At 44.2% G+C, this 139,856-nt stretch overlaps 4 protein-coding genes across 5 annotated transcripts; 1 reads left to right on the top strand and 3 right to left on the bottom strand.

Annotated features, from left to right (window-relative positions):
• Positions 1-19,570: 19,570 nt before the first annotated feature.
• LOC118602848 (piwi-like protein 3) lies at positions 19,571-31,677 on the bottom strand. The gene is given in 10 exon segments (XM_036220970.1): positions 19,571-19,717; positions 19,876-20,023; positions 20,906-21,031; positions 22,549-22,702; positions 23,108-23,178; positions 23,756-23,859; positions 23,999-24,199; positions 29,449-29,542; positions 31,495-31,549; positions 31,552-31,677. Coding segments are annotated over 10 exon segments (1,191 nt in total). The 5' UTR covers positions 31,643-31,677.
• A 545-nt stretch (positions 31,678-32,222) lies between these two features.
• PIWIL3 (piwi like RNA-mediated gene silencing 3) lies at positions 32,223-50,124 on the bottom strand. 2 transcript variants are annotated; one of them, XM_016124210.2, is made up of 3 exons: positions 49,919-50,124; positions 32,969-33,087; positions 32,223-32,353 (listed from the first exon to the last, which is right to left on the bottom strand). In XM_016124210.2, exons 1-3 carry the CDS (start codon positions 50,039-50,041, stop codon positions 32,263-32,265), a joined length of 333 nt encoding a protein of 110 aa, XP_015979696.2. In that variant the 5' UTR covers positions 50,042-50,124; the 3' UTR covers positions 32,223-32,262. The 2 variants fall into 2 exon arrangements, 1 of the variants encoding a protein (XP_015979696.2); XR_004950929.1 differs by lacking the exons at positions 32,223-32,353; positions 32,969-33,087 and adding exons at positions 47,063-48,184; positions 48,275-48,406 and having other exon boundaries at positions 49,919-49,980.
• Positions 50,125-50,233: 109 nt separating this feature from the next.
• Positions 50,234-130,721, top strand: SGSM1 (small G protein signaling modulator 1). The gene is made up of 26 exons (XM_016124219.2): positions 50,234-50,324; positions 50,413-50,456; positions 76,898-76,973; positions 79,648-79,810; positions 81,912-82,064; positions 84,961-85,028; positions 85,307-85,452; positions 85,584-85,715; positions 88,457-88,581; positions 92,650-92,717; positions 93,891-94,054; positions 94,235-94,367; positions 98,607-98,771; positions 100,645-100,783; positions 103,081-103,145; positions 105,062-105,207; positions 108,388-108,516; positions 111,999-112,181; positions 113,246-113,314; positions 114,966-115,556; positions 118,743-118,867; positions 120,837-120,919; positions 124,990-125,099; positions 126,298-126,394; positions 127,404-127,571; positions 129,810-130,721. The coding sequence occupies exons 1-26, from the start codon at positions 50,306-50,308 to the stop codon at positions 129,896-129,898; spliced, it is 3,450 nt and encodes a 1,149-aa protein (XP_015979705.2). The 5' UTR covers positions 50,234-50,305; the 3' UTR covers positions 129,899-130,721.
• Positions 130,722-135,151: 4,430 nt separating this feature from the next.
• On the bottom strand, positions 135,152-139,285 carry TMEM211 (transmembrane protein 211; the record flags this gene model as incomplete). The annotated part of the gene is made up of 3 exons (XM_016124221.2): positions 135,152-135,637; positions 138,252-138,390; positions 139,175-139,285. Coding segments are annotated over 3 exons (513 nt in total), but the record flags the coding sequence as incomplete, so codon positions are not given.
• Positions 139,286-139,856: the final 571 nt, after the last annotated feature.

Here is a 139,856-nt window from a genome sequence, read left to right as displayed (position 1 = left end):
GAGGAAGGACTATTTCTCTATGCTAACTATTTCCTCGTACTGATCATTTTTAGCCCCATAAAATACGATATGTTGGCTTTATTAAAATTTAAATGACAATGAGGCGAACTGAGGACAAGGGCCCACATGACTTTCCAGCCTCTATTGCTTCTATGTAAGATTTGAACCCAGGTCATCAGACATCAGCATCCATGGGCTCACTCTCTAGGCTTGATGCCTTTCAGTATGGCCTCCCCTTAAACAATAATGTGTGTCACATAAACCATCTGCTAGGTGTTTTAAGTGCACACTCCTCACCTGGCACTTCTGGGAACAAGTGAGTAATGGGATCAAATGACAGGACTGAGAATATATTGTTCCTAATTTCCCTGTGGGGTTTTACCAGCAAGACATTCATAGCCTTCTGTATTGGGAATACGTTTCTCACAATCTTTCTTCATGGATTTTTATGTAGGAGAAACGAAAATGAAAACATCTGAAAAGTACATCATCAAGCTGCCGTATACCATTGTAATCCGCTCGGTGGCTTAGACAAAGGTACTATGAAACTTCAGTCATTAGTTTGTTCTGGGTTTAATCATTGTAGCTCATTCAGTTCCCAAAGAGAGAGAAAAATATGGAAAGATCATTGGTCTCATTCCCTCCATGCTCTTCTGCTTTGCCATGTTTCTTCCACCCAAGAGGATGGCTCACCCATACTTATCAGCCAGCCACCTCCAACACTAGTCCCTCATTTACATCAAGCAAAGCTTCCTGAAGAATTCATGATCAGCAATCAGCAATGCGCTGATAGTTGCCCTAGTTCCTTCTAGTTCCATATGAGACCCGGAAGGAAGGACCTCCCCTAATTGTTGAGGAAAGGCATCTTTGTATTTGTTCTATAGAAATGTTGCTTTCATGGTTTCTCCTTTTCGGGTCGAGTTCAGATATGAGAACCTGACATTGTGCAGTACATGTGACGTATGCGGTGCCTTTGATGTTTAGGGTTAGTGTTGATTGAGAGTCTTTGACCAGTCGATACCTGATACAAGAGGACATTTGAAATGACAGCCTCCAGGATGTAAAGTGCGAGATAGCGAATGGAACCAAAGATATTTCAAAACTGTATGGTGTCAGCTGGTTCCTGAATTTATCTGGGTGATCACACTGTAAGGTATACGAATGTGCAATCCTTAGGTTGTCCCTCTGGAACCAAAACAATCTTGTATGTAACTGTAATTCAAAATTTTAAATTATATTTTTAAATGATAAGTTTTGGCCATGGTCATGGAATTATGAGTGCTTAACCTGAAGGTGTGAGAACACCGTTTTCTGCCTGAACTTTGCAAGGTGCACACATATCATGGAACTAGAGCCACTTCAATTCTGTTCCAGTGAAATTAACCACAGAGTTCTAGATTGAGGGAAGGATATTAGCGGATGTTGAATTCAACTTTATCTTTTCCAGATATAAAATTTGAATCCACAATTATGACCAACATAGTTTTGTGCTTGCCATTATGAAACCTGATTCTTACTTCTTCCTCTTTACACCATACTAGTCCCCAATGATATCCTGATGACAGTCCATCAGTTGTTCATGGGATATAACATTTGCACCACCTCTGACAGGTTAATGCTCTGTCTCAAGAAGGTTTTCCTCACATCACATGAAGGAAATATCAGATTAAATCATCCACACTTTATCATAGAGATCATCACCTGCATTCTTTGAGACATTAGTTATGTAAAAAACGAAACAGACTCAGAACGTACTAACTCCCAGTGTCTACTTGGAGAGAGATATTTGTCTAGTGGGCCCTGCCCTGCTTTAGAGACCTGGGGGCAGTCAACTGGAAGGGAACAGACTGAAAGGATGTAGTACATTTCCTACTCCTTCTTCCCCTTTCCAGTTTTCCAACAGGTCCAATGTTATCATACAAATTGGTAAAGATATTTGAGAAAGGACAATTCCTCTGGCATTACAGGTCCAGTATTGTTGAGCTCTTCTCAGCCTCCACATGTCACCCACATTTGAGATGCTGAATGCTTCCATGTGAGAGAGGCCTGTGGTCAGCTGCCTCTCCGTGCCCTCCATGGCTGGCAGGATTTTACAGGGCACACTTTATCCCACAGCATTGCTGACCTGGTTTCCTGGGATTGGCTAGGCCCCAGACTGTCTCTCCGACCAGCAGGGTCAGGGGATCACTAGGTGAGGAGTGTTGAAATGAGGACAATAATGGATCCTGCGGGTAGGCTACATGATCCAGGAGCAGCAGGATGCTGGATTTCCACCTTGACTCTAACTCTCCCGTGTTTTCCCAGGTCGCCCCACGTAACTGGAGCACTTGTCCACTCGAAGACCACACCGCGGACGATGAAGCCCGCGACATAGGAGCATAAGAGTGCATGTAATTGACACCTTCTTTCCTTTCTTTTCCACGTTCTCTCTTTTCTATCCACAAGCCTGTATTTGTGAGTCTTCCCAGCCCATCTTTATGTGATTTCCATTGAAGGTCCTGGTCCCCTGCTGGCACTTGAGGTTCTGCGATTGTCACTGTCTGTAATATCTCCCTGCAGTTCTGCACTTTCTCTCATTTAGAATGGCCCTGGCTCCTGATCTTCATTGCACCATTCAATTGAATTGACCAACCCTAAGTGGCCCAGGATTGGAGCTAGGCTGGAGTGAGAAGGGCTTGGCTCCTTCTGCAGTGGGGCATGGGCCCTATTTGGCCCTGGGCACCACCCCACAAGGTGAATGCCTCTGATATGCATAATTATTCTTTTCCTTCCAGGTTTCAACAAATTTCATCATAGATGCTCCAGAAGAAAGAGTAGAGGAAACCATTTGGAAGGAAGAGGAAATAAAAGAATTGTGAATTAGCCTGGCCTAGGCTGAAAATGGTAAGGCACATAAGTGTGCCCATTCTCCATTGCTCCTAACTTACGTGTTAGAAAATTCAAAGAGTCCCAAAAGAGCTGGGATTTCTGTTATTTCATTTGACCCCCAAAATGGAGATTAAATGGTGGTAAAACTCAGGGGAGGCCAGTGAAGGACGCCCTGGGTACTTCTCGCTAGGGATGGCTACCCATTCCATTGAAGCCCCGGGATTGCCAGCCTGCATCCTGCAGCAGTGGTTTACACTGGGCGGATAGGGCTCTAGGTGTCTACAGGCAACCATGTCCATGACTCAAGTACATGCTTGTAACTGTGATTTATATGAAGGGAGCACCTAACATGGCTCGACATCTCACTCAGCAGGAACAGAGCTTCCAACCCGCCCTCTCAAACTCCAAATGGAACCCTCACATCCATCTGCCACTCCTGAGGGTGTGCAGGCCAGGCTTCTGCCAATCAGAGGTAAATGTGGGGAAGTGGGGGAAGATTAGGTTTGCCACCTCCTAGAACTCTGTGAGCACGTAAAGTCCCGCAAACGCAGAAGACGCTTCATGGCCACACCTCACCGTTTCTGGATTGGGGAAGACAGAGCTCCCCATACCACAGAACTCACAGTGTGTTCCTGGGATGGCTACTGTCTCTTTCTTTTCTAACGTATCCGTGTTAATTTAGGGTTACAGTAAAGATAGGGAACCACCAGATCTGTCTTGGGCCCTGAGGTCAGAATTCTGGCTGCCACTCAGCTGTTGTGTGAGCTGGACAAAGCATCCCAGGCCTCGGCTGGGGAGTCAATATGATCATGTAAGCAAAGCCCAAAGCCCTTAGCTCAGTGGCCAGTACACACAAGGTTCTTGATACTATGTTACATACAGTGGGTTTTTGTTGTTGCCGTTTTTGTTGTGTTTTCTACCAAGCAACCATTTCAGATTTTCTAGGCTCCTGGGGGACTCACTACGCCCTCTCTGGAGCTAGTAGGGTGGTGGGCTTGTGACTGAGACTGCCCTCCCCCAGCAATGGGCAGGTGGTCCCAGGCCAAAATGGATGCTCCCTTCCTGGAATGGGAACCGCAAACAGACGGAGTGCCTTTCACCTGACGGTGGTGCCCTAACCACACAGTCTTTGCCAGGTGACTGTCTCCAAGAGTCCCCCTTTCAGGGTTTCCAGCTACCTTGGTTTTGTCCCATTTCCCTGTTCTCATGGTTCCCGTGACTTTGGGAGAGCCCATTCGCCTTGCAGTTTATCCGCTCGTGTCTCCATTACATCAAGTTGGCTTTTGTAGCTTATGGAACGAGACCCCTGGCGCTGACAAATGCTGCAAGGAGAGGGCACACTCTGAGCTGTCGTCTGTCCTGAAAGGAAGGTTGATGGACTGGGCGCCCACGGGAGCAGAATGGCAAATTTTTTAATTAGACTCAAGGCCTTTACAGGACCTTGGCTGACCACGGCCCTCCCTGCTCATGCGACTTCCTCCTCATTGGCCTCCTTGCTATATGTCACACTCAGTGGTGGTCACGTTCCTACCCAGGGGCCTTTGCACTTGCTGTTCCCTTCGCCTGAAATGCTCTTGCTCCAGAAACCCATACAGCCTACTTCTTTACCTCTTTGCTCGGATGTCACCTTCTCAATGGGGCCTCCCCCAACCGCCTTACCTCAAAACACAATCCCCACCCATCTGGGCCTGCTCTTGCCTAGTTTATTTTTCTTCAGACTCTTCCAACTGACTCTAACATTACCTATTATTATGTTGTCTACACCTCGAACTCCATGGGGCAGGGCTTTATGACTGTTTGCTCATTTTGGTAACCTCAGCATAGTAACCTGGCACATCGTAGGTACTCAATAACTCTTTCTTGACTTGATTTTCATTCAGGGAAGATAGGGTCAGAAACATGGTGGAACATGCCTTCCTCTCAGAGAGTCCATTGCCTGCCCAGCCCTGGAGGTCCTGGCTGACAGGTGCCTTCCCGCTGGAGGACCCCACTTGCTCAATGAGCTGCATGGCAGGAACTGGAGACCCTTAAGGCCTGGTCTCCCCTGGATGGAGAGCCAGTATGTCTTGTAAGATTCTCAGCAATAACAGTAACAACAACAATAATCATTAAACATAGCAGCAGCAGTAACCTTTTATGGGTGCTGGCCTTCTCTCCCATCTGGGTGTGAGTTAAGCGCTTTACACAATATCTCATTCAAGTCTCATCTCATTCCCATGAGTGAATCATATTAAACCCATTATAAAGATGAGAAAACTGAGGCTCAGAGAGTGTGCCACCATCACCAGCCACTTCCTCGAGCCCGGAACATAGCAGACATTGAACAAATGAAATTCTCCTCTCCCCCATCTAAGGTGGTGGGACATGAGGCTTAGGTAGGAGTATGGGGGTTCCTCTAGGTGGTCTAGGAGCTGCAGGTGTAGGAGCAAGAGTGTGCATCTGGCGGGTAGAGAGTCTTCTTGCTTAGGTACCTGCGTGTCCCAGTGGCCGCTTTCAGAAGGGCGGCGCCTGCTCCCAGGCAGTTTTTACCTCACTTGGCACCTAGGCCACACCCCACTGCAGCGGCAGCTCCAGAGCTGAGCGACCCACAGCCCCTGCAGCCAGGGACTGAGAATGCTGCTCGCCCAGCCATGGCTTCTGATCTGTGGTGTGAGGGAACGCTGGGCATGGGGGTGGTGGGAGAGCAGCCCAGGTTCTGGTCTGATTCCTCCGCTGACCTGCCGGCCCTTGTCTTGCCCCACAGAGGCCCCGCAACGACGTGGCAGAGGCTTCTGCGCACTTGAAGATAGAGGTATGGTGGTAGGCAGGGAGGGGGCAGGGTACAGGACCCTCAGGAAAGGTGTGAGCCGCAGTACCCCGGGAAAGTGTCTCACAGGAGGGATGGTCACTGGTGGCTGGGCAGCCACATTGGGTGTGGGGCTCACCTGGATGACGACCTGCATCTCTTAGGGCTTGAGCCAGGTGAGTATGGCAGTAGGGGCTTCAGGTATGTGGGAGAAGTGTTCTCTGGATGTTTTTCTGCTGTTAGCAGAGTTCCATGAGTATGAGGGCCCTTTGGGTATGGGGCACACCTGCCTGAGTCTAGGTAGAACAGACACCCCGTCCTGGAGGAGCATGTGGGCTGGTCTCACTAAGATGAAACAACCCCTTGGTGGCCTAAAGGGGAATGCAGGGTAGGCTTGGAGGGCTGCATGTGGCTGTGAAGAAGAACTGGACCTCAGGAAAGGGGGGAAATTCCATTCTGGGAAATAAAGCCTCCCCCCCAACCCACCGCCACCCATACCCAATCCCAAACCTTGGAGGGACCCCCAGAGCTAGGGGACTCCTTCCGTGAGAGTCCCTGGTTGGCAGGTTTCTCCATTTTGGGGCATGTGCCTGGACTCTCCTGGCAGACAGGGTCCCCTGACCACCACTTCGCTTTACTCAAGCAGGACAGTGACAGTCAGACTGGGTTCAGCTGCCCCTCTGCCCTCATTCTCCCTGAGGCCAGCCAGGAGCCCTGTGTTGCCTTTAGAGTTAAGCGCCTGCACCTTCCTGCCGAGGGGGAGGCGATAGTGATGGGTTCCTGAGGAAGCATTTAGATGCCTTGTGTGTGGCTGTGCGTGTCTGCTTTCACTGTGAATATTGAGTCTTAATTGGCGAGTCTCCGATGGATTACAGAGCAGGGCATGGGGCTGAGGTAAGGGCTCCAGTGAGCCCACCATCCTTACTGAAAGTCCACCACTTTTCTTGAATCAACCTCTATGAATTGCTGTTCAAATTTTTCCCATTCTTCCTCCAAAGGCTTCGTGTTACTGTTGTGTTTACCTCAACTGTTACTCCTTTCGTCTGCTGGTCATATGAGTATTTTCCCTTAAGTATTATGGCCAAAAAGCCAGTAGAGGTGAAGAAAGGCAGTTCCTTTAGCTGGTCCTCTAGGGCATCAGCAGACAGGGCAGGTCAGCACACAGATCCACACTTTGTGGGGAATCAGGCCCTTTCTGCTCCCTACAGTAGCAGCTACCTGATCCGAGTGTGCTCAGCCTACTTCAAGGCACGACCAATTTGGGAATCATAAGGCCCCCTTTATGTTTCTTCTACAGAAATCTTGCATTCATGGTTTCTTTTTATATTAGTAAAGTTCAGATATGAGAATTTGACATTGTACAGTACACGTGACGTATGCACGATTTAAAGTGTAGCATAGTGACTAGGTCAATAATATTGTAAACTGTCAGGTGTTTCCGAGACTTATCTGCGTGCTTACTTTGTAAGGTATACAAATGTCTAATCTTTAGGTTGTCCACCTGAATCAAATATAATGCTGTATGCAACTGTAATTGAAAATTTTTTAAATCGTAAGGTTTGGCCCCACACATGAAATTGAGTTCTTAACCTGAAGGTGTGAGAACACCGATTCCAGCCTGAACTTTGTATGCAAAATAAAAATATATCATGGAACTAGGGCCCCTTCTCTTTTGTTCCAGTGAAATTAAGATTGAAGGAAGGACATTAGTGGACATTGAATTCGACTTTCTCCTTTCCAGATATAAAAACTGAGGCCACAGCGATGACAAACATAGTTTTGTGCTTGTAATTATGAAAGCTCTGATTCTTATTTCTTTCTCTTTACACCGTACCAGTCCCCAGTGACATCCCGATGATAGCCCATCAGGTCGTTTATGGGGCGTATTCCAATTGCACCTCTTCTGACAGGTTAATGTGTGGCCTCAAAAAGGGTCACCTCACATCACATGAAAGAAATATCAGATAAGGCATCCATACATGACCACAGAGTTTATCACCAGCACTCATTGAGACATTAGTCATGCAAAAAGCAAAACAGACTCAGAATGGACTAACCCCCAGAGTTGACATGGAGAGAGATATCTGTCCAGTGATCCCTGAGCAGCTCAGGAGACCTGAGGTCAGTGAACTATAAAGAAACAGACTGAAAGGACGTAGTACATCTTCTTCTTCCCCTTCACAATTTCCCAACAAGTCCTATGTTATCATACCAATTTGTAAAGCATTTAATTATTAAAGCAAAACACAGCTACGGAAAGTATGTGAAATGTCAATGTACAGCTCAATAATATGTCACAAAAATTTGAGCATCATGTAACCACTAGTCTTGTCAAGTAATGAAATCACCCACAGCCAGATGCAGTTCTCCAATCCACTTCTTTCTGAGGATGAGCACCATGACTACTATCACTGCAGACCAGGGTTCCCCCGGTTTGGACTATTACCAACAGAATAATTCAACATGGACTCCTAAGTGTCTGCTTTATTTTGCTCAGTTTTTTTTTTTTTGAGACTTGTCTATGTTTTGGGGCAGGTATTCATTTCCTTTTCCTTTTCTGTATCGTTTTGCACTTTAGTCGTATGTCACAAGGTGTCCACTGTGATATGGGTGGACATCTGGATCTTATAGGTTGTGGCTATCACAGATGATGTTGCCTTGAGCAATTACAGCTCTGTCTCTTGGTTCACGTGGGCTCCAATCTCTGTTGAGTGCTTTGCTAGTAGTGTGCATCTCTTTCAACTTCTTATAAGTCCTGGGATTCCTGGGACCTGTAGACTTTGTGGCTATACTTCCAGCCATTTTATAGTTGGCAACAAAGAGGGAAGTGGAGAATGGAAAACATTGTCTTTGCCAGAGTGAGACATGTGAATGTTTATTTCTCTATGGTACCAAATGCATCTATGTTAATTTGTACAACAAAATTTTATCTCAATTTTAGTTGCAGTCGGAAACCATGCCTGAGTCTATTTTAAGTGTGTAAATATGCAGTGCACACACATATATGTCATCTATATTTTTTTGAAATATTATGTTTGAGTATGACAGAATGCATAAAGAATGCAGATTTTGGAGTCCCATTCTGGCTCTACCACTTAACATCATCATAATCATTAACACAGTACTTCACTGTGCATCAAATGAGAATATAATGTGTACTACCTTGTGGGTCCACAGTCAGAATCAGATAAAATAAGTGAAGTGCTTTGAAGATGAAAAAGGTATGTATTCAGGAATCAGTGTGTTGCTGAGGCTAAATCTGAGTGCTGACCACAGTGAGGCTTTTCTGCCCGTTTGGTTTGGAAGTTCCCCTTATCTGTGTTCCTGCCAGGAAAGAAAGTTGGGGTGCAGTAAAAGGAAGTGTGGTACAGGAAAGAATTCTGGCCAGGTCTACCGTGACCGCAGCTATGATGACTTGTAGGTGGTGGAGTTTGTGTGTTTGAAGTGTGAAGGTGTTCTTGGTGAGTGTGTGTGCTGTGATTGTGAATGTGAGTATGTGTGCGTGGTCTGTTTCCTCAGACTTTTACCTAGTTACGCATCTTCCCCAGGCTCACTTTCTAAAAAGATTCTCATCTTCACAGACCACTTTACATAAGTCATTCTTCCCTCTGTGGCTGCATCTGGAGCTTTGTTTAATATTTTGTCTCCTGACATAGAGGTAGAGCCGAGATGAATGGCCCAAGCTTTTGACTTGCTACGTTAGGAGACGCTCGTGACCCCAGGCGGGCATGCCTATGACGATGCCCTGGACCACTGACCGGCATTCACACTCAGCCACAGGGTCATTAGCCCCAAAGCGAGGGATTTCCAGTAAATGTGGACACGGCTGGAAGTGCTAGGGTCTACACAGGTCCCGAACGTTGCCTATCAAGGGTAGATGTCCTCACTGGTCTCATAGACCAGGGCAGCTGTCGGTACCTTTAACGGCAGACTTTGACATAGTCATTGGCGTGAAAGGCACATGTAAGATCCACATGCTGCAGGTCAGCACACAGATTGAAAGAGATGGGAGGCCCCACGAAGAAGAATCTGGAACAATACGTGTCAGTGCTGGGGTGACCCCTCAGCCTCTGTCCCAAAGAGTTAAGAATCAAAGAGACTGCATCACAGAAAACGACAGAAATACCCAAATCCTGTCAGCACGTGCCCAAGAGACGGTGGCAAGTGAGAACTCAGAGTCAACCTAGGGGGATCCAGATGCCCATCCTCCTTGTTACAATGTCTATTTGGGATACGATAATAAAGCATAAGATTACAAATTGCTAATGTTTCTTTTCTTTTCCTAATATGTAAATAAAACAAATATAATTGGTTTCATCACGTTTTAAACAGGAGTGTTTTCCTATAACCTTGAAATACATTAAAGCCATAAACTTTTTAAAATTTATTACCACAACATCATGGTTTTTCAATTACAAGGCACAGACAAAGCATTGGGATGTTAGGAAAAATAAAGATGATTAGGGTTAGGAGGAAGTGTTCCAAGTCTCTGTCCATTTTTACTGTGCTGGTCTCATGATGGGTCATATTGAATGTGGGGTAGAGAGGCAGGGTCACCTCTCTTGCCTGCGTCATCAGGCCTCCTGCGCTTCACCAGACTCCAGGGGGTCCTGGAGCCCCCACTCCCTTTTCCTGTGTGACGGTTTCACTATCCAGAGGACCAGCTTCCTGAAGCCTACCCTAGCTTAATGCCCAGCTTCAATGGCTCCTGTAGGACATTTATTGATACTCTTAGCTGACAGATAACACCCTCAGCCTAGAGCAGCAAAAAAAGCTCCATGTTCCTGTGGATTTGACCCCTGGGGGTGTTGGGGTCCTAGGTCACTTCTGGGACCTAAGGAACCTCCCTGGCACCCAACCCAGGGAGCCTTCCTCCATCTGACTCTGTGCCTCCCCAGGGATTCCAGCACCGGCGTTTGTGTTGAAGGTTCTAGTGACACTTGTGATGGCCACAACCTGGAGGCCTCAGCCAGGGCCTCCGAGGGGATGGAGCTTCCACAGTGTCAGGGACCTTCAGTGAGGACAGAGGACAGGAGCCTCCCTGCTGCTGCTCTCCCGGGGCCCTGCTCTTAGCAGCAGTTTAGTTTAGTTTTGTATTGTATGGATCTAATGCTAGTTCTAGGTACATGTACATTTAATATACTTTATATTAAATAACATTTACCTATTTCTAGTTGATTTTAATGTACTTTTTAATTAAAAAAACACATGGATATAGAAAAGCACCCTTAACAAACATAGCAGTCAACAAATGATCATGGGCACCACACTCCGTGTAGCATGTTTTTCACTCTGTGAAAGCCCAAATGCTTCTGAGAAGCTTCTCTCGGCTTCCTTGCCTTGGCCCCACACTTTCATAAGGCCTCATGGGCTTCGCCCCAGCTCTCTGCCTAGATCTGCTATCTTTCAAGGGTGCTGCCACACTAACACTGAGCTAATCAGGTACAATCCTTGTGCTTGGAACACACATGGAGGTACTGATTTCATTCTTATAACCTAATAAGTTAGGTATTTTTATCTTCTTCTACAGGCAGCTGCCTGGGTGTTGGGGACATTCTGCATCTTAAACTGAATGTTGGCAACACAAGTCTTCATATTTTTAAGAAAAAATAAAGCTGTACACTTAAGATCTGGGGACTTTACAGTATGTAAACATCAATTGAAAAACAAGAAATGCAAAAGCTTTTTTCACAAAGCAACCTTCAGTCTCAGGTGGCTTCCTCTGATTTCCACCAAATAGTTCAGAAATAACGCCAGTCTCTTTCACAGTCTTCCAGAGAACACACACAGGGAACACACTCACACTGCTTTCCTCAGATCAGGAGATTCCTGATCCCACGCCAGCAATAGACATGACAGGAGAGAGGAATTACAGGTCAACCCTCCAGGATGTAGAAGTCGAAACCCAAAACCAAACATCATCAGTAAATCCAGAGATTTTCGAAAGGATAGAAACTCAGATTTCATGGGACATGTCCATGAGTTGATGTGGACAGGACGCACTGGGAGCTTGGGTGCTGCCTGGGAGACTGATGAGGTGGGACAGAGCCTTCGAGCAGGGGGAATGAACACTGGGTGACATAGATTAGCAGGGCTTGGTGGTCCTCTGCGAGGGTCCTGGCGTGGGGGTCACAGGCTAAGGAGAGTTCCTTCTCAGAGGAAATTGGTCTCTGTCCACTGCCCCTGCATAGTGTCGGGATGGAGGAGGCAGGAGTAGAGACTGAATTTTAGTGAAGAAGGACTCGGGCAGGGAAGGCGCACGCTCAGAGCCGGCGCAGCAGAGTCCACTGTCAGCCAGGCCTTAGCTCAGGCTGCGCAGACTGTTGCTCATCAACAGTCGGCAGACAGTGGGCCTTGCCAGCTTCATCCGCTACACTTCCAAAGCACCGGCCCAGCAGCTTACTGCCCTCATATATCAGCACTGATGGTCCTCGGGGCTGGTTACTGACAGCCAAGCTAACTCTTCAGAGCTACCAGGTGGACAGTGCGTTGGGAAAGGCCTTGGGCCCTCAGCCACTTAGGAGCCACACAGACCCCTGCTCGGACCCTCAGGAGGCTCACCTTGAGGTGCTGATACATGAAGGTACTAAGGAAGGAGGCACACGATGGGACCCCCTTGTCCTTCAAGGGACTTCCTTTCAAGGAAACGTCATAGCTTTTGGGTCAGGGATGGGAACACATGGGTAAAGGCTGGCTCAGCGTGTGCCCTTCTCTGGCTCAGACACCTACTGTGCCCCTGCAGCCACCTTGGGGCGAGAGGATTTGGGGAGTGGAAGGAGGCTGGCCCTTGGTCAGGAGCCCAGGGTTTGATCTAGAGGACTCGGGGGTTCAGGGATCTTGGTCCTTAGGGAACTGACTACATTCCCATCCCAGGGTTACCTGTCAGCAGTTGCAACTATGGGCAAGTCACTTAAAGTTGTCAAATTTCAGGGATCTGAACCATAAAATATGGGTCACAGCCCCTTCTCTGCCCACACCCCAGGGCTGACATGGGGATCACAGGAGGTGATAACAGATACTCTCTGTAAGCTGTAAAGCATCACCCCCAAGGTAAGGATGAAAGCAACCTGCCATCCTCCCCTGCCCCGTTAGCCGCCCAAGTGACCTCCCTGGAGGCAGCCACCACCATATCTCTTGCTTATTGTTCCAACCACTTAGTATTTGCCTGTTTACACGGCACTTATGAAGGACCAATCATTTTTCTTCAGGCTCAATCTGAATTTTTTTATATGTAGCCTCATACTACTAAAAAGTAGGCCCCATATCACAGAACAGAAAACTGAGGACAGAGGGGTTAAGTGACTTTTCCAGGTCCACGTGGCTTCTAGTGTGATGGGATAAAGGTCATCAGATACCAGCTTCCATGCCCAGTCACTGAGCCGTGCTGACGTTCTCTATTGTCTCATTGAAAAAAAGACATCCCCACACAACGGCGTGTTGAATATTGTAAGAGGACACCGCACTGCAACAACCCCTCTTCTTTTTTAAGGTTATTTTTAATTTTACTATTAGTTTCGGGTATACAGTACACTTGTTAGACATTTGGTTGGTAAAATGACCCTCCCGATTGCTCTTTCTCTCCTCTGGCCCTACATCTAGCCATTGCATTACCGCTGACTGCATTCACTAACACCCCTCCTTCTAGCACAACTAAGATTCAGCTGACTCTCATAGGCAGCTGATGAACAAGGAGAACGAAGGTGTGACCTGGGAATGAATTCCTACTTCCCCTTGGTCTCCTGCCAGCAATATATCAACAGTTCCATTTTGAGTGTATTTTACAGGATCATGTCTCAGGTTACTAAAAGAAAAGATCATAAAGGATCAAACAAAGGATTCTCATGAAAATCATCTGTGGGCAAGGGAATCTGCTGCATCCCCAGCAGTGGTTCAGCAGCATGAAAATGAGCACCGGGCCAAAGGACAGGCACAAATGCCCCCTGCCCTCCACAAATGCCCCCCGCCCTCCACCCACTCTCACTGAAGGTGCTGGCAAAATAACACTGGTCAGTAGAGTCCAGTCACTACACTGTAGTTTGTGCAGCAGAATCTGGGGTGAGAAAAGACTTGGGCAGGAAAGGGGAACAATCAGAGCCAGTGAAACCCCTGCCTGCTCTGTCAGGCTTGAGTCCAGGCTGCTCAGGTCAATGGTCAGTGAGACCCTGGTGACTATAGACTTCGGTCATTAAGCCACCAAAACCCAGCCCAACAGACTGCTTTTCCGGGTAATGAATGTTAACTGCTCATCCCACTTTGGTCAGGTGAAGATGAAGCTAGTTCTTTGAGCAACTGTCAGGTAGGCAGTTGGTTGGAATGTCCTGGGTTCCGAGGCAGTTGGCAGTCAAGCAGACTATTGGTTGCTGAGAGGTGTCACCTGACCACCAGGAAGTCTCACTACAAGGCAGCTAGTAGAATCATGTGCTTGGAGAGGTGGGGGCCAAGTGAGGGGGAGGTAGACACATGTTTGTATCCGCACCCCTCCCCCCCCCCGAGCCCATCTGGGATGTCTTCGTTTAGAGGAAAGGCATTGTATTTCAAGTCAAGCTTTGAAACTTAGAGCCAGGAACAAACATCACCTGTGTACTCATTAAATTTGAAATGGTCATGAAAAATAAGAAAAAGGAAAAACAGGGCTAGCATGTGGGTCAGGCTTTGAGACATTCTCTTGGGCCAGGCACCTCCTCGGGGCACCAGCTACATCCCCGGAGCAACCTTAGGACAGGAGGGAGGATACAGGAAAGGAAGTGAGGAGAGCTCTTGGTTTGGGCGTCCAGGACGTGATCTCACGTTCAGGTATTCAGAGATCTCTGTGCCCAGGGAACCATCTATATCCCCTGCCTCATATCCATCACTCATCAGTGTGACTGATACTGAACAAGGGCTTGGTGCCCGACACACATAGAAGCCAATACTATAGCACGAGCTTTAGAAAAATAAAAGGTTTTTATTGCTAGGTTGAACCACAAAGTCAGGAGGCTAGGTTAAATCTATCCCCCAGAGGGCATTTGGGCTACATTTAAAGGAAGAAGCAGGGGAGGTTGTGCGTATTCTATAGAATTACATTGTTTCAACATAATGAGAGCTAGTGCCTAGGTACTTTCATGCACCACGTGTTTGAATTGGGGATGGGGAATGTCGTTGGTATGTAGTCCTAGGTGGATTTTGACCTGGCCACATTGAAAGGTTATTTCTAGGGTCAATTTCTTCTCTAGTGGGCATGTCTGACCATCCGACTGCGTGATTTGAGGGCTTGCTCTGCCATCTCTGAAAAACAACTTAGTATCTTGTTAGAAACAGGACAAGGCCAATTTCGATTGGTGCTGTGGTTACAACTCTGGACAAGTCACTTAATCTAAGTGTCCTGAACCATAAAAGATGAGTTCTAATCCCCGCTCTGCCATCCCAGAGGGCTGATGTCAGTATCATAAGCAATAACAGAATCTCTCCACTATTAAAAGTTGAGTAATGAAGCCTCCAACTACTATTGTTGAAGGGCCTGTTTATTTTTTCAATTCTGTCCATTTGCTTTGTGTATTTTGGAGGTCTCTTGTTAGTTGGAAAATGTTTACAAACATCTCCTTGAAGCATGGAACTTTTGTCGCTATGAAATCACCATATATGTCTCTGTAATAAAATCGTCATACAGTTTATCTTAACAATGCTAAATTAATATTTGCTTGGCATGTATGTTTCTATCCTTTTACTTTCAACTTTTTCATCGAAAAAGTATGACCCATAGATAGCATATAGATAGATCATAGTTTTTAGTCATTCTAGCAATATCTGCTTCTTAATTGTTGTGTATAATCCATGTACATTTAATTGCTAACTAGGTAACATTGAAATCTGTCATTTCGTCTCTTTTTCCTAAATGTGTTTTACCTTTTATTCCAATATTTCTTCATTACTGTTTTTAGGGCCCTTTAATTAATTAATCAATTAATTTTTTATTTTTAAGTTTATCAGGGTCACATTGGTTAATGCGGCTATATAATTTTCAGGGGTACGTTATAATTTGACCTCTATGTATTCTATTGTGTGTTTGCCACCCAAAGTCCAGGTTCATTCAGCTACCATATATTTGATCATCTTTCCCCATTTCACCCTCCCCTTACCCACCCATATTTGATCCCCTCTACCCCATCTACCTCTCCACCCCTCCCGCACCCTCTACCCTCTGGTATCCACTAGTCCATTGTCCAGTCCATGAGTTGCTATTTTTTATTATTTGCTAGTGTACAACTTAATTCCCATGTTGTTTCTTTTATTATATGTTCTGCAGTATGTTCCTACTAGTTTCCCTGGAAGTTACAATTAACATTTTAATTTATAACATGCTAATTTGGATTAATATCAGGTTAATTTCAATAGCATACAGAAACTTTACTCTGACATAGATCTGTTCTATGTCTCCTTTTTGCCATCATTGTCATACAGATTATATCTTCATACACTGTGTGCTCATCAACATAAATTTATTGTATTTACATCATGTAACGTTCTTCTAAATCAGAGAAAAATATGTTGTTTACACATTAATACTCTATACATTCTATGTCCTTATTTATATTTACTCTTACTTATGTAACTTTATTTCTTCTTGTAGATTTCAAGTTAATCTGCTGTCTCCTCATTTCAGCCTGAAGGACTCCACTTAACCTTTCTTCTCGGGCTGGGAATAGCACTGGATTCTCCCAGATTTTATTTATCCGAGAATGTCTTAATGTCACCTCCATTATCGAAGGACATTTTTGCCTTCTGGCCTCCATGGTTGCTGAAGAAAATCAGCCATTAAACTCATTGAGGAGCCTTCGTACGTGACTAGTCACTTCCCTCTTCTGGCGTTCATGATTCTCTTAGTCCTTGGCCTTGAACCATTTTATTCTGATGTGAGTTTATCTTACTTGGTGTTCATGGAACTTCTTGAATATTTTAGTTATTATTACTTCACACATTTTCACTGTTTCTTTCCCTGTCTTTTGTCTTTCTGGGGCTTGCTTTATGCATGTGATGATATGCTTGACAGTATTACTCAGGTCTCTGAGGCTATATTTTTTTGTCTCATTTATTCTTTGACTTACTGTTCACCAGACTGCATCTCAGTTGATCTAGCTTCAGATTTGCTAATTCTATGTTCCCCCTGCTCAAATCTGCTATTCAGCCCTGTTGTGGGGATGCTTCCCCCAAAATATACATTAAAGCTCTAACTTCCCATTCCCCATGAAAGTGTCCTTATTTGGAAATAGTCTTTATAGATATAATCCAGTAAAGTTAGGGTCATTCTGGATCAGAATAGGTCCTTCTCCAATGACTCAATATCCTTATAAGAGCAGGACGTTTGGACATGCAGAGGAGAAGGCCATGTGATGAAGGGGGCAAAGGTTAGAGTGATAGCAGCTGTAAGCCAAGGAAAACCAAGCATTTCCAGAAAATATCAAAAGCTATAAAAAGACGAGTCTAATGTGCCAGATAGTTCATAGGGAGCACAGTCCAGCCTGTGGCTTGACTTCAGACACTAGCTGTTTGAGTTTGGCCTGGGCAAGTGCCGAGAACGGCTCTCGCCATCTGGCTGGTGGAATGGACATTTGAAACAGAGGGGAGGACGCCTTGGGGATCCACTGGAAGTGGCCTGGGAGGGTGTCATAGGTTTTGTCTTTCGAAAGGTCTAATGTACTAGATAGTTCATAGGGTGCACAGCCCAGCCTGTGGCCTGACTTTAGGTTCTGTTCATCTCTAGGACTCACTGAACTCAGTGTATAGTCACACTGGTTGCTGTGACGTATTACAGTGAAAGCACACTCAGCAAAATAAGGAAAGGGGACAGATGCATAAAGGGAGGTCCAGAGAAAATAAGATGCACGGGCTTTTAAGAATTCTTTTCCAACACTCACACAGGTATACTTAATTCCTCCAGCAATAACTTGTGACAATGTGTGTGGATGTTGTCTTTCAGGGAAGTTTATTAGAGACTGCGTGACCAGAGGTGACTGGTTATTTATGGACCCTCTGCTTAGCACATGCCCAAATTCAAGAATTCCAGAAGGAAAGAGATTCAGCAGAATCATAGTTTGCAAAAACAGTTTAGGCCCGTGGAGCCGCTCTTATTAGAGAATAGTAGGGACCCTTCATATTCTGAGTCCTCAGGTTTCAGCCAATCCAGCAGGCAGGCCTTGCTAAGGAAAGCTGTCTCTGTCTTGCTATGTCAGCTCTTAGTTCTAATATTCCATCCAGCTTTCTGAGTGTATCCAGTGGGGCGTTTCATGTATATTAAATATGTATTACTCATTAAGAGTCAGAAAGTTCATTTTTCTTAGATTAAATATTATATCGCTACTTAGGCCAAATCCATTTCTGAAAGACTGATTAGTCCTCACAATGCCTACTCAGTAATATGAAACTTAGGCACTGTGATACATTATAGAAATTTTATAAGCCTTTGGGACAAGAAAGCTTTCTCCTAGAAATATGAATACCTAGTTTCTTTCACCTAATTTATTAAGCACTAGGAAGCTGCTAAAATCAGATAGCACCCTATCACAATATTTCCATTTATCTTAAAAAAGCAACAATCAGACTAAAAATCCTAAGATGATCGTATCTTTTAAAAATGATAAGACCAAATTCGATGATTTTAACATGCATACCTTATTGAATTTTAAATTGACAAATCTAGAAACTATCATTATATAGTGTTATAAGTATTTGTACTGCATTTATAGGAAACATTCAAAAAGTTTTTCTTAACTACTTTGAATTTGTTTTTTTCAATTAATTTTGTAGATCTCTAAAAATATATTATCATAAACCAAATTTCAGCTTCAGAAAAGAACATACTGCCTTAACTTGTTTTTAATTATAGACTCATCTTCTGCATTATATTTATCATTACTGACAATACTGCTAGGTGGAATGCTATCTGGATTATATTTTTTAAATGACTTTTAATTTTCTTATAAGACCTAAATTAATTTACTTATAATCAAAGCATTTACATTGTTTTTAAACATATCCTTTCTGGTATTTTTGACACTACCTACTTCCTTCCCACCCCAAAAATATTACACTCTGTTTAGAAGTATAAGAAGACAAAGTTTCACATATTATTTTCTGAGTCTATTTAAAGATAGTTTAAGTGGAGAGAAAAAAAATATGTCTGCTTTCAGAAAAAACATAAGAGGTATATTTAAACAACTTACTCAAGACTGTCTTCTGATTGTGGTGCAGCTGACACAATTAACACCACACTTGAAATATGCACAAGAGAATGAATGAAATGGAAATGCTAAGAGAGCTCTTAATTTCCCTTATGCTCTTAATTTCCCTTATTTTGGGAAAGTGACAAAACACTTCAATATCCTTATGTTGCCAACTTTTAAATCACAAGGTTGTCTTTATTTATGACTCCACCAGAAAATATGTTCAATCCCCACCCTGTTACAAAGAATAAACAATATACAGGTTACTTTTCATGCAAAATACTACACACATCTTCATTTAGTTTTATTTTTATGTCCTTTAAAATTAAAATGTTTCAAAATAAAGTAGATATTATTTTTCAAGTACAATTTACATGTTCATAGATATATCTCCATGTAACTAATGTGTAACCTTAACACTTAGCAGAGTAGCATTCCTAGGAGTGGAAAGTATTTGGGCACGATTAATCATAAAGTCATTGCAACACATTTGAAAGGTAAATTGCAAGATGAAATCTTCACTGTCAGTTCTCCTGTCTGGAAATCAGAAGTCTCATCTTAAGTCAGTGGTAGCATTGAAAATGGCATGTACCATTCTTAATCTCCTCCATGCCCAATCAAGAAAGATTAGAATTTAAAACTCTGCATCTAGATGTAGAGCTGCAAAAATAAATTCAGATGTGGAGCTGCAAAAATAAAAAACATTTACAATTTGTGGCTTTCAACATCCCATCAAGCTTTCTTCTGTAGGCCAAAGGTAAAAGAGCTGGTTCGACAAGGAATGATGTTGTTCTTCGTGAATACTCTGGCCCACAAGGTAAGTCAGTTTATGGGCATAGTGACAAGGAGCAGGAACTCGGATGACACCCTTTAGTTTAAAAGAGAACAATTTTTTTTTAAACTTTATATCTACTTTCTCTGAATTTAAATTTTCATAGATATGAATTCGAAGGTTCAAAAAGCATAGATTTAATTTAGACCAATTTTACAGATCTAAAGAAAAATTGGTATCAAAAAAATACTTACTGGCAAATTATAATACACGTGGCATAGTCTGTAAATTAGACACTGTACTGTATCTGGGCTCAAAGGAACTGTGTCATGGATGACGTTATAATGAGTGGGAGTGACAGTACCATCTTTCACAGACTGACTCACAATAAAGAAATCATACCTAGAAAATAAAGCATGTGGGTATCAGCTTATTTTAGAAGAAAAAGAATGTAGCAAACTAGTATTTAAAGTGACAATGTTTTACAGAAACCCATTCTATAGACAAGAGTTTCCTTTACATTAAAAGGTTGGCCGCCTGTGGGGCAATGATCCGATATAGCCAATCTACAAAAGACAGTGAAATCAATGACACAAGTAATAACTCCTATGGGATTTAGACTTAAAAGCATATGCACTGATGCCTAGAGGCATAAATATAAAACTGGCTAATTGATAACGGTCATAAGTAACTCATTTCAAAAATCCAGGGATGGACATTTCCTGCCTCTCCCAAAGAATCACCTGAATATATTCAGACTCCCTAAATGATATAATAGGAAAGGTTAATCAATTTATTGTAAATATCAAGTTTATTTTTCATGTGTGTCATCTTTGTTATGCTTTGTTTTTCATACTTTTGTTTTTTTTCCCCTTTCCTCCTACCTTCTACTAGATTGATCCATGTTTCTGTCTGTCTTTAGTTTTACTTCATTTTCCCTATCTATTGGTATGTTTTATTTTTCATTGTGGTTTTATGAAATGTTCTCATTTGCATACTTGACCTGGCAAGTCTAAAGTTAACCAGAAGTCCCACCGTTCATCCTAACAACTGAAGAATTCTAGAATGACAAGTATATTCATAGCATATTTTTTAAATTCTATAAGAAGACAATGATTGAAGACCAAAAAAAAAAAAAAACCCTATAATCCAATGTACTTATTCATATAATTTTAACATTCCTTAGGTCGAAACTTCTTTTTTCCTCTAAATCATGCAAACCTTAAAAAATTCTGTTACCATCTGAGTGAAAGGAAATCTCGACACTAAATAAAGATGGCTTACCATTCTCTCCTGGTCAACTTTACATCAACAACTGTCCCTGGTAATGGATTTTGAAGTCTTCCTTGAGACTCGACAAAAAATCTGGTGTTTATTCGTTTATTAACCACAATGAAAGTTAGTTTAAAACTGAAAAAAAAATTATGCAACTGAAAAAAACTATGTTCACTCATGTCATCTCAGAAGCATTTAGTGTTGAAATGCCACATCCATAGGAACTATTAAAGAGCCTGCAGATGGCAGCTCTCTATACTCCCCGGTTTTAGTGTCTGAGCTCCACATGGCTGATTCAGGTAGTAAAGGGGTAGGTTCCTTTTCATAGCCATCCATACCTTAGGGGGATGGTCCCTTCCTCAAAAGGTCAGCACCATGTCTACTATCTATGTTGAATACCAGGCTTCACAGATAAACAGATGAGGCCAGCAGAGGCAGCTGGGAGGGATCCCTGGCCCTGGGACTTACAAAACTCCAGGATAAAGGAGTTGGATAAGTGTAAACCGTTGACAAGAAAAAGAAATTCTGAGATGTCCTAAATTACAGCAAGCTAGAGGGTGGGAGGAAGAGACAAGGGAAGTTAACCAACAAAAGACTGCCCACAGTCTTGACTGTATGTTGAAACTTTGAGTCAACTTCCAGGAAGCTATTTCAGCAGTTATCTAAAACGAATAACAGACCATCAGACACCATGACATCCACTTGTGCATGAAATTTCCAGACCCACAACCAATCCAGAGGTGACAAGCATTTTTTCCTACAAACTTTCACCTGTCCCAGAGCGTTCCCAGCTTCACACTTTCCCACCCCACCCTCATCGATGGCCAGTGTAAATTCTTTCAAAACAAGTCGCATCTTTCTTCCCCAAACTCAGTGTAAAAGAGACCTGTCAACTCCAGGACGGTGACAGGTTTGTCTTCTCCATCCAGCCCTGCAGCTGCTGGTTTAGACTGTAGGCCCTGGGACCTAGTACTCACTCTGGCTCACCTACTGCTCAATAAACCCCTTTTTTTCAGGACAACTTTCAGTCTCAAGCATTTTTGTTTAACACCATCGACAGACTATATTCATGGATTTTAATGACTATCTGAGGTTAGCAAGCTGTCCTACATAGAGGCTTGCAGAGAGATTAAATTAAATTAAATTAATTCATTAATTTATTTAATTTTATTTTGGGGGGCGAGGCAACCCTTGGTTGACCTCACAGATTGCAAGGACCTTGTCAGTTTACAATATCTTATTTTACATATATATTTTTTTTATTCTTTATGCCTCCAGCACCTGGTCTTCCTAGGTGATCTCCCATCCAAGGACTAACCAGGCCCGACCCTGATCAGATGGAATCAGGTTTGTTCAGGGTGGCATGGCCAAAGACTCACTGCAAGAAGATTTTTAAAAGGGAAAGATTTGTAGAGGTTCCTTGGGGGAGAACAACCTGCCACTGAAATTGCCGCAATTCCGCTCCATACCCTACCTTGAGCATGAAGCACAAAGTCAAAGAGGTGATGGGCCTGTTTTCTCCCCATCCATCAGTGGGAGCTCTCTGTAGTGAGCTCTTTCTCATAATTTACACATCATAATTGTTACAGATATTTTTCAAAGACTAAACCATGGAGGTTACATAATCTGCACTTTACAATTTATATACCTACTTTTGCGAATTGAAAATACTCTCTAAGGAGGGCACAGTCTGTGGTATTTCATAGTCGATCAATGCTTGAAGCTGGCCATCTCCCACTCCATCCTGATACACAATAATAGAATATGGCAGAAGTGAATTATGTTCATACTAGAGCTTCAGGGCCTCTGAAAGGAAACCAGAAATACACAGAAATAAACTAACTTGGAACAGACTGGCCACTGCTTATTTTTGACCACTTTTTAGGTTCATTTTCCAACACCGTAGCTTTCAGAGCAGTTTCCCTGGTGAAGCCGTTAGTCTAGTCTAGGGTTTCACAATAACAGTAGAAATTCTAAGCCAGATAATTCTTTGTGGTGGTGGTTGTTTCAGTGTTGCTGTCCTATACATGGGAAGCAGTTTAGCAGCACCCTGCCCTCTACCCACTAGACTACATGCCAGTAGCACCTCCATCCCAGTTGTGATAACCAAAAGTACCTTCAGTCATTGCTAAACGTACCCTGGGGACAATCTCTCCACTGGTGGGGATCTACAAATAGACTCAAGAACTCCAGATGTCATAGGATACTGACTTTGTAAGCAAGTCCTCAGCCCATTCACAAGCTCCTGCCCAGATTCCTGGATGATACATTGAGAGAACCACCTGTTTAGAGGAAAGTAGGCCATCAATCTGGAAAACTAGATTCTTAAAATTGTATCCCTTTAATTCTAAATTAATCTATGACACCACCACCACCCCACCAGCTGAGGACCCAATGAAGGATCCATTCTCCTGCAGAGATAAAAATATTGGTTTCTTCTGATAACTTAGCTTTCTTCCGAAACAGGGACCTCTGTCCTACGACCATAAGAAAATGGATTCTGCCACAACTATATGCTCTTGGAAGAGGAGCCCAAGCTGCCTTATAAGACTATGGCTTGACGACACTTTAATCACTGCCTTGTAAGGCCTTGAGAGCCATGCAATGCCAGACATCTGACCTACATGGAATTGTCCAAATTGTCATATATGACATAATTCATTAGGCAGCAATAGGACATGATGCTAAGCCCTTCATGCAAAATATTTTGGGAGGATAACTTTGCCAGAAGATCGGGAAGGCACATGGCTAAGAACAGCTTTTCCATGGAGCTAGTCAATGAACATTAGTCAGGTCCACCTCTATTATTTGGTCTATAGATCATTACTAACTGTCCTATGTCTGCCAAAGCTTACCCACTCCGTTAAGTCTTCATTGACACTTGTTACAAATCCTGCAATTGACTTCGATCAATTTACAATATCGTGGAAACAATCGATGCCAATGAACATTGCATTCTGCAACTTCAATTTTGAAAAAGGTAGTAAATTGAGTTAGAACAGAATATAGGCAAATTTCTCAGTTAAATTTAAAAAAAAAATAGTTCAATACAATCTTAACAAAGTCCATGAAATAAAGAGAAGGCAACAAAATCCAACACACTCCTGTTTGCACCTTCCAAAGGGCTCCCCCCATCTTGTAGTTCATCCGCTGGGCAATCTTTGTAGCAATGGTCATAGGTGTCTGGGGTTTGTCTAAGATCCGTGCCACCACACACTGGCTTGTAACTGGGCAATTGACACACAGGTATTTTTTAATGCCATCGTGCCTTTCTTTCCTGTCACTGGACAGCACACAAACAACCTGAAAGAAAGCAAGCATGAACTTCCCCGAAATGCAAGAACACAGTGATATAAGAAATGGATACCACATCAAGGATGCTACTTAGGGGGAATACTGACAAAGTAGAGTCTCTTTATTAAATATCTGAATCCATGCCAGTGAAGAGTCTAGAATCGCATTACATTAAACTATCATGAGGGTGAGATGAGGAAGAAACAGGTTGCACAACAGTCACTTGGCAATATGTGTCAGTCGCTTAAACTTACACAATATTTTTGTCCTAGTTATTTAATTCCCAGTAATTTATTACAAAGTTGACAAGTTTGGGTTAAAAATGTAGATTGAAACAGGTCATAATCAGGATAGTCGCCATTTATGAGATGATCACTATGTGTGGGGGCACTTGCCAAGCATTTTAGTTGACTCAGTTAATCCAACAACCTACTGAGATCAATACTACGATCCCTATTTGCCTGAGCATACAAGCTTGGGAGTTATGGAGACTGTCCAATGTACAAGTAGCAGACTAAGGTTCCAAACATTCATGAGGACTTACAGTAGGACACTGAGTGGTCAGGAAGGGTGGTTACTGCTTGGTTTGTTTCTGACTGTAATGGGAAAATCATCCATATGTTATTTTTAACATGATGACGCTTGTAGGAAGTTTTTGGCAGACATCTTTATTGGATTAGGGTAAATTATTTTCTCACTCCAGACTTTTTCTTTTTATATGAACAGTAATGTAATTTTATCAAATGTATTATCTGCTTTGATTAAGAGAAATATTTTTCCCAAGAATTCATCACACTAACCAGCTAATTATTTATATTTTTTCTAAAAACTATTTCAGACTTTCAAATTGACTGGCACTCTCTAGCTCATGGTCCTCCAGTGAATCTGTAATAACGAACTCTACTTGTTGCTGATCTCATGAAGCCTTCTTCTGACTTTTCTTCAGTCTTGACAATATCAAAATTAAAATTTTTTCAGCTTTAAATTTATTAGTAGTTCTCTATTTAGTCTGTTTTTATTTTCTTGTTTCATTCTTCTTTATTTTGTTTCACTCTATTCTTAGTGGATTAAGCTTCATATTGCATTCCCAGTGCATCCATGAAGGGCTACAGGTCCCATCTCATTTCCAGTTTTCTGTTTCCGCACGGTTTTGATACATAGTACTTACATGGTACTTCAGTTATAAAAGTTATTTTTTCTTAAGTTTCCATTAAGGTTATCCTCTGATAGAGCTGTTATTCAAAAAGTAATTATTTGGTTCTTGAGTGAATGTGGTTTAACAGTTCTTAATTGAAATGTACTGTAGTCAACGTGTGTGGTCAATAGGAAGGACATTGGTCCTTCGTTACTTGCATAGGATTTCTCTAAGTCCATTGTGACCAATGAAAGACAAAGACAAAACAAACTTACAGATACACTTTTAAAAAGCACCTGATTTTGGGGGTGCAGATTACACTTACACATGTGCACACACAGAGATGCACACATACACACACGTGTATCTCTACATAGATATAGATATATACATGTATTAGTAGGTTAGTAGGTCAGGTTTTTAAATATGAGTCTAAAATCATCTAGATTCTAATTATTTTATTTGACGATCTCTGAGTTTCCTAAGAGTGGTCAGCTAATGTTGTCTCTTAAAATTTCAGCTTCTGCAATAGCAGGGACCTGTCTTTTCCTGAGAAGAGCTACTCAAGCTGATAAAAATATAAGGGTATGCCTGTTTAAGGCTTAGCCAGTTTAATGAGGTGATAAAGAATTATAGGTAAACCTTTTAAGAAGAGAAATAGAGGCCCAGAGAGATGATCTCAGCAACTGAGATTGCATTACCTTGTGGTATCTGCCTGTCCTAATAAACATGGATAGGAGGTTGGAAGGCTGTGAAAAGACTGACAAACTCACAGATGGAAAAGGACAGAAATTGAAGTCCAGGTCCTGCCAAAGAAAAAGTATGTACTTGGGTTAAAATTCGAGTGTCTTCCACTCAAAAACAAACTGATTAGATTTATAAAGCCAAGTGTTAAAGAAGACATGAAGCTACAAGAATGCTCGAGCTGATGGTGGGTATGTACATTGGCATGACTATTTTGGAAAACTGATTAGTAGCATCTAATGACATGGAACATTCCACTCCTGGGTAAATCCTTAACAGAAATACACACTCATGTGAACAAAAGGCATGTCTAGAGTAATCATAATGGTACTATACATCATAGCAAAACTAAAACATCTCAAAGGTTCATCAACAATAGAATGGATTAAGTTGAAAACAGTAGGATACTATATAGAGCAAGAGAACAGATAGAGTACAGGTACACCCACCAAAGTTCAGCAGGAGATAAAAAAGACCCTACGAACATATAATTCTTTTTAGGTACAGTTTTAAAACAGGCAACATCAAGCTATGGTGATAAAACACGGGGTAGAAGTTGCATTTGCAGGACAGTGACTGTGAAAGGGACAAAATGAGCAACAAATAAGAGTGAATTATAATTCATTACATAGATCCATGTTTACATAAGTAAATATGTAAATAGAGAAGAATGAAAAGGTCTTCCTTACACAAGAATACCACTAATAAATATGGAAGGAATGTTAAAAACATAAAAACCCCCATTTTGGTGAGCACCATAATAAGTGTTTCAGACAAGAATCATCAATAGATGCTAAAATTATTGAGTGAAACTTTAATGAGAACCCAGAAATTTATAGAATCTCCAAGTGTCACCCCACAACAAAGTTATCAGTCACAAAGGGAACAAACAGTAATTTTGAAATGGTGAACTCTGCTTGACCTTGCCTTCATTAAATCATCAAAATTAAAATGACCAGTCAAATCAACACCATGTGTTTCCTGATAACATGAATTGAGAACAACACAGCCTGACTTCTTCGGTATTCTGCAAGAATGCATGACCTGAATTGAATGAGGCGGAAATGGGCAAATCTATATTGAGGATTGTTCTGTAAACTATCTGGCCAGCGGACTTCCAAAATATTGAGGCCATAAAACCCAAAGAAAGACTAAAGAAATTTTCCAGAGATTGAATGGAGATTAACAGATGCTCCAAGTGATCCCATATGGACTGGCAAATAATTTATTTTGCTATAAAGGAGAAGATTGGTAGAATTTCAGATAGGGTATAGATTAGACAAATGGCTGAGAAATACACATACATATACTATAAATACTGTGAATTACACATAAACGTATATATGTGGGTACATATATGTTACATATATGAGAAAAAATGATTATACACAGATAGAGACACAAGAGAGAATGACTGTATGAATGTAGTAAAATTTAACATTTGAGAAATCTGGATAATAGTTATAGAGAGATTTGTGCTATGTTTGCAACTCTTCCCATGAGCCTGAAATTACAGTAAAATATAAATTGAAAAGTTTTTAAATATTCAAGAAAACAAACCAGAGGCTTTAGATTGGATTAATGTATAATCATGATTTTAAAGAGAAAAACTGTAAGATTCTCTATGTAAAATATGGAGACTATATTCCCAGTTGGCATTTTTACTGCAAATGTCTGATTTTCAGGAACAGGTTTTAATATTATGTGTGAGATCACTATTTCATTTTTATTCTTTAGCTTTAAATCATTAACACAATACTAGATTGGCTTTCCTTCCTGTAAAAAAAAAATCCTATAGTTTGAGTATACGTTTATTCTACTTCTGCTTTGCCCCTCTAACATACACATTTATGGGAATTAATTTTTATTATTCAAACATGTGCACTTCCTCATCACAACTTATTTAAAATCATGATCTGTAAGCTGTTGTCTGCATACACTGTAAGGAAAATATATTGCCAAACTACATGAGTGCTTATGAAATGGTAGTTTTGTTACCACCGATCTTTATTGCATATTTATGAAGTTAACATTTTATTTTAGATTTAACATAAGTAGGTGGGTTGATGTCTTATCACATTCAATGGATTATCTCTTATGTTTCAGTATTCCCTTCCCATTATTCACCGCACTTAGGCCATCGATAAGTCCCTCCCACTTTCACCTATTCCTCCCGCCTTAATCCAGGCTGCCATTATCATTTACCTCAACCAATTTTATAACCACCTCACTAGTCTCCCTGCCTCCATTTCTACCCTCATTCAGACCATTCTCTGTATGTTAGACAAAAACCTTTAAAATAGGACAATATATCACTTTATACATCTACACAATACCATTTGGCAATAAAGTCCAATTTAGTTGTCCCAGTGCACAAAGAACTTTATACGACAGGGCCCCCACCCCGTCCTCTAATTTCATGTTATACAACTCCTGCCCTGCCCCCACAGTACTTACTTTTCTAGAGAACGCACTAGCCTTGTTTGAGATCTGGATTCATCATGCCCAACCTGAAAAGGGTGCCTTTGCATTATCTCTTTTCTTCTTTCTGATCTGCGCATAGCTTGCTCCTTCCTGACGGTCACAGATCAGCTTCTCAGAGAAGCTTTCTATCACCACCCAGTCTAAGTAGCCTCCAGACATTCTCCATAATAACCCCTAGTTTTAATTATCTGCTTATCCTTTATAACTATTAGAATAGTCTTTTTCTTGTTTGTCATCTGTCTGCCTGCCACAAGAATGCACATTACTTGAGAGCAGGGAACTCAATTGTGTTATTGATGTATACCCAAGATATATAATAGACATTCACCAAGTGCTTTCTGGATTGAATGAACAAGCACTAAGCATGGAGCGCAAATGAGGATAATGTCATAACAGAACCATCTCCTTGAAGGGATGTCAGAGGACTGTGTACCCGTTATGGAACCAGGTAGCTATGTTTTGAGTTCCATATAAAAATACTAGCTTTTTTAAAAAATCCATTTGTAATGTCTTTCCATTTGCTACAGATATCTGCAATTCCTTTAATTATCTTCATCTCATCTGCCAAAGCTAGAAAACCAACCTCATACCTGGCATATTTTAGTTTACTAAGCTAAGTTTACTTTTTTGTGTGAACACTCAAAGATTGAGGAATCCATGAATTATGAGACTTAGCACATAATTAGCACATAAATTCACAAGACTTAGCACATAATTTCAGATGGTAATTGGTCATTTTTTTCTTCCTTTTGAACCAAGTTCTCTTGTGTTAAAACTTCTAACATGAATAAAGTTTTCATACCTGAAGTCTTACCATATCTATTTTCAAGAGAAATATATTTAACTATATAACACAGGCATGAATAAATTAAAATTTAAATATCTTTAATTCCATAAAAGTGATTTTCATGCTATCTGGTTTTTTAAATATAGTTTTGGGAGTTTCCTTTCAATTAATAGCATCCACTCTGTAGGTTTTGTTGTTGAACCTATGGAATAATCACAATATATGGTATTATTCCTGACTTATTCCTTGCATGGAACAAGGTAAGAAATAAGGGATCTTAAATCCTACAAGTAATTGCAGGATATATCAACTTTATTAAGATTAATTACCCATGTAAGTGGACAACCCAGTGGTTTTTAGTGTACTCGCAGAGTGGTTTAACCATCAACACTATCGATTTTAGAATATTTTCATCACCCAAAGAAGAAATGACCATACCCATAATCATAAGCAGTCACTCCCTGTTTTCACCCAACTCCTCAAGGCCGTAGGCAACCACTGGTTTCCTTTCTGTCCTTAGACATTTGCCTGTTTACCACATTCATATAAATTGAATCACAATATGTGATCTTTCCTGACTGGCTTTTGCTTAACATAACATTTTCAAGGTTCATCCACGCTGTGGTATGTATTGGTACTTAATTTCTTTGTATTGCCAAATCATATTTCATTGTAGATATATACTACATTTTTGTTTATCCATTTACGAGTTGATAAACATTTGGGTTGTTTACATTTTGAGTTATTATAAATAATGATGTTATGGACATTTATGTAACAATTTTGGTGAAAACATTTTCATTTCTCTTGGGTATATAACTAGGAATTAAATTACTGGGTCATATGATAACATATTTTGCATATGTAAGAAACGCAAGATTGTTTTTAAAGAAGCTATATCAATTTATATTCACACTAGCACTGAATGAAGTTTGGTTTCAATTTTTCCACATCCTTACAAACTCTCATTAATATCTGCCTTCTTTATTTTAGTCATCTTATTAGGTATAAAGTTGTATTTCACCGTGATTTTAATTTGTATTTCCCTGATGGCTAACAATGCTGAGCATCTTTTTGTGTGATTATTGGTCATCCTTATATTTGCTTTGGAGAAATATCTATTCAAATTCTTTTCCCATTTTTAGAGTTGGGTTATTGAGTTGTTAGTGTACTTTATATATCAAGCTACAAATTATTTATGAGATGTGATTTACAAATATTTTCTTATCATTCTTTCAGTTGTCTTTTCACTTTTTTGACAGTGTACTTCAGAGAACAAATGTTTTTAATTTGGTAAAGTCTAATTTATCTGTATTTTTCTTTTGTCATCATTTGGGCTTTGGGTGTCATATGCAATAAGATTTTGCCTAACCCAAAGTCATGAAGATTTCCTCCCACATTTTCTTTAAAAATTTTTTACATTTTTAGTTCTTATGCTTAGGTCTCTTTTAAGTAACTGAGTTAAATTTGGATTAAAATTTCATGTATTATATGAGGAAGGGGCAGGACAGATGGATATCCAGCTGTCTGAGCAATATTTGTTGAAAAGACTATTCTTTCCCTGATTAAATTGTCTTGACACACTTATTGAAAAATCAACTGACTGTAAATGGAAGGGTTAACTTCTGGGTTCTCAATTCTATTCCAATTATCTAAATGTCTATCCTTATGCCATTATCACACTGTCTTAATTACCGTGGCTTTGTAATTAAGTTTACTTAACTTCCCAATTATGTTTTGAAATTGGGAAGTGTGAGTCCTCCAACTTTGCTCTTCTTCAGATTATTTTGGCTAGATAACTTTAAATTCATTTTCTTAATGATTCGAAATTTCTTGGGTAGAGGGAGATTAAAAATAAAAACTTCTTTCAAATGGAAATTTGCTAATAAGTTATAACTAAGCACAGACTTTTTAAAAACGAGGCACAAAGAGAGAAAGGAAAAAAGAAATTCAGGAGAAGCCATACTTTATTAAGTGCAAGTGAGGACTCAGAGGAAACAACTAAATTTTCATTAGAAATGACAAGAACACAACATCTATGATTTACATGCACTCCTCTCCCATGGTATATAACCAGATAAGTGTCCAATGATTGCCATTTTCTCACTCTTTCTACTTCTGAACTTTAACATTTAGTGATTCAAAAATGGGAACTTTGTAAAAACAATGGATCCAACTAATTCTTTAGAAATTTGCTCTTTGACATCAATTTTTTTTTGGCATCTTCTCTAATACGCATAATTAAATCATAATCCATTTCCATTCGGAGCAGTTTATGGTTCACATCACCACAGAGGGTCATACTTTTTTCATACTGAAGAATGGAGGTAACATAACCAGGCCAGATTTCCAGTCTGCAAATAGAATAAGTTGAATGCGGGTGTCGAAGACCAAGCTCTGAACACAGGACCAACTGTTACAGGACCTGAACCCAGCATTTAAAATTGGTACTTAGGACAGTGTCAATTTCTTACTTTCAGTGATAACTGGCTTTGAAGGATCTTCAAATAGATATTTAGGAAATGTGCTTGTTAGAGGTAATATATCATCTGTGTTAAACCCTTTTATTATCACCCACAGGCTTGAAATTATATATATTTATACATGTGAAACTATAACACATGATATATATATAATATATACATGTATCAATAAGATATATATACATATAGATATGATTTCTATGATTAAAAATATTTTCAGAGAAAATTACCCAAGTTTTGGATTATTTAGGTTTCCTTTAGGTTTCCTGTGAGGTTTACACAACTGAATATCTTACGGTTTAGTCTTCTCATGCCAAAATTTTTAGAGTGAATCTTTCACTTTATTTTAAATTTACATCAAACTACAACTTAATTGCTCATAGCCAGTGGGTACCATTTAAAAGAGCATGACTATCTGCAGAACATGAAACTTTCTACTTTATACAAACTTATGTTGATGAATCTCTTCAGTCTCCTCCTTGTTGTAATAGTTGTGACCAACTTGTCTCAACTTCACGATCTTCAAAATTCTAGAAATTGAAAGAACAGGTTTTGTTGAAACTGCAGTGAATGTTAGTAAGCACTTGTTAGCACACATTAAGGGGAAAAAAATCTGTCAGTGACTTCGTTAATACTAATAATCAACATGAAGTTCCTGATACGACAAGGAAATTACATGATAAGGTGGATATTAAATGTTTATTTAACCTTGTTTTTTTTTAAATATAAAGCACAATATCATGAAAAGGCCATCAGAAATGTCTCTCATTCCCAGCAATAAACCAAAACATCTTTTGCAGACTAAAATGTTAATTTGGATATTTATCACAGTGACTATAGAATAGAAAACAAGTGTATCTGCTCCAGAGAGAAATATACACGGATATGCATAGTTAATCTCTGTTACTTCCCCTTGACAGGTACCAGACACAGGAAGTGCAGGCGGGCAGAGAAAACATTGAGAAGCCACTGAACCTAAACATATCTAGGTGGGGTTCAAGTGTCATTTCATCTAAAAGATCCTTCACTCAATATGTGGGGACTGAAAAAACACAAAATGCTAGAAGCAAATGGCTATGTTCAACACCACTGACATTCACTAAAACACAAGGAGATCTTGAGGATACTGAATCTCATTAACATACTTTCTGAAGAGGATGTTGTAATAGCGTAGGTGATCCGGCGAGGTGGGCGTGAGTTCGCTGGAGAACTCGATGGTAACCTTCACGAGGTGATCTTTGAAATGGCTGACCAATTCTGTTTTCTGAAATAAAGAAAAACAAAAAGGATCAGAGGTTCCTCCAAGGACACTAATCTCTATCGCATCTCAAGTCAATACGTCACTTGGCTCTGCAGCACACCACCATGGCAGGAGCAATCTTTCTCCAAGAGACTCATGCAGATTTAAAAAAAAAAAAGTAATTTACAAGACAAAAGTGAAGAGTTAGAACTAAATATTTAAATAAAAGCATTTTTTTATTATCTATGAAACTTCATTATCAGCACTTTTGAGACACAATCATGCCATAAAAAAAAGGTGAAAATGCATATGTTACCCTTATATTAAATTCAGTTGAAGCACTGAAATAAAAAGACATTAGAGACTATCCATGATAATCAAACATGGCATGTGAGTTTTGTTCCAGGTCCTACAGGCAAGAGATCATCAGGATAGCTCCATAAACTGGTATACAGAAATAGTAAGAGTTTTGGCAAAATAACAAAATGAAAGCATAAGAGAAAGAACAATGTCAGGAGGAATATCAAATAACATTACTTAACTGATTTAGGTAGTGGATGAGGTAATAATAGAGAGTTTCCATCAAATGTATGACACTTTCCGAATAAGGCTTCATGTTGAAAAAGTAAACTTTCACAGACATCTCCATTTTCTATGTCTGGCAAAAAGTCGATGTTGTACTTACTTATATGCGATCCACTGGGGACAAGACGTCACTCAGAAATGGTTTGAAAGTAGCCTGACCTCTTTACCTTATGAGCCTGAAAACTTGAGCCACATGTCAAAAATGAAACAAAGGGGCTGATTGGACCCCAAACAATTTGTACACCACAATATTGACAGCCAAGAGATTAACAACAAATAACAAATATTTATTTGTACCTGCCATCCAGAATGCCTAACATCAATTTAGGTGAAAACTTATGCAAGCATACATTTACGAAAGTTAAAATAGAAGATGAAAATATTTAATAAAAAGAGGTCAAAACAAAAACAAAACCTCTGCAGCACAAGGCTTCCTAATGGGAAGAGGGGAGTCACAGTATATAACAGTTTTTAGATTTTTTTCTAAATCTCAGCACAACTGAAGAACTGGGTCATTCTATCTTAGCAGCTGTAAAAGGAAAAGAAAAATGAAGAGTACATCCAGGATTCTAAAATGTGTCTTCATTTAAGCAAATATGAAAGTTATTACAAAAAGGTGAGAGGGTACCTCCACTTAGAATGATGGTAGGAAGCTTTATAGACTCTTACACACAAACGTGAATCATAGAAAAAGTTTAAAATGAACAACTCCATAAAATTGGAGTAGATTAAAGATTTAAATGTAGAACCCAAAACCATAAAATTTCTAGAAGAAAACATAGGCAGTAAACTCTCTGATATTTCTACTAGTAATTTTTTCCTTGGACAAGGGAAACAAAAGAAAAAACAAACAAATATGACTACATCAAACTAAAAGTTTTTGCACAGCAAAGGAAACCATCCACAAAATGAAAAAAAAAAAAAACAATAAAAATGGGCAGAAGACTTGAACAGATATTTCTCCAAAGGACATACAGATGGCCAACAGACATATGAAAAGATGCTCAAAGTCACTAATCAGAGAAATGCAAATTAAAACCACAATGAGATATCACTTCACACCTGTTATATAATCTGTCACCAATAAATCAAAAAACAAGTGTAAGTGAGGATGTGGAGAAAGGGAACCCCTCATACACTGTTGGTGGGATTGCAAATTGGTACGTTCATTATGGAAAATAGTTTGGAGTTTCCACAAAAAAAATAAAATAAAATAAAAATAGAACTACATTTTGATCTAGCTATTGCATTTCTGGGCATGCATTCAAAGAAAACCAAACACTAGTTTGTAAAGATCTACGTACCCCTACATTTCACAACAGCATTATTCACAATAGCCAAGGTGGAAACAACCTAAGTGCCCATCAATAGATGGTTGGATAAAGAAGTTATGGTTCATAAACAATAGAATATTACTCAGCAACTAAAAAAATGAAATCATACCATTTGTAACGACATGGATGGACCTAGAGGGTATTACAATGAGTGAAATAAATACCACATGCTTTCACTTATATGAGGACTCTAAAGAGCAAAAGAAACGAACAAACTGAATGAAAACAGATTCACAGATACAGAGAACAAATTGATGATTGCCAGAGGGGAAGGAGATTGGGGTGCTGGGTGAAAAAGGTGAAGGGATGAAGAAGTCCAAATTAGTAGCTACAAAACAGTCATGGGGATTTAGAGTACAGCATAGGGAATATAGTCAATATTATTGTAATGGCTATATGTAGTGCCAGGTGGGCGTTAGAGTAATCAGGGGGATCACTTCATAAATCAAATGTCTAACCATCATACTGTATGCCTAAAACTAAAATAACATAAAAAAGGAAAAACATGGCCAGCATACCTGCCTTGGACCCTCTAAAATGTTTCGAGTACTGCCGAGTATTCACAACAAGGTCTCGCGAAACTCCACCGCACCGTGCCCTCTGCCCTTTTAGTGTTGCTGCCTGTAATTTGGCCGGGAGCTGAAGTTCCCCTATGTATAAATAAATGTGAAAGCCGTGAATTTATAAAATAAAAAGGGAAATGTAACCAGAAAGGATAATTTTAAACCCCAGCGATAAGGTAAACCAGTCAAGGTTGTTTGAGGTAGAAAAAGATGTCAGAAGGATTTAGACTACATTATTTTAGTAATGGGTCACCAGAAAAGAGGAGTGTTACCCAGAAGCCTTTCTCAACACATCTCCTGTCCATATTAGTGGTTGCCTTAGCTCCTCATTTATCTCTGCTCTGTTGTTTATCTGGTTTCTTCAGGTATCTCTCCAGAGCACAAGATTCTTCAAAGCAGAAACCTTATCCGGTTTCTACTTCTTTATAGGCTTATCACTTGGCACCACACTCCCTCTAGTGGGCATTGTAAAATGCTAACTGAATGGACAATTCCTTGAAACTGGCTTTTGATACAGAACCACCGATCTATTTTTTTTTTATTAGCACCGACCTGGAAAAGCTCTCAGACTACATTTTTTACATTCTAAGATTCATACAGATTTAAATATTCTACAACGTCAATAAATGAATGACAGTGCAATTTTGTATGGAACTACAAAGGACCCCAAAGAGGCAAAAAAAAAAAAAAAAATCTTGAGAAAGAACAAAGCTGAAGACCTCACACTTATTTCAAAATATGCTACAAAATGTTAGTAATTAAAATAGTATGATACTAGCTCAAAGCCACACCAGTGGCCTAGAATATAGAGTCCAGAAATAAATGCATATAGTCAACTAATCTTCAAAAAGGGTGCCAAGAATACAGAATGGAGAATGGATGTCTCTTCAATAAATGGTGTTGGGAATACAGAATGTCCACATGCAAAAGAACCAGATTGGACCCCTATCTCACACCAAATTCAAACATCAACTCAAAATGGACTTAAATGTAAGATCCCAAACTGTAAAACTCCTAGAAATAAGCAGGGGAAAAGCTTTATGACAATAGTCTTAGCCATCATTTCATGGATACAATACCAAAAATACAGCCAACGAAATCAAAAATAGACAAGTGGGACATCATGAAGTAAAATCTTCTGTGTAGCAAGGGAAACAGTGACAGGCAACTTATAGAAGAAAATATATTCAAACCATGTATCTGACAAAGGGTTAATTTCCTAAATATATAAGGAAATTACACAACTCAACAGCAAAATAACAACAACAAAAACAATTAACCCAATTTAAAAAAGGAAAAGGACCTGAAGAGACATTTCTTCAACAAAGCTATACAAATGGCCAACAGGTATATGAAAAGGTGCTTAAGGCCACGAATCATCAGGCAAATGCAAATTAAAACCACTGTGAGATATCACTTCACGTCTGTAAGGATGGCCATTAATTTTTAAAAAGGCAAATGTCTATGAAGATGTGGAGAAATTTGAACCCTTATATACACTGATAGGATTGCAAAATGGTGCAGCTGAAATGGAAAACAGTAGGGAGATTCCTCAAAATATTAAAACCAGAACTACCATACGATTCAGCAATCCCACCTCTAGGTATCTGTCCAAATGAATTGAAATCATGCTATCAAAGAGGTATCAGCTCTTCCACATTCATTGCAACCTTATTACAAATAGCCAAGCTATCAAAACAACCTAAATGACCATCAACAGATGAATGGAGAAAGTTAATGTGGTCTATCCATATGATGGAATGTTACTCATTCAGTCTTTTTAAAAAGAAGGAAATCCTGCAATATATGACAACATGAACGAACCTCAATGGCATTATGCTCAGGGAAATAAGCCAGTCGCAGGAGGACATATACTGTATAATTCCACTTATTTAAAGTATGCAAAATCATCAAGTTCATAGAAGGTGAGGGATGGGGAAACGGGGATTTGCTAATGGCCAAGGAAATAATTTCCTGGAATTTCCTAGTTTACTTAGAGTTATTGTATATAATCGAATTGTCTAAACTTGAAAAGCAACTACATTGAATTGGCTAATGAATACTGATCTGTTCTTTTTCCGTAAGACTTAAAATGTAGGAGAATAAAACATCAGTAGGCAGATAATTCATTGCAGGAAAGGGAGTAGTTGCAAGCTGTGCATTCTTCCCATCCTGCCAAACCTCCTGGAAACAGCAAAGTTTTTTGTCTAGAAGCTTATTGCGTATTAAGCATCCCCTGCCCTTTACCATATCCTTCTCTTTTTTTTACCTGGAGACTGAGATGCTCCTTCTGCTCCTCTTGGCTGGCCAGGCTTAGCCACTTGGGTTTCCTCTTGCAGTGGCTGGAGTCTAGGTTGGATTTGACCAGGTTTCTGGGTCTGCACGTTTTTGGGAGATAAACCTAAAGGGTAATGTTATCTCTATGTTTGTTCCGCATCCAAAAATTATCATATGCTTGCCATGCATTAGGCGCTATCAGGGCATAAAGCAAAGGACCTTCCCTTGAAAAGCTCATGTTTAGGTGACAAAATAAATATAACAAGTAATGTATATAGCAATAGTATGGTAATGACCAGGAGGATGGAGAAAAAATAGCCAAGTAAGGAAAATTGGGACAAAGCCTAAAGGAAGTGAGTTAACAAGGTTACACAAGCCATAGGTGGAGGCAAGAGAGATCCAAGTTCCTCAGGCAGAAATGTCCAATGAATAACAAGGAGGCCAGCACGGCTGAAGCAAGGTGAACAAAGCAGAGAGGAGCAGGTGAGGAAGCCAGAGAGATAGCAGGAGGGAGGCCACCTGAAGAGAGGTGCCTCTGACTCTGAGGAAATAGGAACCCTACAGAGTGGTGAGCAGAGGAACTACACGAACCTAGTTCTCTGGTTCTATGTTGAGACCAGGGCAAAAGCAAGAAGACCAGTTAGGAGGCCACTGTAGCATCCAGCAGAGGATGCTGGTGGTTTGGACCAGAGGTAGTAACAGAAGTAGTAAGAAATGGTCGGATACTGAATATTCTTTTGAAAGTAAAGACAAGTGTTTCCTGGTTGTTTCCATGAAGGGTTTTGAGATAAAGAGAGGAGTCTAAGATGAATCTAAAGATTGTGGCCTGGGCAGCTGGAAGAATGGGACTTCTTCAAATTAATTATGACATGTCCAGTAGAGCAAATCAGGAGGATGAGACATCTATGGATGTCTAGGGGGTGTCAGGTAGTATAGGAGAGGGGTCTGGCCAGAGATACAAATATGGGGACTTGTCCACATAACAGGTAACATGGAAAGCCATGACACTGATAAGATGATCAAGGGAGTGAGTGCCTGTAGCAAAGAGAGGAGGTCCAAGGACTAGGTCTGGGGCACATCAACGAGGCAGGGAGGAGAACCAAGCAAAGACAAGCTAGCAGTGGTGGCTTGTGAGCAGGAGAAAGATGAAGCATGGGTGGTGATCTGAAAACCACACGGAGGGAGTTTTTAAAGGAGAAAAGAGGGCCCAACCATTCCAAGTACAAGTGATGGAGCGAGTAGGAGAAGGCTCAAGAACCGACTGTGCATCTGACCGAGAGGAGGACACTAGAGATGCCATTTTCGTGGAGCGATGGTGGAGGGCCTGATTGAAGTGAAGAGAGGGAAAAGAGAACTGAAATTCAGGGTCGAGACAAGGTTTCTGCAATTGGAAGTAGAAAGTAAGGAAGTAATTGTGAGGGGAGTGGGCTCTGGGAGAGGTTTCCTGTTGAATGAGAGAAAAGTCAGCTGGTTAATTGCAGATGGAAATGACCAGGGAGAGTAAAAATCTGCTGACTCGGGAGATCAAGGCAAGAAGTGCAGGAGAGATGCCCGGAGATAGAATTGGTGAAGGAGCTCAGGATGTAGGTGGAGATATATTCTCTAGATAGAAGCAGAGGGTTTCAGGAGAAGGCCTGAGGCCAAGCGGGGGACAAATGGTGGCGGAAGATGTTGAAGTTCTGCTCTGATGTTTTGTTCGTCTCAGTGAGTGCTCGCTTTGGCAGCACATGTACTGAAACTGTTCATCTCAGCGACATAGGAGTTGATGTTAAAGGCTGAGAATTAGGACAGAGGAGGAAGGTTGAGGCTTGAGTGAAGCAAAGAGGGAGAGGGGAGCGACAATCACAGAAGGGAATCAATGGACTTGAATGATGTCACATGAGGGCTAGGCCAGCCCCAGGACCCACTGGAGGTCAGATAAGCAAGACCCCTCGGCACAGCTGGATTCTGCTGCATGAAAGCCCCAAGTGGATACGGGATAAGAGAAGACAGACGTGCGCACAGACAGCAGGGATGGCAAGTTTAAACCATACTGGAAACTCTGTCCAACTCAGGCTGTTCAAGTACTTTAACAAAGTTGCCTATTTTGAAGCCGAAGTCCTAAAGAGAAATCACTGACTGAGGCCAAAAAATTTAGAAGCCTTTCCATCTAGTTGGGTTAAAAAAAAAAGTCTGTTTGCATACATGAAATCGAACGTGGGAGGAAAGCAGCAAAGTGGCTACCCAAGCAGATAATGCCTACCCATGCCAGCATCTGTAGAATCTGACTTTTCTCGTGAAATTTATTAGTTCTCTATCATCAGGAGAGAACTCTTTACCTGAGCTATATTGGCTCAACAACCAATTCTCTTTCTTTTCAGAGGAGGCAGTATCTTTTACATAAAGGAAACATGAATATTGAAATGCTCACTGCTGCAATGGCTCCAGGGGTAGCAGGTCTGGGGGCGGGGGGTGTCCCACAATGTGCTCTGCCCCGGGCCCGAGTCCTGGCCCCGCCGCTCACTGCTGTCCTGAGGGGAAGAGGCCCTTAACAGACACAGTTATATTAGACATCTTGATGTATTTGCCTGGTCAGCTTTTTAAAACTATGACTTCACTTAAAGCATCAGGGCCTAACTTATACACGTTTTCCAATCGCACCCACAAGATTGCTGCTAAGTCGTCCTGTATTAAAAGGGGATCTGGTAAAATCTTCATAAAAATTTAAGAAAATTGTTGATTTTGATTCCTATCCCCACAAAGACACACAGGACCCTATGGGTCACAGGGCTTGCTTGTATGAGCCAGGTGTACTGGGTTCTTCTTACCTACTAGGCATCCCCACAGCACAGTCACCTGGACTCCACCCCACAACACACACACCTAAGTTCTTGCAAGCTGAACGGGTCCTTCACCCACCTATGTCCAGTCTTGGTTGTCCCACTCTGCCTGCACAGCTCACCTACTTTCCTTCCACCTCGGGAATTAGGTTGATCTGTGCGCGACGCCCCCTCGCTCTGTGGCCCTGAGTCCCTCTCTCTCCGGCCCCACAGCGTCTTTGTGGTGCTAGAGGTGAAAAGCTTTTTTCCTAGAGGGTTAGTTAGCCTTTCTTGGGACACATCCCTGCATTCAAGAGCAGTCACCAAGTAGGGGCAGAGGGCGGTGGAGGTAAAACTAGGTTGGCTGCCTTGCAGGATACTCCGCACGCTCAGAAGAGCAGGTGCTAGGCCCATGCCCACCCCAATTTCAACCCTACTGGCCCAGACTCTTCCGGTGACCTTGAGCTTCACCTGGCAGGGATTCAGATCCTCCAGGTCCTAGTAAGATGTGAACAGGGGCACTCTGCCTGCTCTCTCCACCCCTACCTTATCTCCCCCATCAGCCATCCCTGGATTAACCTGGCATGTGACCTTACCAAATGATGTGTGCTTGGAACTCTAGCAACTTATGCCCTTGCCACTTAATACTTTAACCAAATCCCCACTATTGCTAATAATTGTAGCTGCTGTGACTGTTCTTAAATTCAAACTGAGGCTTATCTGTAATGGTCTCCTAGGCAGATCCCTGCAAGTGGAGTCTCAGTGATTTGTAAGCTTTTAAGTAGTTTGAGTCATTTTTTAAAAAATGATATTCAATGTATCAGTCTTTTTGTTGATTGCTTCCAGGTTTCTATCATTCTTTTGGCCTTGCCACTCAAATTTTTTTTACTCACTGTCGGTACCAAGCTGATGAAGAAAGAAAGGTTTTGGTGGTGAGATGCCCAGTTGGAAGAATGCACAAGAGGCAGACATGAGGATAAAATGGTAGTCACCGACTTTATTGTGGAGAGCACAGTTCTATTGTGGGGGAGCACACTTCTGCTTCTGCTCTTCTGCTCCCCTTTCTTGTGCTCCCCTTCTGCTTTCCAGGGGACTGTATGCCTCCTCATATGTCAAAGTACAATAGTAGCATTCAGCCACACATGCGTGATACAATAAGCTGAATTATGTTTACATATTTTAGGCACAGGCGCCCTACTACACTAATGTAACATTCTAAATCTGGAGTCCTATTCCTAGCCACGAGCCTGGATCACAACCAGACCTGGGACCAGCCAGGCTTGGGACCCATAATCACCAATTTGTTCTTTTAATGTTTTTATTGCTTTGTTTCGCATTTAAATCTTTGATGCTCACACTCAATACCCATTTTAATTAAGGGCGAAATAGTTATCTGGCACTTAAAAAAATAACCCTAACCTTACCCACTGCTGTGAAATTCCACTATTTTCTTATAGAAACCTGCATGCGCTCTCAGCTCCAATTCTAAACTCAATTCTGCACTGTCCATGGTGCACCAGTAATGCAATGTTTTGTTGTTTGCTGTACCTTGAAAATGTTCTAAGGATGTGAAGAAACTGGAACCCATTTGTGACTGTTGGTAGGAATGTGAAATGATGGAGCTGTTGTGGAAAACAGTACGGAGGTTCCTCAAGAAATTAAAAATAGAATTACCACACGTCTAGCAGTCTCACTTTTATTTCTATAATTAAAATACATTAATATATATATCTGAAAGAATTGAAGCCAATATCTCATTGCAGCATTTTTCACAATAGCCAAGAGGCAGAAGCAACCTAAATGTCCATCAACATGTGAATGAATAAAAATAAAACATGATATATATATATATATACACACACACACACACACATACACACACACACACACACACACTGTGGCCATCCTAATGGTTATGCGGTGATATTTCATTGTGGTTTTGATTTGTATTTCTCCTAATTATTAGAGTTGTTGACCATGTTTTTATATGCTTATTGGCCATTTGGTTTTTTTGTTTTTGTTTTTATTGTTTTTGTTTGTTTGTTTGTTTGCTTGCTTTTTGCTCTACAAGCAGAGCTGGGCGGTAGGGCTGGGACAGAGGTTTTAAAAACCAGTAGTTCTCAGGACTCAGGGCCCATGACATCCTGAACTTTTTTCCTATCAATTTTCCCCCATATCTTTCCAACAATTAAGTGACTCAGAGTGGGTGCCTTTTCTGCCCCAAAAGCCTTGACTAAGATCTGCTTCAGGAGCTTGATAAAACAGTTCTATCATTTCCTCTGTGAATTAATAATCCTATATCCTTATATGGCATTTACACCAAGAGTCTTTATAAACGCATTGTCATTTGATTCTTACCCTCACAGCTGCACTGGAAGATAGACAATTAAAGTTAACACCTCCCCCATTTTATGAATGAGACACATGAGACTTGGGAATAAAGAATGACGTTCAGAGGACAATGGCTATAGAACCAGACCCAGGACAACCCTAGCAGGAACATCCTAGAACTCTCAGAGATTGTCTGGAAGAAACACTTTTCTGCCCCATCTTTTCTAGGTGATACCCACAGGCACAAGCCCTGAGCTCTACGCTCCCCATTCCTCTTGCCTTCTCTAATCTCTTTAATAACAATGTTCATACCAACTAACTTCAGCCCCCTGGTTATATCTGATGGAGCAGATATGGTCACCTGACCCAGGATAGAATCAATTTAACAGCTGGGATAAGCCGATTAGATTCTGAAGTCTAGTAACTAAAGACGATTACTTCTTGAGCATTTTTTGTGTACCAGGAATAGTACTTGGTATTCATTTCATTCTCACAATAAGCTTAATTAGATTGCTAATATTTACCCATTTTATAGATGAGGAAACTGAAGTTCTGGAAGGTTAAGGGTCATCATCAAGGTTACACAGCTTGTAAGTAGCTGAGCTGAAATTCAATCTTTTATGTCTGACTAGAGACTGTGGTCTGAACCCCCATATGGTGCTGCCTCCCCTAGTGGATGCCACTTCTCCCTCAGCCACCCCAATAGTCAAGTCTTTACTGAATATGTAGTTCCCCAAGTGTATCATTCTGGTTGTCACTTCTGAAGCCTTCAGGTGTTATTCCTTCTGCCTTTTGTACCCTCCCTGGATCTGCTACTTCTTACCAGTCAGTCCTTGACTTTGTTACTCCATCTCGTTGACCTTGATTTCCTCATGTGTAGCATGGGAAACATACTGTTTATAACACTAACCTCTCAAGGTCAATGTGAGGATCAAGTCACGACTGTGAAAGCACTTTATAAACTTTGGCAATACTCGCCTCAACTACCTATAGATTCAGCGGAATCCCTATGAAATTCCCAAAAGCCATTTTTGCAGAAACGGAAAAGCTGATGCAAAAATTTAAATGGAATGTCAAGAGCCAGCAAATAGGCAAAACAATCTTTAAAAAAAAAATTGGAAGACTCACAATTCCCTGCAGTAATCAAAAATGAGGTATTAGAATAAGGATACCTGTATAGATCAACCCAATAAAATTGAGAACACATAATAAGCCCATACATCTATAACCAACTGGTTTTCAAGAGGCTTCCAAGGCCATTCTGTGAGGAAACAAAAGTCTCTTGAACAAATAGTACCGGGACAACTGGATATACACATGCACCCTTATTTCACACCATAAACAATAGTTAACTCAAAATGGATTGGAGACCTAAATCTAAGAGCTATGACCATAAAAATCTTAGAAGAAAACATAAGGGCAAATAGTCATAACCTAGATATGATACCAAAAGCACAATCAACAATAACAACAACATACATAAATTTGACTTCATAAATTTTTCAAACTTGTGTACACCATCTCGATAGACCACTATCAAAAAATAGAAAAGAAAACCTACAGAATGGGATAAAATATTTGCAAATCATATGTGTAATGAGTCTAGTATCCAGACTACATAAAGAATTTTATAACTCACCATCAAAAAGACAGTCCAACTTAAAAATGAGCAAAGGACTGGAATAGAACAGTTTTCAAAGAAGTTATATGAATGGCTTACAAGCATTAAAAGCTGTTGAACATGATTAGTCATCAAATCAAAATCACAAGGAGATGCCATTTCACACCCACTAGGATAGCTATAATTTAAAAAAAAAAAAGGAAAAGAAGTTTTGGCAAGGATATGGAAAAATTGAACTATATTGCTGGTAGACGTGCAAAATGGTGCAGTCGCTATGGCAAAGAATTGGAGGTTCCTCAAAATGTTAAACATAAAATTACTGTATGATCTGAGTCTTAGTTTAGGCTGCTATAACTAAGTACCCTACCCTGGATACTTATAAAAAATAGAAATTTATTTCTCACAGTTCTGGAGGCTGGGAAGTCCAAGACCAAGGCACACTTCCTGGTTCATGGATGACTGTCTTCTTGTTGTGTCCACACATGGAAGAAGGAGCAAGCAAACTCTCCAGAGTCTCCCTTTTAAGGCACTAATCCCATTCACGTGGGCTCTACCCTCATGATCTAAACACTTCCCAAATACCCCCACCTCCAAATACTATCACGTTGGGGATTAGGTATCAACATATAAATTGGGGAGGGGGGACATTCAGACTATGGCACCCAGTAATTCCACTTCTAGCTATATACTCAACTTAAATAAAAATATATGTTCGCAAAAGAACTTTTACACAAATGTACACAGCAGCACTATTCACAACAGCCAATCAGTTGAAGAGCGGATGAACAAAGTGGTATCTCTTTACAATGGACTATTATTCAGCCATAACAAGGAGTGAAGTACTGATACATGCTACAACATGGATGAATCTCAAAAGTATTATGGTATGTGAAGACAGCCAGACATGAAGGCTACACATGATGTTATTCCATTTACATGGAATGTCCAGAACGGGCAAACTCATAGAGACAGAGAGCAGATTAGTGGTTGCCGGAATCTGGGTTGTGGGAAGGTAGAATGGGGAATAACTGATTAAAGAGTACAGTTTCCTTTTGACGTGAGAAAATGTTCTGGAAGTAGAGAGTGGTGAAAATTTCACATATCATGAATGTACTAAATTACACTGAATTGCTCTTTTTAAAATGGTGAAGGTTACATGAATGTTACCACAATAGATTTTTTAAAAAGCTAGAATCTGGGATGAGGGTGTACAAAGGAAATCAAGACTCTTCGGGTTTCCTTTAGGGAGTCACAGACTGGAGGGGCATTAGCACTCACCGTGTTTCAGTCTCCACTCCGTCCTTCCTCTTCTTTGTCTAGACGTACTCATTCCTGCCCCAGGGCCTTTGCAGCTGCTCTTCCATGTGCCTGGAATGAGCTTCTCCCAACTCTTGGCCTGACTGCCACCCTCTCCATTCGTGTCTCAGCCATGCGGTCACCTCCTCAAACAGTCTTCCATGGCCTGACTGGCTCCTTCTCATCTCCTCGGGGTCCCCACCCCTTGGATGCTCACTATCACTCCAACCACTGTGCCTGCTTCATAGCATTGAACACAATCTAATATTTTATTGATTTTATCACTTACTTATTGTCTGTCTCCCCTAGCTCAAATGTTAACTCCATAAGAAAAATGTCACGACTTATTTATACCATATCCCTGATGCTGAGCACATGGTGTGCTCTCAAAAAAGACTCAAATGAATGAAACTTACCTGAGAAAAATCAGGAAAAAATCCAGCCTTATTTAAGAGAAACCAAGTAAAAGTAAGATTTGCAGTTATTATCTATCTACAGGAGAACGTGAGATTTATTTTTGCCTCAATTTTAGACTTGAAAATTAATTACGGTGAGGTCATCTTATCCATCAACCTGCTACCCATCAGCACCATCCATCAAATAGAACTGTCGGTCTTCTCTTAAAATTTCTTGGAGCCTCCCGCCTTCATGCCTCACTCCATGGCTTCACAACCTTGGGGGCCACAGGTCCGACATACTCTGACTCAGATGGCACCAGGGCGGCAGTTGAGAAGTGGCATTCACATTAACACACCATTTCTATTCTCTCCCTCATCTGCTCACACAGCATCTTCAATCATCTTGTAAAAGGCTCCATGCTCCAATACCCGAATGTCCCTGAAGAGGAGGCTTGTAAACTTACCTGTGGCTACAGTCACCATTCACTGTCTGCTGTGTTGACTTTTCTGGGGAAGCAAGGAATGTCATGGGCTCCATCTGGGGATGCAGGCAATGTTGGATGTCTGTAAGTCACTAGTAGGAGCCCCAGGAGAGCCAATGTTTATGAATTACGTGCCTGGACTGGCATGAGATCTCCGAGTGTTCCCAAAATTTTCATTTCTGCATGTTATGCAGAAGTAGGCTACCCTCACCTAGTGAACAGAGAATGATGAAATCTAACCAGTGAAATCTTCCCCTTTGGCAGACAGTCAATTGTCCAGCACTCCTTTCAGTAAAAAAGACCGTGGAACCCACTTCAGGCCAACACTTTATTGGAGGAAGTCATTGAGAGGGCGAGGGTGTGACCACCTATTGACCCTTAAGCTGGACATGAGCTCATGTAGTCAGGCTCTTACTTTATTCTATTCAGGTCATCAACTGATTAGATGAGGCCCATCCACATTAGGGAGGACAATCTGCTTTATCCAAATGTTAATCTCATCTAGAAACACTCTTACAGACACCCCTGTGGCCCGGTCAAGTTGACACACAAAATGAATCATCAGAGCAATGAGGGGCATCTGCTTCACAGGGCACACAAAACAATGTTACCTAGGATTTCTCTGTATAGGAAGTTGGTTAAGGGTGACTTGGTTTGAATCCAGGCTCCTTTATCTTCTAACTACGGGTCTTCGGTTAAGCTATTTTACTTCTCTTGGCCTTCATATGAGATATAAATAATGGGAGGCACCTACACGATGGGGTCGTTTGCTGAATTACATGAGAGAATATGTGGGAAATTCATAGCACAGTGCCAGAATTTAAGTGCTCAATAAATTATAGCCATCGTTATCATTGTTATTATATTATGAATTGATATAATATATCAACTGAGGTCATGCATTGTGCCAGTTATCAATGTATTGCTTCTCAACTTCAAACTCAGTCTTTAAGCCTTGCTTCTGCACAATAAGCCTCACTTTGTCAGCGTTTTTCTTTTATACTGAGTACGATGCTGAGCTATGTCAGTAGAGGGCGCTAAAGGGACATCGCAGGAGAAATTCTTTTCTCACTGGTTCTGGCGGCTCCGCTATTGGTTAGCGGCGCGGGTATGAGGAGTAATAGCCTAGGACAGATGATGGACCTCTCAGACCCTGGGGAAGGCCTTGAAACCTGGGAAAGTTTTCCTGCTCTGGCCTCAGGGAGAGTCCATATCTTTCCAAGGCAATCTAATGTGACGGTGCCCCTAGTGGCGAATGATCCAATTGCAGCAGAGGAAGCCAAGCTCCAGGTTCAGATACTGACGCAAGCCATTGTCCCATCCATGTCCATCTTCCTGTGGCTATTAAACCAACTATCATTGAGTCCTTTATCTCAAAAGAAAAGCTCCAGGTTTTCAAGGCAGGATCTGCACAGGTCAACTTCCCAGGCACAGTGCTTGCCAAAAAAAGGGAAGATGTGGGTTTTGAAAAATGGCTCCCTAGAGTGAGGCTTAGGCACCTGACTTTTTAAAAGAGCACCAGTTACCTTAGGGGTGTGGTCAGGATGGAGAACAACTGGATCAATCTCTTGTACCATGAGGTTAGAATTCTGCCTGCTGTTCATGTGAGCTTGGACAAAGTCCTCTTTAGGCTTGGCCTTCTCAATGACAAAAATATCCTGGGGGGTTGGGGGGGGTGAGTGGAGTCAGTAAGATCATGCAAGCAAAGCCCAAAGCCCTTAGCACGGTAGCTGGGTAGGTCCTCAATATTTGGTTATGCTATATGGTTTTTTGTTTCATTTCGTTTTGCTATCAAGCAACTATTTCACATTTTCTGGGCTCCTGGGGGACTCACCACACCCTCACTAGAGCTAGTAAGGTGGTAGGGTTATGACTGGAACTGCTGTCCCCCAGCAAGAGGCAGATGTGTCCCAGGCCAAGCCAACCGAATGCTCCCTCTCTGGAATGGGAATCTCAAACAGATAGAGCGCCTTTCACCTTGAGTGGTGGCGCCCTAACCACCTGTCATTGCCAGGTAGCTATTCCCAAGAATCTCTTTTTCTGGGTTTCTGGAGCTGCCTTGGTTTTATCCCATTTACCAGTTCTCCAGGTTCCCATGGAGTCTAGGAATGCCCTTTAGCCTTCCAGTGTATTCCTTTTGTCTGAATCGGCCAAAGTTGGCTTCCATAGCTTACGGCCAAAGACCCCTGACACTGACAAATGGAAAGAAGGAGCTTTGGGTCCACCGCTGCAGGGAGAGGGAACACTATGAGCTGTCTTCAGTCTTTCTGAAAGGAGGGGGGCTTTGGGGAACAGGGTGGCAAATACTTCAAGTAGACTTCCAGGCCTTACAGAACCTTGGCTGACCACTGTCCTCTTTGCTAATGTCATCTCAACACCACTGTCCTCTTTGCTCATTCCACTCCACCACTGGCCTCCTTGCTATTTGTCGCATTGGGTGGGCACATTCCCACCCCAGAGCCTTTACGCTTGTTGTTCCCTTTGTCTGGATTGCTCTTCATCCAGAAACCCCCACAGCCTACCCCCTTTCCTCTTTGCCCGGATGTCATCTTCTCAGTGGGGCCTCTCTCAACCACCCTACCTCAAAATATAAACCCCACCGATCTGGACCCACCCTGTCTGATCCCTTGCCTAGTTTATTTTTCTCCAGAATCTTCTGACTTTCTGTATCATTCGCTTATTTATTTTGTTATCTACCTCCTAAGCTCCACAGAGCAGGGGTTTTTGTCTGCCTGGCTCACTTCAGTATCCCCAGCATAGTAACATGGCACATAGTAGGTACTCAATAAATATTTCTTGACTCGAGTTTCATTTGGGGAGGATACAGTAAGGAATGTGGTGGAACATGCCCTCCTCTGTAGAGCGTATTGCCTCCTCAGCCCTGGAGGTCCTGGTTGATAGGTGCGTCCCACTGTGAGGACCCAACTCTCCCAATGAGCTGCATGTCTGAGGGAGGGAGCCCCTTAAGGCCTGGGCTCTCCTGGATGGAGAGCCAGTATGTCTTGTAAGACTCTCAGCGGTAATTACAATAACAACGATAACAATAATTAAAAATGCAGCGGCAGTAACCATTTATGGGTGCTGGCCTTTTTTTCTGGGTTTGTGGTAAGCGCTTTACACAATATCTCTTTTAAGCCTCATCTCATTCCCATCTGGTAACCATAGTATACCTGTTTCAAAGATGAGAAAACAGTGTGCCACCATCTCCGGCCACTTCCTCGAGTCTGGCATTTGGCAGACACTGAATAAATGATATGCTCTGCTTCTCTGCCCCACATAAGAGGGTGGGACATGGGACATTGGGCGGGATGGCGGGGGCCTCGGGAGGTGCGGACGCTGCAGGTGCAGGAGCAAGGCTGTGCGCTTGGCGCCTGGCGGCGAGAAACTCCAGGGAGGCACCTGCTCGGCCCAGCAGCGGCTTTCCGGAGGGGCGGGGCCGCATGCGCGGCGGCTCCTGACGTCACTCGGCTCCCGGCCCCGCCTCACCGCCGCGGCAGCCCAGGGCTGAGCCGCCAGGAGCGCAGCCGTCAGGGACTTGGGAAGCCGCGCGACCAGCCATGGCTTCAGGCCCCGCGGGTGAGAGGGTGCGGGGCGCGGTTGCGGCGGGAGGGCAGTCCGGCCCCAGCCCTCGGCTAACCGGCCGCCCTCCTGTCTTGTCCCACAGAGGCGGAGACCCGGCAGAGGCTGTTGCGCACAGTCAAGAAGGAGGTAGGGGGCGGGGCGGGGGACGGGACCCTCCAGGAAGCGGGGAGCAGAACCCTCCCAGGGAAAGAGATGGAAAGCGGGGGGGTTGGGAGGTGGCTCCTGGCGGGGATGGGGGAATGGAGGGAGTGGGATGGCCACTGACGGCGGAGCGACCACCTCGGGTGTGGGCTCACCAGGATGGGTAGATAACTTCCCGCAAGGCTGGCAGCAGGTGAGTTTGGGGGAGGGGAGAGGGGTTCTGGATACTTTTTTGCATCGGCCCATGCAACGTCAGGGCCCTCCAGGTGTGGAGCACACCTGCATGAGTCTGGGTAGGGCCCCCATCTCGCGCAGAATCGGTGAGCTAGTCTCAATGAGATACAAACACCTGGGAGACTAACAGTGTGGCGGGGTGGGGGGGAGCGGGGGGGGGTGGGGTTGGGGGAGGTGTAGTTGAATGGGGTTACAAAAGGAAGACCGTACTTCAGGAAAAGGGAGAAGATTCTCTTTGGGAAAATAAAGCCCCCCCTCTTCCCCACCCCCATCCTCTACACACTCAATTCTCAGTACTTGGAGCCAGCCCGGAGCCAGGGGTCTTCCTCCCTGAGAATCCCTGGAAATCAGGTTACTCCCTTTATGGGCATGTGCCTGCACCCTCCTGGTGGACAGGGGCCCCTCACCCCACAGCCCACCCCACTCTGCCCAGCCCTCTCCCTGGGGTCAGCCAGGAGACTAGTCTAGCCTTTAGAGTTAATAACCCATGACTCCCTGCAGAGGGGGAGGACTGATCTGTAGTGACTAGTTTCTGGGGAAGCATTTAGATGCCTGGACTCTGTGTGTGTGTGTGTGTGTGTGTGTGTGTGTGTGTGTGTGTGTGTGTGTACGTACGTGCAAGTACGTAGCTCTGTGGGTGAGGACATGTGGCTGTGAATATACCTGAGAATGTGCATCTGGGGATATCTGTGTATCTTTAGGTATTGTATGAACATGTATCTGTGTCTTTGTTTATCTGTTTTGTGAGTATGGTGTGTATCTGTGGTGCAGGAAGCTGTGAATGAGTCAGGCTGTGACTCTGTGTGTGTATGTTTATCCGTGTGTGCGTGACCTGCGATGTGGTGCATGAGTCTGTGTGTGAATGAGTGAGGCTGTGGCTGTGTATGTGTCACCCTCCCTTTGTCACCCACATCCTTCAACCTGGGACGTATTGCTGCCGAGCTGGCATCACAGGTGTATCTTGAGTCTATAGCTCGAGACCATGAACGGCCACAGACCTTGGGAACTGGCCTGATACTCGTGCCTCTGTGTATGTTGAGGGTATTAATGCTGAGCACCAAGAAGCCCTTCCCCACCTGATAGCGGACAGCCTCCAAAGACCTGTTGCTGCCCCTCCTCCTCAGGGAGCATGGACGTATGTCTCTGTGTGTGGCACATCCCATGTCGTTTCAAGTGTCAGCTCCAGGGCTGCTTGTACGTTCTGGCTTTTCTGAAAAAGAAGACTTAGAGGATACATGGAATCCATCAGAAAGGCCAGAGCTTTTCATTTCAGGCCTTATAAAGACCCCTGCAGGGACCTGAACAAAGCTCTGTCTAAACCGCTTTTCCAGTAAGACCTACAGATCCATGTATTCGGATGACTGTTTCGGGGGAGGATATATATATAGACCCCTGCCCAAAAGCCTTCAGATTAAAAACCTGCAGTCTCTCTGTTGTTTAACCAAACCTAGATGTAAGATGTGCTCCCCTGATGTTTTTGCCTGTAATGTCTGTGTTTTTAAGAAAATGGTCATCTGGTGCCATTGGTAGGGGGGCTGCAGGCACAAGAGCATGTCAGTAAGGCATCTGGGGAGGGTAGTGCTTCCCGCCTCTGGACAGGGCTCCAGCTGGTGCCATGGTCCCATCTCTGGCACCAGCTCCCTCCTTGCCTCTCTCGGGACTTAGTTTCCCCATCTGGAGAAGGAACCATGCGACCAGTGTCCTCGGAAGCCTCATCCATGTTAGTCTAGTTTGGGTTATTGGGCAGGCTGTGGGGGGCACTTTGCCCCTGGCAGCCAGCTGTCTGGGCCTGCATCCTCTCTCCTGGGAGCACCTGAGTCTGGGGCTCAGAATGAGCTTTCCGCCTGGCTTGATGCCATCTCCTGATCAGAGTGACCTTTTGGCCTCCTGCTTGGTGCTTGCAGGCAGCAGGATCAGAACCTTGCAAGTTTGGACAAAGGGCCTCAAGCACCCCTGACCCCAGATTGGCAATCAGAGGGCAGGATTTAACATAGTTGGTGACTGTTTCTAAATTCTGCGTTTCTTAGGGCACATCATTTTAATCATAAAGCTTCCATCTACTGGGGCTGCTCTGTGTCTTGCCCTGTGTGCACAGAAACTTTACAAGGTGACATTTACAGACAAGGAAACTGAGGCTCATAGAGGAAGAGTGAGTTGCTCAAGAGCACACAGCCAAGAAGGGACCGAGGTGGGGACTTACCCCCCAGGTCTGCCTGACATCAGAGCCATGTTTTTGGCCCCTACATCCCATACATACCCATCTACATCTACACAGTGCCACAATCTTGTCATGCACGGGTGCTATAATTTCTATTGTACAGATGAGAAAACTGACCCAGAGAGAGTAAGTGATGTTTCAAGGGCACAGACGAGTGAAGGGGACCAGGTTCAAGTGCTTTGTCTGTGAGACCCCCGTTCAGCACGGGTGCCCCTAAGGACATGGCAACAAGCCCAGCCCCCCCCCCCCCCAGAGCAGACCTCCCTTCTTTCCTTCCTCTTTCTACCTCTTTGGGGCGCATCTCCCCCACCATAAGAGATCCAGTGTCCAGTGGAATACTGAAGGGATGCTCTTTGCCTAAACATCCGGGAGTCGAATCAGGCCTTTCTTCTCCCTTTGTCTGGGTTCTGAGGAGCCACATCCCTGCCTGTCACAGCCTTGCCCAGAGGCACCTCCCATACATCTTTCTGGAAGAGGCTGCTTAACAATCAGTTTCTATGGATAAGCCAGGCAGGTCTGCAAGCTTCGCCTGAGCTGCCGAAGCCATGGGGGGCCAGCCGGGGCTGTGGGGCTGGAAGCTCTGCCCAGTGCTGACTCGGAGAGCCAATGTGACCCAGCACCATGAAGCAGCCAAGAAGGAGCTTTGGGCTCAGTTGGTGCTGGGTTCAATTGCAGATGTGTTTATTGATTGAGGGGCATCTGCATGCCAGACCCTGAGCTTGGCTCTGTGGCAAGAGCAGTGACCAAGATAGTCCCTGTCCTCTTTGGACTGCCATTCCAGTACAGTAGTCAGAGCCTGACGGACATTCCGCGTGTAATTAAAAGATAATTACAGGCTGTGCACTGAGGTCTGAAGGAAAGGCACTTGGAGCCACAAGAACACATAGGAGGGAGAAGTGACCTCACTCAGGGCCCAGGAAGGTCTCCCAGAGGAAGTGATGTTTAGAAGCTAGGTCAAGGTTGAGCATGAGGTAGAAAGAGACAGGAAAACCATTCCTGGCAGAGGGAACACATGTGCAAAAACTTTTCGAGGGTGCACCGTAAATTTGAGGACTGGGAGGACATGGAAGGGGCTGCAATGCAGAGAGAAAGTGCCGGACGCAGTGGGTGCAGAGCACCTGGTCCTGTTAGGAAAGCCAGCGGAAAGGAGTGGGGAGGACTTGAGGAACAGGGAAAGCGGGGGGGGGGGGGCACTGAAACTGATAGCCTGTAAGTGGCACAACCTTGGACAAGCGTCTGCCTTTACCTTCACAAGTGTCCGGGTTTCAGTTTGTTCATAACGGGGATGAAACTTACTCAGCCATCAGGGTCAAACGTGTGAAAACGTCCACCATGTTGGCTTGAGCTTCTGCAGGGCAGGCATCTTCCTTGTCGTGTCTCCCCAGTGCCGCCAAGGGAAAGCTTCAGCCGATTTCCTCCATTTAAATCCAACCAGCTCTACCCTGGCTCCTTCCTGGCTGGCTTGCTTCGCCCTCCCTTCTTTCTCCCTCCCTGCCTTAATTTTGTTTTGGTTCCCAGAGAGAGCAGGGACTGGCTTCCCGTTGCCATGACGATTGCCATTAAAGGAGCCAGCCGCATGACTCCTAGTTGATAACAGAAGCAAAGTGACTAACTGCCTTGTTTTCCTGCCTCCAGGCTGGGCCTGAGAGGCCTCTTATTTCAAGGGTAGAAGGCAGGGGGGTGCGGGGGCTTGAGGGCAAGACCCCAGGAAGGAGGCTAGGGGATGAAGCAGGCACTGGAGAGGAAGCCACTTTAGCCCTGCAGACTAGAACTGGTGGAAGGGCTGTGAAGGAGAGCCGATCTCATCTGCTGAGCTGGGCATATGTGGAGAGCTAAGTCTCCCAGGTGCTGCATGGGAGGTGATGGCGTGGGGAGGTGGGTGGGACATGCTGAGGAGGATGGAGGAAGGTGAGAGAAAAGACTACCTTACTACTGGGACCCTGAGGTGGTTCCGCTCTAACCCAGTGACATATAGGTCACACAAATTTGAATTTCAGATCATGAGTAATTTTTTAGTATAAGTCAGTATTGGTAAATCTGGCAGCCCTACGCCAGGGGACATGTGGCAATGTCTGCCGACATTTTCGGTAGTCACAACTGGGGTTGCTACTGGCGTCTAGTGGGAAATAGGCCGGGGATGCTACTCAAGCTCCCGCGATGCACAGGACGGGGCCCACCACAAAGAAGGGTCCAGCCTATAATGGCCCTGCAGTTGAGGTTGAGAAGCCTCTGTGCTGGACACTGTCCCAAGTGCTCCGCGGCGGTCACCTCCTCCGCTCATCAGGACAGCGCTAAGAGGGAGAATAGTGATCCCCTTCACTTGTTCTATAAGGAACCCGAGGCACAGGGACATTAAGCAGCTCACTTGAAGGTCACACGGGCAGTCCTTGGAGAAGCCAGGATTCCTCTCCCACTTGGTCAGGGTCTGAAGATGGCCTCATGACCCTGATTCACTGAGATTCACAGAGGGCAGAGGTAGGGAGCCGTGAGCTTCGGCAGAGTCCCTGGAAACATGGCTTGGGTCAGGTGTGTGCAGGGAAAGAGACGAGGTGGGAGAATTTCATCAGTTCTAGCCGGCGCAGGGCTGTGAATGCCGGGCTGCAGTGTCTGCTCCATCAGGCAGTGGGCACGATGAGCAAGGAGGGTCTTCTTCACAGTTGTAATTCATGAAGTCAGCTTATAGCAGGGGCCAGCTGATAGCAGGATGCTTTCTAACAGTTCTTGGAAGAAAATTTCTCCCTTTTTCCCTTCTTTCCCTCTCCTCTTGCCCTCTCTCCCTCCCTCCATTCATACCATTTTTCCTTCCTTCCACAGATATTTCTTGAGCATTTATGTGCCAGACACTGTTCTGGGAAGTGCAGATTGGGAACTTAGCAAAGTAACATTTCTACTCACATGCCCTGATGAAGCATACGATCTAGTTATTGAGATAGATAAGCAGTAAATAACATATTAGAAGTGACAAATGCTGTGAAGAAAATAAAGCTGGAAGGGAAGTAGAGAATGGTGGGAAGGGATTTCCAGAGGGGTCATCAGCGATGACCTCTCTGATGGGGTGCATTTGAGTAGAGACATGAAGGGAAAGAGACACCATGCAGGCGCCTGCAGGAAGGGTGTTCCTGTCAGAGGGAACAGCATATGCAAAAGCGCAGAGTAGAGAACAGTGAGTAGTAGGAAGCCAGTGAGGCTGAAGGGAAGGGAACAAGAGTGACATGGGAGCTGTGAGAGGGTTTTGAGCAAGGGGGACATGCACTCACGTATGTGGTGCTGTGCTCAGGCTGCAGGGCAAGCAATAGATGTAGGTGACAAGTTAGGGGTGGGGGCAAAGTCATTAGGCAAGAAAGAAACTTCTGCCTTCTCTGAACTTTCAGTTCTTAGGCTGAAAAATAACAGCCCTCTCCCTATTCCCCTGCTGTGCCAAGTAGGGGTTCCAACAATGCTTGCAGAAGGAATCCAGAATTCTGGGTGGGATATTTTGGGGCTCTCTGATGCTGGGTTGACTCAAATAGTTTCTTCTGTGTCGTGCTTTCAGGCTCATGACAACAGAAATTCTCGTGAATAAGGCAGCCATATCCATTGGTGTGTTTCGATGCTTTTTTCTGGTCCCTGGCAGTCAGGCTTCCAGGAGCTTCTGATAGTGATGGCTTGGGCTTCAGCCCCCTTGTACCACGTGATGAGGGTGGAGTGTGGGCCCTGGTGCTCTTGCTTAGTTATGTCTCCTGTGCAGTCTGGCTGAGTCTCCCTGGCTATGACCCCGTGAGGGGCTTCAGGAGAGGGTGGTAGCATTTGTTGCTGATTGGCAGATAGGAAAGGGCATTTTTGTCACCCAGTGGGCCCACCCAGGGCTGCAGGTCCCCAGCATGGGAAATGAGGACACATGAGTCCTTGTGTCAACGCTGCCCTAACTGCCCGTGACCTCCTGGCAGGTGTCTTCTCCCTTTCTCGTTCTCTTACTTTCTATGTGGACAAGGTTGGACAGCTCTGGGATTCTAAGAACCTCGAGTCATCTATCTTGGACAACATCTCTCTCTGAGAGCCAAGTCTCCCGATGTTTTCTCTCCTCTGAATTTGCCAAGTCTGTGTTTAAGACTTATTAAAACCCAATAGCCGATAAGACATTTTAGGAGCCTTCACTCAAGCAAAACAAGGGCTCAACTAAAGCCATTTGAATGGGATAAAGTTGTGTTTTTTCAAAACATCATTTACCAAACATTTTACACAGATGACCTCATTTAAGTACCTCAGGGCCCAATGAAGTGGGTAAACACTCTCCCTTAACGATAAGGAAGTTGAGACGCAGAGATGGCAAGTCACTTGCTTAAGGTCACAGAGGTTGTCAGCTTGGGTGTCTGGCTCCAGAACCCTGCTCTTTGCCCTTCTGGGGCCCAAATCAGTGACCCACACATGGTCATGAGCTATGCAGAGGGTGTGGAGTGGGGGAAGGGCCAGCCTTAGGAATTGGACAGTCCCGAGTTCCACTTGCAGCCATGCCATTTAGTAGCTGCGTGAACCTCTCTGGCTTCAGTTTCCTTGTGTATCAGATGGTGAGGGCTTCACCTACCACACTCAGCACTGTTAGATCACTCCTGCCAGGCAGGCGTTGAACTGTATTTACAGAGAGACCAGGCATTGTGCTTGGCTTACCCAGTTAGGAACAAGATAGAGTCGATCTCTGAAGGACATTTCGTGGCCCTTTCTGGTCCCATCTGAACTGGCAGGTGCTCTCAGCATGGGATATTGCTCTCCCTGGGTGAATCCCAGGCTGGGGTTGCAGCAGCCACAGGAGCAGTGCTGTAGACAGGGAAGGGGTATTTATAGGGTCCCAAGGCGTGAGCTCCTGAGTGGTGGGATTCAGGAAGGCTGAGTCTTGACTGGCCGCATGGCCATCCCGGGTGGGCAGCTGGATCTTCCCTCTGGGTCTGGTTGCTCATTGACCTCGTGGCAGTAATCCCTCGGCCTGCAGAGGTCAGAAACCCTTGTAGGCCTGCCATGTAGCTGCTAGGAGGCCCTGGGTGAGGCAGCTAAGTACGCTGGACTGCAGTGGAGGCAGCATGTATTTATTTCTTTTGATGGTACAAGAAGATAGGAGGTGAATAGACTTTTTGTGCCTTTTCTTTACAAAATCTTAAAGGAACTCAGATCATGGGTGTTTATAAAGAACAGTAACAGGTCATTTCGCAGTAAGGCCCCATTTAAAAATCAGATAACTGAAGTCCTAAGAGTTCAAGAGATTTGGTGATACTTGGGCACTGAATGAATTCTTCTTTATTATTATTTAGTAAATTATGTTTAATTCATAAGTTAGAATTGTAGCAACTACCATTTATCAAACCATTTATCAAACACTGCTGTAAGTGCTTTCCTTTATCTCACATAATCTGTGAAGCAGTTTTCGTATTAGTAGGTACAAATAGCAACTCTTCTTTACTGCTGAGGAAATTGAAGCTCAGAGAGGTTAAGAAACAGAATAGGATATTGTAGCAAGCTCCATCTGTTTCCAGTCGGATTGTAACTTGCTTGTCAAGGTAACTAGAATGAGTCAATATATCAACATAAGGTGAGAAGGAAAAGAAAGACTAAATAATGGATTTATTGGTTGAAAGGTTTGGGAAGTTTGGAGTGAGTCCAGCTTCAGGTACAGCTATATACGGGGTACCAGTGATGCCATTAGGACCCTGTCTCTCCATCTCTCCGTGCTGCCTTTCTCTGTGTGGGCTTTCTGCTCTGCCTCTCTCTGTGGGGAGTTAGAGTGTTGCCCAGCTGCTCTCAGGGCACAGCCTGCCAGCTTGGCATCACAATACAAAGAAAGCTTCCCTTTCCCAGTGGTTCTAGTAAAAGACTTAGGATTAGGTCTCATTGGACCAGCCTAGGTCACATGCTTCTTTTGCTCCAGTCACCATGGGACAGAGTACTCCGATAGGCCCAACCCAAAGGGGGCGTGGAGTCCGCCCTAGGAGAGCAAAGGAGAACCCAGAGGAGAGTCAACATGAAGGGAACAGACAAAGACATGGAAACCAGGCAGACAAGCTCCAGATCACCATCCTCAAGGAGTGAGGGTGCCTGCCTGGGGAGCTCAGCCTCTAACAGTGAAAGTATCTACTCTTGTGCTATGTACCTGGCTGTGATCCCAGGCGCTTCCTGGGGACCTGCAGTGTGCCAGGTGTCTGCCAGATCAGAGATTTCTATTCTGGCTGTGTCCAAAACCCTGAGATTATACAGATGCTTTGTGCTTGTTGTGTGGAATGAGGTCTACAACCCATATACACCAACATGGGTCAGACCCACCCTGCAAGATGCTGGGACACACAGATCACTCACTACAGTACAGCAGTATTCTCAGAAACGACATGGTGCCTCCTGATTCCTGACCCAGTGAGCCCCCTAATAATAAAAGTACCCCCTAATGATCATTATAATTAGCATTTATTGGACACCTACTATGTTCCAGACCTACTCACCTCTATCACAGGGATGCAACTGCACTATTCACACATGACTACTTCCATTTAAATTAAGTAAAATTAAAAATAAAATAAGTAAAATTAAACATTCCTCAGTCATACTAGCCATGTTTCTGCATGCTCAACAGCCACGTGTAGCTGGTGATACTGTATTGGACAACACAGGGATAGAGAATTTCTAGAAAGTTCTATCACGATCTAGACATTGTGCTAAGTGCTTTACATTCATTAACATATTTAATCTTTAAAAAAAATCCCTCAGAGGGTATTTATTTTTCCATTTTTACTATTTATTATTCCATTTTACCAGTGAGTAAGTCGAAGCACTGGGGAAACGCAGTGACTTGCCCAGGGTCGCACAGGTGGTAAGAGGCAGAGCCAAGCGTCTAACCAGCCCTTAGACACAGTAGCCAACTGCTTTTCCTCCTGAGGCTGGGTGGAAGTAGTTAGTCCATCTTTTGGTTCACCCTGCATGTGTTTTAGGCAACCATCTGGGAATTCCATTTCTTACGTTCATGCAGCCATCTAGACCCTCAAAGACTGGGCGGCCTTCCGGAGAATCTAGGCATGCCCGAGCTGTCCTCATCCGCGCGGCCCGTGGGTTGGTGGAAGCGGGCATGTTGCCAGGGGCACCGCCGCATGCAGTGGGCCGTGCACCCAGGAGGAAGCTGGCTGGTCTCCAGGGTGTGGGCTGGGAAGGTGAGACACGCAGGTCATTTTCTCCGGGAGTGGGAGTGGCCCGGGAATTTTCTTCATGGCCCGTCATCTCCAGCAGTGATCGACTGTGCGTGGGAGTGTTTTCCAGAAGCACCTTTTGCCAAGGTGCCCCCAGGTGAATGGTTCCAGAATCGCACTCAGGGAACCTCCTTGTCAAGGGGTGTCTGAGGCACCTGACAGGGCCACACGGCAGAGGCCTTTTCACGGGGATCCCATTCTCAGCTCCAGAACCTCCCTTCTTCCAGGTGGTGGCAGGTTGGCAGGTCCTCTTACTGTTAGGGAACAATGCCTGGCACCTATTTATAGCACGTCAGTAAATGATTAACTGGGGCCAGCCTGGCAGCAGCTCGGTGACAGGCATTCCAGTCTCCTGACAGCCCAACAGCCACATGTAGGGCAGGTTAAGAGGGAGAAGCTGTAGGGGTGCATTTTTCTAACACCGAAGATCCACATGCCACTGCTTTTTCAGTGATGTCCCCTCCCCCACTCACTTCTGTCACAGGGATGCAACTGCAGAAGGATACCGCTGTTGCCTTTGCCTTCGTTATCTCTGTGTGTGGACGTGGAGGGCAGGATAGAAGTGTGTGGGTGGGAAGGTGGGTCCTGGCTATCCTGGAACTTCGTTCGCAAGAGTGTCCAGAAAAAGAAGCTTTGGACCATTCTCCAGTCGTTGCTGAGCTCCTGCTGTGCACCAGACAGACCCCTTCAGACCCCTTCTCTGCAGAGGCCCTGAAGCCCCTGGCAGGTCAGGGAGGCCCCTAGGGCACAGAGGAGCCCACCTAGAAGGAGGTCCGTAGTCTGTCTGTGGACAGGTTGGGATCCCTGCTGACATCCTTCCTTGGTAGCAGAGTGAGGAAAGGGCATTTCTTTCTTTTTTTTTTTTTTTTAATAAACTTTAATTTTAAGAGCAGTTTTAGGTTCACAGTAAAAATCGAAGAGAAAGTCCAGAGATTTCCCACGTGTCCCCTACCCCCACACGCACAGCCTTTCCCACTATCAACATCCTGCACCTGGTAGTACGTTTGTTGCAACTGATAAACCTGCACTGACGCATTATCATCACCCTAAGTCCAGGGTTTACATTAGGATTCACTCTTGTCATCCATTCTGTGGGTTTTGACATGTATAATGATGGGGAGCCATCACTGTAGTATCACACAGAACAGTTTCGCTGCTCTAAAAAGCCCTCTGTGCTCCGCCTGTTCATCCCTCCCTCCCTCTGACTCCTGGCAACCACTGATCTTTTCGCTGTCGCCATAGTTTTGCCTCTTCCAGAATGTCATATAGTTGGAACCACACAGTACGTAGCCTTTTCAGATTGGCTTCTCTCACTTCGTAATAAGCATTTCAGGTTGACTGTTTCTTTTCTGTTACCATGATTCTCGTTTGGCAACCGGTATGTGACAGAGAAGGAGCCAGGAGGTAACCCTGTGTGCTGGGAGAGGTGGCTCAAAGATGAGGAAAGATGATGGGCGGGGCAGAGGTGAAGCTGGAAGGTGCTGCTGGACCCCGGCTCCAGGAGCAGGGAGTTGGCAGTGACTGTGACGCTTGGCTTTGCCGGGTCAAGGGAGCAGATGCATTGGCCACCTGGCTGCTGGGATCCCCAGCGAAACCTGGGCCAGCCAAGCAGGAGACCTTGATTCACAGGCCAGATGATCTCTGCCCCTCCCAGGTCAACTGCCTCACTAGGAAAGTGGAAATAATAATGATGACGCCATGTGGCACGATCGTGATTCATTTGGCTGATGCATACAGAGCTCCCACTTGGATTGTGGGAAGCACCCATAGGTGTCCGCTTAACGAATGAAAGAGCCGCCGATGTGCCAGGCTCCCTTCAGGGCAAACAGCCATAGGTTTGAATCTCTGCTCTGCCATTTGCCAGCCATGTGCTCTCGGACCAGTCATTTAACCTCACAAAGGCTCGGTTTCTTTGTCTGTGAAATGGAGACAGTAACTACCTATCCCACTTAATGACCCCTGAGGATTAGGTGTAAGTATGGTGCCAGGGCACATTGGACACTTTATAAGTAAATGCTGATTGTCATTACGTAAAGGAAATGCATAAAGCACTTACTTTGTGGTTGCTATTGTGTTAAATGCTTTCAGCGTATTATCATACACTTGTGAGACAAATACTAATAGAATGCTGAAGTTTAGGGAAGGGACATGATTTACCCAAGAGCTGGGATTCGAATTCCGGAAGTTTGACTTCAGAGTCCAATGCTCATAGCTATGAAGTGAACATTACTCTAGGAGCTTGGAAGAGGAGGTGTCACAGCAACTTTGGGGGTCTCAGGAGGGAGCGCAGAGAACAGCACCAGGCCCTGGAGGACTGGGTGGTTTTTCTAGAGCTGGATATGGAGGTAGGAATGGGTGGGGGTATCAGGTAGGCGGGACAGTGCCAGTGAGGCCAGGCAGTGGGGATCATGTGGGTACACAGATGGAATGGTACCTGCAAACAGGTTTCTGGGTGTGGGAAGGGGAAGGGAGAGGATTCAGCAGGAAAAATACTGGGGCCATACCATGGGAACAGTCTCAGCTTGCAAGGTGGCACCATCCGTGCCCATTCTGCCCCCGCCCCCTGCAATGTCCGTTCGTGTCTGTGCTTTGGAGTTTCTTAAAATAATCCTGTTCCCCACAGCGCTCGTCAGACATGTTTCAGCCTCATCCCGCCTCTCACCTCTTGCGTGCCTCGCCCCTAACAAATTAAAAAATAAAACGCCGCCAGCTATTCCCGTGTAGTACTTTTCCCTGCCACATTGTGCTTACATCTGCTCCCTCCTTGCGGCTCCAAGGCGGCTCTGTGGGGGCAGTTACAGGGGAGAGCTTTTCCATCTGCTCTAGAATTAAACCAAGGCCCGGAGAGTTCATTTCTACTTGTATTCGAGATCTTGAGCAGCATCACCTCCAGGAAGCCCTCCTCGACCTTTCCACCCACCCAGTTTCTTTGTTATTTGTTCTCACAGAACCAGGCTCTTTTGCTGCAGAGAAATGGCCTCATTTTGCAAATCTTACCCATTCGTCTGATTTACTTAACGTCTTTGCATCTCACTGGACTGTGACCTCCATGGGGACAGGGACTCTGTGTGATCGCCAGACACATAGGAGGTGCTAATAAATGTTGAATGAATGGGGAACAGTTTTGGTGCATGTGATAAATGCAGGGAAGGCAGTTGTCAGTGGAACATGGAGATGCTCAGTTGTTCTCGCTTGGGGTATGGGGAGTCCAGGAAGGCTCCCAGGAGGACACCTGGGCTGAAGCCTGAGTTATAGTTAGCCAGCTGGAACATGCATGGAGGGGCACCTGGCAGAAGGCACCATGTGAGCAAAGTCATGGAGGCAAGCCCATGGCACCATCTTTGGGGAGACCTGCACCCAAAGGTCAGTGATCCGAGGCAGGGCTGGAGATGATGGCCTGCTAAGGCATGTGTATCTTGTTCTCAGCAGCCGGGGTGCCTGCCCACAGAGAGGCACAGCCTGTCCTCGGCTTACCTCTCTTGCCCCAGTGGTTGTAGAGGGGGCTTTGAGTCATCACCCTCTTCTCCCCACCTTCCCCACATGCTGAGAGTTATTTTTAAAGCCACCCGAGGCCCTCCAAGCATCCTAATTTAACCATCCTCTCCACTTCTAGTTCCTTCAGGATGTAAGAGTCAGGGTGTCTGGGGGCCTCCATCTCATAGGGTAATGCTGACTCAGCATTACTCGCCCACCTGTACTGCCAGGCACCGACCACCTGATATCCCAGGTGGGGTCGGGACATTCTTTTCTGAGTCAGGACTGAGGAAATAGGCCCCTGAGGAGCAGGCGGCAGCTCAAGTGGTGTTTATTTAGGCCTACTATGTGCCACAGACACTGTGCCTAGATGCTTTAAATAAGTGGACCCTGTAAGCCAAATCTAGCCTGTTTGTGTACTGCCCCTGAACTAAGAATGGTTTTTACATTCTTAAAGAGTTGTAAAAACAGAAGAGACATAGATGATATGTGGCCTGAAAATAGGTTTGCCAGACTTAGCAAATAAAAATTCAGAATGCCTAGTTAAATTTGAATTTCAGAAAAACAACAAATAATCTTTTCTTATAAGTAAGCTCCATGCATATTCAATATATACTTCTATTAAAAGAAATTCCTCATTTGTCTGAAATCCAGATTTCCTTGGGCATCCAGGATTTTATCTAGCAGCCCTACCCCAAAGCCTGAGAGAATTGAATTGCTGTCTGCCACTTTACAGAGAAAGATGAAGGACCCCAGCCTTACACGGCCAAGAAGAACAGGTGTCAAAAGTCCTGGGGCCACTGCCTGGAACCAAACTCAATAAGCATCAGCTGCTGGCGTTAATGGTGTTAATATAATTGGAGTGATCACCAAACTAATATTGAACACCTTCGATGTGCCCGGGCACTGTCCTAGGGGCTTAAAATCTTGTGCGAGAGACAGACGCGAAATGGAGAAATGCACAGATGTGTAATGAAAGTCAGGTTGTGTTAATCTCTAAAGGAAAGCAAAAAGCAATACACTCTATTTTCCACAGGGTGCTCTGAGCTCTTGCCCTTTTTTGAGCTTCGTATGTGTTTTGTTTATAGAATCCTCCCATAGCAACCCTGAGAGGTGGTACGGGTATCATCCCCATTTCACAGATGAGGAAACTGAGTCCTGAAGTCACCCAGCTAATGGCAGAGCTGGTGTTTTCCCTGGGCCTGGTGGCTCTCAAGCTCATGTTCTTACTCAATTCCCTAGCACCCCCCTCTATATGGAGCCAGCTGTGGGCGGGGTCCTGTGTGAGGCCTTGTCTTGCTGCTGGATGGGAAGTTGGGCTTGGTGAATGTAGCTGAAGGGTCCCTTAGTCATTGCCCATTCACCTAACACTCAGGAACTTCTGCTGTGGGCCAGGCCATGAACTAAATAGTCACTGTGGGATCAAGAGTCGCCACTGTTTGTAGAATTCCTCCTAGGTGCCAGGTACTGTCTTAACGATCTCATTCAAGCCTCACATTACCCCTGTGAGGTAGGGGCGCTGTTATCATCCACCCCCTTTTGTAGATGGGGGAACTGGTCCCACATCATGTGGATGGTGAATGGCCAAATATTTGACCCCAGGTCAGTGACTCCACATTCCCGCCTCTTAGTCCCTCTCAGCTGCCCCTCCCCCCACCGACATCTTGCCCTCAGAGTCTTTAAGGTGGTTTCTAAAAGAGTGAGCTCCCCAATATTGGAAGAGTGAAAGCAGCTGTTGGAATACATCTGGGAATGGATGCTGGAAAGGGGTAAAAGCCTCCTGACCACTTTGACCTTTGAGGTCCCCCCACCCCTGAAAGGCCCCCACAGGATAGGGTTGCTAGTCACGTGGGCAGGGCTGGAGGCAGAGCTGTAACTCAGGCTATGAGACAAATCCAGGCTATCCCCCTTCCTGGCTGTGTGTACTATGGGCAAACTGCATAAACTCTCTGAGCCTCCGTTTATCCATCTTTAAAATGATAATATTGCTCTCATGATGATTAAAGTATTCTATACAAAGCACCTGGATTGTGGTAGGTGCCCAGTAAGTATTCTCTCTTACTGTAAGCTGGAGAATAACAAAAGCATTTGGTTCAAAATGGCCTCAAGGCTTCTGTGAGACAAAGTATTTGTTAGAACAAAGGCCTCAGGTCTGAATCCTGCCTCTTCTGCATAACCTCGCATGAGTTGTATAATTGCCTGTACCTCAGTTTCTCCATCTTTAAAATGGGAATAATTTGGGAACCTACCTCATTAAGGTTTTGCTTACAGACAGTCCCTGGAACATAGTGAGTGCTCAAAAAAAAAAAAAAGTGAGCAGCGAGCTTTTAGCAATCATAAAACTCTACCTGTGAGCTAGGCTGGCCTGCTCTTTCACAAGTAACAGCACAGTTAATCCTCAACACAGCCCTGCAAGGTGATAGTTTCTTCTTTACAGAAGAGGAGACTGAGGCAGGGGCACAGCGTGGCTGACCTCATATGGACATGAGTGGCTGAGCTGGGATGTAAATGCAGGTCTGTGAATTGCACCAGCCACAGCCACCACCTCTGCTCCCTGGACAAAGCTTAGAATATTATACAGGCTGCAAGGAGCCAGGATGCCAAATTACCACCACCCCTGTGCTCAGGCAACCCTAAGGACACTCAAATCTATTAGGCTCCAAAGTGGACCAAGTCCAAGCCGATGTGTGAGAGTCTGAGGTGTAAGGTGGTCGAGCTGAATTTCAGAGGCCTTCTGTGGCTACCTGGCCTTCTTCCTTTGCCAGCAAGTCTGGTCTGTCCTCTGGGATGTCCCCACCCCTTTGCAGGAGTGGGCCGCAGCCTTTCTTATTGCATTAATACAGTACCACCTTATGCAGGGCTCTCAGAGACCTTCTGGGGGAGGCTTTCATTTGTATTGCCTTTTTAATTTCCTCTCCTGGCCTCGGGCTGTCAGCACATTATTAACTTCTAGTTCTAGCCCTCAGCTGGGAGCCAGTGGAGGTGGGGAGGGGTGCTATGTTCCCATCTTCCCCCATCCGCCCAGATCCATCCACAGGACAAAAGGCCTGGAGCCAGACAGCCACGGGCTCCTCCCTGTAGCCAACTTTCCGGATGTGTGACCTGAGAGAGGGGTTGCCTTTCCAAGTTTCAGGATCCACAACTAAACAGACAACCTGCTCCACTCTGCAGAGTTTGGCCTTGTCACAATGCGTGTGTACAGTCAGGGTGCCAAAAGGAAACAGATGGTTCTACAAACTGAGTAATTTAAGGTGGATTTAATAAAGGGGCTGTTGACTGAGGTGGGGAAAGGATACTGGGAGAGCACAGGGAGGCTGCAGCACCCCACGGCTATTAACAGGTATGGGGGCGGCCAGGAAGTATTACCTCCCCTAGCCTAATGGGTGGGAGGAAGAAGTTATGAGAAAGGGTTAGCGGTGTAGGGAGGGTCCCTCGACAGGAGCTGTGACTACTGTGTCTCTTAAGGATTTTGGGACAGCCACTCGTTTTATCCTCCTCCTTCCCTGCCTCACTCTCCTCTCTCCTTCCCCCCCCCCCCCCCAAATCCTCTACTGCTGTCCAAGTGAGCTTGCGATCACCTGGAAGTCTTGATCAACACCCTCAGAGTTTCTGACTGAGTAGGTCTGGGTGAGGCCCGAGCATGCGTATTTGAACCCATTCCCAGCTGGTGCTGGTGATGCTGGACCCCACATGGGGCAGCTCTGCTGGGTGCATTGCACTTGCTCTGCACCTCTCCTAGCTTGTCCTGCCTCGGGGCCCATTGGACTAGGAGCTTCTCCAGGGCAGGACTACCTGACTCCCTCCCTTTGGCTCTGTGCGCTTTGTACTCAGTATCTGAGGACTCACTAGGTAGGGTGGCCTCCTGCCCAGCTGAGTTCACCCCATTGGCACTAGTTATGATTTCTCTCTGTTGCCTGCTGTCCAGACATGTCCCTGACCAGTGGCTGATGCTCAGATAGAGGTGCGCATGCAGGCAATTTATTAGGGTGCGCTCTTGGGACCAACAACAGGGGAAATGAAGCAAGCAGGAGTGGGCAGAGGGATAAGCTGGGCCACAACGTGGTCTCCATGTCAGCCAGCACCCTGGGGAATTCCGATGGGATGGCCCGTCAGAGCTGTCCCGAGTTGGGCGAGGATGCCAGATCTTTACACACCACATGCATCGGCCACTGGTCGTGGCCACCCTGGAAGAAGGGAGACCTTGGGGGAGGCTCTCTCTGCAGCTGAGGTAACCCCCGTCCCGTAAGGGACAGCAGCTATCCCAACAGCAGTGGCCTCCAGTCCTGATGGATCTGGGTGGTGCCCTGTGGCATCTGCCGTGTCATCAGAACCTGTTCGAGGAGCCAGGGAGGGGTCAGAGGTCTTCTCATGGCCCCCACTGCCCTGCCCTCCCCATCACTGCATCCCGTCGCCCCTTACCCCAAAGTCTTCTTTTCATAGCTTCAAACCAAAAAGCTCTCTTGCCATCCAGCAAGCATACAGAACCTCCACCAGAGACGACTCATTGTTTTGCGAGCAGCCGACCTCTCTTCATTTTGCTTGGCCAGTCCATCCTGCAACACGAAGAAGTGAAAGTCCCCCCAGGCCCATCCCACTTGCCCTGAGATCCCCCCAGGCCCATCCTGGAATAAACACATCGTGTGGTTATCTGCCACGTCCAGTGGTTAGGGGCCGCTCCAGGCCTCAGGGGAGATAGAGGAAGGGGAAGGGGGCTGTTGCTTCTCTGTCACTAGGTTGGGAGCCTCATTAATCCATCTGACCCCTCTTTCTGGGCAGAGTGGTTGGGAAGAGACTCTCCTTGGATTCAGACTGACCTGGGTATAAACCTCAGCCGTGTGCCTTTAGATTTGCTGATGACCTTGGACAGGTAGTGATGGACATCTCTGAACTTCAGTCTCCTGTCTGTAAAATGGGTGATTGTGCCTGCCTGGAGGCTGTGTGTCTGAGCTCAGACTGCCCTAACAGAATATCGTGGAGAAGGTGGCTCAAAAAGACATTTATTTCTCACAGTTTAGAGGCTGAGAAGTCCAGGGTCAAGGTGCTGGCCCCTTTGGGTCCCGGTGAGAGCCCTCTTCTTGGCTTGCAGACGGCCACCTTCTCACTGTGCTCTGGTCTCCTTCCCTTTGATAAGGACACTACTCCCATCACAAGAGCTCTGCCTTCATGACCTCATCTAAAACTAGTTAGCTACCAGAGGCCCCTCTTCCAAAACCATCTCGTTGGGGGGTAGGGCTTCAACATGTAAATTTTGTGGGGATGCAAACATTTAGTCTGTAATACCATGTATGCTTAGCATAGTGCTGGACACGTAGGAAATTAGAGTATTATTATTATATTACTTTATGTCATTATATTTTTATATTGTATATTGGTTTTTACCATTTTATATTATTTCAGAGGCAACCATTGGTCGACACTTCTAGAGTAGCAGTCAAGAGCATGGGTTTAGATTCTGTTTCTGCCCCCCATTCACTGTGTGACCTTGGGCTTGTTACGTAATCTCTCTGATCCTCAGTCTCATCATCTGATAAATAGGTATCAAAATAGAACCTATCCTCACAGGGCTGTGGAGAGGGAATAATGAGGGAATATACAGGTGATCCTAGAATTCATTCATTCATCCATTCATTTACTCAGCTGGCACGTAGGAAGTGCTCAGTCAGAGGGATGTGGATGAGGAGAGTGATGGCAATGAAAGTCATTGTGGACGTGTGATATTAGTCTGCTCTGACTGCCATGACAGGGTGCCACACACTTGGTGGCTTAAATGACAGAAATTTATTTTCTCAAAGTCACGCAGGTTGGAGGTCCAAGATCAAGGTGTCATCAGGGTTCCCTCTGAGGGCCACGAGGCAGGGATCTGCCCCAGGCCTCTCTTCTCGGCCGTCTTCTCCCCGCGTCTTCACATCTTCCTCTTGTAACTGTCTTCAGATTTCCTCCTCTTATAAGGATACTGGTCACATCAGATTAGGGCCCACTCTGATGACCTCATTATAACTTAGTCACCTCTGTGAAGGTCTCGTCTCCCAACACAACCACATCTGAGGTACTAGAGGTTAGGATGTCAACTTATGAATTGAGGGGGATGAAATTTAGCCCATAATCCTGGGAGAGGTGGCAGTTTGCAGGATCAGAAAGAAGGGCAGAAGAGGAGCGACAAGGGAAAGGGACAGAAGCAGGTTCGGGTCTCCTAGACAGTGAGTGCTGGGCAAGTCGCTGAGGCCAGAGAGGTAAACCGAGACCCTGAGGGGCAGCACTAGCCTGAGAGCACCGACTAGTTGGTACCGAGCCAGAACTTTAAGCTGGGGTGTTTTTCATGTGTCCTGAGGAAGCTCACAGCTTCCTTCTGTGGATGGAGCAGATGGGCCCTGGCGGTCTCTGTACTTACCACAGGGAAGGACATGGACAGGTGGCGGGGCCCCCGCGTCAGAGCCACTCTGGAGGGTGACGGGCAGATGGCTGCCTCCAAGCAACAGGAGGATGTTGGCAGGAGGACTACAGTCTGCTAAGAGAGGACTGGCCACTGGAAGGAGCTGGGCCTGCATGGGGTGGTCAGCCGTGTCAGCACTCACCCCCGTAGCCGTCCCCACTCTGTGACTCAGGACGAGAGAGGGGCAGTTCCTTCCGCTGGAGCTGTGAAGTAGACCAGCCTGGTGGTACCAGACTTTCCTGTGCAGGGTCAGTGAGTTGAAAGAACACACTCCTCCTATGTGTTTCTCCTTACTTCTCGCCCTGCTGCCCCACGCTACTTCCGACGCTGGACGTGTAGGTTTTTGACATATCAAACAATCTGCCAACACCAGCTGGGTGTCCTACACTGTAACTCAGTGCTGACACTATCTGCCTGGAGATAGCATCAGATCCCACAGTTCAAGGCTCGGTCTTCCAAGACCACTCCCACTCTCTTGACATGCCCATTGCAAGTCTCAGGTCATCAGCTGTGCTTCTGACCAGCCATCATAAATCAGAGTTCCCAAGACCCCTCCTTGCAAGGTTAATCTTGTTTCTCTTTAACCTGATTTTTACCTGCACTACTGTCTTTGACAAGCAGGGAAGTAGGATGTATGGACCACACGTGACTTGTTCCTCAATATTAAAACATTGCTGTTTATTGAGCACGTACCGAGTGCTTTATGTATATTGCCTCATTTAAACTTCACCATAAGAGGTATGCATTCATCCCGCAGATACTTAGCAAGTGCCTACTATGTGCTAGGTGCTCTTCTAGATCTTGAAAATAGGGCAGTGAATGACATATGTGGAATTCATGACCTCGTAAGCATATGGGTCCATGAAATCAGAAATGCCAGGAACAAACAACCAAAATATGTAGCGCCTTAGAGGTGATAAAGCACTATGGAGAAAAATAAGCAGAAAAGGCATTTGTTGAGCGTTGGGTGGGGTGGGGGTTGCACTGTTAAATAGGATGAACAGGGAAGGTGACGTTTGAGTGAAAAGTTGAACTGTGTAGATTTCTGGGAATAGAGCATCCCAGTAAAGGGAGCAGCAAGTGCCAGGGCCGTGGGACGGAACTGTGCTCACTGCCCTGGGCGGACAAGGAGAAGGGGTTTGCAGCCTTGTGGAGTGAGTGGTGGGAACAGTGGGGTGAGGTAGGCCGGGGGGGTCAGTGGTGGGTCCAGGTCATGCAGCACCTGTGGGCCGTGGTAAAGACTTGAACTGTCACCCCAGATGTGTTGGAAGCCATGGGAAGGTTCTGAACAGAAGAGGGATGTGATCAGACTTGCCCTGTTTTTTTTTTTTATAATCAGGTGTTCTTTGTTGTCATTGAGTTTGTAGGAATTCTTCATATATTCTGGACATTAATCTTCTTGTCAGATACATGATTTGCACATATCTTGTTCGATTCCATGAGTTGTCTTTTTCATTCTGTTTATGTGTCCTTTGAGGCATGAAAATTTTTTACTTTGATGTAGTCCAATTCATCTCTTTTTACTTTTGTTACCTTTGCTTTTGGTATTGTATCTAAGAAATCATTGCCAAACCCTATGTTATGAAGTTTTCCCCCTATATTTTCTTCTATGATTTTTATAGTTTTAGCTCTTAAATTGAGGTCTTTGATCTATTTTGAGTTGATTTTGTTTGTGGCATAGCTAAGGGTCCCAGTTCATTGTTTAGCATCTGGATTTCCAGTTTTCCCAGTACTATTTTCAGAAGAGACTGTCCTTTCTTCATTAAATAATCTTAGCACCCTTTTGGAATCATTTGACCATAAATGTGAGGGTTTGTTTTTGGGTTCTCTGTTCTCTTCCATTGTTCATATGTCTATTTTTATGCCAGTACCACAGTTTTGATTTATTGTAGTTTTATAAGTTTTGAAGTCCTGAATTCTTTTCTTTTCAAGATTATTTTGCTTAATCAGGGTTTCTTGAGAGTTCATATGATTTTAGTATAGATTTTTCTGTTTCTGAAAAAAACAAAAAACAAACAAAAAACAAATGCCATTGGGATTTTGATAGGAATTACACTAAATCTGTAGATTGCTTTGGTAATATTAACATCTTAACAATATTAAGTCTTATAATCTATAAACACATGAAATGGGTTTTATTTCTTTGTGTCTTTTAAAATTATCAGCAGTGCATTGTAGTTTTCAATATATGAGTCTTTTGCCTCCTTGGTTAAATTTATTCCTAAATATTCTTTTTATGCCATTGTATATGGAATTTTTAAAAATTTCCTTTTCAGATTGTTCATCATTAATGTCTACAAATGCAGCTGATTCTCATGTGTTGATTTTGTATGCTGCAACTTTGCTGACTTTGTTTATTAGTTCTAAGAGTTTTGCGTGTGTGTGGAATCTTTAGGGTTTTCTGTATATAAGATCATGTCACCCACAGAGATCATTTTACTTCTTCCTTTTCAATTTTCATGCCTTTTATTTCTTTTTCTGGCCTAATGTATCTGGTTAGGACTTCCAGTGCTATGTTAAATGAAATATGTGAAAGCAGGCATCTTTGTCTTTTTCCTGAACTAAGAAGAGAAGATTTCAGTCTTTCATCATTGTGTGTGATGGTACCTCTGGGTTTTTCATATGTAGTCTTTATTGAGATAGTTTCCTTCTGTTTCCAGTTTGGTGACTGTTTTTATGATAAAAGGGTGTTGAATTTTTCAAATACTTTTTCTGATAAACTGAAATAATTATGGTATTTTTTTCTTCACTATATTGATGTGGTATATTACATGGATTGGTTTTTGTATGTTGAACCATCTTTGCATTTTAACACTAAATCACACTTGGTTCTGGTGTACAGTTTTAACATGTTGCTAAATTCTATTTGTTAATATTTTGTTGAGGATTTTGCATCAATTTCTTTGCAGATATTAGTCTGTAGTTTTTGTGTAGTGTCTTGTCTGACTTTGGTTTCAAGTTAATGTTTACCTTATATAATGAGTTTAAAAGTATTCTCTCCTTTTCAGGTTTTTGTTTTGTGTTTTGGAAGAGTTTGAGGAGGATTGGTGTTAATTTTTTAGATGCTTGGCAAAAGTCACCAGTGAAGCCATCTGGTCTTGAGCTTTACTTTGCTGAGAGATTTTAGATTACTGATTCAGTCTCCTTGCTGCTTCAAAGTATGTTCAGATTTTGGTAGATCATGTGTTTTCAGTATTTATCCATTTTATCTAGGTTATCCAATTAATCGGCATGCAATTTTTTATAGTCTTTCCTTATGATCCTTTTTATTCCTGTGACATTGGTTGTAATGTGTCCTCTTTCAACTCCGATTTTAGTTATTTGAGTCTTCTCTCATTTTTTCTTAATCTAGCTTGAAAGTTTGTCAGTTTTGCTGATTTTATTGAAGAGCCAACACTTGATTTTGTAAATTTATTGTTTTTCTATTTTCTAGTTCATTTATCTCTGCTCTACTGCTCAGTACTTCTTTCCTTCTGCCAGCTTTGGATTGGGTTTACTCTTTTTTATAGTTCCTTAAGGCATAAATTTAGATTGTTGATTTTGGATCTTTCTTCTTTTAGCATATGCATTTGCAGATCTAAATTTTTCTCTTAGTGCTACTTTCATTGTATCTCATAGATTTTGGTTTGCTTGGTGTTTTCACTTGCATTTCTCTCAAGATGTTTGCTTATTTCTCTTGTGATTTCTTCTTTGATTCATTGGTTATTTAAGAGTGTATTGATTAATTTTTACTTATGCTATTGATTTCTAGTTTTTTTTTTCCACTGTGATCAGAAATGATACCTTGTATGATTTGAGTCTTTAAATTTGTTGAGACTTGCTTTGTGTCATAAAATATGTTTTATCCTGAAGAATGTTCTATATGTACTTGAGAAGAATGTGTATTCTGTGGTTGTTGGGGAGGGTTCTGTATGTCTGTTAGGTCCAATTGGTCTAAAATGTTTTTTAAGTCCTCTGTTTCATCATTGATCTTCTGTCTGTTTGGTCTATTGATGTATCTTTTAACAAGATCCTATGGCTATGTTAAGATGAGCGTCTAGGAGGTGGATGCAAGCAGATGAATAAGAAGTTACCATACTGATCCAGGAGAGATGTGCCTTGGGCAAGAGAGGTGACTTGGTGACAGATCTGACCTGGACTAGGTCGCACCTTATGGCTTGGACCTCACTTGGTTTCAAGAGGTGCTGGTGGATGAGATGAGAAATGGACAGACTCTGGGTATACTCTGATGACAGAAGCAACAGATTTTATTGACTCTGTAGTAGTTGGTACTAGGTAAAGGAATTTGCTAAGGTCCTACAGCTACTAAGTGGCTGAGTCAGGATTTGAACCCAGGCCTGTCCGGCCCCAAAGTCTTAGCTCCTAATTAGCCACTGTGCTTCTCTGAAAGTGCTCCCAGCTCAGCTGCCTGGACACCATGCCCTCCCACCACACCTTCCAAACAGTCCACTACCCTCCACTTCTTAGGCTGAACTCATTCCCTCCACACTTCTAGTCCCAAGGGATGTCCATGTCTGGATGCTTAGCAACCCCATCTAGCAGGTTCTCAGACACTGAGTTAGAGGCCAGCATCACTGTGTCCTGCCTCAAGGGAGCAAAGAAAAGAAGGAGGCAGGTACCTAGGATGGGAAAAGTGGTGGGCAAATGCTCTGAGACCTTGTGGACTCAATGGCATGTTGTAGAAAGAATTCAGCCCTGGAAGTCAGACAAAATTGGATCTAAGCTCTGGCTCCACTTCCCACCAGCTGTGTGACCCTGGGCAGGGTACACCACTTCTCTGTGCCTCTGTTTCCTCCCTTGACGAACAGGGATAATAATACTGCTGCTCTATTTACCCAGAGTATAGTGACAGGAAAGCATTTTTTTAGCTGAAATATTTTACCAAAGCAGAAGTCGATCATGAGCCTTCAGGCCATTCATTCTTCAAACAGAAAGAACTTTATTGAGCATCTACCATGTGCTAGAACCAGAGCTATAAAATGAGGAGACACAGAGCTCACCCTCATGGGCTCCACAGCCCAGCAGAAAGGTCCAGTGTTGACGAAATTTTTATAAATATGATGAGTGTTCTAAAAGCAGCCACTGTGGGAATTTAGTCTCCTGAACAGGTAATATTTCAGCCAGGACCAGAGTAACAGTAAAGGAGTCCAGGTGAGGCTCTAGGTAAGGTGATGCATGCATGCAGCTAACATTTTTGCAGGCATACTGTGCTCCAGTCTCTGTGCTCAGCAAAAGGTGTGCATTTTCTTGTCCTCCACAGCCCCTTGAGGCAGGTGCTATTCCTATCATCCCTTTATCCAATGAGAAAACTAAGGTTAAGAGAGGTAACGTGCTCTACCCAAGAAAACACAGCTAGTAGCTAGAATGACTAAGACATGGCAGCTGGAACCAAGATGGAAAAACTGTTATAAATTGGGATTCCAGCTCTTCTGTGTCCTAGCTACATGGCCTTGGGCAGGCCAGTGGGCCTCTCCGAGCATCAGTTTCTGCATCCATAAATGAGGCCAATTCCACAGACCTGGCTGAATAGTTTTCAGGCTTAGAAATGCTGCCAGGCCAGCCCAGCTTGGAGCTTCTGAGCTCAGAGGTCAGCAGCTGTTCGCAGGGAGGATGCTGACTTGATTGTGGGGGCAGGGGCGGTGTGCCAGCTCTGGGGTGGGGACTAGAATGTGTATTTCCGGAGAATGTGGCCATGGATGCTCTGAGGTCTGTCTTCCCCTCTAGAACCAGAAGGTACCGGAAGGAAAGGGGAGAGGGGCAATGAGAGCCTGCGACTGCTCTCAGATGGGTGCACTGATGTGCTGTCCCGCCGTGTCTGAGTGGGCCACAGGGCTGCCAGGAAGGGAATGGGGGTCTGCTGGATTGGGGGGATTCGGGACCTTTCTCCTTTCACACCCATGCCACAGCCCTACTGATGTAGCACTGGGCCTTTGAGATCGTTTCTGATCTCCTCAACCTCAAGTGAGGAAACAGAGGCCCAGAGCAGAGACACACTTTGCTAAAGCCGCACAGTGACTTTGGGCAGAATGAGGCCCAGAATGCAGCAGAGCAGGACCGTGTTCAGGCCACCACAGGGTCGTCTCCATGAGCAGGGTCACAGTGGCCCTTTCAGCACTGGGTCCCCTGTGCCTGGCACATCAGAGGTGCTCAAGCAAGATTTGGTGAGAGGCTGAGGATGGTAGGAAAAGCGCTCAGCCTGGGAGTCAGGCACGGGCTGGAGTTCCATCTCCACTCTGGGCCAGCTCCACTTCTCTGGTGAGTTGTCTCACCTGGCCGAGCCTCCGGTACCCAAGACAAGATCACAAATCCAGCTGGTAGGGGCCCGATCAGGAATTTGAACCCAGGTCTGCCAAATTCCAGAGCTGACTTTTCACACGACGCCATCCTGATTCTTCTATATACCTGTCATCACTCATTCAGTCGCTCATTTAGAAAATATTTTTGCACCACACACTGTTCTAGGCTCCATCGTTGCAACACTGAACAAGGCAGACGAGGCCGTGCCCTCGGGGATCAAATATTTCAGAAGAGGGAGACAGACAGTAAACAAACACATAGCACATGAGTAATATAAGTACTCTATAACAGGGGAACTATAATAGGGGATGGATGGAGGTGTGGGGAGGGCTACCTTAGATAATGTCACCAGGGAAGGAGATGACTGACACTTTGTTTGACACCTGAGAACAAGCCTGACATGTAAGGAGCCGAAAAAACTAATTCAATAAAATGTGAGTGTGGAGCTGTCACAAGGCCACAGGCCTTGGGCCTACAGAAGATGCGGTGAGGAGGGAGTGGAAAGAAAGAGGTTATAAGAACATCCCCCAGGTGCTTTGCGGGGGGGGGTCTCCCCTTCAGCTGCCTTCCCTTCCAGGTGAAGCAGATCATGGAGGAGGCCGTCACACGGAAGTTTGTCCATGAAGACAGCAGCCACATCATCTCATTCTGTGGTGAGTCCGTGACTTGTGGCCGTGAAAGGTGGCTTCTTTCTCTGTGGGCTGCCTAGGGGAAGGGGCATATTTGAACAGGGGTTCCCACGTCATTTTTTTTTCTTTTTTGCTTTGTAACTCTGAAATTCTTTTGATTCCAAAGGCACTTCTTTAGGGAATTTGGAAATACAGAAAATGCTAGAGAAGAAATTAAGCTTGACCTCTGTAGCCTGTGAAGAGGTAATCAGGCTTAACATTGGAGGGACTGGCTTTTTGTCCTTGGGCTCAGTGCGCACTGACCCTCCCCTAAGTGGCAGGGGTCTTGCCTCTGAGGAATGGGTTCCATGTCCTTTCCAAGTGCTGCCTATGGTTGTTGCCAAGTAAGGGGAGAGGATAAATGGAGACTTAAAAAAAAAATAGGGAATTAAGAGCCATCAACACATCTTGAGGGATCGTGTCCAGCTGGCTCAGCAAAGAAGGCAGGACTGGAGCTCGGAGCGTGACTCACACTTCTCTCCTTGAACCAGCTATGCTCACAAGGTTCCAGAAATACCCGCGCTGCCAGATTCCTCCTGTACTTTCACAATGCCTAGAGATGCATGTTTTGCATGTCTTCGAAGTTAGGATTCAGCTCGTAATCAGTGTGTACATACAAGTGGGAGCATTTCTGTCTTTCTCCCCAAAAAGCTTTTTATTTCATGATTGGAGTGTCTCATAATAAGGAGCATGCTATAATTCCCGTCTCATTGATCTTGGCCCTACGTAGAGCCCTATTGGCTTCCGCCCAGGTAGCTGGGGACTCCACCCATGGGCCTGCAGCATGCTGAGCACATGCCATGACCTGGGACCCCACTGATGTCAGTTTAATCCCTCTGCACCCAGGCCGACCTGGGTGACCTTGGCAAGATCTTATTTTTTTAAATTTAAGTGAAACATGTTTATTTAAATATGCATGAACATGGAAACATATATATATATATATATATATATATATATATATGTATGTTGCTTTTTTCTTCTTAACATTTTGACTTGCCAGTAAAGTAATATGTATATACCTTTCAGAACTTGCTAACATACCTACCAATTAAAGACTTAGAGGAATAGAAAATGATAAAATCTTAGTTATTCTCTAACTCTGATGAAAGTTTCGGGTGAGAGAGATTTGATGGTACTAAATGGGGCCTAAAGGATCTCCCTTAGGTTTCTTTTATCCATTGTTCCGATGAACCATTGTCAGAAAGATTCAAACACTGTCTACAAAGCCTGAATAGATGATTAACTTATTGCAACGTAAACAAATGCAAAGTACTGTGTACGTAAGCAAAAATGAAGATATTTAAGAGGTTCTCACCCAGAATAATCTAAATCCATGGGCAGATGAGGCAATATGTAAATCTTCATTCAAAACCAAGCCATTGCTAACAACAACAACAAAAAAAACAGAGACAGGCAATTAAACCAGAACTTCTCAGGATTTCTTCTTGCATAGAACCTAACCTTGGCAGCGCTCTTGACCCTGGGCATGCTGTCATTCTTCTGTGAGATGACAATACCTAGAATGCTCACCTCCTGAGTTTTGTAACAAGGATTAGGTAAGGTAAACCTTAACATGGTTGTACACCCAGTAAGTACACAAGAAGGAGTAGCTCTTATTATATACTCAGTCTCTCTCAAAACATCAACTGTGCTCCTCTTGAACACCAGAGTGAGCTCCCAGTCTGGTGTTTAAGACAGAAGATAGGGAGATACTTAATAGAAAGCTATTGAGAGTGCCAGAAATAAGATAGGGGCTGTCAGAATGGCCTGCACACAGCCTGTTCCCAGAACGGAACCTTGAGGCTCAGAGTGGGAAAGTGATTTGCCTGAGTTCATGGCAGAGCCCAGGCTGTAACCCAGAGCTGGGCTGGGTCTCCAGAGTGATGGGAGATGATGACTAAATCCACCTTTCGCTCCCTTTGTAGTTCCTTCGTGGAAGCACAAGTGTCGTGATCACACCTTGGGCTCAGACCTGGGTTTGAATCCTGGCTCCATCACTTAACCGCTATGGAGCCCTGGATAAGTCAGTTCACCTCTCGAGCCTCGGTTCCACATCTGAAAAAAGAGGATGGTTTTTCTTTCTTCCCTGGCTGTGGTGGAGGTTGAACTAGATTCAAGTTAACTGTGCTTGGAATCAGACTAGATGATGACATGATTCTTCCAGCCAGATAGAGCTCAGCAGTCTTGAGGTCCAGTCCTCTCCCCCATTGACAGGAGGACGAGGCATCATTTGTCAAGCATTCACTGTGTACCTGGCTTTGTGCTAACTGCTTTCCATGAATCTTTTCCATCTTAACAGCAATTTTATGAGTTTAATGTTCATACTGTCCCCATTTTGCAGATGAGGAAACTGAGGCTCAGGGAGGGGAAGTGATTGTCCAAATTGCACAGCTGGGCAGGGGCTGGGAGAGGATGTGAACTGAGACAGTCTGTTCTTGGGCGGCGAGCATGGGTCAGCCACAAAGCACTCTCACTCCCTTTTGAGGGGATATAAGGTGGAGAGGCATACATACTTTTCTCTATGACTCTGTCACAGATTTGTGATTCCGAGGACCCCCGGCCCTCTATGGTGTCTCTGCATGACTGAAGCTCTAGCTGGGCTGGGTTCCAGGGACCATGGTCAGGGCGGGGCCTGCTGACTGTTGCATCCCTGCAGCGGCTGTGGAGGCCTGCGTCCTGCATGGGCTGCGGCGGAGGGCGGCTGGCTTCCTGCGTAGCAACAAGATCGCAGCTCTCTTCATGAAGGTGGGCAAGAGCTTCCCGCCAGCCGAGGAGCTGAGCCGCAAGGTCCAGGACCTGGAGCAGCTGATCGAGGGCGCGTAAGTACAGAGAACTGGGTAGGGCTGGGGTAGTCCCCCAGAGGACAGTCCATGCCTCTCCCTGGGCTCAGCAAGAGCCTAAGCCTTCCAGAACTCTCTCCACTCTCCTTTCTGCTCCACAGACCCACCCGACTGATTTCCACCCCAGGGCCTTTGCACATGCTATACCCGCTCCTGGTTCACACCACTCATCTTCCATTGTTGGTTCCTTGTCATCATTCAGGCCTTCCCCTAGCTAAGTGTAAATGTCAACCCTCACCTCATTTCTCTTTCATAACATCCTGTTTATTTTCTCCCTATATGTTATTGCCATCTGTGATATTCATTTATTTGTTTGTTTATTGCTACTTGATCATCGTCTCTCTCTTATTCTTGACTCTGAACTCCATGAGGACAGGCAGTTACATCTGTGTTATGCCCCATCATGTCTCTGGTGTCTGGGAGAGCCTAGTACCCGGTAAACGCACACAAAACTGTGTCACGTGGATCAGTGCCTCCTGTGAGCCAAGACCAGCCCTAAATGCAGGAAGACCAAAGTTTAATAGACCCATATAGTCTCTGTCCCATGGGCAGAGTTGACTTCACTCATTTCTCTTGGTGGCCAATGACCTGTGTGATGGGGAGGCTCAGGGCCTGAGTGTGTGGACATGAGCGCCTCCCACCGGGGCCACTCCCAGCATCCCGACCGCATAGCTAAACCCCTCATCTGGGGCCTGGTCAGGGATGGCAAATAGGTTTGACCTCCAGCTGATGCTAGTGGCAGCCCAGAGGACTGTCATGAAAAATTCTGGAGCTATGGTTAGGCTTCTTGGGAAAGAGTGTGTGGATTGATTAGTCATGTGTATTACTGGTAATGGAAGGCAGAGAGACATGCATGCCATGAGTTTGCCATCTCCCTTGGGTGGTCACGGCACGTCACTGGATGTGAAATGTTCTTCCCTTTGCCCTTCAGGCCCTACCTGCCCAGGGCTGTTGGCCAGAACCGTATGATGGGCAGGGCTCTGCACTTGACATTGCCAAGCCCCATTTGGTAGCTGACTTCTCAGCCACCTAGTCTTCAGGTGCCTTCCAATCCATCTGCTAAATTCCCAGGTGATGCTGATAACTTCTTAAAGGGAGGGATTTCCACAAGCCTTCCATAATATGGTGACTTGTTAATGAAGGAATTAGAGATGTCCATGCCCTGTGGTAAGGGAGAGCCATTCATTCATTCATGCGGTCACTGATTTGATATGAACAAATATACTGAGCCCCTCCTATATGCCAGGCACTATCCTGGACCTTGGAAACACAGACGTAAGGAGGACCCGTGCTCGCCATGTGGTAGACCCTTAGGAAGTATTTTATCTAAAAAATAATAATTGAATCTCAGTCTATGCCCTCAAGGTCAGTCTGGAGGGGAAGACAGAAAAGTTAGCAGGAAGTCACGCTGCAGTGCCTGAGGAGGGGCACCAGCTCTGGCTGGTCCACGAGGGCTTCCTGCAGGAGGGGATGCCCTCACTGAGACCTAAAGGGTGAGAAGGGCTCCATTTGGGAATGGCAGAGGGAGGGAAAGCAGGAAGAAGCAGCAACTTTTGGAACATCTTCAGGTGAGAGAGAGCGGCCTCTCCATCTGCCTGGACTATGGGGTCAGAAAGGGGAGTGATCAGGGCATGAGTAGAGAGATGAATAGGACAAAGGTTGTAGAGCGCCCTGCCTGTCATATTAAAAAGCTTGCTCCTCAAGGATAGCGGGGATCCTCTGAAGGATCTGTAACCGGAGACTCTTCTTGGCCAGCACTTCTTTCCAGCAGAGAGAGATAGAGACAGTGATAGAAAGTGGGAGGGGAGGGAGAAACTAAAAGAGAAAAATATCAGTATGAGATTCTGCCTTTCTCATCAACAGTATATGAAAGTGTTTGCTGTGCCACATCTTCACGCTCGCTGGGTATCGTTAGATTTTTTCAACTCTTTACCCATTTGCCTGGAGCCCTGCGGTTTCTTGTTATAGTTGCCACTTCTTTGTTTCCTAGAGAGCTTGAACTTTTTCCCATTTGTATATTGGTCCTGTGGGATTTTCTCTTTTGTGAATGTGTTTTCTTCTCCTTCACTGATCCTCGAAGGCGAAACCAGATCCAGGGCCTCCAAGAGAATGTGCGGAAGCTGCCAAAGCTGCCTAACCTGTCCCCACTTGCCATCAAACACCTGTGGATTCGCACGGCGTTGTTCGAGAAGGTCCTGGACAAAATTGTACATTACCTTGTGGAAAACAGTAGGTGAGCAGGGAAAGACCAGACCCCCGAGTGCTCTATGCCTTCGCCTGCTGGTAGCCATGGGAATTGCATTCTCTTGCACATAGCCACTCTGTTTTCCCCCTTGATGTGTACTTGATTTTAAAGTGATTAAATAAAGGTCTTCTAGATATTTGAATATGAACTAGCTTAGGTTAGAGCCTTGGGATGATTCAGGTGTTTCATGGGGACTTTGTATTTGGAGTAGGGCGTAAGGATCTTGAGGTCTTGGCGACCTTCCTTCTCTAGTGAATGAAGCCCGCAGTCTCCTTGCTAACTGTGTGGCTGTAGGGAAATCACTTAGCTTCTCTGTGCCTCTTGTCTCTTTTGGTAAATGGGATGGATCGCTGCCACTCTGGAGAAGAGGCGAGAAAGAGAGTTGGCAGATACGCAGCATTTTGGGAGTGCCTCGTGATACTTCCCACATTTTCTTTCCTTGTTTAGAATTATGATTTCTGGTATGAGTCTTCTTGGCAGACGTTCATTCATTCATTCATCCATCCAATAAGCATTTAATAAACATCTACTACATGCCAGGCACTAACCCAGATGTTGAGGGTACATTGGTCTTACCTGTCATGTTAAAGAGCTCCGATGTTATGTCACAAACAGTGTGGAGCCACTGAACAATTTATAATATGAAACTCGTCATGGCCAGCACACCTTCCCAGCCAGAGAGAGAGAGAGAGAAATGTCTGAGAACCTCTTCATCTTTTAAGTGTTTGAAAGTACATGTTTAACCACATCTTTACGCACAGTTGGTATTATCATCTTTTTTTTTTTTTTATCTTTTATTCTATTTGCTAGAAGAATACGTAAGCAAGTAGAGCATGGACCTTCCCCTCATGAAGCTCACATTTTAGAAGCGAAAACAGGCAAATAGTAATGGTGATAATATGTCATGAGTGTTCCAAGACAGGAATTTCATCTCTTCCAGGTGGTCGGAGAAAGTGTTCTGGAAGAGGTGACAGTTCAGCTTCAAGTTGAAGGGCGTGTAGTCCTGAACCAGGGGAAGGGGGTGGGGAAGAGTGTTGTCAGCAGAGGGAACAGCAGATGCCAAGGTCTTAAGGCAGGAGAGGAACTGAAAGAAACCCAGGCTCTGGGGCTCCAGTTCATCTCTTACCCTCCTGTCAGTTGTAATATATCTCTGCCTCCTGCCCTGTTATGGGTCCAGGACCTGTGAAGTTACTGCCTTTCATGTATGTCCTTGTGTTTCCCTGCTAAATAAGTTGGCCAAAAGGAATTAGCAGTTATTAGAGCAGTGATGCCAACTGGCTGTTCCTTCATTAAACTTTTTATTTTAAATTTTAGATCCACACAGAAGCTGCAACATTAGTACCGAGAGTTCTTGCCGCTCCTTAAAATAACATCCTACGTAACGAGAATATAAGTTTCAAAACAAGAGGTTGCCATTGGTACAATACTGTTAGCTAAACTGCAAGCTTTATTTGGATTTCACCAGTTTTTACATATACTCATTTTTTTTTTTTTTGCTATATAGTCCTATGAAACGTTAACACATATGTATTTTTGTGTAACCCCCACCACACTCAGGATGCAGAACTGTTCCAAAGAAACCCATCACCTCAGAGAAACTCCCATGGGTACTCTTTAGAGTCATATTTTGATTTCAACCCCCCTGCTATTTTTAAGCATTTCCAAGGTTTATGGTCATATAACTGCTGATTTTTGGAGAGGAAATGGAATGGTGGAGTGGAAAGTGTCTTGAAGGATTCTCTTTAGATCTGACACCACAATGTGCAGACTTGATGTTGAGGCCAGTCTTGCCTCAGCTAATATTCTGGTTGATAGATTTCTTTGAGGCTAGAATTATAATGATGTTGCTGCCACTTAGCGGGACCTTCCTGCTGTCAGAGTCTGTGCTGTTGCTATAGATGCGGGTCAATGTTTAATTCTCCCAACTGCCCGGGCAGATGAGTTCTGTCCTTTTCCGAAGCTCAGAGAGAGTAGTCATGTGCCCAGGAGCACACAGCTAGGGAAGGAATGGCTGAGCTTGGCTCCCACTCAGTCTCTCTGACTTGAGATCCTGTGTCCTTCACCCCTGGCTCTAGGATGGGAAGAACTGAGCCAGCTGAATGTAGCCCATGCCTGCATCTACCTGCTCTGTGGCCTCCAGCAAGTTACTTACCCTCTCTGGGCCTGATATCCTTCAGGAAGTCAGAACAAGGTCTTGTTCACATCAGAAATTCTGTTGGTCTCTAGACTGTGTGAGGTTTGCAAAGGATTAGAAACTACTATACCACAACTCACAAATAAAAACCAAAAACACTCAGCACAAACACTATAGTATTTATGGCATCACATGTTATTTTGAAGAGTCATAAGCCAGGGTTTCTTTCTTTGTTTTGTTTGAGTATGTCAGGCCAGCATTGTTCATAGTAGTTATCTGGACAGGAAGGGCTGTTAATACAGCCTTTTGGGACAATCACAGCTAAAAAACATTTTATCGCCTCAGTAATATTAGAACGATAGATATCATATGTGCTTCTAAGTGACTTCCTGTTTGAAATGGAAGATGCAGCAGAAGTGGATAGAACCAGCCAGGCCTTAGGAGCCTTTTGATGATTACTCCCGTCACGTCATTAAGGCTTTTATCACCCCATGTATTAAGCAGTTTCATGAAAAGCACGGTGCTTAGCGCCTAGCATCTATTGTCTCTCTCAAAAGTCCTCCCGACATCCCTTTGAGATATATTATTATAATCCTCATTTTACAAACGGGGCAGCTGAGCCTCACAGATGTAACTGGGTAACAAGACAGGGATGGAACACTCGTCCGCTCTTAACCACCAGGCCATAGTGGCTTGTGCGCCCTCTGCTGGTCACCATTTAAACCTGTGTATCCTTTCCTCCCTTGCTAGTAAATACTATGAGAAGGAAGCTCTCCTGATGGATCCTGTGGATGGACCCATCCTTGCATCTTTGTTGGGTAAGTGGTCCAGTGATCTGAATTTCATCTGAATCTCTGGCCTTGGCTTTTGGGATACCTCATAAGAGCCTTTCACCTCCCTCCAGTGCCCCCCTTCAAAACTTAGCAATTTTCTATCTCTTGCCCCCAGGGTCTTGTTTTAGCTTCTCCCTAGCAGGGCCCTGGGACATCCCAGCTGGCAGGAGGGGAGGGGCAGTGAAATCCGTGGCCAATTTGGTGGTAGACGGGAGGGTGGACTTTCAGGAGCTGTGGAGTGCCAGCCACCATCTGCTCTGCAGTGGGGCCCTGTGCTTTAGAGTACACCAAGATGAAGACTGCAGATCACTTCTGGACTGACCCATCGGCAGATGAGCTGGTCCAGAGGCACCGCATCCACAGCTCACACCTACGGCAGGACTCGCCCACCAAGCGTCCAGCCCTCTGTGTGAGTGAGGTGGACTGCGGGGCTCTTTGGGGCAGTTAGGCCGAGTTCTGGACTTGGCATGAGGGTGGGGAATGGAGTGGGGCATTGAAGGTCACTCTGGGCCTTGTCCTCCTCCTCTCCTCAACTGCCAGATCCAGAAGAGGCATTCAAGCGGAAGTATGGATGACCGGCCATCCCTCTCCGCCCGTGACTATGTGGAGTCCCTGCACCAGAACTCTCGGGCTACCCTGCTCTATGGCAAGAACAATGTTCTCGTTCAGCCAGTGAGTTCATTTTGGACCAAGAATTTTCACTTACATTCTGTATCCAGGTCACAGAAGAGGAGTTCCCTCTGGCTGCAGGTTGCTCATCCATTCATCTATCCATCCACCTACTCACCCATCTGTTCATTCATCTTCCAGTATTTCCTCGCCTCTGTCCATTCATTCATATGCTAATATTTCCTTCTATTCATCCATTCATTCATATGCCAGTATTTTTTCTCTTTATCCATCCATCAATATCTCTAGCCAGCCCATCAACTCTTTCAATCTCTATATCCATCCATCCCTCTATTCGTACATCCATCCACCATTTCTTCATCTATCTGCTTATATTTATATCTATACATCCATCCATCCATCCATCCATCCATCCATCCATCCATCCATCCAATCATCCTTCCATCTTCTCATCCACTCATTTGTCCAGTTATTTTCCAGTCCATCTGTCCATCTACCTGTCCACCCAGCCATCCATCCATCCATTCTCTCTTGTTATTGCTCATTCTGCAAATATTTATACTGAACTTGCTATGTGCTAGATGCTTAGGATAAAAAGATAAACATCTTCATGTTAATATATATTAAGCATTTCTTATGTGTCAGGTACACGTGCTTTTAATTTTCTCAACTCATTTAAACCTCACAACCACCATTTGCAGCAGGCACTGTTATCATAAATGATAACACTGAGGCCCATAAAGCAGGATAAGGGTCAGAGTTATGATTCGAATTCAGGCCAGGTGGTACCAGTCTGTGCCACTTACCAGTCACCCTTGATGCTCCAGCACTGGACCAGGCCCCAGGTATGGATGGCGAGCAAGGTATGTGAAGCCCCTCCCCTCATGGAACATCTCCTTTGCTGTTTCCTTTCCAGGACCATTTGGATCAGCATGGTGTTTGGGCTCATCTGGTAGGAAGCAGAGGGAGAGCTGTCAGTCACTCCAGCTCTGTGGTCACAGTTTTGGCCACTTCTCCTTCTGAGCCTCATTATCTACATCACCATGGATACAAGAACCTATTTCCTCAGACCTAAGAAGCCCTGAATTTAAGATGCACCATTTTTTTTTTAACATAACCATCGGGAAATTAAAAATGCTATTAAATTATATGCAGTTTTCTCACTACTTGAAAATTTTACACTTTTTGAAAGAGCTTTTTGAGACTTATTTGAATATAGTTAGCTTTTTTAAGTCATATATTCCTCTTATAAGTACACAAAAGAGAAAATACAGTTGCAATATGTTAGCCGAGGTAGTCCTAAAATGTCTTCACATTTCAGGGTCCGATCTTCTGTAGCACTTTTTGACTTAGAGTCATCAATGTCCTTATTTTTCCATCCAATGTAATTTTCTGTTCCATCAAAAGAAAAGGATCAGCAAACTATAGCCTATGGTCCAAATGCAGCCCTCCACCTATTTTTATAAGTAAAGTTTTATTGGAACTCAGCCATGCCCATTAGTTTACATATTGGTTACTTTCATGCTACAGCGGCAGTGTTGAGTGGTTACAACTGAGCCTGTATGGCTCACAATGCCAGAAGTATTTCCTGTCTGACCCTTTACAGAAAAAGTTGGCTGGCCTCTGTTCCAGAGCATGGGAGATGCAGTATTTCTTGCAAGCATTGCACTTGGCTGTTGATTTGCAAGAAAATCAGCAGTTGTGGGCATCTCTGCTTTGGTGAATATCACATTGGCACCTCATGGCTCTCTGTGTTCCCAGCCTTTCCACATATACATTAACTTTTTGATTCGAAGCTGAATCACAGTCTGATCTTTTTAGAAACTTTTAAAATAGCACCTGTGCTCTGAATGCGAAGTATCAACCACACACAGAACTTAATTGAAATAACAATATGAACAGCTGTGACCGAGTTTGCATGAGATCAGCCAATGGCAACTATGTCACAATGGTGAGATGCTGCTGATTGTAAGACGCATCCCTTACAATGTACAGGCACGTTCAAATGCGGAAAACAAATGTCCATCTTAGAATTGATGAACAACTGCAACTGGATTCCCTCATAGGGCTGCAGGCCTGGTTGGTTCAGTTGAGACAATTTGTGTAACAGTGAGCCATACTTGGTACACTGTAGGTGCTCAGTAAATGTTAGTTGTCTGTCTCCGTGTATTGTTGAGATGAATGTGGTGGAGGATCTGCCTCCTCTATGGGTAAAGCTTGGAGACACTGCCCTCCACCACTCCCAACTTGGGTTAAAACAGCAGATGAGAAGCTACGCAGGCCAGTTGGGAAGGCAGAGGTTCAGGCTGCTGGGTGAGGAGTATAGTGAGGGATATTTGGGGAGGAGCTTCTGAGTCGTGTCCTTGGGATAAGTTCAGCTGCCATCTCTTTCTTCCTTAATACTGGCCAAAAGATGGCATTCTCTTTTGGAAAGGGTGATATTGAGAAGGCCAGAGCCCCTTCATGGTTCTAAAGAAACCCCTGGCCCCACCCTCACAGCAGAGCCCCTGCACCTCAGAAGGGAAGTGTGAATGTGAAAGTGTTGGGCCTGGACAGCTTTCACAGGTGGACCTATAGAACTCATCCTGGGTGGTTGGCTGCAAATGGCTTTGCTTAGCAGCATGACTTCCTGGAAGAATGTTCAGGGTCTTTCAAATGGCCATGGCCTTGACGGGAATGGCCCAGCCTCTTGTCTGGTTATATGCCCTTGATTCAGATGAGCCAGGGCCCCCATCCACTATAACTGTCACTACGACCAGGCCTGAGTCCTTCTCTCTCTGCAGAGGGATGACATGGAGGCTGTGCCAGGGTACCTATCCCTTCACCAGACAGCTGACGTCATGACCTTGAAGTGGACGCCCAACCAGCTGATGAACGGGTCTGTGGGAGACCTGGACTATGAGAAGAGGTAGGGTGCCGGGTCCCTTTCCTCCCCTCAGCACAGGGAAATTTGTGTCTTGTCTCTGTTCTCCTACCCCTGTCTGCTGTCCCCTCTGGCTGTTAACGGACACTGTGCTCAGCTTCCCTGTGGCTCTGGCCTCAGAGGTAACTCAGAGACTTGAGAGGATCTGGAAAGTGCCTAGAAGAACCTTAGGGTGTGGAGTTAGGCAGAGCCCTGGCCAAAACATCACCTGGAGAGAGAAATTTTAACGGTCTCGAGCCCACAAATAGTCCCCTGTATGCTGGCTGGCCCCTTTCCCATCAATTAATATAAAAGGGAGGCAGAAAGTGTTGGTTGGTAGGCTTCTAGTTCAGGACTGTGTCTCACCTCGGATATACTGGAATTTAGAGGACCTAGAGAAGGCTTTGTATTCACACACCAAAAAAACATGGGGCTGGGCATCCCCTGCTGCAGTACTTTGTGTTCCAGCACAATTAGGGACATCTTCAGGAAGAACAAAGGGAAATACAAAGTCACTGGTCAAGGGACCTTATCAGCTTATGCATCTTAAGCCTTAGAATTGGGCCTTTGCTGACTGCCCAGATGCATTTGGATCACACAGAAAGCCCTGAAAATCCTTCACAGCATTTATAAAACCGTAGTTACATACTTAATCTGTGCTTCTTGTGTACTAACTATCTCGCCCTCCAGACCTTAGTTCCATGGAGGCAAAGACTCTGTCTCGCTCATGTCTTCTTCCCGGCTCCTGCCATAGATTGTAGCACATATTAGGTTCTCAGATAATCTTCGTGAAATAAAGCAGCGATTCATTCATTAAATATTAACTGAGCACCCATTATGTGCCCAGATATCAGAGAGGTAGCAGATACATTAAAGGAGAGGAAAAATCTTTATCTTCTCAGAGTTTATATTGTGTTTACACTATGCTGGGGGAGACAACAAATAAGCAAGTAAATGGATAAATATATTTTATAGGACCAAGTTTTTGCTCAGCGTTCACCTCACTGGTTGACCTGGGGTATATCACTCCCCTTCTCTGGACCTCAGTTTCCCCTTTCTATCAAATGAGGGAGCTGGATAAGATTTTCCCAGAACTGGAGGGTTCCCAAAGGGTTTTCAGGAGCTGTCAAACACTGATTGTCTTTTGTCAAATGTCAAAGCCTGTGGACCCGTATGTTGGGTGGACTTAAGCCCAGGATTGTGTGGGCAGGAAACTTTTGATGCTAATGTTTTGGTAGAGGCATTAGACCAAATGATTGCCAAGCCCTGTCCCATTCCGGCTCAAATCACTGGGGATTCCATATGTCTGTATCATCTTTTCCTCCATTTGAAACCAAGTACATTGTAAGTACTTCCATATTTAGTTCCAGATGAATTTGTACTTTCAAGGTCACTGCCAATGGGACTGGGGACTTCCCTAGGCCTGGACTCTGAACCCCCATCTGTTCTTGTTGCCCTTTCAGGGAAGAGAAACAGCCAGGGGTCAGAAATGTGGTCATTAATGTGTGGGAAAAGGGGCACCCAAGAGTTCCAGGATCTCTTTGGGGATCAAGGGACAGCAGAGATAGGGGAGTAGCCCTTGTCTGAGGAGGTTTAAGACCTCTTTTCCCAGCCAGCCTTCCCTCTGGTACAACCAGGATCATAACTCCCCATCAGAGTTTTCTGATATTGAAGAGGAAATAGCACCAAAGAGGTAGGTATTTGGGCTCTGGAGTCAGGGTGGACCTGGCTCACACCTCAGCCCTGCCATGAGGAACAGCGGGAGCCCTCATACACTGCTGATGATGCAACCACATTGCAGACCCATTTGGAAGTTTATTATAACATACCTTTAACATATGACACAGCAGTTCTACTCTAGAAAGCTGTTAACACATAAAACAGAAACAGAAACTTATCTCTTACTCCTTCCTAGTTAAATGACCTTGGACAATCAACTTTACCTCCCTGAGCCTCAGTTTGTTCGTCTATAAAAATGGGGATGTGCTAATGGAATCTCCAAACTGGCATGTGAGGAGGAGTCAATGTGAAAATGCATGTGAAGCCCTCAGCAGGGAGCCTGGCACCTGGAAAGACCTGTCAATCATGGAGACTGTTGGTGTTAATTTATGCAGATCCAAAGGAACTGTCCACAGAGCTCCTCCTTGCTCGTGTTGATCATAGTTGGAAAGTTGCTTTGTTTACTAGGCATCCCAGGGCCTTGCATTCACCACTCACTCTGAATATTCTCCGAGCACCTTATAGAAGGGAACAAAACCAAGTCCCTCTCCAGGCATTCGGCACCCCTCAGAGATACAGAAGAGAAAACAGACAGCGTGATGGGCACCATACGGGAGCCCAGGGAAGGGTCTCCTGGCCGAGACTCAGCATGCGAGGGGCTCGGCAGAGGCTACTACTCTAAAACCACTTGTGTGCCTGACCATCTTCCAAGGCCATTCTATGATCCTGATGAGGCTGATTCTGGTACAGACTGGTACAGAAAGGGCCTTGAGAGAACTTCCAAATTCCCTCATTTCACAGCTGGGGAAACCAAGGCCCAAGACGGGGAGGGACTCGTTCAATGTAGGTGGCAGAAGTGGGATTTAAACCTTGTCTAACTTTGAAGTCTGTGTTAGTTTGGGTCCTCCAAGAAGCAGAGAGCACTAAGATGTGCAGGAGAGACTAAATTGGAGAAGCACCTGTGAAGGCTGAATGTGAGGAGCAGAGGGAGGTAGGGAGATCCCTCAAACCATAAAGCTGGTCTGACCCCTGTGAGGGAGGAAGGGAAAGGACAGAAGATAGGGCAGGAAGAGTCTGAGACACAGTTCAGTTCTAAGAATGTTTGGCTATATCAGTTGGGAATCCCCAGGCTAACATTGACCCCAGGCAGCCCCCTGTCCCACAGGAACAGGCCTATACTGGTACCCAAGCATGCTTGGTTCTGGCTGAGAAGAAGCATGGCCTTGGCACAAATGTGGCAGTGCATCCAGAGGGGTAGCCTCTGAAGCTGTTGGTCAGTTCTGCCCCCCACAGCAAGGTCTCCCGAAGGAGACCTGCGCATTGCATTCCCATGGCTGGCACCAAGCCTGAGTTCCTGTGGCCGCCACCTCCCATTGTGTTCCGAACGGAAAAGCAATCTGTTTCAAGACAATGGTAGGCTTTGAGCCGGAAATGGAAGATTTTAAGTAAATAATCACAGAGATCATTAACCAAGTAGTTTTTTGTGTATAAGGCTTCAAATATGAGCCCTTCAAATATATGATTTTATTTAATCCTCTATAACACTATGCAGTGGGCATTATCATCTTCATTTTACAGAGGAGGAAACTGAGGGTCATAGAACCGTTCAAGTCACACTGACAGTACCTGTGAAGTCAAGGCTTTTGAGTGGCTATTTTAACTCACACCCATGGACACATGGTAGCATGGAGTTAGGATTGAGTTGGTTAAGGCTCTTAGATATTGGTGACAGAGAACCAAGCTGCCTTTAGCATTTGTTCACATGAATGAAAAATCCTGTGGCAGTGGCTTCAGGAATGGCTGGATCCAGGGACTCGAATGATGAAAACCTGAACTCTTTTCATCTCTTGGCTCTGTTACCCTGACTGTTAACCCCATTCTCAGGCAGGCTTTTCCTTGTCATGGCCTCCTACATCTCCAGACATGTGTCATTCTTACCACTACTCTCCTAGCAGAAAGGAGCTTCTCTTTTCCAGTACTACTAACAAAAATCCAATAATCGAATCACATTGGTTCTGCTTGCATCCAATCACTGTGGCCAAAACAGTGGAATGTGTGGATCAGCCAGGACTTGGTTAGGTGACCATTCCTAGTGTCCTGGACTGGAGGATATGTGGGGTCAGCCTCAACCACATGGACTTTGGGTAACCAAGGGAGAGTCCTCCAAGTATCGGGGTGCTGGGACCAGAAAAAGGGGAGATAGAGTTTGGGAAGACTGATACAGAAGTTGCAGATAGGTGGGTCCTGGTGAGCAGGGTAGAGGGGTCCATGGTTGTGGTCTTCTGGCCTCCTGGGCTCTTCCCCATGATGAGGCGGACAGGCATCCTGAAAGCTCAACCTTCTCTCCCCTTCCAGCGTCTACTGGGACTATGCCATGACCATCCGCCTGGAGGAGATTGTCTACCTGCACTGCCACCAGCAAGGTGAGGACTGCAAGGGGAGCATGGAGCTGGGGTGTTCTTCCTGGATTCCCTGCCTGCTCTCACCTCCTTATTACCTGTGCAGCCTCAGACAAGTGATTTCATCTCTCTGAGCCTCAATTTCGCCATCTGTAAAATGGGGATCATAACAGCACCTACTCATGGTCTTGTTGTGAGGATCAAATGACCTATGTGAAGGGCTTAACATCAAAGCCATGGTATTAGTTGCTGTTACTTATTGAGCACTCACGATGCGCCAAGCACCGTTCTAACTATTTACATGTCTATTATTTAATTGTCACAGCAACCCAATGATAAGGGCTCCATTCCAAGTTCAGAAGTGAAGAAGCAGCTTGGGACAAAGACACACAGCCTATAGGTTCCAGAGCCTGGACTCGAACCCAGGTCTTTGTCCCTCTAAAGTATGCTTTGCAAATCTGGAATCAGTGACTAGAGTCTCCCTTTTAAAGCTCAAAGAAGTTATGTTCACTACAAGCAGAGGGCCATCATGCTTTGGAAAGCAAGGGATCTGTGGCCTACCACGGCACAAAACATTGAGCTTATTTAATGAGCTAGACCTGGGTTCAAATCTAGACCCCGCCACTTACCAGCTGTATGACCCTGGGCAAGTTACATAACCTCTCTGAACCTTGGTTTTATCATTTGTAACATAGGCAATAATATTGATGCCTCATATTTTGAGTACTACAATAAGATGGTGCCTTTAACGTGCTGTGCTTATATATAGTAAGTGCTCAATGCATGCTAGCTAACTACCTCCCTGAGAAGGGGTAGGTCGAAAAGCCTCCATACAAAAACAGGTCAGGTAGATTTGTAGAGGGTACTTGAGGGGCATCCGGTGTTTAGGGGCATTATTTTCCTTTGGTGGGTGGCTATAGGAAAGTCAGCTACACTCTCGACTGTGTCAGATAGTTCCTAGTCAACAATGACAGTAGATAGGAAGAAAGGGACTCAGGAGAGGTAAAACCTGCCCCTGACCTTCTGCCAAGGCCTTTCCCAGGGCCTGGGAGCAGGTCAGTGGGTCTGGCTCGGCACGCCTGATGGGGATATGTTGGCTCAGCACGTCTGATGGGGATATGTTGGCTCAGAGAGCCCCGCCATCACGCCTCATGGTAACTCACTGTTGGGTCTTCCTTGGCCGGGTCACGGCGGTAGTGGACAGCGGCGGGACGGTGGTGTTGGTCAGCCAGGACGGGATCCAGAGGCCGCCCTTCCACTTCCCTAAAGGAGGGCACCTCCTGCAGTTCCTCTCGTGCTTGGAGAACGGGCTGCTCCCTCACGGGCAGCTGGACCCACCACTGTGGTCTCAGAGGGGGAAGGTGAGTGAGTGTGGGGGCCCAGGGAAGCCGAGCTTGGGGTCAGTTTGGGGGGCAGTCATTCTTGCCCGTGGGCCCTCGTGTGGCTTCCCAGGCTCTGCACACCCCATCTAGGGCCTCGGGCTGTTCGGATTGGGAGATAGATATATGTCAAGGACCGTGTATTGGGACATGTTCTTTCAGGGCAAAGTGTTTCCCAAACTGCGCAAGCGAAGCCCTCAGGGTTCCGCCGAGTCCACGTCTTCAGACAAGGAAGATGAAGAGGCCACAGATTACGTGTTCAGGATCATCTATGCCGGCATGCAGTCTGAATTCGGTAAGCCACCCTGTCCATGGGCCTGGGGAGCCCCCCATTAGCTGATCCCCAAAACGACCCAGGCATTTGGAATTAAAGGACAGGAGGTCTGTGTTCTGGGGCCAGCAGGGAGACCTGGAATCAGGAAGTTCACATCTTGGTAGCATCTGTTCCCCACCGAATGAGAACAGAAAACCATTCTCTACTTAGATAATGAAGACATGGTTTGCCGGGAGGTGGCATGTGGTCGTGGCAGTGACATGGGCTCTGGGATCCTGGTTGAACTTGGGCAAGTCACTTCAACCCTCAGTGCCTCAGTTTCATCATCTGTAAAATGGGGATGTTGATAGCACCTATTTCATAGGGCTCTTGCAAGGATTAAATGAGATAAGGCACTTGGTACAGAGAACATGCAGATGTTAGCTGCTATTATATTATTGTACTTCAACGTATTGTTGTAAGGATTCACTGAGATAATAAGATGATCAATTTAAAGCCCATAGAATAAGGCCTCACACACAGCAGCTCCTCAGTAAATGGTAGTCAAAACAGCAGAGAGGAAGCAAAGCACTAGGCTCTAGTATGCCCAGTGATAATATATGTCCAGTCATTTTCATAGTGACTGCCGTGAAACAGATGCCTAGGGAACGGAGACTGTTGCTCTTAAGATCATCGTTACCATGGGCTGCTCTGAGAATTAAATGAATTAATATTTGAAAAGTTCTTGGAAGGAGGCCAGGCATTTATTAAGCACTGTGTGGATGTCCATTAAAGCAATCACTATTAAGTTATGGGTTCTTTCTGTTAACCTCATTTCATTTAACCCTCTGTGGCCCCCTTGATCCCATTTGACAGACAATGGCTCTGAGTCTCCCTTTGCTTAAGTGACCTTGGCTGCACAGTGAGAGGTTCTTTTGAAAGCAGACATCCTCCCAGGAAGGATGGACTAACCTTGTCAGGCCACTTAATGCCCCATCTCTCATCCACAGCCAGGGTGTGGGGCGGGCTTGGTGGTAAGGTCTTATGTGGCATGGGTTAGTGTGTTTTCACACATATATTCCGCCATGGCCAGTTAGGAGCAAAGCCTGGTGTTCCTGCATCATTAAGAACCACACAGTATCCTCAAGTGTTTGGTACTATGTCCATTCCCACCCTGATCAAGGTCTGGAGCCATCCCAGCCTGCCCTCGGCTTCACAGACCACCAGAGAGCTGATTTATTAGAGAGGACCAGATGCCCTGTGGCCACCTTCCCAGAAAACTCTCTCCACAGGGGCTCATCCTCCAACAAATGACTTAGAGGCTCCTGGTGAGAGCCCAGCGGAGTACTGGATGTGTCTTATTTGGGGAATGTCAATATTAGCCTCTTGTGACTCTGCATGTGCCAGCAGGACACGTACTAGCTGTGCCCACCCACAGCCCTCTGTGCATGCAGCCCCACTGCCAGCTCCCAGTCTTGGGGTCTTTGTGCCTGAAGGAGTTCTCCGGCCACCAGGGTCCTTCTGCCCATGGGTGGGGCAGATTAGAAGTGTTAGTGCATCACTGCTCCCTGAGCAGCACTGAGCCAGTGACTGACAGGAGGGGGTATATAAATGCCCCAGCTTCCTCACCTCTCGGGTGAGAAAACTCTGACACATATGTTCTGCACATCTTGCAGAGGTCTCCCAGGAAATCAAGTGCCTGTTACCCACAGTGGTGACTAACACTTTGCTCTCAGCCTCCTATTCCTGTCTCACTTACCCTCTCCCTATCTGTGCTCCTTGGGAATGCTTCCCAAAGAAACTATGCACACTTGAATCCTGTCTGTCTTTGTGAGAAACCTCACCCAGCTTAGCTTATTTACCATATTTCAGTCTCGGCACCACTGACATTTTGGGTTGAACAATTCTTTATGGTGGGGGCCGTCCCGTGCATCGTGGGATGTCGAACAGTGTCCCTGGTCTCTACCCAGTAGATGCCAAGTTATGGCAACCAGAAATGTCTCCAGACATTGCCAAATGTCTTCTAGAGGCAAAATTGCCCCAGTTTGAGAACTGCTAGTTTAGAGAAAAGAGAACATCACAGCATTCAATGCTGCCACTGCAATGTGGCCAAGTGACTTGTCCTCTCCCGGCCTCATTTCCTGGTCTGTAGAATAGGGATAACAGTACTGCCCCCAGGATCATATTCTGAGGAGTCAGTGCGATGATACATCAAACACCTAATGTGACCCATGACTAATGTTCAATGAGCTACAGTGTGTATCCTGTATTGAGAGCCACTGTGTATCAAGTCCACTTCTACATTATCCATGTCTTAATTCATTTAATCCTCACCACAGCCCTCCCAGGCAGATACTACTGTCATCAGCATTCCCTGTTTTTCAGAGGAGGAAACTTAAGGCACAGAAAGGTTAAGAAACTGGTCGAAGGTTGCACAGCTAATCCTTGGCATGGCTGGAATTTGAACCCAGGTAGTCTGACTCCAGAGCTTGTGCCTATCACCATTACTCCATACAGATTGTTTGTCAAGGACAGGGCATTGTGTTCTCACCCCTTCATCCTCAAAGTCAGATTCGTCCATCGTGGAAATGGTAACCCTATGCTTGGTTGGTTTTTCTCAGGGGCCTAAGCCACACAGAGTTATTTTTGAAAAGCAATCTTTATGCTTATGCTTTTCATCTGTGGGAGATACAAAGTCTTTTCTGAAGAAGTGCCTAAATCAGAAATGAGCAAACCCTTTCCTGTGGGCCAATTCATCCCACTGCCTGTTTTGTAAATAAAGTTTTATTGAAACATGGCCATACTCACTCATTTACATATTGTTCGTGGCTGCTTTGAGGCCACAACGGAAGAGTGGAATAGTTATGACAGAGACTGTATGGCCCACAAAGCCAAAAATATTTACTACCTGGCGCTTTACAGAAAAAATTTATAGACACTCACCTTAAATAACGAGAGAGAAGAGTTTCACTTTGTGGGAGGAAAGGTGTAGTCACAGATGGTTCAAAACGCCCTTTCAGTGTCTTCTTACCCATATCCACCACTTAGTTCTTTGCCTGCCCTTGTGCACAGAGGAGGCGAAGACAAGTTCTAAAACACTTAGTTAAGTTCACAGACAAGGGCATTTTCAGACAGCTCTGTGGCTCTGACTATCTCTGTGTATCTGGTGTGGCAGGTGCAAGCCACGTGTGGTTTACCAAACACTTGAAATACAGCTAGTCCAAATTGAGGGATGTTGTAAGTGTATCATACACCTGGGATTTTGAATACTTTGTGTGAAAAAAAAGACTTTAAAATACCAATAATTTTATATTGATTATATGTTAAAATGATAACATCGTGGATATATTGGGTTATGGAGACTATATTGTTGAGATTGACCTCACTTGTTTCTTTACCCTTTTAGTGTGGCTACTAGAAATTTTTAAATTATGCAGGTGGCTTATACTGTATTCCTATTAGACAGTGCTAGCCTAGTCTGGTTTCTCAACCTTGGCGCTGTTGACATTGGGTCTGAACAATTGTGTATGTGTAGAGTAGGGGAGTGTCTTGTACATTATAGGATGTCAAGCAGGCTCTCTGGCCTCTACCCATTAGAAGTTAGTAGCATCTAGCTAATTCCCAAGTGGTAACAATCAAAATTGTCTCCAGACTTCACCAGATGCCCCTTGTTGGACCAAAATTACCCCAGTTGAGAACCACTGGTCTAGGGCAAGGATGGTATGGGGAGATGACAGCCAAGGGGAAAACAGCTGAGAGCATGAGTAGCATCTTGGGGTCTAATCCCCTGGGTTTGTACAAAAAAAGATACCCATGCCACCTCATATTAGCTGGGTGGTGTTGGGCATGCTGCGTAAATACTCTGTGCCTCAGTTTCCTAATCTGTAAAAAGGGATAACGATAGTACTTATGTTCAGTAAGTAATGTATGTTGTTAGTGGAAAGAGAGGGGGGGGCTTCAATAGACCAGCTATGCCACTTACTACCTGGTAGGGCCTCGACTGATTAACTAGTGTCTCATTCTGAGCTTCACTTTTCTCTTCTGCAAAATAGGAAAAGAAGCGCATCCCTTACAGGCTCATTAAGGATGATTAGGCATGGCCCTCAGCACCTAGTAGGCACTTCATAAATATAGTCATTCTTTCTTTCTCTGGTCAGACAGTATGTGGAGCAGGGCAGGGGAAAGGTTCAAGCTCCAGAGAACTGGTTCTTCCAGTCATTTCGGTATTTTGCCCACCTCAGACCTTCAAGTTCACTGGTGCTCTTTGTTTTGTGTCCCAAGTTGTTCCCGACCCCTTGGGCAGCACGTCCCCTGTCTCCGTGTGCTCTGCCTGGATGGTGGTTCCTGTGGGCCGGTCCATGTTGGTGGTGGCCAGGGACAGCCGGTGGCCACAAACCAGATGGGACGCCACCCTCCCCACGCCAGGCCTGAAGCAGCAGCCCCCCAGTAATGTCTGGGATCTCCCAACCCTGGGGCTGGGTGCTGGCCACCTCTGCCATGTTGTCATTTGAGTCTTGGTCCCAGGGGAGATGGAGGCAGAGACAAACTGATGCCCTCAGTGTCTGTCCTTCACCCTGCAGGGCACAGCTTGGAGTGTGTGGGTTCAGGAGCGAAGGGATCCATTGGTGATGTCTGCAGGGTGGGAGGGGCTGGAGGCATAGGCATGCTTGCCACCCCGGCTGCAACTGATCAGTGCTTGCCTGAGATTCACTAAGAACTGAGTCCGTTTTTCTAGAATATTTTACAAGCACTGAGTGGCCTTTCTTGGATGGCTCATTGGTCAGTCTGTATGGGGAGTGAGTAGTAGTATAACAAGCTGCTTTTGGTGACCCCCAAAACCTCATTTGTTAGGCAGCTTCCTAATCTGTCGCTGTGTAGGGGCAGATCCTATCAGCTTTTGAGCTCTGATGACAAGTGGGGCCAGGTCCACAACTACCCTCCCCATGGAGCTTGAAGGAAGAGGCTGGGTGTTATCAGTCATCCTTGAGGACTCATGGCACATGAGGCAAATGTACACCCCTCTTAATTTCCTAGAACAGCACTTGGCAAGTGATGGGCCACAGGCCAAATTCAGCCTCATTCTGTACAGCCCATAAGCTGAGAATGTTTTTTACATTTTTTAAATAACTGAAAAAAAATCAAAATAAGAATAATATTTTGTGACAGGTGAAAGTGATATGAAACTCATATTTCGGCACCTATAAATAAAGTTTTATTAGAATGCATCCATGCTCATTTGTTTGCATTTTGCTTATGGCTACATTTGCACTACAACAGCAGCATTGAGTGTTTATGATAGCAATCAAATGGCTCACTACCCCCAAAATATTTTTTTTGCCTGGCTCTTTACAGAGCCCTGTCTTAGAGAAAATAAAATTTTTGCACCTGTCTAGAACTGCCAAGAGGCCAGGAAGTTAGTTATAGGAATTGTAATGTGTATGTCACCAGTTTGTTCTGCAGCATTTCAGATGCTGAGGTTTTTCATAGAGCTGGGAAAGAAGGCAGTAAGGGAAACAATAAGTGCTGTATCCTGGGAGCAATTGACCAGGAATCACCAATGTCCAGGAGTTAGGAAATCAAATGTGGCTGCTATGTCAAAATTGGTTTTGAAATACAGACTCAAGCGCTGTATCTCCAGGAGGTTTTAATTCAGTAGGTCAGGGGTGGGATACAGGCTTATAGCTTTTTAACAAGCCCCCACCCCCACATGATTCTGGAGGGTTGCCAACCTATTTGAGACCCATTGTGGGGCAGCTGCATGACTCAGGACCATGGACAGTGCTGGTGCCCTCATCAGTAGGGATGCCACTGGGTCCTTGCCTTTTGTGCCCTGCCTCATCTGATGAGGCAGGCACCCTTCTGTCTCACTACCAGAGATTCTGTCACCCAGAGAGTCTATTTCTAGGGACTCACAACTATCAGCCTTCCCCAGAAGCCCCTAATAGGCTCCCCTTCCTTCAAGTCAGCCTCCTGTGAGGACAGCTGAATGACAACATGGTGAGGCTTGGTCTCTTGCTCTGGGATTGGACCTATTTTCTTGGCTCTGGTCTCTCTCTCTGTTTTCTTCCTCTCTCTTCAGCTTTCATCAGCTCTGCCCATTTGCTGGTGGCCCCAAATCTTGGTGGTGGCTTTCGTTGGATCAGGTGGGCTCAGGGACCTGGGTCAGGCAATGATTGGGCTCACTGTTTTCTGCTGTGCCATTCAGTGTCTTTTTCAGCCCCTGTGCTGGCCTGGGAGTAGCTACTTGCTTTGGGATGAGGTTTCTGTGACCACATAGGCTAAATCAGGGCTCTTTCTCTGCCCCTTTTATCTACCACAGTCCCCCAGGACCTAATGGATGTCTCTGTGAGCAACCTGCCATCCCTATGGCAACCCAGCCCTCGCAAATCCTCCTGCACATCCTGTTCGCAGAGTGGCTCAGCTGATGGTGGCTCAACCAATGGCTGCAACCATGAGAGGTATGAGGGGCTTGAACTGTAGATCGAGGGCACAGGAAGATTTACTAAAGATTTGTAGATACCCACTGCTTGCCCTGCACTGACTTCAGAGGAGTGAACATAGGTTATAGAATCATCTAAGCCTATGTTAACTCTTAACCTTGTGAAGCCTTAGCTATCGGAGCTTCCTTAAAATGTATCAGTCAAGATAAACAAATTTGCCGCAGTAGCAAACAGTCCTAAAAAATCTCAGCGGTTTATTATGACAGTAGCTTATTTATCATGTGTGTCATGTCTATCATGGGCCTGTACATTAAAGGGCCTGACTGATGAAGCCACCACCCAGTTGAATATTGACAATCACAGTAAAAGGTAAGTTGAAGGGGCCCAAACCAACAATTAAGCACTCCAGCTCGAATGCAGCACCTGTCATTACCACTCATATCTCTTTGGCCCCATCCACAAGAGGCCAGGAAGTGCAGTCTTCCCACACTCCTAGAAATCAGAAACTAGAAGTATTACTTAATGACCACCGCACATGCCTCAGTTTGCTCCTCTCCCCCACTGGGGACACAAATGCTTATTTTATATAGCTATTATAAGGACCAATCAAACAACGATTTAAAGTAGCCAGCATGTGGTACCTGGTACATAGTAACGCTCGATAAATGCCACTTATTATTTTCTTGTGTAAAGTTAAATCCCCAGACCGTCTCTTTCCTCTTCAGAGCTATGCAGTCCATTCATAAGAATGGTATTGTTTCCCACTGACCCAGTCTGGCCTGGGAGAATAGAATCCTTTTTTGCTTGCTGGGCCTTGGGTGGTCCATTCTTCAGCCATAGGAGCATGGGGGTTGGCATCAAATTTTTGAGGTCATCTAAGCCCTGGCTTTCGATGTGTGGTCTATGAAACAGCAGCATCATTACCTGAGCATCTTTTCAGTCCTTCATCCCAGACCTACTGAAGCAGATATGCATTTAATTAGACCGCAATATCATGTGTGTATTTTTAAGTTGGAGAAGCACTAATATAACCAGAGAGTCTCACATCTTAATGTGCAGCAGAATCACCTGGGGGAAGTAACAAAACGTAATGGTTCCTGGTTTACTTCCTAGAGGACCTGATCGAGTAGATAGATCAGTGTGGGGCCTAGGAATCCACATGTTGGAGAAATTCCAAGTGATTCATGGGCTACCGGTCCATGGATCATTGAAACATGCAGTTCTAACATAGTACCCCCTCTTACACACCTGTAGTGACAGCGATCTCACCATCTCGCAGATAGCCAAGTACAATGTGGGACAGCTGCCAGCGTGATGTTATTTTCATGCGATCTGAGCAAGCCTGAGTTTGGCCACACCAACCTGAGAGCATAAAGAGTTTGGCTTTAAGGTCTAATGTCTCCCTGTGCATACTGGAGCACTTCAGCCATGCCTCCTTCCCAGTCTCCTGGATTTCCCTGGGTGTCTCCAGGGATGTTTTTCCTCCACTCTTTTCTTTACAGGAATGCACAGCACTCCCTTCAGCAGTCCTTGCTTTCACCAACAATGCTGGGGTCTTACCCTACTCTCCTTTTTCAGCCAAAAAAGCCCTCCAAAATTCTCATGCAAGGAGTAGCTCTGAAGCATCACCTGCTTTGCAATCAGCCAGACTCTGGACCCGTTTTGCTTATCTGATTTAGCTGGGTCACATTAGAAGTCAAGAGTCTTTCTGAAATTGACAAAAAACCCACTTCAGATTGGTTCAAGTCAAAAAGAGAGTCTGTTGACAGAACTGAGAAGGCCAGAGGCATAGTGGCTTCAGGAATGGCTGGATCAAAATGCTCAAAACAGGACTCTCTGTTTCTTCAGGTTTTGCTTCTGTTTGCTGCCATGATGCTTTCATTCTTAGACAGGCCCTTCTATGTAGTGGCAAAAATGTATCCCAGCAGCCACTGCCTCATATCTCACTGACTTAGGAACTCAAGCAAAGAAAAGAGTGTCTATGTCCTAGTCATTTCAACATAGGTCCCAGGGCTGACTCTCATTGGCTCGGTTGGATCACATGACCATCTCTGACCCAATCAGTAATACTGCAACCTGAGTTCTGTACTAGGTGGAATTAGCCCCACCCAAAACAGAGGGACAGAGAGTTGGGGCAGGGAGGACTCCCAAGCTGATAGCAGAAGGGGCAGTGATGCTGTGTAGGTAGAAACAGTACTCCCATAGTCCGTTTGACTGGGTAGTTTCAGTCTGCTCCTAGAGATAACAAGTTACACTCCTGTCCAAGAAACCTGCGTGGATCTATCCTAAGCGTCTCCCTCTTCTTCTGCCTGCAGGGCCCCCCTGAAGCTTCTCTGTGACAATATGAAGTACCAGATCCTTTCCAGAGCCTTCTATGGATGTGCGTATTGGTCTTATTTGCCACTGTAGCCTCCAGAGAGCATTCGCTGAGTGCCTACTACATGCCAGCACTATCAGAGAAAGGAGCCTGGCTCTGTTCACTGCTGCTCCTCTGTTTCCTAGATGTCTAGTGTTGATGAAGTTACATTAACCTCTCTCAGCCTCAATTTCCTCATCTACAGATTGGGGATAAATTTCATCCCTCAGTCCTAAGAGGGGACAGTGAACAGGGGGGTTCCGTGGTGGCAAGGGTTTGGTTTAATCACTGTTACATTCCCAGTGCCCACCTTAGAGTGTTTGTTTTCAGGGTTGAATGAGAGGCGTGTATAAAGCCCCTAGCACCTAGTGTTGCCCATCATGGCTATTCAGTAAATGCCAGTTCCTTTGTACCCTTTGCAGAGTCAGACAAGGGAAGCAGCCTGATCCCTTCCCAAAAACTTAAAAATTAAATTAATGATACAAGTATTCTAATTATTTCCATTTAACAGATGAGGAAACTAAGGCACAGGGAGGTAAAGTGACTTGACCAAGCTCACACAGATAATAAGCACCAGTTGGCACTCAAACTCAGGCCTGTCTGGCTGCAAAGGCTCTGTTTTTTTCCACTCTACTATATTGATTCTTAGTAGGTTTTATTCCCCAGCCTCACAAGCCTAGATAGGGGATAGAAAATGTGTGTATTTGCAGGGATTCTAGAAAAGTATTACTACATCATTCATGGGCCTGCAAAGTTGCATTGCATTTCATATCCCCAAGTGCTGGAAAGGCAGGGAGAGCATGAGCTCCCGAAGATCAAGGTTTTTCCTGTTCTGTTCCCACCTATTCCCCAGTGTCTAATGCACAGCCTGGAAGGAAGTAGGCCATGGGTGAGTATTTATGGAACCCAAATGGAAAAGCTTCCTGGAAGAAGGGGTGGGAGTTGAGATGGGCCTCGAATGATGTAATTACACAATATGGCTCATCCCTGATGGTGGTTTAGAGCCCAGAGCCTGGGTTCTGGAGCCAGGCAGCTTGGGTTCAAATCCCAACTCTATACTTCTTAGCAAAGTGACTGGGCAAGTGATGAAACCAGTCTATGCCTTGGTTTCTCCATCTATAAGATGGGGATAATAAGAGTTTCTTTTCATAGGGTTGTGGTGAGAATTAAATGAGTTATGTAAGCTCCAGAAATGGCTCCATGGAATGTAGTGTGTGCTGTGTGTTAGCCATCATCATCATCATCATGATTATCCTCATTGTTGGTAGGGGCAAGTCCTCAGGCTCTGGAATGTCTAGCATCCTCTCTGGGAGTCAAGAAAGAGAAGGTGGGGGAGAGCAAGAAGGAAGGGGCACAGTCAAAACAAATAAGCCAGCATTTGCCGAGTGCCTCCTGTGTGCCAGGCACTGTGCCTTCCAGGTGCCCAGTGTGGAGTGGGTGAAGGGTGACAGGTTGGCAGACATTCTTTTAACCGTGCAGGGCAATCTCCGAAAGCGAACCATGTGCCCTCAGCATCTTCTCAGTTATGACTCACCAGGACTTTCTTTATCCAGCTGCAGTTTGAATAAGAGTTTTCCTCTTCTCTTATTCTCTTTCTTACTCGGCATGAATTAGAAGCACCCAGAAGCACCGTGCATCTGAAGAGTCACTAGCCCTTTCCTCTTGCCCTTCTCTGCCTCCAGCCTGTGAACTGGTGTCACCCTAACCAAAGCTGAGAAAGGAGATAGGACTTCCCAGGGTCACAGAGTTATTAAACAGTGAAGCCAACAAAAGACTTCGGCCTTCTGAGCCTAACCTTTTTTTCCTGAAAGAGAGTGATGATGAGAATTTGCTGGGACATGAGGGTTCACTAAGATTGTAGATGACACTTAGGAAACTGTGAAATAAGACAAGGAGGGTTGGATACTGGATGATGACCCTTTCCCTCCCTCTTCTGGCAGGGCTTGCCTACTGCAGACACCTGTCCACCGTGAGAACCCACCTATCAGCCCTGGTCAATCACATGATTGTGTCTCCGGACTTGCCCTGCGATGCTGGACATGGGCTGACGGCTGGGATCTGGGAGCAGTACCTTCAGGACAGCACAGTAAGGCTTGGCCTGGCTTGGCCTAGGTCAGAGATTTGGGGAATGGGATGGGGGGAGGGGGCGCATGTCCTGTCATCTGAAGAATAGACCCATCTGCTTGTGGGGACTCAAGGGTGTTGTGTGACATCCTTTGGTTCTTAATACCCAAATTGAAGGCCCATTCCTCTTCTCGAGAGTTCCAAAACCCATAGCCCATTTCTGCCATTGGGCTGATGACCAAGGAGGATGGGAAATACATATGCTCTCCTGGAAGAAGTAAACAATGAATCAGTCACTGAGTATTTATTAAGCATCAGCTGTATGATCAGTGCTGCAGAAAGTGCTGTGAGCCCCCAGCTAGAGGAATTTAGAATTCAGTTGAAACTACTTAGAATGATGAGAGTAGCTAAGCTACAGGGAGGCAGCTGGACCAAGAAAACCCCACCACTGTTCGAAACTCTCCCACTTCTTTCTTAAGGCCTAAGAATTTTTTCACAAGTTATTTCAGCTGGAGATAGATTCTAAGTTTTCCTATTAGAATACAGATGTCCCTGGAAGGAATATGTTTATGTTTGAAAAAAGTTTTATAGTTAGTTTGGGAAAGAAGATTAAATAACTTCCTGTATCCTGCAGGACTTCTCAGAACCTTGGCTATGCTAATATGCTTGTCATTATCAAGAAACTAGGGGCGTGTGGGAGAGTATATGGAATACTCTCTCAAATGTATTTGGCCACAGAAACCTTTTTGGAAAAGTACCTCCCAACTCTGGTGGAAGGCAGACTCCACTTTGAGAAATACTAGTTTAACTGCTGCCAAGAGCAGCCATTCGGAGGAGATACCCATTTCCTTCACACTGGATGAATCTAGTGGCTCAGTCAGCTGTGTGCCTTTCTGCCTGGGCCCTTGGGAGGCCAAGCTGGAGAGCACCCAGGTAAGGGATGGCTCTCCCACACCGGGTGAAGGTGCTATTCTGTGTATTAATTTGGGAACTCCTGGGGACTCAGTGAGAAAAACAAGCTGATTCCCCAAACTAGACAAGCAGAAGGCTTGTTTTACATTTTTTGCCATAAATAGTTGTTTTTCTAAATTACAAGAAGAATGCCTACTTACTGTAATGATTCAAAGAATGAAGAACGCAGGTGTATAAAATACAAATTTTTAAAATATTATGTCTCCGAATTAATAAATATTATCAGTTTGACGTAGATCCTTTCTTACGTTTTCTATGCTTATACATCTATAGATGCCTATTAGATATACCTGTAATTCTTATTTTTTAAAAATGAGGTGGCATTATATATGTGTTGTAAGTGAAGAGCTTACTTTTATATCAAGGATGCCTTTCAGATCTCTGGGTGAAATATTGAATGTTAAAACTGCTTATATGGGTGGGCCATAATTTATTCAGCTCTTCCCCTAATGATAGACATCTGGCCTCTCCCTCTCTCTCTCTTTTTTTTTTATTTCAAACAGTGCTGCAGTCTACATTTCTATAAGCACATACCTTTCTGCACTAGTGCTTTTATTTTGAATGTAGATTCTTGGAATAAAATTGATAATGAATTTAAAATTTAAACACACATGCCAGCCTACTTTCTCAAAAGGTCATGGTGTTCATAATCCTAGCAGTCTACGAGAGTGCACATTTCCTGAAGAATTTAGGATTTATAGACTTCCAGGCTTCCCTCCAGCTTTTTCTGGTTTACCATCTCTTGAGGTGGAGCCCAAGAATTTATATTTTTTGAAAGTTCCTCAAATGCTTCTAGTGATTTTGTCAATTTGGGAGGCACTAGTCTAAGGACAAATTGATTGAAACAATAGTCAAAACTGAGTATTTTTCATCTAACGTTTTACAACCCTTTCATAACTTGTTTGGCCACGTTTTCACCTTTGTTGGTTGCGCTGTTGTATTACGGTACACTGCGATGCAGTTAGAAATAATCCCTGCTATTTCAGTTGCTTGACACCACAGGGGCATATTTCTTGCTCACTTAATAGTGCTGAGTGGGCATCTCTCCTTTCTCTGGAAGGCTCATTCAGTCTTGTTGCCTCAGCTTCCTTCAGGGACTCATGGTCATCTGCCTCCAGATAGCAGAGGGGAAGTGGAGAGACTGAGGGGAGTACACCTACTTTTCCAAAGCTCTGGCCTTGAAATGGGTTTTTACATCACTTCCTCTCACATCCCATTGGTTAGAACCCAGACTAATGGCCACACCTAACTGCAAGGGAGGCTGGGAAATAGAGTCCAGCTCTGGGCTCCAGGAGAAGAGGAGTGGATTTTTGATGAAGAGTTCACATCAGCCACACATAGTCCTCTGATTTTTAAACAGGTTTGACAAGGCAGTCTACATAATACAAACCAAAATTCCATCAAGGACAAGAGAATGGCTGTTTTTGCTGTTGTTATTGGGTACATCTAAGACTAGCAATAAGATGTGAAATATTTTTTTAAATTTTGGAATCTGAAATAAAGAGTTAAGAGGAAATGGAAACAGGACCCAAGTGCCCTTCAAAGTAGCTTTTTAGAAGTCATTGTCACTTTACACACACACACATACACACTAATAGAAATCGCTGATCACCCAGTTGGACTCATTGTAACTGCAAAGCCATTGCCTGAAAATGAATTTTTAATAAAGCAGAGGAAATATACTCTACAAGAGAGCAAACAGTTGTTAAATTCATCTCAAGTGTGCACAAAAGAGATTAGTATATGGAGAAGCAGGTGCAAATGTTTATTGTGGATTAATTTGCTTATAACAATTTTCTTAGGGCTGAGTCGAGATTAATAAATCCAAGATAATATTCCAAAATAAGCATAGTACACAAAATTGAAAATTAAGTAGAAATGTAAGTTCATTATATGTTGGCCTTTTTTTAAAAAAAAAAAACAAAAATTACTCATTGAATATCTTTCTGTGTAGGTTCTCACAAATGTACCTCTTTCCCTTTTACTCTCTGGGCAGTATTCCCATGTAGAGGCGCACTGTTCCGCCATTGGTGGGCAGTTGAGGGGTCTCCAGGATTCTGCTCTCTCTTTTGATGCCACAGTGGATATCTGGGTACATAAGGTTTTGCTCGTTCACAGCACACTCTCTGAGGGTTAGGTCCGAGAAGCAGGACTCCCCAGTCCGTGTCCACGCCCTGGTTTTCTGTTGACCAAACTCTTTACTCCCTCCCCCGCCCACCTCCCACCACAGAGTTACGAGGAACAGGAGCTGCTGCGCCTCATCTACTATGGGGGCATTCAGCCGGAGATTCGCAAGGCCGTGTGGCCCTTCCTCCTGGGCCACTACCAGTTCGGGATGACGGAAGCAGAAAGGAAGGAGGTTGGTTACCCCTTTGGGCAGTGGGGTCTTTGGCAACAAAAGGAGCGAAGTTCTGTGGAGCTGGGGGAGCCCCTGTCTCATGGAGCTCCCTGGACCAAGATGGCACAGGGAGACGTGGGGGGACCAGGAAGGTCAAGGCCAGCACTGTCCAACAGAAATACAGCACAAGCCACGGGTGTCTTTTTTGAAAATACACTTTCTCCGTTGAGATGACTGTAGATGCCCATGCAGTTGTAAGAAAAAAGCCAGGGAGATGTCACATGTCCTTTACTCAGTTTTCCCCAAACCGTGGTGAAGTTTCACACCTGGGATATTGTCATGGGTGCAGTACACCAGTCTTATTTAGACTTCCTGATTCACTTGTACTCATTTGTCTATGTGCATGTGTGCATTTAGTTCTCTGCAGTTTTATCGCACTTGTCAGCTTGCCCATCACCACCTCATCTACACACTGGACATCTCTAGTACTGTGAGCATCCCGTGCTGTCCTTCTGTAGCCACACCAACCTCCCACCGCTCTCCCCCATCCCCAGCCCTGGGCCACCACTGGTTTATTCTCTATTCCTATAATTTTGTCATTTCAAGAATATTGTATAAATGGAGTCAAGCAGTACGTGACCTTTCAGAATTAATGTTTCTCAGCGTAATTCTCTAGCAATTCATCCAAGTTGTGTGTATCGACAGTTGGTTCCTGAGCAGTGTTCCGTGGTGTGGGTGCACCACGGTGCATTTAACTCTCCACCCACTGATGGATAAGTGGCTCATTTCCAGTATCAATAAGTGGCTCATTTCTAGTGTTTACACTATTACAGATAAAACTGCAATGACCATTCATATGCAGGTTTTCTCATGAGCATAAGTTGTCATTTCTCTGAGATAAATGCTCAAGAGAGCAATTGCTGGGTAATATGGTTAGTTTTATACGGAGCATATAAATGCTGAGTTTTGTAAACTGCCAAACTTTTGCATGGCTGTAACATTTTATGTTCCAGCTAGCAATATATGAGTGATCCACATGTGCATCCTGACCAGAGTTTGGTGTTGTCATTATTTTTCATGTTAGCCATTTGGATAGGTACGTACATTGTATTTCATTGTGGTTTTAATTTGCACTTCCCAAATGGCTAGTGATACTGAGCATCTTTGCACATGCTTACTTGCTATCTGTGTATCTTTGGAGAAGTGTCAGCTAATATCTTCTATTTTCCGATTGAATTGTTTGGGAGTTCTTTATATGCTCTAGATATTAATTCTTTGCCAGATATGTAATTTGCAAATATTTTCTCCCAGTCTGCACCTTGTCTTTTCATCTTCTTAACAGGATCTTTTACAGAATAAATTTTTGATGAGGTTCATTTTATCATGTTTTCTTCTACAGATTATGCTTTTGGTGCCAAGTTAGAACTCTTTGCCTAGCACTAAATCCTGAAGAATTTCTCTTATGTTTTTTTTTCTAAAAATTTTGTAGTTTTACTTTTTATATTTCAGTCTGATCCCTTTTGGCTCCATTTTTGCATACAATGTGTCGTTCAGCTGAAGGTTCTTTTTTTTGGTCTATGGATGTCCAGTTGCTCTAGCACCATTTATTAAAGAGGCTAGCTTTCCTCCATTGAATTGCTTCTACATCTTTGTCAAAAATCAGTTGGGCATATTAGGGTGGGTTTATTTCTGTATTCTTTATTCTTCTCTCTCTCTCTCTCTCTCTCTCTCTCTCTCTCTCTATATATATATATATATATATATATATATATATTCTCTATATAGTACATATATATGTGTGTATACATATATACATATATATACACATGTGTATATGCATGTATACACATACATAGAGCACTAAAGTGCGCTATAATATAGAGCACTATAATACATATATATAGAGCACTGTGTATATACATATATAGAACACTATAATTAGTACTCTTCCGCTAATACCACAGTGTCTTGATAACAGTAGCACATATGTAACTTTAAATGTTGTAGAAGTTACATTTTTAAGGTAAAAAGAAACAGATGCAATTAATATCTTCAAGCTTTATATTTTGAAATAATTATAAGAAGTTGCAAAAATAATTCAGAGATCCTGTGTGAACATTACCTGACTTTCCCCAGTGGAAACATCTACAGAACCACAGTGTATTATCAAACCAGGACATTCGCAACAGCACAGTACCGCTAGCTAGACCGCAGACCTTACTAGGTTTTGCGTTTGCTTGTGTGTGTGTGTGTGTGTGTGTGTGTACGCACGCGCGCGCACGTGTGTGCACACGCACATGCATGGGTGTGTCATTTCATCAAAGTGTAATTAATTTTAATCATATATTTTGTTTAACCCAGTATATCCAATATGTTATAATTTCGTCATGTAGCAGTATAATTACTAGTAAGATATTTTACATTATTTTATTTGCACTAAATTTTCAAAATCCGGTGGTATTTTACACTCTACCTACCATCTATGCTGTTATTATCTAAATATTTGTCTCTAAATTGACCCAATTAAAATTTTATATAACTTATATAAAAAGATGTTTTATATTCCTGCCATCAATGGAAAACCAATATGACTTGCCATAGGTGGAAGGATACTAAAAAATAAATCGAATGTGACAAAATAATAAAATTCAGTTCTACCTAGATGCAGTAGCCTGCCTGAAGCCTACTCTCTCTTTGTTAAAAATGGAGATTATAAAGTGTTAAGGATTATAAAGTGTTAAGTTACAATGGAGATTATAAAGTGTTAATGACGTGGTGGCACCAGCCTGGCCTTCCTGCTAATCAGAAAAGTTGAAGGAAAGTCGAAAATGGAAGCTTCTTCACTGTGTGGTTGCATGTGACGAGGCCTGTGCCAGTGAACTGTCTAAGTCACCTTGGTACCAGCCTGAGGCCCATCTCTGCTTCCCTTTCTGCCTGGTGGATTCCTGGGCAGATGCTCACCAAGAAATCCAGCATGCCAGGCCCTGTGCTCAGGACTAGGGACCCAGAGGTACATTAGATGAAGTCTTTGCCAGTTAAGTGGGGGTTTTACAAAGTCAGATGGAGGCCAACCCAGGGGTTGTCAGATCACATGAAAGGCACCTGTGCCAGGCAGAAGGCTGCCAGAATTCTCTAAAGGAATTGCTTCTAGGCAAGGTAAGGGTAAGGAAGGGCCCCTAAGAAGGGGGGACAGCAAAAGCAGTCCCTAGAGGAGACACTGCATGATGCAGGGTGCGCATGTCTGTGTGTGTTTCTGTGGGGGAGGGCAGAAGGATGTGGTGGATGTGGATGGCCGAAACATAAAGGACAGAGGTGTGGGGGCAGCAGCGGAGGTAGGGGTGAAGAGGGAACAAGGAGAAAGGTCTCTGAGTGGTGGATGGATAGATAGGAGAGGCCGTGCTGGGACAAGCAGGCACCTGGAAGGAGGCTCAGAGTCCTGAGTCAGAGCCATCCTCCCCCTAGGGGTCCTGGCACTTGGCATGACCTTGTATCTGCCCTGGCAGGTGGACGAGCAGATTCATGCCTGCTATGCACAGACCATGGCTGAATGGCTAGGCTGTGAGGCAATTGTGCGGCAGAGGGAGCGCGAGTCCCATGCAGCCGCCCTGGCCAAATGCTCATCAGGGGCCAGCCTGGACAGCCACCTGCACCGGATGATGCACCGGGACTCCACCGTCAGCAACGAGGTGATGGGAGGCTCACCTCAGGGAGCAGGGGGGCGGTGGAGGCCAGGATCTACTCCATCAGACTGTTGTAGGAATGGTGAGGGCTGGGTCCTGGGGCCTTGAGACAGAGTCTCACCCCCAGTTTTTGGGTAGAAGGTGTCTTTGGAATCTGACAGACCTGAGTTTGAACTCCATTACTTCTGGGCTTTGGTTTCCTCATCCAGTAAATAGGAAGAACCATTTGCAGGGGAGGTCTGTGTATAGCCCAAACGAAATAGTACGTATAAAGCACTCAGCACAGAGCTAGACTTTCATTAATCCAAGAAACCTTATTGAGAACCTACCATGTGCCAGGTACTATCAAGAATGTTCCGGAATGTCAAAAGTGCTTCAATGACCAAGTCAGATATATTTGTCCTCACAGAATCTCTAGCAGCCCAAAGCAGGAGCTGAGAATTAAGTTAATTCTCTTTACGAATGATGGACCTGCATCCATTGCTACACTAATACTGCATGACAGACAACCCCCAGAAGTCAATGACTTCCAACAATATGCATTTTTTTCTCATCAGTCTGTGGGTCAGTAAGGCAGTTCTCTTCTGAGCCAGACTGGGTGGGCTCACTCTTGTGCTTGCTGTCAGCAACTGGTCAGCTGAAATGTTTGTTGACCTTCACTGGGCTCTCTCACATTCCTGGGATGACTTGGTTCTGCTCCATGTCTCAGCCTTCAGCGGGCTAACCTGGGTGTGTTTTCACAGTGAACCAGATCCGTATGAGAGACGTACACAGCACTTCTTAAGCCTCTGCCCTGGCGACTTTGCCAATATCACGTTGGTCGAAGTAGGTCACAAGGCCAAGCCGAGCAGAGTAGGCGGGAACTAGAAATTACAGGGCAAAAAGCATATGTACAGAGAGGAGAGTAAAAATTGGGCCATTCATACAACCAGTTACTCTGAGTCAGGGATAAGGATAAATCTAGACTTCCTGACTCCCCACCCAGCTGTCCTTTCTGAACTCAGTACAGGGACCCTAAGCAGGAAAGATGCAGCCTAACCCATGCTCCCTCTTGCCTCTTTTTCACTCAGTCCTCCCAGAGCTGCAGTTCCGGCCGGCAGAACATCCGTCTGCAGAGCGACTCCAGCAGCAGCACACAGGTGACCTTCCGGAGGCCCCGCCCCCTCCCCGCCCATCCCCTTCCCTACAACTTGGAGTAATGGGATTGGATGCCCATCGTCTACAGGTCACTTATGGTTTATTCATTTTAGCTTTTTATACTAGCATTAAAATTTGGGTTTTTAGTTATACAAGTAACATATGAATCTAATTTTCCTGTAAAAAAATTAAAATATTGCACAGGAAGCTAAATTTGGCTGTGACCATCCTTAATCCCCACTTGCCCTCCTTAGAAATAAGCACTGCTATCATCAGTTTGCTGTGTATCCTCCGGACCCTTCTGTATGACTTTACATACACCGATATATGTAGGCAGTATATAGTCAATATACTGCAGTGTTTGGTAGTCTTAAAATTTCCACATAAATACCAATGTATATATTTTTCAATAACTTTCCATTTTATTCAGTGAGAAGGGATGTTAATTCAGTCTTACTCAATATTAAAGAAAAAAGTGAAGTCTAAAAAAATGTGCATACTATGTCACTTTATGTGTAAAAAGCACAAATATTAATATGTGCATGTATTTACATCTCTCTTCAAAAACAATGGAAGGATAACCAGAAACTAATCAAAATGGTTACTTATGGGAGGTGGAGGCAGGGAAAAAAGCTACATTTCTCTGAATATATCTTGTTTTCTTGTTTTGACTTTGGAGTTGGGTAAATTTTTAAATCTAATTTAAAGCAATTTAATCAAAAAGAAATTTAAAAAACTTAAACACTTAAAACTAACAGTAAATCAAGTTGGTGACATAACCTGTCTTATACAGTCTACCCTTGATGGGATATAGCCTAAGGACACAAAGGACCACAAATAAATCTTTGAAATGTATTCTGGAGATTTTTCCATAGTGTTTGATATATAGTTGACCCTTGAAAAACACAAGTCTGAATTGCTCAGGTCCACTTATATGTGGATTTTTTTCCAATAAATATGTACAGTACTGTAAATGAATTTTCCTTACAGTTTTCTTAACATTCTTTTCTCTAGCTTCCTTTATTGTAAGAATATAGCATATAATTCATATAACATACAAAGTATGTGTTAACTGACTGTTTATGTTTCCAGCAAGGCTTCCAGTCAACAGCAGGCTCTTTGTAGTTAAGTTTTTGAGGAGTCAAAAGTTATACTTGGATTTTTGACTGTGCAGGTGGTTGGCACCCCTATCCCCTGCATCGTTCAAGGGTCAGCTGTACACCTAACTACTTTGCAAAATTGATCTGTAATAGTCAACCACGTGGATGTAATATTCTTTGTTTAGCCTGTTCCTTATGTTATTAACTAATATTTTACTTCAAAAAAATTATGTGTGCATAAGTTTGTATGATGAAAGGTACTTTCCTCCCATTTTAATTTCCTAGTAATCCCTAGTCAACTGCACTGTTTCCTTGCTTCTTTCTGGATTATTCCATGCATTTCTATGCATGTAGGTCACTTTTTTATACTTCACAAAAGGGAGCTATATATGACCTGGTTCTGCACCACTCTTTTTACTGACTATATAGTATTCTGTTGCGTGCATGTTCCGTATGTAAATCAATCCCTTGTTGATGAACTTTTAGGTCACTGCTGAAAACAGCAATGCAGTGTCCATCCTAGTCCATCTGTCTTTGTGCACCTTGCCTTCAGGTGTTTGAGTCCGTGGACGAGGTGGAGCAGGTGGAGGCAGAAGGCAGGTTGGAGGAGAAACAGCCCAAGATCCCCAATGGGAACCTGGTGAATGGCACCTGTTCCCCGGACTCCGGCCATCCTTCCTCCCACAACTTCTCCTCGGGCCTCTCGGAGCACTCGGAGCCCAGCCTGAGCACGGAAGACAGTGTCATGGACGCCCAACGGAACGCTTCCCTGGTGCTCCGACCTGGGGACAGCAGCGTGGACGACGGGCAGAGCAGCGAGGCGACCACTTCCCGGGACGAGGCCCCCCGTGAGGAGCTGGCCGTGCAGGACAGCCTGGAGAGTGACCTTCTTGCCAATGAGAGCATGGACGAGTTCATGTCCATGACTGGCAGCATGGACGTGGCTCTGCCTGAAAAAGACAGCACCGCAATGGGGGGCTGGGGGAGCAGCGAGGTGGAGAAGCGTAGCCGGGCGGACAGTGAAGACAACCTCTCTGAGGAGCCTGAGATGGAGAGTCTTTTCCCTGCCTTGGCTTCTCTGGCCGTGAGCACTTCTGCCAATAACGAGGCATCCCCTGTGTCTTCCAGCGGTGTCACCTACTCCGTAAGTCTCTAGGATGCTCCTCCACTCAATTTTCTACAGCTGTGGGACGGAGGGAGTGGCCCCCACACAGTTATCCAGAACGGCTTCATCACATTTCCCCATTACAGAGGGTTCGCTGCAGAAACCCACTTGAAGGAGGAGATAGTATAATACTTAAAGAACACAGGCTTTGCAGTCTAACAGTCCTGGGTTCACACTCCAGCCTAGGTATGTCGCTATCTTTCCTACCCTCAGTTTCCCTCAGTTTCCTGAGTTGTTTTCAGAATTAGTGAGTAAAGCCCTCTGTGCCTGGCACACAGTGAGTACTTGAGCAGTAGCATCCTCGACGATGAGCATCTTGATTTACACTCGGGTGCAGCATTTTTTTAAATATTCGCCTTTGCACTCTTGCTGGAAAGTCCAAACCAGTAGATGTCAACTGAAAGAGAGGTTTTCTAACTTAGGCACTGTCAACTTTTCTTTAAAGACCACATTGTTTCCATCAAAGATATAAATGCCAGTAACTGAAAAAGTGAAACACTCAGACAAGGCTTGATACAAAAACCAGTTATCTGTCCTACCTGCCACCCCCTGCCTCCCTCTGCCCCTCCCCCCACCACACCGTTAGCCCTCCCCTGAGGTAACAGTGGTTACTTATTCTGTCCAAATTATCTGGTATTTACCCCATGTCTGCAAATAACATGCTTGTATTGCTACTTCTTAATCTTTTTTTAGTTTTTGTTAGTTTTAGACATCATCTATTGACTCCCCACTATGGAAGAAGAGGATTTAGCCCACTTCCTTCCCTACCCCCACATCCTCCTCACATAAGTGAAACCTCATCCCTATCCATCCAATAAAGTTAAAGTATTACATTAGCGTTAAATGACTATTGGGTAGTTTATGCTTTAACAACATAATGTATACATCATTTAGTCAGCTATATTTCTTTTTCTCTCCAGCAAAAAATTGTGATTGTCTAAAATGTTATCATTTTCTAGTCTCTGCTTTTCTTTTTTTAGTTTGCTACATATGTATCATTAATTCCACCACCCCACCACACACACACGCACACGCACACGCACACACACACATACAAACTCTGCCTTTTTTCTAAATTTCTTCTGAAACATTCAGACAAATCAGGTTTTCTAGTTGTTTTGTATGACTAAAGAATTCTAAGAGCATCTGGCCTTCCCCAGTCCCCTGTACCTGACAGGTAGCTTTTATTCTAGATCTTTCTCTGTCATCATCCCCAGGTTAATTTTACTTCTCTCTCATTTCCTGTATCCAATGTCTTTATCTTTCTTAGTTTACTCCTTCGTTTAGAGGAGCATGTACTTCAGTAATTTCCACATTTAAAAATGTTTAATTCTTTCTTCTATACCAGGCTTCAAGTCTGATATAACTGTCTTTTTATATGAAATATATTCTTTACAATTACCTTTAGCAAGGTCTCTCTTATTTTCTGTCTGTCTTGAAAGACCTTCATTTTGCCCTCATTCTTAAAAGGTATTTTCACTGAATATGCAACTATAGATTTCAGTTATTTTATCTTAGCCTTTTGAAGATGTTCTTCTACTGTCTTCTGAATTCCATCGTTGCTGTTGAGAAGTCAGGTTTCTAATTGCCATTCCTTCAAAGATAATCTGCTTTTCTCTCCAGCTACTTTTAAGATTTCCTTTTGGTATTTTATGTCATGTGTCTGGGTGTGGATTTCTTTTTCCATTTTCAGGCTAGTGGTTTGTTGGGCTTTATGTACATGCAAATTAGTATATTTAGTCAGTTCTACAAATTTTTCATCTACTATTCATTCGATTGTTGCTGCTTCCCAACTTTTCTCTCCTTCTGTAACTGTTTCTTAGACCGTCTCGACTATCTTCCACGTATAATACTTCTCTTTCATTTTGTTATCTCTTCATTTCTCTATGCCGAATCCTGAATAGTTTCTTTAGATCTCTTTTCACTTCAATAATTCTATTTTGGTAGTATCTAATTTTCTGTTATATGTCTCTAGCGAGTTTTTAATATGTTTCATGAAGTTTTACTTGGCTTTTCTCCAAATCTGCTACAAAATGTTCCGCTTGGTTATTATATAGTCTCTTGCTCTCTATTCTCATTAGTAATTTCTTCTTTTTATTTCTTTAAAAATATTAAAATACTTACTTTGTCGTCTGCTCCCGATCTCTCTACTACCTGACGTCCTCATGGATCTGGTTCTGCTGTCTGGTGTTTGTGCTCCCTGTCACTCGTGGCGCCTACTTCCTCTGTGTGTTTTGCAATTTTTTTTTAACATGAGCTCATATTTCTTAGAATTTTTTCTGTTGCACTATTTGAGGCCTAAGTAGAAGGTAGTTTCCTCAAGAGAGGGTTTTCTTTGACCTTTTCCAAATACCCAGGGGAATAACCAACCTGAGGTCACTTTAAATTAGATTCTCTACTTTTTTCAGACGGCCCAGGTTGTGAGAATTTGGGTTATCAACGTGCATAAGTTATACACCTGATTCAAGGCTATTGACACCCATGTTCAAGACAGGTAGATGTCCTTGAGACCCCAGGATGGTAGTTTTTTTTTTCAGTTTTCCCTTTATGGAGGGTGGCTCTTTGGGGTCCTGCCTTAATGCAGGAAAGTCTCTTAAATTCCATACCCTGGGATGTGTGTGTGGCTGGGGGTAGCAGGGAACAACACCATTAAATCCAAGCTTAAATTTTCCCAGTTTGGCAGCTTCCCTCAAGGCAAAAGCAGCTTCATATTATCTTACCTTTCTTGATTAATCATTGGCCTTTAAATATTCTTTATTTTCTTGCTGTACCATTGAACTATTTCATCAGGATTGTTGGGTCAAGACATGATATTGCTACAATTGGACTTCCATTCAGTTGTTCATGCGTCTTATCCAGCTTTCAGCAGAGAGGGATGCACGTTCAGCAACAGTTATAACTCTCTTGTAGTTTCTTCATCTATAAAATGGGGATAATAAGTCTATGAACCTTATAGGATTGTTTTGTTTTATCTAAGAAGAAAATAAAAATAATTTTCACTCTAAAAGAAAACGAGAATAATTCAAACCCTTGACTCATCCGGGTAGAGGATGTTTTTTTCAGTGAGGATAGGAGAAGGTTTAGGGGAGGGAGACTCTCTGGAGGACAGCCTCTTTGGGGAACTGGGGTTTAATTGTTCTTTCCTTCCCCTCCTGGGGTCCGCAGCCCGAGCTGCTGGACCTGTACACAGTGAACCTGCACCGCATCGAGAAGGACGTGCAGAGGTGCGACCGCAACTACTGGTACTTCACACCTGCCAATCTGGAGAAGCTGCGCAACATCATGTGCAGGTGGCTGGAGCAGGGGCAGGGGGTGGATCTGTAGGGATTAGGGGGTTGGGCAGGGATGTCAGACATGCAGGCTGCAGGGAGCCCAGCTGGAACTGCAGCCTCCACCTGGAATCTTATTCCAGCCCACACTAACAATAAAATATAACAAGCATAATAATGATAACAATACAGGACACTTATTAAGCCCTTTATTAACATCATCTCACTTCATCTTCACAACAAATCTATGAGGTAAGCATTATCTCCTTTTACAGGTGAGGAAATGGAGGCTCAGAGAGGTACCACATCGTTCAAGTCCCCCAGCTGGGCAGTGGCTGAGTAGGATCTCATCCCCACTCTAGACTCTCTTAGGCTTTCGAGTCTTTGCTGTATTTCATTAAGCCAAGATCTGGGTCAACTTACTACTTGTCATTAAAAATTATTTTTTTTATTTCTTAAAATATGAAGGTAACTCATGCTTATTAAAACCCTGAGTCAACCAAAGAAATCAGTTCATAAGGTATAAAGAGAAACTTCTTCCATATCTGGTCATCAATACCACTCACTCAGGAGAAGTAACTACTGATAATATATTAATGAATATTCCTCCGAAGCTATATATATAATATATGAAACTATATTATATATTACACACACACACACACACACACACACACACACACACACACTATATAACAGCATGTATATTTGAAAGTTTTAAAAAGTTCTTATATAGGATTATTCTACAAACTGTTTTTCTACAACTTGCTTTTCACACTCAATAATACATCCCGGACTTCTTCCTATGCTTCTCTAACTTGGGTTTGCAAATTACTGCTATGGCCTACCAGCCAATTGCAGCCCATCGCTTGTTTTTGTAAATAAAACTTTATTAGAACCCAGCCATGCCCATTTGCTTGCATATTGTCTTTGATTTTTTTCTGCAGTGTTGAGTAGCTGAGACAGAGAAGATATGGCCTACAAGGCTGAAAATTATTATTATCTGAACCTCTCAGAAGAGGTTTGCCAACCCCTGCTCTCTAACTAATTCTTATTAATAAGCACCCCCTCTTAACTATTCTGTCTTATAGTCTCCTAAACAATCACTGCCTCTCAAAATTTAGCCTAGGAAATACAGACATTATTACCTTTAATGGAGTGTGTTACATTAAAATGAAAAAGTGCTGGGGGAGAAAGGATAGACTGATTTTTGACTGATTATTGGGAAAAATCATGGAAGGCCTCGCAGAGGTGGTGGTATTTAAGATAGACTTTGGCAACATTAGGAGAATCTGAAGAACCATTTGACATACCAGTCAGGGGCACATACCCTGGGGTGAGGTCACTTGAGTTCAAATCCCTCCTCTGTCATTTATTTTTAGGTGTATGACTTTGTACACGTCACGTATCTCTCTATGCCTCAGTCTCCTCATCCATGACATGAAATAATCGTTTTTTAAATATGATTATTTTGAAAATTAGATGATGCAGTATATGTATAGTGGACTGAGTAGAGAGTAAATGCTCAGTAAATATTAGCTTTTATTATTAAGGGGCAGATGGGGAATTCCAGATAGAGGGAACGGCTAGGGCAAAAGCACAATGGTGTGAACGTGTGCTTTATTTGTACGTGAGTGGCTGGAGGGGAAGAAGTACTGGGAAATGATGGGTGAGACTGCGAAGGTGGTTGGGGAAGAACCTGTGAATGCCTTGTGCCCCCAATTAAGAAGTTTGGATATTGTCCTGTCACACAGTGGGAGCTTGTGAAGGTTTTTGAGCAAGCAGTGGCCTCCTTGAGCTGGACCTTAGGAAGGTCAACCTGATAGGATATTTGAAGAGAGTAAAATTGATGATGGGGATACAGGCAGGACGTTAAGGGAGTAGTCCAGGTGAGGGATGGGGGACTGAATCAGGGAGGAGGGAAAGGAAGAGTAGGCTGGAGAGGCAGATTGTGGGTGTCATCACTGAGCCCCTTGTGTTTCTCTTGTAGCTACATCTGGCAGCACATTGAGATCGGCTATGTCCAAGGCATGTGCGACCTCCTGGCTCCTCTGCTGGTCATTCTGGATGATGGTGAGTGTGTTCTCCCCACCCCAGGGCTTGGGGTACAGTTTCCTTCCTACTGCAGAGGAGGGAAGTTCACTCTACTCTGTGACTCCATGGAATAGATCAGTACTGGTGCTCAGAAGACCTGTTTGGTGAACACATCAAGGTCCTAGTGAAATAAAAAGTCCTATTGTTCTGTGTTAGCCAACACTTATTTCCAGGTGCCCAACACATAGTCAGGCCTTTTCTAGACACTGACTGTATAAACATGAATGAGAACAAAGAAAAACCCAGTCTCAGATGACTTTACTTGTGAATTCTCCAAACATTTGAAAGAAGAATTAATACCAGTTCTTCCCAAACTCTTCCAAAAAACAGGAGGGAACACTTCCTAACTTATTCTATGAAGCTCGTTCTTACGTAAGAACCCATTGGTATCCTGATACCAATACCAGACAAAGACATCACAAAAAAAGTACACTATAGACTAATATCCTTTATGAATTTAAGAGCAAGCTTTTCAACAAAATAATAGCAAACTGAATCTAGCAAGAGATAAAAAAGATAATATACCATGACCAAATGAGATTTATCTCTGGAATGCAAGACTGGTTCAGTGTATGAAAATCAATGAACGTAATTCACCACATTAGTAGAATACAGGACAAAAACCATATGATCATCTCAATTGTCACTTAAATGGCACATGACAATTTTTAGCACGCTTTCATAATAAAAACACTCAACAAACTAGGAGTAGAAGGAGGCTTCTTCAACATGATAAAAGGCACCTATGAAAAACCTAGGACGGGACTGATTACTTTCCCCCCAAAGATAAAATGTAAGACAAGGATGTACACTTTTGTCACAGAAGGTTTACGCCAAGACAATTGGGGAAGAAAAAATCAAAAGGTATGAGATTGGAGAACAATTAAAACCGTCTCGATTTACAGATGATACAATATTGTGTTTAGAAAGTCCTAAGGTATCAAAAACATATTAGAACTAGTAAATGAGTTCAGTAAGATTTCAGGACAAAAAATCTATGTACAAAAGTCAATTGTATTTCTATACAATTGCAATGAATAATCCAAAAATGAAATTAGGAAGGAAATTCCATTTGCGGTAGCATCTAAAAGAAGAAATATTTATGAATAAATTTAACTTAAGCAGTGTAAGATTTGTACGCCAAAAACCACAAAACATTGTTTAAATAAATTAAAAAGATAAATAAATGGCAAGATCTCATGCTCATGGATGAGAAGACCTACTATTGTTAAGATGGCAGTACATTCCAAATTGATGTAGATTTCATGCAAATTTAATGACAGGTCAAAATCCCAGCTGCCTTTTTTTCCCCAAAAATTGACACACTGACCCTAAAATTATATGGAAATTCAAGGGACCAAGAATAGTGAAATCGGTTTTGGAAAAGAAGAAAAGGTTAAAGACACACAGTTTCCAATTTCAAAACCCACTACAAAGTTACTGTAATCAAGACAGTGTGATACTTCCATAAAAATAGACATGTAGATCAATGGAATATAATTGAGAGTCCAGAAGTAAACGCTTACATTTGTGGTCAGTTGATTTTGACAATATGCCAAGACATTTCAACTGCTGAAACACCGTGTATCCACACACAAAAGATTAAAAAGTTGGATTCCTACCCCACACTGTACATAAAAATACTAACTTAAAATGAATCATAAACTCAGAAGTAAAAGCTAAAACCATAAAATTATTAGACAAAAACATAGGCATAAACATTTGCGACCTTGGGTTAGGCAATGGTTTCTTAGATGTGACACCAAAAACATAAAGTGACAAAATAAAAAGTAGGTAAATTGGACTTTAATTGGAAATCTGTGCTTCAAAGAACACTATCAAGAAAATGAAGAGAACCCAGAGAATGGAAGAAAATATTTGCAAATCACATAAATAATAAGGAACTTGTATTCAAAAAAATATAAAGAACTCCTACAACTCAACACTAAAAAGATCAATAAACCAATTAAAAATAGGCAAAGGTTTTGAATCGGCATTTCTCAATACAATAGAAGATGTACAAGTGGCTAATAAGAGCATTAAAAGATGCTCAGAATCTTTACTCATTAGGGAAATACAAATCAAAACTACAGTGAGATCCACTTCACACCCACTCAGATGGCTAGAATAAAAACGACAGAAAAGAAGTGTTACTGAGGATATGGAGAAATTGGAGCTCTCAGGCATTTCTAGTGGGATTGTGAAATGGTGCAGCCACTTAGGAAAACAGTTTGGCAGTTCCTTATAATAACATAGACTTACCTTGTGATCCAGCAATTCCATTCATAGGTATATCCTCAAGAGAAATGAAAACATATTCATACAAATACTTTTACACAAACACGCCCAATAGCATTATTCTTAATAGCTGAAAAGTGGAAACAACCCAAATGTTCATCAACAGAGGAACAAGTAAACAAATTGTGGTGTAGCCATACAGTGGAATATTATTTGGCAAAAAAAGAATGATCTGATACATACTACAATGTGAATGAACCTTGAAAATACCATGCTGAGTGAAAGTAGCCAGAAACAAAAGACCATGTATTGTATGATTTCATTTATATGAAATGTCCAGAACAGGGAGATCTGTAGAGACAGTGGTGACAGGTACTGGGGATAGGGAAATGAGCAAAGACTGCTGATGTATACAGGGTATCCTTCGGAGTGATGAAAATGTTCTCAAATAGATAATGATAATGGTTGCACAACTCTGAGTATATTAAAGCCACTGAACTGCACATTTAAAAGGGTGAATTTTATGGTATGTAAATCTCAATCAGGCTGTTATAAAAATGGGGAACATAGCTGCCTACTCTGTAGGCCTGGGCTACGTTAGTGACTTCCTTCCCAAAAGTTCGGTGTAGAAGTGGTGGGAGTAAGAGAGAAACTATACAGTGGAGAAACCTGACAAACACTGCCTTGGCCAGAGGCCAAAATCAACATCAACAATCATAGGTCATGTTGACAGTTATACCCTTGATGTGATGCGATTAGAATGGCATGTGATTGACCTTTCTCCCAATGACCCATAATCCTAGTTTTATGAGAAAAACACCAGACAAATTCCAGTAGGCATTCTATAGATTACTTCTTAAAGTACTTCTTAAAGCTGTCATGGTCATCAAAAACAAAGCCTGAGAAACCCTAGTGGAGCCTAAGGATCATGACAACTATATGTAATGTGTTATCCTGGATGTGTTTTTAGAACAAAATAAAGAACATTAGGTAAAAAAACTATGGACTTTAGGTAATAATGTATCATCAGTGGGTCATTAATTGTAACAAATGTACCGTATTTATATGTTAATAATAGTAACTGGTATGGGGTATACGGAAACTCTCTTAACTTTCATTTAACTCTATCAACTTTTCTAAAAAATAAAGTCTTTTAAAAAATGAATAAGATTCTACTGTGTCTTGGGAAACCTCATAATTTTCCCCAACATTACTAGATGTTAGGAGCAAAAAAAAAGTACCATTTTCAAATAAATTTTTTAAACATTGTGTTAAACAATATGAAACAAATTTCACTTCTTTATTGTGGGACTTCTCAGAGACTTTCCTTTCTTAATGTATGGAGTGACTCTCTAATCAGCATTTTTCAAAGTTATTTGACCATTTCTTTGCATAATGCCTATAAACACCCTCTCAATATTGATGTTTGCTGTTTTAATGTAGTGATTTCCAAATTTGAGTATTTCATGAACCCCGTAGAATTTCAAAAAAGAAAATAAAAGTTTGGGACCAATGATGCATTGTCAACTTTTTATAACAGCGAATAGGATTCTTTAAAACAGAGCATTTGCCATCATCATCATTTCCTAAAAGAAAGATTATTTCACCACCTCAAGGTGGGAAGTTGGTAATTACTTTAAGACTGGAGAGCATATGCCTTCGCCCGGAGCACACTGGCATGCCATTGCCATATGTTTTTCATTTGTCTGTGGACATTGTAAACCAGCTCAGGGCATTAGACCATCACTCTGGGACCTCGAGTTCCTTGGGCAGTGGCGGAGTTGACTGTTTCTCCTGGGATCTTTCCCCAGAGGCCCTCGCCTTCAGCTGCTTCACAGAACTCATGAAGAGGATGAACCAGAACTTCCCTCACGGAGGTGCCATGGACACGCATTTTGCCAACATGAGGTCACTAATCCAGGTATGATCCATTCCTATTGAATAATATAACTTACTCCAACTGACCTTAAATCAACTGAATGGCCAAGCCTGGTTGAACTCAGCTCAGTAACTCGATTCTACTTGAACTCAATTCAGTTCAACTCAACTCAGCCCACCTCAGTTGAACTCCAAAACTCAATCAGCTCAATCTTAACTCAGCAACTAAAATCAAACCCGCTGGACTGAGCATTTACTCAGTCCAGGCACTTTGACCACAACAGTGAAGGAGATGTGGATGTTTGATTCTATTAGTCCTTTTCCTCAAAGTAATGTTTGGATATGTTCCTCACACACACAGTTTTATTGAAATGTAATTCATATACCATAAGGTCACCCTTTTTAAATGTATAATTCACTTGTTTTTAGAATATTCACAGTTGTGAAACCATCATCACTATCTAATTTAAGAACATTTTTATCATCTCAAAAAAGAAACCCCATACCCAGTAACGTCAGTCCCTTTCCCCAGTACCTGGCAATCACTAGTCGACTTTCCGTCTCCATAGCCTTCACTTATTCTGTCAGTTCCATATAAATAGAATCATATAACATGTTGCTTTTGTGCCAGGCTTCTTTCACTCAGTGTAACGTTTTCACGGTCCATCCATGTTGCAGCATGTGTCAGCACGTCATTCATTTTTATGGCTGTTTATCCATTCATCTGTTGATGGAAATTTGGGTTGTTTCTATTTGGGGACTATTATGAATAGTGCTGCTGTGCACATTGAAGTACACATTTTTATATGGACATCGTTTTCGTTTCTCTTGGGAATAGATCTAGGAATGGATTTGCAGCCACACCATTTTATATTCCCGCCAGCAATATAACGAGCATTCCAGTTTCTCTATCCTTGCCAACACTTTGCTGTCTGTCATTTTTATAGCCATCTTAGTGGGTATAAAGTGGTACCTAATGCGGTTTCGACTTGCGTTTTCCTAATGACTCATGATGAGTATTTCTCATGTGCCTATTGGCCATTTCCATATCTTTTTTGGAAAAGTGACAGGGTTAGGTCGAGCTAGTTGGATTTCCACTTCAAATCCCATTTCTTAGCTCCATTTGGTTGTTAAGGTCTGCAGGGTGTCTGGCATGGGCATATATCATTATTTACTCAGCTGTCCCTTCTGGTTCAGCCTTTTCCCATGAGGCTGATGTCCACCTTTCCTTCCTCTGACAGATCCTGGACTCAGAGCTCTTTGAGCTGATGCATCAGAATGGGGACTACACTCACTTCTACTTCTGCTACCGCTGGTTTCTACTGGATTTCAAGCGAGGTACAGATTTCAAACCGGGGCCTTGTACCTGGTCTCTTTGTAGCAGAATTTCATGGGTAAAGATACCATGGAGCAAAACCAATGGAAAAGAGTAACGAGCACCCATTTACTGAGTTCTGTCAGTTTACCCACCTTATTCTTGCAGTGCCACTAAGCAGTAGGTATCGTTACAGTCCCTGTTTTACAGATGCAGAAACTAAGGCTTAGAAGAATTAAATTCACAGCTAGGAAGAGTAAAGCCAGGATCTGAGCACCCCCTCTGTCTACCCTCTGAGGCCAGTTCCCTTCTATTCTGTTATGCTGCCTGTCAGAGACCAAGAACTCTGAAGCTCATAGAGCACGTTTCACACGTGACTTAGAAATCATGTATAACACAGTACATTGCAATTGTGCGAATATGGGGTGATGCTAAGAATAATAATATCTAACACCTATGGAGGTGTTCATTAAGTACCAGGTACTAGTGCCGAGCCATTTCTGTGTATTATCTCTTTAGTCTTGTATTACTGTTGGTACCACGCACTTAGAGATGAGGAAAGAATGAGGCTCATGGATGAGAGGAACTGACCCAAGGTCACTTTCCTAGTAAGTGATGAAACTAGGATTCAGCCTGAGTCTATTGGACATAGAAAGTTTTGCTCTTAACCGTGGCTCTATTCTATCTCTTCACTAGATGCAGAGGCAGCAGCCAGCTCTGCCTGTGTGCAGGGGGGAGGGGAGATACACCCCATGGTGCTAAAGGAGATGGAGGATGCAGGGAAAGAAGGGGCACTGGTCAAGGGGCAGAGCAGGGACAGGTCAGTGTCAATCAAACATACGCATGCTCACTTCCTCCACTTGTAGAATGTCAGAGCTGGAAACTTACAACCCACCTGGTCTGCATAGCCTGTTTTACGGACAGGTAAAACTGAAGCTGCTTATGGTCACATGACGGAGTCGAGGGCAGACAACACCGTGAGCTTTGCGGCTGACTCTCTCCCCATACATTTGTGTATTGGTGTCTTGGCAGAACTCGTCTACGATGATGTCTTCTCTGTCTGGGAGACCATCTGGGCAGCCAAACATGTCTCATCTGCCCACTACGTCCTGTTCATTGCACTGGCTCTGGTGGAGGTCTACCGGGACATCATCTTAGAGAACAACATGGATTTCACAGACATCATCAAATTCTTTAATGGTACCCACATGACCAGGGTCTCCTCCGAGGGCTGTGGGCTTCTGGAGGGCCCCTTCTTGGGGCCTTGGGAGGGATGGAAAGTCACTGAGATTGACACACAGTGAAAGGGCTTGAGCGGGGTTCTGCCTGCTTTTTTTGCCTGTTTCCAAATGGGCGAGTTAACATCTTGTAATGCTGAGGGGGCATTTTTCTTGGATCTGGCAGCAGGAGCATGCGTGGTGAAATCAGGCTTGAGGGCAAACCCAGGCTCTGCCACTAAAAGCTGTTCCCATGGACCGTGAAATGGGGTAACTGTCTGCTGCCAAGGATTGACATGCATACATAGGAAAAGCAGGCACAGGAAGGCAGATGAAGTGACATGGAAAACGCATGGCCTTTGAAGTCAGGCAGATGTAGATTTTGATCCCAGCTCTGCCAAAATGGTGCTAACAACACCACCCTCACAGAGATGTCAGGACAATTAAATGAGATATGAATGATGCCTATCACATGATACCTGGCCCATATGAGGGGGCCCATAGCTGGAAGCTATTGCTACCATATTGCTCTTTAACATTCTTTTTTTTTTTTTTTTTTTTTTTAAATAAAGAAGGTTTTGGAAAAAATGAAACCGATCTTAGTATATTGTCACAACAGAGAAATTGACATTGTTGTGTTACTATTCACTAAATTACAGACTTGACTTGATTTCGTCTAGTTGTTAATTCATGCCCTTTTTCTGCTCTACGACCCAATCCAGAAAACCACATTGTGTTTAGCGGGTTTATTAAAAAAAATTTTTCTATCCAGTCTTTTCCATAGTCATGTATATTTTTATGATATTAACCACTACAGAATCCAGTTGTATCATTTTTTTCTGCTCAATTTTTATTTATTTATTTATTTGTTTGTTTGTTTGTTTTTAGGCAAGGAACACCTTGGTTGACCTCACAGATTGCAAGGACCTTGTCAGCTTACAATCCTTTATTTTTTATTTTTTACACCTACAGTACCTGGTCTTCCTAGGTGGTCTCCCAACCAAGTACTAACCAGGCCCACCTGCTTACCCCTCAATTTTTTAAAACTGCCTTCCATATACTCACTTTTTAAGACTGCAGAATATTCCTCAAACAACTGTCCAAAGCTTACTGAACCATCTCCTATTATTGAGCATCTAGGCTGTCTTCAGCTTGAGTGTGTGATTGAGAACTCAAAGCAGTTCCTAGCTTAGTCTACAGGTTCCCAAACGTTCTCAGTTCATGGCAAGCCAGGTCAAAAATTCCACTCAGCAAATAGATGAGTCCGAACCAATTAATATGCATTTATACACTAACAACTTAGCAGACATTTGAAAGATAATACACATAAGTCAAAAGAAATTATTTTATTACATTCTTAAATATAACTACGATTATTAAAGGGATGTTCGCACCCTCTGGGCTTCGTACAGCTTCTCAAACCTGCAGTCAAGTTGGACACCATCCCCTTCATTTCTTGTTCCAGTGATTTGTGGTATACTTTTTATCACAGCAATCACTTAACTGAAAACCTAGCTTTGCAAAGCTAAAAAGTCATTGATTTGGATGTAGTGCAGTTTGTGAATTCATTCATATTAGCTGTTTACGTAGTATTCAAGAGATATGAAGTATCACTGTGTTTCTTTCAATTTTTTTGTGTGTTCACAGAGGCACCCTGGGGTACCTTGGCACCCAGTTTGGGAACTATGATCTTACTGCCTTTTTTTTTTTTTTTCTGCTAAATGATTTCTTATGACAGATGCCTAAGTTTAGAATTATTCTACTTTATAGATCTGATCATTTTGTGTGGCTCTTGATAAAATTATTATTTTTGCTTTCTTTCCGCCCCTCTCCTGTTGCTTCCTTCCTTTCATGCTTTTAAGCATCTGCTATGTGCCGACATGGCTTTCTTAAAAAGTTCCCAGTTGTCGTATTTGTGGGAAGGGGGTGGGAAGGTATAACTTTTTTAGCACACACTGAATGAACATCATCCCATCTGATCTCACAGTAACCTCATAAAGTAGGCGCTGTTTACAGTCTCCATTTTACAGACAAGGAAATGGGGGAAACAGAGATCCAGAGATGCTGGCCTTCCCCAGGGTCTCTGTTTCCAGAGCCACTTGGGGGACGATGCCAGATAATGATGATGGCGACACCCCAAAGGCCCCTCTACGCGCTGGGAGTGTGTCCTAAGGATGGACACAGAAGAAGGCTCATGAGACGTTGTCTTCTGTTTTTTCAGAAATGGCCGAGCGACACAACACCAAGCAGGTCCTGAAGCTGGCCCGCGGCCTCGTGTACAAGGTGCAGACTCTGATCGAGAACAAGTGACGGCCGCCTTGCTCAGCCGGTGTCAGCAGAGCTGCCGCCTGCCTGTCCTGCCCATTTCCCTCCCGGCCGCCCTGGGAGTGAGGTCCTGGTATCCGTTCATGAGCATGGACTTCTGTGCAAAGAGACACTGCCCTACATTGGCTGCCAGGCAGCGGGGTCGAGGGGTTGCCCCTTGAGTTCAGCCTTACGTTTTCCTGTTTGACCAAAGATTGCCCACGTCTGGGATTCCTTCCTTGTGGGAATCATTGATGGATGGAGGGAGCATCTCCAGAATGATCTCCTCTTTCTTCTTCTCTCCCACATCCCTTCAAACTGTCTTGTCAGGTGAAACTCGGGGAGGGAAGTTTTGAAAATTGGTGTAGGAGAGGTCTATGGGGCTACCTCTATGCTTCAAAAGGGACCTTTGGAGATGTTCTGGAACATGACTGGAAGATTGGCATGGAGCAGGGTTTCTGCACCTCAGCGCTGTTGACAGTTGGGCTGGGTCATTCTGTTTGGAGAGATGCTGTCCTGTGCACTGTAGGACGTTGAGCAGCATGCCGGGCCTCTACTTGCTATATGCCAATAGCATCCTCTTCCCCATCCCAGTTGTGACAACCTAGAATGTCCCCAGATATGCCACATGTCCGCATTTGAGACCCATTGCCTAAGAGGAGCTACCAGTGAATCTCCCAACCCACTCTCTACCTAGGCCACCTGTCCTGAGGCTTTCTCCCATTTAGAAATAGCACACGGGAGCCCTACACATGTCTCCCATTGAGGTTTGGGAAGCCATTTGTTGTTTTCTCTCATTTTTCTCCTCTGCCTGACCCCAGGAGAGACTTCTTTTCTTCTTTTTAAGAAAGGAGACTTCCTGCAAGGATGGTGGAATCCCAGAGGTGTCTGTAGGCTTGTGATGTCTGACACTCTCCTGGGTCTGGCACAGAGCCCCTCTGGCAGGGCAGAGTCTGCATCTCCTTCCTCTTCCCCCAGGGCAGACCTCACCACAATCCGTCTGGTGCTCCAGAAGCTTGGAAGCTGTGTGTTGGAGGTCAGGGAGGCCGGCTTTTCCCCAAGTGCCCTTGCTCACTCAGGACAAAGGAGAAAAAGGAAGACAGGTTGGCCAGGGTAGATGTGTGTGTGTTTTCCTCGGGTAATGTCTGCTGGTGAATTAGCACCCGGGTCACAGCTAGGTCTGGAAACCGTCCCCTCCATGTCTTTACACAAAGGGTCACCAAGCTACAGACAGATCCTGAGTTAGCTAGTTCACTCTGTCCACCTGTCCTTTCAGAAGGGCGGTCCTGCCAAGTCCTCTTTTCTGAGAATGCAGAATCAGGAGAAACAGTGAGTGAGGGTGGAATGGTCTTCCCAAGAATGACAGGTAGGATTTTGCAGAGGGGAGCAGACACGTAAAGCACACTAAAGTATTGTCAGAGGGGCCGCATCAGTCCTCTCTCCCTGAGCAAATCAGGACTGGAGAAATCCCTGCTCTGCACACCTGTGAAGGCTCTCCCCTGGGTCACAGCACCTTCAACTGTACCTGAAGCCTGGTGGGGCCCCTTAGGCAGGACAGACAGGGCCCAGATAGCCCTTGATTCTGAAGAATATACATCTTCTTGCCCTGGTCCCCCACCTTCCCAAGATGGGAAAAAGTGTGTGAAAGGCCCCTGCAGAGAAAAGTGTCTTTCGTCCCTCAGCTATTCGCTACAGAGGATGTTATGTTAGCAAGACCCAGGTCCTAGACCTTCTGATTCTTATTTATTTTTGTTGACAGACTAGTCACAAAGTATATAGCACAAGATCTCTTCTCTGCCTTCTCTCGTGGTGTTCCAGAGGAACGTCTGTGGTTGTGGTTTGGAATAACTCCCATTTATTCAGCTTACTGTGCTTATTCAGGTCTCTGTATGTTGTGTGTCCTTGTGTCCTGGAATCGAATGCGTGGGGTCACTCTATCTATTGAGTGTATTGAGCGTCCTTTTCTCAGTGTTGCCAACATATCTTGTAACTGTTTACTGATGAATTGTGTCTATATAGAGAATATATATATATATAAACAGAGAAACGTGTGAATCCGGGTTGTTTTTGTTTCTATGTCTTGGGGAATCTTTTTAATGTGAAAGAAAGAAATGTTTGCTTCTGAAGACTAGCCTCCCACCCCCACTCCAGTGACCCATACCCAGATGGGGTCAGATTCTCATGAGAGCTGCCTGATCTCTCCCTAGAAAGTTCAAGACAGGTTAATTACTTCTCACTCCTTGTATCAGTTAGCTGTTACCACAAGTAATGCTGTGTAACAAACCACCCTAAATCTTTGTAGCTTACAACACATTTATTTAACTTATGAGTCTGTGGTGAACAATATGGACTAGGTTCATCCATTGGGTTTTTCTGGCCTCAGCTGGACTTCTCCATGTGTCTGTGGTCAGCTGATGGCCAGCTGGGCAACTTGGCTTCTGTTACTGGGCTGGCTGTTGGCTAGGGCAGTGAGAGAGACTGGGTCCTGTATCTCTCAGCCTCCAGCAGGCTGGCTCAGGCTTATTTACATGGTCATGATGGCACTTTCCAAGAGAGCAAACAGAAATATGCAAGGCCTCTTGAGGCCTAAGCCCGGAAACAGCATAGTCATTTCTGCCACATTCTCTTGGTCAGAGTAAGTCACATGTCTAAGCTCAGATTCAGAGGGCAGCTTTGAACACTGTTATTGAAAAGGGGTGTGGATACAGGCAGGGAAATCATCGAGGCCATTTTGTAAACAGTGTACTGTGTATCCCAAGGTCCATGCACAAGAGGGGTCCTCACATAGGGATGCTTTCCTCACTGCACCTCAGTTGCCATCATTCACCTTGCTCAGGTTCTCAGGTGAGTCTTTGAAACCTAAGAGAATATGGTTTCTGGAGAACTTAGTAAGGGACGAGCTCTGGGCCCTCTTGGGCTGTGACAGAGGAACAGTGCAGTTAGGTGTGGTGAAGCCATCAGTCCTTAGCAGGAGCAAAAACCATGCTGACTCTGCAGTTCACATCTGACTCTACTGAGTCAGGAGAGATCTCACAGGTTTCCTTGCTTCTGGCTTTGAATCCGCTGTACACATTGAGAGCTTGAGTCCAGGACAGGTACAGATTCTAGAGGAGCACAATTTGATCGTTTCTGAAGTACCAGTTTGCCACTTCATTGCTAAGTCAAACCCTAGCAGAATTCAGAAGACCCATAGGACCATGCAGTTCTCTGGGGACTCGCCAATACCTTAAGATGCAGAAATCTTCCACTATCTTCCTGGTTTTCTTTATTCAGACTTGTGGGCACAGTGATTTCTAGGCTTTGAAGGTGCAGGGCTCCTTGCAAACAGTGGACACTTTTCGTTTTGGAGAGAAAATAAAACGGATTCTGCTGTCTTGTCAAATAAAGACAGAGTCTTTCCATAAATGGTTCTGCTTTATGGGCTGGAGAATTGCTCCCTTTGGCATTGCTGAAACAGTTCAAAGGGAGGATTAAGGAACTTGGGGGTCACTGGGAGGTTGTTACAGACAGGAGATGGCACACCGCAAATGCACATGAGTGATGTGGGCTGAGTTTAGGCTTCTACTTCCACTTGCTACTTTTTGCACTTGGGTGCTGCTTGGGGCTCAAAGAATCTCGAGAACTCAGGAAGGGGTGGGCTCTGAGCCCTCTTGGGCTGTGAGAGAGGAATCTTCCCAAGGAGACTTACTTGCATGAAGGTGCTCCTGCAGAAGCTGGAAACACGTCTCTGATCACTAAGTTCATTTGAATACCTTGTGGTGGCTTCCTCAGTTTTCTATTACTTTATTTCATTATTTTAATACTTTATTTTTTTTTAAGGCTGTTAAGTTGTCCTGTTGTTCTGTCCAAAAGGTGAATTCGATCTACATTCTCTGTGGTCTGTGTGTTTTCAAAGTAACAGAATCACTCCTGGGGGGTCGTTTATGGATATTGTTGGGTGAACATTTAAAGCCAGAAGAGTTTGATCAAGATGAACTGGGTGGAAGCAGAGGAAGCAAATCCAGGTGTGATTCTGCATCTGCCATAGAGTCCGACAGACCTGGGTTCAAATCCCAGCTCTGCTGCTGATTAACTATGTGATTTGGGGCAATTGACTTTACCTCCTTGAACCTCAGTTTTCACTTCTGTGAAATGGGGATAATAAAGCCTCAAAGGGAGATTTGGGCATTGAATGTTTTTGCCTGCCTAGCATCCTTCCACCATTCTAGTACCAGCACCTTCTCCCATCTTCAGGGGAACTATCTCTTTCACTATACCCATGGCCTTCTGGTAAAATGGCTGGCATGCCCCTCCCCCAAGAGGTAGGCACATGACCCAGTTCTGTCCAATAAGATACTTCCCTGAGATTTATATATACCAAGAAAGGAGGAAGTTTACTCTTTCCTCTGCTGCAGCCAAGCTGGGGGATGCCAGCCTGGAGCTGCCTGTGGCTATGTCTCCTACAGGTAGGAGAGCAGGCATGGTTAGATCCAGGTGTTCAAAGGAGGTCCTTAGCACTCCACCTCTGTCCTTCTCATGGTTTCACTATCCTCCCTGCTGGCTTATACACATCCATGCCTATCTCAACCAATCATTCCAACCAGGCTTGATTGGCTAGAAGGGTTCACATGTCCATCTTTAAGCCTGGGGCAGTCAGAGAGTTGCTGAGGTCATGAGTTGCCAAGGGAATTTTAGGGGCTGCTCCTGAAGAAGGACAATGGGGTTGTGGTAGGCAAAAGCAGAAGACTTGATTCCAGCATCCCTGGCAGACATAGCAGTGCATGCAAAGTGGTGGAGGTGTGAAGAAGCCTTCTTGGGGCTTGGAATTCAGTGTGGCTGGAGGGAGAGGTGCAGGGGTTAGGTGAGTGAGTGACAAGAAAGAGGCTGAAAGAAGCAGTCATAATGGGATCATGAAGTACCCCAAATAACAGTGAAGTTTCCATATCAGTGGGATTTTTTTAGAAGGGTGAGATAGGTTCCTAACTCCCGTCTCCTCATTCCTATCCCAACTCAGGACAAACTTGTATATAAAGGACACCTACTAGATATTTGATGGGAAAATGAATCATTCTCAAGTTCTCCAAGAGAGGAGCAGTTATAAAAGGGAAGGAAGAAAGAGAGAATATCACATGTCCATTAAAAAGATGTAGTATTTGAGTGACAACCATGAACTCAGAATTACCCTAGGCACTTTTCACGAAAAGATTTACTACTCACCGCAATCCTATCAGGTCAGGATTATAATAATAGTAGCCAAAGTCTATTGAATACTGTGTGCCTAATGTGCTGAGTGTTTTATTTACATACATCATCTCATAACAATCATATGAGATAGTCAATAATATTTTACCCATCCCCCCATCGTTTTATGGAAGAATACACTGAGGTCCAGACGGGTAAAGTTTCTTGCCTGAGATCTCACAGCAAGGAAGCAGCAGAGTTGGGTACGCGGTGATTTCATATAGCTGTACCATGGGCTCTTTCTCCTCCTTCTGAGAAATTTTTATTTGCTTATTTCTGGCACTAGGATGATTTTCTCAGTGTCACTGGAGAAGAGGATGGTCCTCCCCTGAACTCTGGTCGTGTGGGGCCAGCCAATCACAGGCAGTAGGCTGGCCAGGACTGCATTGAGGATGGCGGTCACATAGCCCCAGGCCACTTCACAGTGTCCACTGTAGTACACCGAGGAGGCACCACAGGCTTCCCTGGCAAATGGGGAGGCCAGGCTGGCGGGGAAAACAAGCAGGCCTACAATGGTGGTGGTGGCTTGAGAAGGCAGGAAGGAAAACCAGTGTGTCGGTCATGCGCTGTGGACTAACCTTCCATCCTGGGACTCACTATCCACACTCCTGTTCACCTACCCATCTACCACCTACCCCTCCAACTAGCCATTTACCCATCCATTCGTTTGCTTATTTATCAGCTCATCTATCCTTTCAAAAAATTTTTATTGAAGTATAGTTGGTAAACGATATTGTCTTAGTTTCAGGTATGTAACATAGTGATTTGACATTTATATACCTTATGATGTGATCACAGTAAGTCTAGCAACCATGTGTTACCATGCAAAGTTATGTATCACAATAACTCATTTATCTACCCATCACTCGATTACCTTTCTACCCATCTGTCCATCTAGTCATCTATTCATTCAACCATATTTCAATCCACTCATTCTCTTCACCCCTATATCCACCTATTCATTCACTAATCTACCCATCTGTCCACCTACCCACTTAGCCACCTGCCCCCGACCCATCCCTCCCTCCCTCCATTCATCCAGCCAGCCCATCCTCCATTCATTCATCTATATTCTAATCTACCCATTTTCCTTATCTAGCCATCCACCCATTCATCCATCCACTAATATATCTATTATCCATCCATCAGTTCACCCACCCACTTAGCCACCCTTTCATTTATATATTCACCAACCAACCCATCCATCCATATATTCGTTCATCGAAACTGTTAGAAGTGCTGTGGTAGGCACTGATGATACTAAGGAAATGAACCAGACACCTCCTCACCTTAGGCACTCCTGGTGCAGGAGAATCAGATGAACCCTCTGCCTCCCTTGCTGCCCTAAAGCCACACTGGTCCACTTGCAGTTCCCTGCACTTGCTCTCTTGTTTCCATGACTTTGCCCCTAATGTTCCCATTACCTGAAACACCCTCCTACATTTGGGCAACTCCCACTTGTCCTTCCAGCCTCAGCTTAAGTGATACCTCCTCCAGGAAGCCTTCCTTAACACCCTCTACCCACCTAGAATTTTTTCTTAAGTCTTGTGCTCATCCCTATTGTGTCAAATATCCATTGAGTTGTAAATATCTGAGTCGTAAATGCCTGACATACCCCACCCCCAATAGACACTGTGCAAACCTAGGACAAGGACTGTATCTCCACTGAGGCAACAAATATTTAATGAGCATCTATTATGTGCAGAGCGCTGTAGTAGGTACTGATGATATCAAGGCAGACATATCCTAGCCCTCTAGTGGAGAAAGATGGACAATAATCAGGAAAGCAGATAGATTTCAGGTGAAAATATCAAGTAAGGTAGGACAGAAGGGAGGGAGATTAGGGGGCTGGGAGAATGGGGTGAAGGGTTAAAGAAGTACAAATTAATTGATAGATAGATGGTCATGGGGATGGGATGGGGAGCACGGCATAGGGAATGTAGTTAGCATTAATATGTTGGCTAGGTGGAGGGCCAGGGGAGGGAGGGAGCAATTGGGGGGATTGTTTTATGAACTATATAGATGTCTAACCAATGTACTATATACTTGAAACTAATTTAAATAAATATATATAAAATAAATTTTATATATATAAAATAAATAAATTTTATATATATAAATCAAATTTTATATATATAAAAATAAATTTTATATATATAAATCAAATTTTATATATATAAAAATAAATTTTATATATATAAAAAATCAATTTTATATATATAAAATAAATTTTATATATATAAAATAAATAAATTTTATATATATATTTATATTTATATATATCTCAAGGGGAAAGGAACGAGAATCTAAGGAGAGGGAAGCTCCCTTACCTTGTGGACATGGAGGACCTGACTGAGGCAGTGATATTTGAGCAGAACCTTTAAAGCAGTGGGGAAACAAGATACGTGAAGATCTGAGAAAAGAGTTCCAGGCAGAGGGAATAAGCTTGGGATACACAAGCAATAGAAAGTATGCCAGGGTGGCTGGAAGTCAGCGAGCCTGGCACGGGGATAAGGTAGGTGAGGGAGTCAGGGCTCGGGTAGATAAGCCAGTCTCAATAGCATGATTGCAGTTTTAACAGGTCCCATTTGGTCAGTGTGTGGCAGATTCTAAGGGGCAAAGGTGGCAGCAAGGAGCCCCGTGAGGTGGTTATCGCTCTAATCCAGGTAAGAGATGGCGGAGAATTAATTGGATGACGATTGTCATCAAAAACTGGCTAAACCATCCAGAGACTTGGAGAAAAGCAGTCCTTTCAGGCAGATTCAACCCTGCAATTTCACAGCCTAATAAATAGAGCATAGGCTAGATTTCAGCATCTCTCAGTCCTCAGCTGGGTACCCTTGGGCAGTGTACAACCTGCCCAACTGTGTATGGTAGTCCAGACAAAAATGATGCAAAGTGGATGGATAAGACAGAAAGAAAGGGGGACAGACTGTTAGCTAAGGGCAGTGAGAGTGATAATGTGGCCACCCCACCCACATTTCCGACTTACTAAAGGACAAAGAATAATCTATAATCCTAGGGTTTATCTCTGAGATTTGACCCAGGAGGGCAGTCTCTGCTCACAGGTTTGTTCGTTCATTCATTCACTCATTCCACAGACAGGTCTGGAATGCTTCCTACACGACAGTGGATTTACCTGCAGCTGCCTGAACCACTGGGATTTTGCCACTGGCCCTCCTGGGGCACAGCTCCTTGGGGGCCAGGGCCCAGGAGAGAAGAAGAACCGCATTAACGGCCAACAGGAGCCAGCCTCCAAGGAGAAGTGCAGCTGAGACCTGCCAGGAGAGAGAGGAGGGAGGGTGTTGACCAGGGTGGAGGCAGGAGGATGCTCCCTCTGCTAATTGGCCAGCTATTGAATCCTGGAAACCCCAGGAAGGTCTGCGCTATTATTATCCCCATTTTACATATAAAACTGAGGTCCAAGGAGACAGAGTCATTTGTCTCAGGGCACACAGCTAATTAAGTAGTAGATCCATAGTTAAGATCTAGATCTACAACCACCAAACCCTACCTATTTTGAATACCTGCTATATGGCAGGATAACCAGGAAAGGCACGTTTGGAAAGATCAGTTTTGAAAGCTACATAATCTTCCTTAGAGGATTGGGAGTCCTGACCCATTGTCCTCATTGTTGAATTTGGTAACATGTATCATAACAGAGACTTCCAACACCTTAGCTGTGATTTTCAAGCCTAGCAGTGCTCAGAGGGTAGGCATGTGCAGGTTGTACACTGCCCAATTCTGAGATGCATATTGATTATAGTAACTTTCCAGCAGGTGGCAGTATAGTATCCTGGAGAAGGGTCTGCTTTTCGTAATTCGCACAAAAGCACTGTATGTGCTGACAGCTGCCTTCAGAATCATCCTGGGTGTTTGCTACAATGCAGATATAGCCAGACTCCACCCTATACCTACAGAGTCAGAGGCTCAGGCTGGGGTTGGAGGTACAGAACTGGCTTTTTCTTTTCTTTTCTTTTCTTTCTTTTTTTTTTTTTTTTTTTGCTTTTGGGATTGATTGTGCCCCCGAGATCCCAGTGAACTGTTGAGCCCAGGTCTTACCTTCCAGGCAAAGTCAGGAATATCACCCAGGGATCCGAAGGTCCCACAGCTCTGGTTCCAGCTGCCACTCTGAGGCCAGGAACAGTAGGTGAAGACACCAAAGGAGAAGGTAGGGCTCTGGAACCAGGCAGGGGAGATGAGACTGAGGGCCGAGATGCAGCTAAGGGAGAGTTCCAGAGCTGTCCACACGCTGCCTGCCATCATGGAGTATCAGCGACCTGGGGGTCAACAGACAAGATTAGCGGTGGGGACTGCCAGGGCAAGGAGAGAAACAGGCTGCGAAGGTGCCGCCCAGCCAGGGTTCTTTCTGGTCCTGAGGTCAGACCCCAGGTCATCAGCCTCCCTTCAACCTGGTGATGCACTGAGAGATGCTAACAACTGGGGTGGGGATGGGGCTTTGTCCTAACAAGTTCTAGAAGTAGAAACCCTAAATCCTAGAATAAATGTTAGTGTTTAAACAGACCTTTGAGTACTCCCACTCTGCATAGCACATCATCATCACTGCTCCATGCAAGGCCGCTCTCATGTTTTCATTCATTCTCTCTCCCTTCCTTCCTTTCCATCTGCCTATCAATTCTTCCTCTGTCTAACAGAAAGGGAGGGCACCTTTTTCTAAATCACACATAGGCACTGTGTTTCTAGCAACCATCTTGCCTATTAACTAACTCTCCTCGATCCGTGA

The sequence above is a fragment of the Rousettus aegyptiacus genome, unplaced genomic scaffold, assembly GCF_014176215.1.
Source record: "Rousettus aegyptiacus isolate mRouAeg1 unplaced genomic scaffold, mRouAeg1.p scaffold_m13_p_5, whole genome shotgun sequence".
Lineage (NCBI taxonomy): Eukaryota > Metazoa > Chordata > Mammalia > Chiroptera > Pteropodidae > Rousettus > Rousettus aegyptiacus.
Note: the sequence above shows the minus strand (reverse complement) of the source record. Positions and strands in the feature narration are given on the sequence as shown.

Coding starts and splice junctions, on each gene's coding strand:
- PIWIL3 (XM_016124210.2), bottom strand. CDS start 50,041: ATGTCCCACCCTCTTATGTGGGGCAGAGAAGCAGAGCATATCATTTAT. Junction 33,088..49,918: donor TTTTCTCATCTTTGAAACAG/GTATACTATGGT, acceptor TCTTTATTTCAG/AAAACAGAATTGGTCAGCCA. Junction 32,354..32,968: donor TACAACATCCTCTTCAGAAA/GTATGTTAATGA, acceptor TTCAATTTCTAG/AATTTTGAAGATCGTGAAGT.
- SGSM1 (XM_016124219.2), top strand. Junction 76,974..79,647: donor CCACATCATCTCATTCTGTG/GTGAGTCCGTGA, acceptor GCATCCCTGCAG/CGGCTGTGGAGGCCTGCGTC. Junction 94,368..98,606: donor CGGCATGCAGTCTGAATTCG/GTAAGCCACCCT, acceptor TTGTGTCCCAAG/TTGTTCCCGACCCCTTGGGC.